The sequence below is a fragment of the Loxodonta africana genome, chromosome 3 (genome assembly GCF_030014295.1).
Source record: "Loxodonta africana isolate mLoxAfr1 chromosome 3, mLoxAfr1.hap2, whole genome shotgun sequence".
NCBI lineage: Eukaryota > Metazoa > Chordata > Mammalia > Proboscidea > Elephantidae > Loxodonta > Loxodonta africana.
The window spans coordinates 114,806,008-114,950,186 of NC_087344.1; positions in this window are offsets into that span (position 1 = coordinate 114,806,008).

Genomic DNA, 144,179 nt, shown 5'->3' on the forward strand with positions numbered 1-144,179 from the left:
AAACTTTGCTTTTGTGTGAATTATGCTTTGGATATGAAATTATGCTTCTGATCTGAAAAATCTTAACATTTTCAATGCTTTAATCTGTTTCTTAAATATAAAGATGAATTATTTTGCAGAAGGCCTGTATTGGATCCTAGAATCATATGTAATGTAGTTATAGATACATTCTATTGCTAACAAAAGAATCAACTGGACGGCAACATTGTTTTCTTAATTGGTAAGAAAAATAATCCCTCATTCATATTTGTTTAATAAAGGGAGTTAATTATAAATAATCATGCTGAGTGATAAGAAAATTCCATGAAATTCAAAGAACAGGAGCTGTAGCTATGCTAGAATTCTTAGTCTCTAGATTCCATGGTTAGCCCCCAAGTGTCTTGTCAGTTTGTCATAGCATGGGGGCTTGCATCTTGCTGTGATGCTGGAAGCTATGCCACCGGTATTCAGACATCAGCAGGGTTTCAAGTCAGGAAAGGTGTGCTTCAGGGTTGTGGACTGTATGAAGAAGAACAGGGTATCAGGATTGGAGGAAGATTCATTAACAACCTGTGTTATGAAGATGACACAACCTTGCTTGCTGAAAGTGAATAGGACTTGAAGCACTTACTATCGAAGATCAAAGACCACAGCCTTCAGTATGGATTACACTTCAGCATAAAGAAAACAAAAATCCTCACAAGCAGACCAATAAGCAACAACATGATAAGTGAAGAGAAGATTGAAGCTGCCAAGGATTTCATTTTACTTGGATCCACAATCAGCACCCATGGAAGCAGCAGTCAAGAAATCAAAAAATACATTGCATTGAACAAATCTGCTGCAAAAGACCTCTTTAAAGTGTTGAAAAGCAAAGATGTCACTTTGAAGGTTAAGGTGTGCCAGACTCAAGCCACGGTATTTTCAATTGCATCATGTGCATGTGAAAGCTGGACAATGAATAAGAAAGACAGGAAAAGAATTGACTCTTATGAACTGTGGTGTTGGCAAAGAATATTGAATATACCATGGACTGCCAAAAGAAGGAACAAATCTGTCTTGGAACAAGTACAACCAGAATGCTCCTTAGAAGTAAGGATGGTGAGACTGCATCTTACATACTTTGGACATGTTGTCAGGAGGGAGCAGTCCCTGGAGAAGGACATCATGCATGGTAAAGTACAGGGTCAGCGGAAAGAGGAAGACCGTCAAAGATGTGGATTGACACAGTGGCTGCAACAATGGGCTCAACCATAACCAGGATAGTAATGATGGCGCAGGACCGGGCAGTGTTTCGTTCTGTTGTGCATGGGATGGCTGTGAGTCAGAACTGACTTGACACCACCTAACAGCAAGAATGACAGATTCCATGGAGATAAGAGGTGGTTCTTGATTTAAGATGATTGTAGGCACCTTAGCAGTGTTGCCCAGCTAGAAAAGCTACCTTACTGAGTGGCAAGAGATGGAAATCATCCGTCTGGCTTCAGGTGGCCTATAGCTATCAACACTGAGATTTTTCCAAAAACTGATGCAGGAGGGAAGTCTGGCCTTGACTAATCTTTAATACCATTCCATACATTTCAAGACAAGGAAGCTGAAAACCCCAGAGGAGCAATGACTGAAGAGTATAACTAAAAAAAATAAAAGATAACAGATTACACACTACCTATACAATCCAGGGCAGAATCATTGAAACAATAAAACTCAAAATTTAAAATAAACATGAGGAATATGTAATAGATATAGGGTATTTCTCACTTGAAAAAAGAACAAGAAAATATTAGGTGGATATATTAATATACAAAATCTAACTAACGTACTAGATAAAATATATAGAATGCTTAAAGCTGTTATTCTACTCTTTCATGGGAGAATGATTTGGAAGATCAGAGTGAGGTTTCACTTCAAAGGCAAACAAGAAAGGAATGAGACTGTTTTTTAATAAGAGAAAACTTTTGTTTTAGTACATGGTAGATAAAAGCCAAAATTCAAAATTCTGGATAAAAAGAGTCCCAGAAAAAGGAAAAAATAAAAATAAAAATGTAGATATATTTGAAGGAAATAAACATAAATCTCCCAGAAGTATAGAAAGATCAACAATCTTTCCCCAAAAACATTATTAAGTGAAATTTAAGATTACAAAAGACAGTAAGATTTAAAATTTTTGAACAAATGAAAATTTGGATGTGAAATCCCACAGCAAATATTGAAAGCAAGAAGGCCGTTGAATAGCATTATTAATGTATTGAATTAGAGGGTGTTGAACTTATAATTCTGTATCTGGAAAATCACTTAATTTAATGCAGACCAAACCAAATCCACTTTCCATAGAGCTGATTCTGGTTCATAGTGATCCTATAGGATAGAGTGGAACTGCCCCATAAGATTTTCAGGGAACGACTAGTGGTTTCGAACTGCTGACCTTTTGGTTAGCAGCCATGCTCTTAAATACTGCACCACCAGGGCCCCCAAGAATGAAAATTTCAGAATATTTATCAACAAGACCCATAGTAAAATTACTTTTGGAAGAAGTACTCGGATAACTAGAAAAATAAATTCATAGAATGTTGTAAGATATAGAGAGTAAGAATGATCAATTATCTCGTTAAATTCTAGAATGAGAAGAGAAAAGTGTTTCCACTATAAACTTGGGCCAGAATTAGAGACTATATCAACACAATTTAGTGAGGAGAGGGCACGTGTTCATAAAAAGAGTTTTTAAGAGATAGCATTTTAGGTAAATACAATTAAAGACGTATCTTAGGTTGAAAAATATGAATATAAGAAACAAAAATACCTTCTAATCAAGCAAAATAAATCTAGATCTATTCACTTGAAGTCAAGTAAAGAGAAAAAAGTAAATATAAAGAGAAAATAGTAAAAGGAAAATATATAATAATATAAATAGATCTGAATCCTAATGTAATAACTACTACAAAAATGCGTATGAGTTAACGTCCTTAATTGAGACACAGGTTAATGTTTGTAACCAGAACAATGCATGTTAAAACAAAGAGGTATCACTTTAGATTTATTAGGCAAAATTATAAAGGGAGAACATCAGACATATGCAAGGAAATTGGGATATAAAAATCTTCACACTCTCTAAGCAGGAATGTAGATTGAGGTATCCCTTGTAGAAAGCATTCTGATATTATTTATTCAAATTAAGTAAAACACGCTCTATAACCCAACAACTCCAATCCTAGTTATATATCACAGTCATATATCTGTGCAAAGAGAAGGTGGAAAAGCTCAATATCATCAATCAGAACAAGGCCAGGGGCCGACTGTGGATCAGACCATCAATTACAGACACGAGAGGATCTTAAAACCCATGTTTAGTTTAAAAAAAAAAAAAAAGTAAGAGAGGGAATGCAATACAGAAAATGATGCTGTTTATGTAAACTTCAAAAAATACAGGCAGACACAAAACACTGTTATACATTTTCAAAAAATGCATTCAAATATAGAGAAACACATGGTAGACATTAGAATTGTTACCTAGAGAAGGTTATTGGAATGAGGTGGGGACAAAACTAAATAAATAAATAACCCCAGAAGAGCGGACTTGGAAGATGTGATAATGAATTCAAGGAGTAATCCTCTGTGCCTGAATTAAAAATAGTAATAAAGAAAAGAAATTAGGCAGATGGAGATCAAATTTCCTTTATTCAGAGTTAAAGATGATATTGGAAAACATGGCTTTAAGACAGTAAAGTGGACTGGCTAATGCTCCACATTCACTTTAGACAGGCTTAATCCATTTACAGGTATTGGCAGTATTGAGAAAATATATATGCGAACTCTTTGGGGATCTGTCATACCTTTATGGAATGCAAGAGCACTATGGAATACGTATCCTGTACTCACAAGGTTGGAAATCCTGGTGGCGTAGTAGTTAAGAGCTACAGCTGCCAACCAAAATGTTGGCATTTCAAACCCACCCGGTGCTCCTTGGAAACAGTATGGGGCAGTTCTACTCTGTCCTATAGGGTCACTGTGAATTGGAATCAGCCCGAAGGCAAAGGTTTCTTTCTTTCTTTTTTTTTTTTTTTTACCCAAAGATGTCAAAAGAAAGAAGAAAATATTCACAACAACATTGGAGCATAAAAATCCTGCAATATAAAGAAAAGGGGACTTTATCTTGAAGACACAGAGGAATATCATAAATTCAAAATTAATTTAGATGACAAATAAGCAATTTAGAGAACTGCTTGGAGTCATTAAAATGATTCTATTTTAATGAATGAATAGGCTGAGATTAAAATGAGATGGAAATAGAGAGAGAAAAATAGGAAAAGACCGTGAAAACAAAATGAAATCTCCATTGAAGGCAGAAAATCACAGAAAACAATACTGAAGGAAACAAAGTCACTATAATGTAAAAGAACCTTGAAAAACTTTACAAGAATGTAGTAGAGGAGAAATTAAAGGTCAGAGGGGAACTACAAAAATCGGTGGTGGGGGAAGGTAAAACAAAAACCAAGAATTAATATCTTTAAATGTATAAAGAGTGTCAATATATCATTAAGAATATCAGCTGGAATACTAAACAAGAGAAAAATACGTAAAGAGGCAAGTCTCAAAATTGAAACGTGTATGTAGTAAATAAACACAAAATTAAGTTGACCAGTAAACAACATAAATGAAAATCAATATGAAGTACAACACTACTCATAAAATAGGTAAAGGCTTTGAAAATGATAATCATCAAGGAAGGTGAAAATTTGATGCCACTGGTGTCAGTTTATATTAATGCAGTCTTTCTGAAACAGAACATGATGCATGTTTGAAGACTTTTCAGATTTACGCAGTTTGGTCAATTATTTGTCGGTAGGGAGTTTGTGATAATATTACAGTCAGATGGTGAAAACTATATATTTAAAATATACCACCACCACACCAGTAAAATGTATAAAAGTAAAAAATAGAAACACCTACATCTAGCACTAGCTTGTCCACATAGTAAATTATGCATTTATTAAATGATTATTTTTAAAGTTTTATGAAAAATGTTCAGATATAATTAAAATGAGGTAAAAATGAGTTTATTTTAATCTCAATTTCTTCTATATGTATGTTGTATGACATATATTAACATATAAGATATCAATAAATATATGCACATAGAAAAAAAGGATGGAGGGGAAAGTGATTCCTGGCGGTGCAGAAATCAAAGGTGATTTATACTGTTTATATTAATGAGAAAAAGTATATTCAAAGTTAAGTCAAAGATTAGAGACTACAGATTTAGAGAAGAGAGAACTATCTTTAACACGTTGATTTTGAGTTGCCTGAAACATCCAGAAAAGGATACATTTAATAAGAACTTAGAAATATTAGTCTGAATCACGGAGCTATACAGACATGCATTTGTTAGTAACCCACATCAGGGATAATTAAAACAATTAGAAAGATTGTGGTAATATTGGGAGAGTAAATAGACGGGGCAGAAGTTGAACATATATGCACACTGAGTAATCCCAACCTATAATTCAAAGTAAAAAAAAAAAAGAAAAAATTTTCTTTATAAGTTAACAAATACTAGATTTCACTACCAGTATTTTTTTTTCTTTTTTATCTGCCTACTTTTGTTTTTTCACATCATTTTGTTATTTTTTTTTCCCAAATAGCGCAATAAAAGATAACTCTAAATGCTTTTAGTGAGAAAGTAAGAAAAGAAGGAGAGTCTCTGGATCAGAAACAGTAATCCTCTGAAAAGTTGTGAAGAATTTGGCAAGTATGCGCAGGTTTTCAGCAGCTTTGAAAACTCCCCATACTCAAAACTGCAGCTTGCATTCATTATTTCCATTCAGATCATTAACCAAGAGCATTTGAAAACTCAGATTTTCAATATTGCCTGCCTTTCAAGAATGAGCTAAAATTAGTTTTTTATAAATCTTGGGACAAGGTATTATCAATAAACATTCACTTCATTCAAGGAATGAAGATCAATACAAATAATGTATGTTATTTAATTTGATTCAATGATAATTATATCAGTTAGAAAAATGCGCTATCCATATAGTGCTTATACTTAAGCCAGCTGATTTTTGAAGTTTCAATCATCGAGTCTTTATTAGGAGTTATGTAACAAGTTGTGAGTAGAAACTGACTCAGTAAAATTTAAGAACTTAGATTTATACCAAAATTTATATTTATATTAAGTTCTAAACAGTTAAAATTCCATTATTATCAATGCACGGAAAGCTTAGCTGTTAATTTTTTGGGAAGGAAAAATTGCAATGAAAAAAACTGGTATTGTAGAACGCCTACTAAGATCCAGAAAATGAGAGGTTACTCACTGCCGTTATCTCCTTCATTCAGATAAAAGTCATTTGTGAATTTAATACTATTATTTCTGTTTTACAAATATACAAAACTAATAGATTTGATAAATTACCTAACATACCAATGGTAGCAGAACCAATAAGTACCATAGCTTATTTTAAGAGACTGAAAATTTTCTAGATATTAAAAAGAAAAAGTAAAAAAAAACCTGACAAGCTGATTTTAAAATACACATGAAAATGTGAAATACCTAGCCCTTTGAAATCTTCTGTTCAGTTCTTTTACTTCATCATTTTTTCCTTTCGCTTTAGCTATTCTACTTTCAAGAGCAACATTCAGAGTCTCTTCTGACAATCACTTTGGCCTTTTCTTTCTTTCCTGTCCTTTTATGACTTTTTGCTTTCTTCACGTATGATGTCCTTCCACAACTGGCCTGGTGTTCGGTCATTAGGGCTCAACAAGTCAAATCTGTCCTTCAGATGGTCTCTAAATTCAGGTGGGATATACTCAAGGTCATACTTTGGCTCTCATGGACTTATTCTAATTTTCTCCAGCTTCAACTTGAACTTGCATGTGAGCAATTGATGATCTGCCCTGTTGCAGTCGGCCCCTGGCCTTGTTGTGACTGTTGATATTGAGCTTTTCCATCATCTCTGTCCACGGATGTAGTTGATTTGATTCCTGTGTATTCCATTTAGTGAGGTCCACATATATAGTCACTGTTTATGTTGGTGAAAAAAGGTATTTGCAATGAAGAAATCATTGGTCTTGCAAAATTCTGTAGTGCGATCTTCGATGTCATTTCTATCACCAAGGCCATATTTTCCAACTACACATCCTTCTTTGTTTCCAACTACCACATTCCAATCGCCAGTAATTATAATGTATCCTGATTGCACATTCCAGCAATTTCAGACCACAGAAGTTGGTAAAAAAGCTTCAAATTCTTCATCTTTGGCCTCAGTGGGTGGTGTGTAAATTTGAATAATAGTCGTATTAACTGGTCTTTTTTGTAGGTTAATGGGTATTATCCTATCATTAACACCTGTCTACTTCAGGAAAAATTTTGAAATGTTCTTTCTGACAGTGAATGCATTTCCATTCACCATTCGACTGTGTGGATCATAACAAATTTTGGATAACATTGCGAAGAATGAGAATTCCAAAACAGTTAACTTTGCTCATGAAGAAACTGTACATAGACCAAGAGGCAGCCATTGGAACAGAACAAGAGGATATTGCATGGCTTAAAGTCAGGAAAGGAGTGCATCAGGGTATCCTTTCAGCATAGTTATTCAATCTGTATGCTGAGCAAATAATCTAGAAGCTGGACTCTATGAAGAAGAATGGGGCATCAGGAGTGGAGGAAGACTCATTAACAACTTGCAATATAAGATGCCACAACCTTGCTTGCCTCCAGTGTGGATTATACCTCAACATAAAGAAAACAAAAATCCTCACAACTGGACCAATAAGCAATATCATGTTACACGGAGAAAAGATTGAGGTTGTTAGGGATTTCATTTTACTTGGATCCACAATCAGTACCCCTGGAAGCAGAAGTCAAGAAATCAAACGACGCATTGCATTGATAATCTGGTTCAAAAAGACCTCTTTAAAGTGTTAAAAAGCAAAGACTTTAAGGGTTAAGGTGCACCTGACCCAAGCCATGGTGTTTTCAGTCACCTCATATGCATGCAAAAGCTGGGCAATGAAAAAGGAAGAAGTATAAATGCCTTTGAATTATGGTGTTGGCAAAGAATATTAAATATACCAAGGGCAGCCAAAGAAATGAAGAAATCTGTGTTGGAAGAAGTATAGCCAGAACGATCCTCAGAAGAGAGGATGACAAGGCTTTGTCTCACATAATTTGGATGTGTTATCAGGAGGGTTCAATCCCTGAAGAAGGACATTGTGCTTGGCAAAGTGGACAGTCAGTGAAAAAGAGGAAGACCCTCAATGAGATGGATTGACACAGTGGCTGCAACAATGGGCTTGAGCATAACAACAATCATGACCATGTCACAAGACCGGGCAGTGTTTTGTCCTGTTGAACATAGGGTCGCTATGAGTTGGAACCAACTTGGAGATACCTAATAACAACATCCTCTGTTTAAATACATATACAATGGCTATTTGGCTTTGCTAGAAAAGGAACTAATATTCATTGAATTCCTATTGTGCACCAGTTTTTCTTTTTTTTTGTATTTTAGTCATTCATTTATACGTTAATCTCATAGTGACCCTTTAAGACAGAGTAGAACTGCCCCATAGAGTCTTGAAGCAGTGCCAGGTGAATTTGAACTGCCAACCTTTTGGTTAGCAGTCATAGCTCTTAACCACTATGCCACCAGGGTTCCCACACATTAATCTCACTAACATATTTTGAGCCCTTACTAGTTCCCGTAGGCTATGATGAATACCAGGACTTCAGAAATCACCAAGATAGATATGATGGCTTCTAGTCCAAGAGGGTGGGCTAAGCATCTGTTTAACTATTTATTGAAGGACCGCATCAGTGGAGAAAACCATCTGACCTGAAAACCCTGGAAGTACAAAGTCCTAGTATGACAAAAACTGCTAAATATCACCTAATATTTCACCATCCTTCTAATTTTTAGTGGGGCAAATTGTTTCACAGAATCAGGACTACATTTCTGTTTTTCTTTGTAGCTTGTTGTGACCTTTTGACAAAATTTTACAATCAGGGGCTCTGAGCCAACTTCCTGGAAGTGTCCTTGGAGGAAAAGACATGCCCTTCTCTTCCTTTTTTTTTTTTTTTTTTACCTTCACGATGATTAGTTTGGTGGTGATAGCCTAATGTCGGCTCTTTCGTGGAGCACAGATGTGACAGTTCTTTAGAAGCTCAAGCTAGACACTGCACTGTTTTCTCCAGTGAGCGTCATGCTCTCCATAGCTCCTTTGGCTCCTATCCTTGGTTGTATACCCCATAGCCTATTAATTTCTGAGGTCCCCTACCTTTGCAGAAAACCCTTTTGCTTGAATTCTATCCAGGCAAATGGAATCTTCTCTGGCTCCACTTGGAGCTGAGGAAACATAACTGATATGGATGAAAGAATTGTAGGCTGCTTAATTACTGTTCAGTCTTTTTGCTACAAATTGATGAGCAGAGAGTTTCAAGCAGGTGACACCAGCAGGCACCACGCTGTGTATTAACAGACACCTCTATTCAAGGAGGTACATGTCAGGCTCTTCTAAGAATGCTCTGAGGTGTCTTTTACTCCCTCCCGGTGATAAATGAGAACATTCAACTAGAAAGGAAGAGGCAAGTATCTATTCTTTGTAGGATCCTCAAATCTTTATAAGGTTTTGTGGATTTCTTTTTGTTGTTGTTTTTTGTTTTAATCTACTCAATAGTGCTTAGAGACAGCTTATATTACCAAAAAGAGCAGATTTAGTACATCTCTCACCAAGTCTAAATTCTGTGATGTTAATCTGGTAGCTTAAAAAAACAGCCGTGGTGGAGGTATTTATATCACAGAAATTTGCCAGAGCTCAACAAACCAGACTTTTTTTTTTTTTTTTAAATCAAAGTCAGTGTATCGGTATACCACTGACTTCACTCAGTCAGCTTGGGAGTGGAAAGACCCTAGAACTGCACAAAAGGATGAAAAGAAATCTATAAATTTTATTTTCAGTGAACGCTACTAATCATACAAGGCGATGAGCTAAGGGCAGGAGGGCAAATGTGGTCGCCTCTTAGTTTCTCCTATATGTGGTTATCTGTCAGCTCTTTTAGTAGAAAAGGAAATCTTCCATTTTATACACTGCTACAGATGATGTGCTTAATTGTGGATATGGGATAGGAGGTATAGGTAATCAATTTCTAAAATACAAAAGACTAGTATCAGAAGTTTGGAGGTAGAATTGAGGAGAATAATCAATATAGATTCTAATAGCTTCATGTAACAAATTGGAGACTAAAAAAAAAGTTGATGTAGTATTCCTTGAACAAAGAAATAAAGAAGAAATTAAAAACCCAAATACAGTATTAAAAGTTAAAAAAATAGTATAAATCTATATTTTTACATATAAGTATAAATTAATGGAAGGGGGAAATGGTTAGAGTGAGTTATATTTTGGAGTATTATTGTAAGAAGGCAACTGCTAATGCCTAAAAAAAAAAAAAAAAACCCTCAAGACCAATGATGTAAGTATATTAAACGCAGTTATGAGATCACCTTTAAGAAATATAAACAGTTTAAATAGAGATGAACGCAATTTTCTTTGGGGAATATGTGTGTATTTGTATTGGGAAGTATTTGTAGGTAGAGTTAATTTTTATATTATAAGCACCTGTGTATTATTAGATATTTTAGCCATATTCATATATTACTCATATTTTTAATTTTAAAGACAATATTATGGATTGAATTACTCTCCCCCCCCCCGCCCCCCACCAATATAGTCAAATTCCTGATTCTTGTATCTATGGATGTGATCCTGTTTGGAAATAGAATTTTTTTTTTTAATGTTAATAAGGTCATAATAGTATAAAGTGTATCCTAAACCTAATCACTTATGAGTTATTAAAAAACATACAAATAAACACACAGGAGGGGAAAGACAGATGCTCAGGAATTCCAAGAAATACCAAGGATGGCCAGCAGACATCAGAAACTAAGAAAGAGGCTTACAAAAGATATCAACATGGCTGAGACCCTGATTTGAACTTTTAGCATCCAGCGCTACGAGAAAATAAATGTATATTCTCTAAAGCCACTCGCTTGTGGCATTTCTGTTATGGCAGCACTAGGTAACTAATACAGAAGGAATGCTTATTCCTTCTATGTTACTAGCAGTGTATTGAGAATGAAACCAGAAATTGAGAAACTGTAGGGAATGAGCTATAGTGAGCAAAGGACAACACTGCAGGGATATTAAGCTAAATTAGAGTCAGGAATGGCTGCCCCCCCCCCAAAAAAAGGTTTCTAAGCTCTGACTTCAAAAATAAACTTAGTAAAGTAAATAAAGCAAGATAAAAGTAAAATATTCAAGAGGTCATTTTGAAGATCATCAGGAGTATATATGATTTGATTAGAATAGAATCACAGAAGCTGTAGAGTCAAAGTTTTGCCACGCTGGAGAATAGAAGGAGATAACTATGGAAAAATAAATGATTGGCAAACTTGAGATAAAAATCATATGCTATAGTAATACAAATCTGAAAATTTTGGAATTTTTCTAGTGGTGCTAAGCTGGCACAGAGTTATGACAAGAGTCCTTAGAATATTTTTAATAGAGTGCTTCCTGTAATGGACCATGGTGAGCCGGAGTGGGAAGAGAGTAAAGTTATATGGAAAGAAGTGAAGAAGTAAAAGGGAGAAGGGCCTGGAAACTTCCGGATGATCAAGGAACGGATGTAATGAGAGAAAATAATAAGGCAACACGTTGGTGAATAAGAAAGTGTGATTAAAGAATGGGAGTTTCAAGTTATTATGTCAAAGGACAAGTTATTTCAAATGATGATAAGAACCAAGAAGCAGATAGATCAACAGAGAAGACGAAAAATTCAGAAGATGAAAAGGCTAAAAAATTGAAATGACAAGATGTTGAATTCATATTGGAGACATCTGGGATGGTGAGATTAGGAGTGGATAAGAAAACTCAGAGAAAGAAACCAAAAATGGACTGAGGGGACAGCAGATATCAGCAATGAGAAGAGATTAAAAACGACAGTGCCGGATGACAAGAGAACCAATGGAGCACAGACTCTACAAAGAGTTGAGGAACAATGGAAAGGAAACACCAGTGTAAGCAAGAAAGATACTCTGTATCTTCTATTGATTTATTATTCTTTTTTTGTTGTTTATTTTTGTATTCTTTTTGTCATTCAGAAACCTTCATTAATCAGTTACTATGTACCAGGTTCAAAGAGTATACTGAAAAAGGAAGAAATATTCTCTGGTCTTGAGCTTTCCTCCTCTAATTGAGTAGAACATATATAGAAGGATAATGACAGCACGGGTTCAGTGACATAATATAGGTCTTTTCAGTATGCTTTAGGGAAATAGAAAGGTAAATGATATATGTGTCACAAGGACAAACTTAGTCATAAGAAAGCCAAAAGGATTTCACAGAGGAGTTGCATTTTAATTGAACATTTATTTCTGAGTAGAATTTCAATGTATAAAGCTGTTGTGTGTTGTCAAGTCACTTCCAACTCATAGCAACCTCATGTGACAGAATAGAACAGATTCCATCGGGTTTTCTTGACAGTCATCTTTACTGAAGCAGATCTCAAGATCTTTTTTCCAACAGAGCTGCTGAGTAGAGCCTCTGGATAGGTTCTAACCACCAACCTTTCAGCTAACAGCAGATTGTTTAACCTTTGAGCCACCAGGGCTCCTTATGTGAAGTAGAGAAGGAAACAAATTTAAAGACGTAAAAGAATTCATTCAGATAAAAGTTTTCAGTAAGTTTAGGAAATAGCAATAGCTATAAAACAGTTTGCACTACATTGAAAAACTAACAAATATACCTAGCATCATCTTTTTCAATAAGTAGACCGAGATTTTAGTAGGGTACAATTGCTAGCAAATACTGAAGTGTAATAAAGGAGTGCCTCTTACTACTAGCATTGAATTGAGCATTCATATTCATGCCCCTGCAGAAATCAGGTAATCTGCAGATTATTTACTTACAAGATTTTTTTTTTAACTTTCTGTGGCCTGCTAATTCATCTTGAATGAAGATAGATATGAACATATTCTGATATAATTGTCATTTTCATTGAGTTTTTTTTATGTCTTTCATCTTTAATGTCTAATCTATCACTCTTCTGTCAGTTTGTCATACTGTGATGGCTTGCATGTTGCTGTGATGCTGGAAACTATACCACCAGTATTTCAAATATCAGCACGGACACCCATGGTGGACAGGATTTAGCAGAGCTTCCAAACTAAGACAGGCTGGCAAAAAGGACATTGTGATTTCCTGAAAAAAATGGCCACTAGAAGTCTCATGGATAGGCAGTGGAGCATTGTTGGATATAGTGCTGGAAGATGAACCCCTCAGGTTGGAAGGCTTTCAAAATAAGACTGAGGAAGAGCTGCCTACTCAAAATAGAGCTGACCTTGATGACATGGATGGAGTCAAGTTTTTGGGCCCTTCATTTGCTGATGTGGCACTATTTAAAATGAGAAGAAGCAACTGCAAATATCCATTAATAACAGGAATGTGGAACGTATGAAGTATGAATCAAGAAAAAGAGGAAGTTGCCAAAAATGAAATGGAACACATAAAAGTCAATATTCTAGGCATTAATGAGCTGAAATAGACTGTTATTGGCCATTTTGGATCAGACATCATATGGTATGCCATGACCAAACCAAAAAAACCAAACCTGTTGCTGTCAAGTTGATTTCAACTCATAGCGACCCTTATAGGAATGACAAATTGAAGAGGAATGGCATTGCCTTCATCTTAAAAAAAAAAAAAGAAAATTCAAGATCTATTCTGAAGTCCAACACTGTCAGTGATAGGATAATATCTATACACTTACAGGGAAAACCAGTTTCATTGAGACCCTATAGAACAAAGTAAAACTGCCCCACAGGGTTTCCAAGGAAAGACTGGTGATTTCAAATTGCCGACCTTTTGGTTAGCAGCCTTAGCTCTTACAACAATTATTCAAATTTACAAACCAACCGCTAATGCCAAAGCTGAAGAAATTGAAGACTTTTACCATTTTCTGCAGTCTGAAATTGATCAAACATGCAATCAAGGTGCATTGATAATTACTGATGATTGGAATACAAAAGTTAGAAACAAAGAAGGATCTGTAATTGGAAAATAAGGACTTGGTGATAGAAACAACACCAGAGATCACATGATAGAATTTTTTAAGACCCAAAACTTCTTCATTGCAAACACCTATATTCAACAACGTACACGGTCATTATACATGTGGACCTCACTGGATGTAATAGATAGGAATCAAATTGACTACATATATGGAAAGAGACAATGGAGAAACTCCATATCATCAGTCAGAATAAGGCCAGGGGCCGACAGCAGAACAGACCATCAATTGCTCATGTGCAAGTTCAAGTTGAAGCAGAAAAAAATTAAAACAAGTTCATAAGAGCTAAAGTACGACCTTGATTATACCCCACCTGAATTTAGAGACCATCTCAAGAATAGATTTGATCCATGGAACACTAATGACTGAAGTCCCCATGAGTGGTGGGATGGCATTAAGCACATCACACGTGAAAAAAAAGAAGTTATTAAAAATGCAGAAAAGACCAAAACTGATGTCAGAAGAGACTCTGAAAGTTGCTCTTGACCAATAAAAAACATTGTGATAAATGAAGAAAATATTGAAGCTGTCAAGGATTTCATTTTTCTTGGATCTACAATCAACGCCTGTGGAAGTAGCACTCAAGAAATCAAAGGACACATTGCCTTGGGCAAATCTGCTGTAAAAGACCCCTTTAAAGGGTTAAAAAGCAAAGATGTCATATTGAGGACTCAAGTACACCTGACCCAAGCCATGGTATTTCCAATCACCTCCTATACATGGGAAAGCTGAACATTGAATAAGAAAAACCGAATAAGAATGGATGCATTCGAATTATGGTATTGGTGAAGAATATTGACTATACCATGGTCTGTCAGAAGAAGGAACAAACTTGTCATGGAAGAAACACAGCCAGAATGCTCCTTAGAAGCAAAGATAGTGAAGCTTCATCTTACTTATCAGAAAAGGCCACTCCCTGGAGAAGGAACATCATGCTTGTTAAAGTTGAGGGTCAGAGAAAAAGAGGAAGACCCTCAAGAAGACGGATTGACACAGTGGCTGCAACAATGGGCTCAAACATAAAGATTGTGTGGGTGGTTCGGAATCCAGCAGTGTTTTGTTGTGTTGTGCCTGGGGTTGCTATGAGTCTGAACTGACTGGATGACACCTAACAACTACAACAAGGTCTAATAAATTCCATCCTTCTTCTTCAATTGTTAAAGTTTTCTAAAGAAAATTGCTTCAACAAGATACTTGTATACTGATGCTGTATTTAGTCCTTTCTTTTTTTGTTATGCTAGATTTTAAACATTCTGCAAAACTTTCTTACCAATGCACAAGAGAAAATTTACTGGATGCTTTTTGACTTGAAAGAATTTGTTCTTAGTTCAATGTGCCAATTAAAATGTGAGTGCAATATTTCCCAGGTTTTTTTTTTTTCAATTTTAGGATTAGCAATTTTAATTTGAACTCTCATATTCACAGACCTTCAAGAGGAGGAAGACAAGCTGTAGAATAGATGACAGAAGTTCCTTTATCTTTTAAGATATATTTTAAAGACATTTAACAACTGAATAATTTTTTATGAACAAGGAGACTATATTTCTTGTAGCTACTTTTTCTGAATTAAAGGTCGGTTATCTTTTTGTAAAGTCCTAAAATAAAAATAAAAGTAAAGAAACTTCACCTCATTTTTTCCTTAGTCTCTCCATTGTTAGAACTATGATACAACCCTGACAAAACTATAGTTCTTTCCACTGCATATATTAACATCGATCATTCAATTACTCATTTAACAAATATGTCCTAGGTGGAAGAGGTTCTATGGTCAGGGATAGTCAAGGCTGAATACAAAAGAAATAAGTTTTGTTTTGTTTTATTTGATTTTCAGATAAATAGAGAGAACTTTATGCCACCCAAATTTTAAATGTGTAAGAAAAAAAAAATTAGTCATTATATCAGTTCATTTTTCATTTCCATTGATAATATTGATATTTTCACCTAAAATTATCCATAAAATTTAATCATGAACTTGGAAATTCCCTTTTCAGTATCAGAACCACAGTAACCATCATCTGCTTTATCGTTTTATTGAAATCCCTCTTTCCAGATTTCCATCTGAAACACATGTGACTACTCACTCTGCTTCATTCTCATTTTGCTCCTCGTATTTTCCATGAAATGTGTTTTTACCTCAGTGCTTAAGTGTTTCTTTTTTCCTAACATACCCTTTTTTTCTGCTCCCCCCCAAATACACATTTTTATCCATCTGGAAAATACCTAATTTTAATATTCCTTCTTCAAGGTGACCTACTTTGTGAAAGCTTTTTTGATCCATACCTACCACCCTCACCATTAGGAAGAATGGATAATTCCTTAGCATTTGTTCACATGACTAATCTCTATTAGTAGATTTACCACATTTATTTTTACTACATTCATTATGAAGGAGCCTAGGTGGTACAATGGTTAAGCCCTCAGCTGCCAACCAAAATTCAGTTGTTCAAACCTACCAGCAGCTCTAGAGGAGAAAAGATCTGACATGTGTTATCGTAAAGATTGCACCCTAGGAAACCATATACTCTGTCTTTATAGGCTTGCTATGAGTTGGAATGGACTCGATGGTGCACAATAACAAATTCATTATACCCTGATGGATCATTAATTGGGAGAACTTGAACACTTTAGCTAATGACACTGAGCCTGCTCCTCCTCTTCTGTTAAGGAGGGAATTAAGGTTAATAGTAATTTTTAACTCAAAAAGTTGTGGCATTGATCAAAATACTCAAGGTAGACATAGTAATTAAGACATAAGAAACATTCCATAAATATTGTTTTCGTTATTGCTGCTGTGGTAGTGCTGTTGTGGTTGTTGCAGCTGCCTTTGTTGTTATTAGTACTAGTCAAAGTAATAGGGTCCAATTCAGTTTTTTTCCCCCAATAGCACCTAATATAATTCCTAGAACACGGCAAATAAACAATTAAAAATTAAATTGTTTTTAATGAACAGATAAATACATGATTAACCCTGAAAATTACACTGAGCAACTTCTTAGGTCATTTTTTACCCTCAAGATTTTACAGTTATTCCTAGAAAGTGACACAAGTAGAAAAATGATTAACACAAATAAATAAATAAATAAAACTACCTCACAGTTAGTACTAACTTCAACATAAGCATCGGCAAAGAAGTGCCATATTTTGCATGGCAAGTCAGGGAAAGCTTCAGAGAAGTGATATTTACACCTCAGTCCTGCTGAACCAGCATCTCCAGAAATGAGGTGTAGGGGCTCCTATTTTTAAACAACCTACCTAGTGAATTGTATGCAGTTAATATTTGGGAACCATGACTGCAGAGACAATGAGAAGCTATTATCAGTTATGTTATACTTTAGCATGGATCACACAGGAAGAAACTTTACTGAGGTAAACTTTAAATGGTGACATGTCATAAGACAAAAAGGCCAGAAGGCTCAATGGTATCGCTACGTGAAAAAAAAAAATGAGTACATAAGAACTTTGGAGCCCTTGTGGCACAGCGGCTAAGCACTCAGCTGCTAACTAAAAGATCGGCAGCTCAAATGCACCAACAGCTCCTTGGAAACCCAATGAGGGCAGTTCTGCTCTGTCCTATAGGGTCATTATGAATCAAAATCAACTAAACAGCAATGCGGAGTAAGGAGAACTTCATTATCTTTATAATTTTGTATGAAGAGAACATTCTTAATAAGAAATTCTGTAATACTTATTGTTTCAAACATTTTAGAGAATATTTTCAGTTCTTTTTATTTATAATATCTCAATAACAAAAATTAATAAAAGTGGTCCGATTTACTGAAAAATAGCCTCCAAAACACAACAAAACTGCAAAATCCTTAGTGAATATACAGTGTACGAGAAAGGTGATCAATTAGCATTTTCTCCATTTTTACAAAATTAACATGGCAGAGTTAAGTAGAGGATGAGAATTTTCCATAAGTTTCAGGAGCTTTCCTGATAAGAGATTTAGAACAGGATTAGTTTCAGAGCTATCATATCATAGAGAGGGCTGTAATTAACTGAAAATAACCTTAAGATAAAGCTATGTATAATTTTATAGAAAACTTCTTCCTCTGGGATGATAATCTTTTCTCTTTCTTAGAAAATAGTAAAACATGGTTCTTAATAGTGGTGTTAGCTAAGGTCATGCAGAAAATATTAAAACTAAAAGAGGTCTTAAGTTTGAGTAAGCTTGATAATTAAAGTCTTCAAGACTAAAGGGTAAATAGTTACTGACCTTTCATTCCTCTTTATTACAGGGATACCCAGAAGGCAGGGAGATGTAAAACTGAGCAACCCAAAATAAAGGGCCTTCTGAGAGTCAAAATTGTCTGTGAAATTCTAATACCAAAGCAGGCAGTTATACAAAAACCAAGACTTTTTTTTTGATAGTAAATTCTCTTGGAGTGAGTCTAACTTACCCTTAGGGAAACAAACTATAAGCAAATTTATATTAAGAGTTCGCAAAATTTTAAGTTGCCAGAAGACATCTATTTTTGTGTACCAATCAAAAACCAAACCAAACCAGTTGCCTTTGAATTGATTCCAACTCATAGTGACCCTATAGAACAGAATAGAACTGCCCCTTAGTGTTTCCAAGGACGGCCCACGGATTTGAACTGCCTACCTTTCATTTAGCAGCCGAGCTCTTAATTTTTATATAGATACATCTATATGTTCCACTGCTATTAGAACATGTAGATATACCTATATAAAAATTAAGAGTTCAGCCTCTAAACAAAAGGTGGGCAGTTTGAGAAGCAGCATATAATCAGGAACTGATAGTACTGAAGAAGTCGAAGCTATACTGAAAAACTGAAGACACTGGCAAAAAACAAGGCTCCAGGAATTGACGGAGTATCAACTGAGATGTTTCAACAAATGGATGCAGTACTGGAGATGTTCACTCATCTATGTCAAGAAATATGGAAGACAGCTTCCTGGCCAACTGACTGGAAGAGATTTATATTTATGCCTATTCCCAAGAAAGGTGATCCAACCGAATGCGGAAATTATAGAACAATGTCATTAATATCACACGCAACCAAAACTTTGCCGAAGACCATTCAAAAACGGCTACAGCAGTGTATCGACAGGGAACTGCCAGAAATTCAGGCCGGTTTCAGAAGAGGATGTGGAACCAGGGATATCATTGCTGATGTCAGATGTATCCTGGCTGAAAGTGGAAAATACCAGAAGGATATTTACCTGTGTTTTATTGTCTATGCAAAGGCATTCGACTGTGTGGATCACAACAAATTATGGGTAACGTTGCAGATAATGGGAATTCCAGAACACTTAAATTGTGCTCATGAGGAATCTGTACATAGATCAAGAGGCAGTTGTTCGGACAGAACAAGGGGATACTGAGTGCTTTAGAGTCAGGAAAGGTGTGCGTCAGGGTTGTATCCTTTCACCATACCTATGCAACCTGTATGCTGAGCAAATAATCAGAGAAGCTGGACTGTATGAGGAAGAATGGGGCATCAGGATTGGGGGAAGACTCATTAACAACCTGTGTTATGCAGATGACACAACCTTGATTGCTGAAAGTAAAGAAGACTTGAGGCACTTACTAATGAAGATCAAAGACCACAGCCTTCAGTATGGATTACACCTCGACATGAAGAAAACAAAAATCCTCACAACTGGACCAATAAGCCACATCATAATAAATGGAGAAAAGATTGAAGTTGTCAAGGATTTCATTTTACTTGGATCCACAAACGACATCCATGGAAGCAGCAGTCAAGAAATCAAAAGATGCATTGCATTGGGCAAATCTGCTGCAAAGGACCTCTTTAAAGTGTTGAAAAGCAAAGATGTCACCTTGAAGACCAAGGTGCCCCTGACCCAATCCATGATATTTTCAATTGCTTCATATGCATGTGAAAGCTGGACAATCAACAGAAGGACTGACACCTTTGAATTGTGGTGTTTGCAAAAAATATTGAATATACCATGGACTACCAATAGAACAAACAAATCTGTCTTAGAAGTACAATCGGAATGCTTCTTAGAAGCAAGGATGGAGAGACTTCACCTTACACACTTTGGACATGTTGTCAGGTGGGACCAGTCCTTGGAGAAGGACATCATGCTTGGTAAAGTAGACGGTCAGCAAAAAAGAGAAAGACCCTCAATGAGATGGATTGACACAGTGGCTGCAACAATGGGCTCAAGCATAACAAGGATTGTAAGGATGGCACAGAACCAGGCAGTGTTTCTTTCTGTGGTATGTAGGGTTGCTATGAGTCATAACTGACTTGACTGCACCTAACGACAACAACATCTATATATCTTTAAAAATTTTATTGAAATACAACATATTCACAGAAAAATGATATTACACAACTAAATGAATTTGCACAAGATGAAGTCTATCTCAACTGAAACGAGATAAAGAAACAAAATATTACCAGAATTTTGAAAGTTTGTGCCCATTTCCAACAAATGAAGCTAACCTGTTTTATTTATTTATTTATTTATTTTAATTCTTACAATATATTTGGGAATATACAGAATATATTTTTCGGTTCTAGCTTCTTTCACTCAATAATATGATTATAAAAATCAAATATTTTATTGCATATAAAAGACATTACCATTGTTGTCAAGTCAATTTCTACTCATAGTAACCCTATAGGACAAAGTGGAACTGTCCCATAGGGTTTCCAAGGCTGGTAATCTTTACCAGAGCCGATTGTCACATCTTTATCTCACAGAGCAGCTGGTGGGTTCAAACCGCCAATCATTCAGTTAGCAGCCACAGCTTAACCTCATGTCTTTGTAGAATTCCATCATGACATGAACACCACAATTTATTTATCCAAGCAACTGTTGACAGTTATTTGGGCAGTTCCCAGTTTTAGAGTATTATATATACTGCTGCTATGAATATTCTGACACATGTCTGTCGAGAAACTATATATATATATATGGTGAGTACATGCATAGAATAGATGATGAACATACACCTAAGAACTGTACGGCTATATGGTATGGATTGGCAATGTTAAATTTAATGAATCCCTGTGCTCCTAGAACAGAGTAAATTTTAAGAAATCTCCCACCATTTTGTATTTCAGGAAAGGGATGGCTGAAAAAAAACACTCTTCCCTGTATGGTTTAGATAAGACTCACAGATGCCACCCCAATTTACCTATGACAAGGCCAGACACAAACTACAACTCCTTGCCCTTGAGCCAATTCCAACTCATGGAGACCCTATAGGATAAAGTAGAGCTGTCCCAGAGGCCGGACACAGACCCTCCTAATTCCCATTGCTTGCCTCATAAATGATTAGTTAAAATGTGTGTATTCATTGATCACTTAGAACAAAATGTTTGTTAGTCAAAGTTTGGTTAAGTTTCTCTCCTTCCTCCATGTTCCTGACCCAACTTTAGCACATATAAACACTCCAAGGAATACGCTAGCCTCAGAATAAACCATTCCCTGATCTACTATGCTATTAAGCTACCCTTTTATTCCATTTTCTGTACTTGGTTCTTCCTAGGCTTCTTTACTCCTCCCTGTTAAAGAAAATCCCTTTTTTCCTAACCCTTGAGAGGCTCGGAAATCTTATCATCACAGTTTGCAGGTCTTGTGTTCTCCCTAGCAATAGTCCCCCTCTTCCTATTGCAATAGTTCTTTTTACCCCTTTACAATGATCCTTTGGAATAAAGTTCCCTTACTAAATCCAGATTTTTTTTTTTTGATAGTGTATATTCAACTTCGGTAGATAATACCAGTTTCTAAAGTGGCTGCACCAATTTATAATTCCTGAAAGAGTGCAGAGGAGTTCCAGTAGCTCTACATCCATGCCTAGGGTTGATATTTACAATGCTTTTATTTCATCTATTTAGTGGCTCTTTTTAATATGGTTTTGATTTGCATTTCCTTAGAGACTAATGGAAGTAAGAACCTTTTCAAATGCTTATTGTTCATTTCCATATTCTATATCTTGGAGTATTTGTTTGAGGAAGCAATATGTACATATTTTAACAATGTGTAAGTGTAAAACATAATTATACAACTTAAGTACTAAAAATAATTTCAATATCTGAAAATGTTGCAATTTGTCTCCTTTTACCTAGAGTGGTAAACTAAGAATTGGTTGATTACCTGATTCATTCTATTTCAGATATGTACCACTAACTTCAAAAGTCAGTGAAATGTCTGTAGTTATTCTGTAAGAACTTTTAAGTAAATGTGATCTAACTTCTTGCTTCATTCCTAATTTTTTGTGTCATGCCAAATGTGTGCTTTACATCTGATTGTCAGAAAATTTCACAAATATGTATACCTCCATGCCATTGCTCAGTCTTCTCTTACTTCCTGCTAAGTTTCCTCTTGCTCCCAAAATATTTCTGGTATTCCAGTGGTATCTTGATTAGTTCATCTGTAATACATTTGTGTCATTAATGCTGCTTGCAAGTTAAAAAATTCTTAGTATTTCAAAATGAACTTGTAGTAGGGTACAGTTAGACATTGGACTGAAAACTATTTTTTTTTTATATAATCAGAATAGTTATTAGGGTTATTAATTGGTATTACTTAGCTTACAAATGTGGCCCAAAAAATGTACAGTACCCTTGATTAGATTAATTTTGATGCTATATAGATATAATGTTTAGAAGACATAAAAAGTATATTTATTCTAACACGGGGGCTCAAAAATATAACAGATTATGAGGATGGCACAAGACCAGGCAGTGTTTTTTTCTGTTGTACATAGGGTCACTATGAGTCAGAACTCAATGGCACCTAACAACGATAACATAGTATAGTGGTAGGCTTTGATTTATTTAAATATTTATGTTGCAGAAAAAATAAGTCATCTTTGATTTAGAAAATACATAAGTATTTATTCAACACAATGTGACTATTTTCAATGTTTGCTAAATGATCATGTATTAGTTACCTTAAATGTTACATAAAATTTTGTTGTTCATATATATGTTTTAATCCTGTGTCCTCAACCAGACAAACTTGAGAGGTAGTATAACACCTTGGTGACAAGAGTCTTGGTGTCAGATAGGCATGGATTCAAAATCTACATCTACTACTTAATTGCTGTGTGTCCTTGGGCAAGTTAATTTATTTTCTTAAGCTTCTATTTCTTCATCTCTCTTATTGTACTTTGATCATTTGTTCACTTGTCAGCCTCTTACCCAAAACTGTAAGTTGCTTAAAGATAGTCAAAAATGTTAATTATTTTTGTTTGACCACGGATTAGCTAAGGTATACAGCACAAAGTTGGCCAAGATGATTATTGACTGTAAATGAAATATAGTGAACAGGTAATGAAAAGGAAATGAATAAAAGAAATAAGGTCATTGTCTTTTTGTATAAAAAATAATATTACCAGTTATATAATTCCAGCAAAGTATTTCTTCCTGAAACAGTAGATATTCTTTAAAAAATAAGCTCTATTTTTATCTTTCTCTCATAAGTGAAGTTTAAGTATTTAAATTTTCATATGTTGTTTAAGAAACTATGTATTTCTTTGTAATTTATCATTCTTACCAAATTATTAGTAATTTGGCTGCTAATTACTTTCACTTTCAATTTTTGATTTATTGTAAAAATGTTAAAAAGCAATTTCCGAAGGGAGACATCTTTCTCACTTCACTATATTTCCTCCATTGACATTCGATGAAAACATATAAATGTAATTGTTATAATATGTTTAAATAACACAAGAAGTGATGTGCCTTCAATAATTGTCAGATGTACATTTGTGTTCATATTTATTGTGATGTTTTGATACGTTTTAATGGGTACGTCTATTTATTTTACATTTGGGGAAATCAGCTTACTAAATTTTTCCTTATACAGATTTTGATTAAAGTTTATTAGAAAAAACAGTGATTTAGATTTTAATATACATTTTATTTTAATCATCTATTGCCTGAGAAAAATGCTTTGAGAAGTAGTTAGACTATTAACTGAGTCATACATCAGAAGTAATCATCCTGGCTTTTTAAATTATTTTTTAAGAGGTCATGTAAGATACGTTACATTAATCTATTTATTGGAACACTTATTTCTCTTAACTTTCGTTCATCATGAATTTCAGTGACTACAAAGAGAGTTCTAGACCTGCCCCAGCACCACATCTAAGTGTTGATGCACTTATCACTTAGAATTTTCTGAGATGATCTAACACTTTGTCACCACAGCAGAATTCCTTACTACTCAGGACTTCTCCAGAAAATGCCTCACACAGGGAAATAGTTCAGATAATACCAAAAAAATAAGAAATAAGCTCACTGCTGTCGAGTCAATTCTGACTCATAGCGACCCTATAGGACAGAGTAGAACTGCGCCATAGAGTTTCCAAGGAGCACCTGGTGGATTTGGACTGCCGACCTCTTGGTTAGCAACTATAGTGCTTAACCACTACACCACCAGGGTTTCCATCCAGATAATACGTCCTATTTATTTGATATTTTTATTAATATAATTAAAGATTATATCACTGGAGAAGAAGGAGTGGTGATTAATAGGATACAAGTACCTGACTGAGATTCTGGGCAACCTACCCTTACTCTCTTAAATCCCTAAAGATGATGGAGAAGCTCATATGCACACACATGCACACTCACAACTTTCCCTGTTGTGCAAGAATTTCAACTGAAATATCAGAGTTAATAACAGCCAGTGGATGATAAAATGCTCTATGTAATGCTCTAAATCAACACCATTCACAGTAGCCCCCAAGAAGATAAAATACTTAGGAATAAATCTTACCAAAGATGTAAAAGACCTGTACAAAGACAACTACAAAGTACTAGTGCAAGAAGGTAAAAGAGATCTACATAAGTGGAAAAACATACCTTGCTCATGGATAGGAAGACTTAACATAGTAAAAATGTCTATTCTACTAAAAGCCATCTATACATACAATGCACTTCCAATCCAAATTCCAATGACATTTTTTAATGTGGTGGAGAAACAAATCACCAACTTCATATGGAAGGGAAAGAAGCCCCAGATAAGTAAAGCATTACTGAAAAAGAAGAAGAAAGTGGGAGGCCTCACTCTACCTGATTTTAGAACCTATTATACAGCCACAGTAGTCAAAACAGCCTGGTACTGGTACAACAACAGGCATATAGACCAATGGAACAGAATCGAGAACCCAGACATAAATCCATCCTCATATGAGCAGCTGATATTTGACAAAGGCCCAGTGTCAGTTAATTGGGGAAAAGATAGTCTTTTTAACAAATGGTGCTGGCATAACTGGATATCCATCTGCAAAAAAATGAAACAGGACCCATACCTCACACCAAGCACAAAAACTAACTCCAAGTGGATCAAAAACCTAAACATAAAGACTAAAACGATAAAGATCATGGAAAAATAAATAGGGACAACGTTAGGAGCTCTAATGCAAGGCATAAACAGAATACAAAACATTACCAAAAATGATGAAGAGAAACCAGATAACTGGGAGCTCCTAAAAATCAAACACCTATGCTCTTTTAAAGACTTCACCAAAAGAGTAAAAAGACCACCTACAGATTGGGAAAGAATTTTCAGCTATGACATCTCCGACCAGCGCCTGATCTCTAAAATCTATATGATTCTGTCAAAATTCAACCACAAAAAGACAAACAACCCAATCAAGAAGTGGGCAAAGGATATGAACACGCACTTCACTAAAGAAGATATTCAGGCAGCTAACGGATACATGAGAAAATGCTCTCGATCATTAGCCATTAGAGAAATGCAGATTAAAACTACGATGAGATTCCATCTCACTCCAACAAGGCTGGCATTAATCCAAAAAATACAAAATAATAAATGTTGGAGAAGCTGCGGAGAGATTGGAACTCTTATACACTGCTGGTAGGAACGTCAAATGGTACAACCACTTTGGAAATCTATGTGGCATTTTCTGAAAAAGTTAGAAATAGAACTACCATACAACCCAGAAATCCCACTCCTCAGAATATACCCTAAAGAAATAAGAGCCTTCACACAAACAGATATATGCACACCCATGTTTATTGCAGCTCTGTTTACAATAGCAAAAAGCTGGAAGCAACCAACGTGTCCATCAACGGATGAATGGTTAAATAAATTGTGGTATATTCACACAATGGAATACTACGCATCGATAAAGAACAGTGACGAATCTGTGAAACATTTCATAACATGGAGGAACCTGGAAGGCATTATGCTGAGCGAAATTAGTCAGAATGCAAAAGGACAAATATTGTGTAAGACCACTATTATAAGATCTTGAGAAATAGTATAAACTGAGAAGAACACATTCTTTTGTGGTTACGAGAGGGGGGAGGAGGGAGAGTGGGAGACGGTTATTTACTGATTAGTTAGTAGATAAGAACTACTTTAGGTGAAGGGAAGGACAATGCTCAATACATGGAAGGTCAGCTCAACTGGACTGGAACAAAAGCAAAGAGGTTTCCGGGATGAACTGAATGCTTTGGAGGAGCAAGGGCGGGGGTTTGGAGACTATGGCTTCAGGGGACTTCTAAGTCAATTGGCAAAATAAATTCTATTATGAAAACATTCTGAATCCCACTTTGAAGTGTGGCATCTGGGGTCTTAAGTGCTAACAAGCGGCCATCTAAGAGGCTTCAATTGGTCTCAACCCACCTGGATTAAAGGAGAATGAAGAACACCAAGGTCACACGACAAGTATGAGCCCAAGAGACAGAAACGGGCACATGAGCTAGAGACTTACATCATCCTGAGACCAGAAGAACTAGATGGTGCCCGGCCACAATCGATGACTGCCCTGACAGGGAGCACAACAGAGAACCCCTGGGGAAGCAGGAGATCAGTGGGATGCAGACCCCAAATTCTCATAAAAAGACCAGACTTAATGGTCTGACTGAGACTAGAGGAATCCTGGCGGTCATGGTCCCCAAACCTTCTGTTGGCCCAGGACAGGAACCATTCCTGAGGACAACTCATCAGACATGGGAAGGGACTGGACAATGCGTTGGATAGAGATGCTGATGAAGAGTGAGCTACTTGTATCAGGTGGACCCTTGAGACTGTGTTGGCATCTCCTGTCTGGAGGGGAGATGGGAGGGTAGAGAGGGTTAGAAACTGGCAAAAAGGTCACGAAAGGAGAGACTGGAAGGAGGGAGCGGGCTGACTCATTAGGGGGAGAGTAAATGAGAGTATGTAGTAAGGTGTATATAAGCTTATATGTGACAGACTGACTTGATTTTTAAACTTTCACTTGATTTTTAAACTTTCACTTAAAGCACAATAAAAATTATTTAAAAAAAATTCTTTAATGTTCTAAAGATGGAAACCCTGGTGGCTTTGCGGCTAAGTGCTACGGCTGCTAACCAAGAGGTCGGCAGTTTGAATCCGTAGGCTCTTCTTGGAAACTCTATGGGGCAGTTTTACCTTATCCTGTAGGGTCGCTATGAGTCAGAATTGATTTGATGGCAGTGGGTTTGGATTTTTAGTTTTGGTTCTAAAGATGGGTGTCTAATTGGGTCATTTGACAATTCTTTTGGATCTCCCACCAGCAGTCAGTATACAACAGGGGAGCCTGCACTTTGAAGCTAAAATGGAGTGTGGTGATAGAGTTCTTGGCAGGGCCTATACATTTGTCTCTAGGAATTTGAAGAAATACAAAAGCTAGAGGTTGAGAGGAGCAACATACAAAAATTGACAATGAGAGTATCCTACTTTATGCAGAGTTTAGTGCAGTAAAGATAAGTAAGTCTTCCTTTGGGTCATGTGAACACTACGGAGTGGTGGGGGGAAGATTGTAGGAGCTGTCTTGATAGATTGTCTACCCAAGGAAATTGCTTGAAGGAGCAAGAGGACTTCATCTCCAAAGCAGAAATTGAGGCGATATTACAAGCTGTCAAAATTGTAGTCTACTTTCTCTGATATAAGCTATTCCCTTCTTTTGCTTACTGTGTTACATATAAAAGAAAAAACAACCCACTGCCGTAGAGTCAGCCATAGCTATGTGTGTGTGTGTGTGTGTGTGTGTATATATATATATATATATACACCCATTGCCGTCAAGTCATTTCAGACTCATAGCGACCTATAGGACAGGGTAGAACTGCCCCATAGAATTTCCAAGGAGAGCCTGGTGGATTCTTATATATACACATATATACATATATTTATGTCTCCATCTCTTGGTGGCACAAATGGTTTGCCCTTGAGCACTAATTTAAATGTTGGTGGTTCAAACTCACTGGTTCAAACTCACACATTGGCATTGCAAAACTAAGGCCTCGCCATCTACTTCTGCAAAGATTATGGCCAAGAAAACCCTATAGAGTAGTTCTACTCTGTAACACATGGGGTTGCCATGATTCAGAACCAACTTGATGGCAACTAACAATTGTATGTATATATAAACCTTTGCTGTCAAGTTGATTCTGACTCACAGAGACCCTGTAGGACAAAGTAGAACTGTCCCATAGGGCGTCCAAATTGCAGCTGATGGATTTGAACTGCCGTTTTGGTTGACAGCCCATCTCTTAACCACTGTGCCATCATTGCTCTCTTCCTCTCTCTCTAGGTATATATCATGCATTTATTTTTATTTTCAAAATGTTTCTTTTTATTTAAATTCTTTCTCTTTTTTGGTAGATAGCTTTTTTTTATCTACTCTGCCAATCTTTGCCTATTTATAAAATACATAGAATAATATTTAATGCAATTATGGATTTATTTCTATTGTTCTATAAAATTGTTTTCTCTTTGTCCCTTCTATTTTTGTTCCTCTTTTATTCCCTCCTGCTTTCATTTTGATTATTTGTATGCTTTTAATATTTCATGTTAATATAGCTAATATATTTTTGCTCTATTACTTGTCATAGATTGAATTATGTCCCCCCAAAAAAGTATTTATCAGTTGGACTGGGCCATGATTCCAGGTATTGTGTGATTTTGCTATATGTTGTAAATCCTGCCTCTATGATGTTAATGAAGGAGGATGGGTGTAGTAGTGAGTGAGACAGGACTCAACCTACAGGATTAGATTGTGTCTTGAGGCAATCTCTTGAGATATAAAAAAAAAAGATAGAAGCAAGCAGAGAGACAAGAGGACCTCATACCACCAAAAAGCAGCACCAGGAGCAGAGTGCATCCTTTGGACCAGGGGTCCCTGCACCTGAGAAGCCCCTCAACCATGGGAAGATTGAGGACAAAGACCTTCCTCCAGAGCCGACAGAGAGAGAAAGGCTTCCCCTGGAGCCGGCGCCTTGAATTTGGGCTTTCAGCCTACTTTACTGTGAGGAAATAAATTTCTCTCTGTTAAAGCCATCTACTTGTGGCACTTCTATTATGGCAGAACTAGTTGACTAAAACATTGCTTTTTATTATTATTTATTGATTTATTATAAGGATTATAATATACATTTCTGTTATTTTACTATACACCTAAAGACTTAATATTTTACTTCTTCATAAAAACCTTGCAAACACATTGTTCCATTTATATAAAACCCTATCATCCTTCATGTTACTGTTGTAATACCACCCCACACACATTTACACACACAACACACCCATTGCTGTTGAGTCGACTAAATAATGTTTTAATTCTTGTTTTAGACAGTCATATGCATTTTAAAAACTTAAGAGAGAAAAAATCCAGTCTTTATCAAATTATTTAAAGTTCTAGTGCTTTTCTTTATTGCCAAATATCCTAGTTTCTTTGTGGTATCATTTCCCTTCAGCCAGAATAATATTTTCAATCATATTTTATAAAGCAGTATTTTAGTAAAAAAAAACCTTCATTTTTCTTTGTTATAAAATTATTTTGCTTTTATTCTTAGAGAATACATTTGTTGGATTCTTAGTTGGCACTAGATCACAGTTTTCTTGTTCTTTGAATGTTGAGTGATTTCTAATGGTATCCTGGACATTGTGAATGTTGTTTTATGTAGATTCTGGGTTCTATTATAATCTCTGGAGAAATGGATGTTTTTCTATCAGCACACAATCGGCTCTGTTTGGAATAGAGCCTAAGTTATGGCTTGTCTTCACCAGGTAATGCTTTGATTTGGGTCTCAGATCAATTCTGTATGCCTTTTTTTATGCTGGTTTGGATTTTGTCCTGCACACATATGGTTTAGGTTTAGGTTGAAACTTGAGCAGATGATTCAAATCTCAGTTCCGTTCTCAATGCCTTGGCTATGCTGGTTTGGGACAGTCATGCTCATGGGTCATTTAGATTTAGCCTGAGACATGTGCAGGCAATTCTCAGTGGCTTGTTATGCTGGTTTTGTTTTATCTTGTCCATTTGTGGTTTGTAGGTCAGGCTTACACTTGTATGGGCCTATACACAGAATTATGGAATCACCTTCTACACCTCCTGCCTTTGGGATTTTGTCCTTCACGTCAGCATGACTGGGCACCTTTCATTGCTTCTTTTGTCCAGAAAGATGGTGGGATTTCTATTGAGGTTTTAACGGCCCTTGTCTTGCCACTCTGTGACTGGCAAGACAAGGGTAAAGAAAAACAAACAAAACAAATACCAAAAACAAAAGAAAGCAAACAAATGAGGGAATCACTAGTATACGGGTAAATTCTTCAAATTTGACTCCCCTACAAAATCTACCTGGTTCTACGTATTTTTCATTTTTCAGAATCCTCAAACACTTATTCTTTTCCTTTTTTTTTTTTTTAGTATTTTCAGGTAGGGTTTTTAATTGTTATCAGCAGGAGAAATGAGTTATAGGAACCTTATCACACAGAAATAGAACAAGACCACAGATTAAAACGTTAATTTATTATGGATTGACCTTCATGGTACCTGAAGATGAGACTCTTCTGAATCAATGTGACTGAGAAAGGTGAGGAGGAAAAAGAAACCTGGAGCAAAATGGTCCAAGTTATTCCCTAATTGTATATTAATTTTAAAAAATTCCCCTCATTACATTTTGAATAGAAAAAATTCTTTGAAAAATGCATGTAAAATATGTGTGATATGAAGTATAATGATTCAAAGAATGTCCAACTACCCAGTATCTTGTAAAAAATAAACACATGGCCTTTTAATTCTTATTTATGTTTGTCTTTACTTCTCCTTATCACTTTTTTTTCCTCTGATATAACCATTGTCCTGGATTTTGTGTTTGTACCTCCTTGTTTTTCTTCAGAATTTTTACCACATATGCTCTATTCTATAAAAAATACAACTGTTTAATTTGAATTATTCTCAACTTTCCTTAAATGATTTCATAGTATATACATTCTTGTTTTACTAGACCAACATTTTCCCTCAAGAAAATGTTCCTAAAATTTATCCATGGTAATGTCTGGATCTGTAGTCTGGTTATTCAAACTTCTGTATATTATTTCAAAATATAATTATGAACTTTTAGACCACTAGACATTGGGCTGTTCAAGAGAACTCTTAAGGCTTGAGTTAAAGGTGAGTCCATCCAGAGACATTTGACTTTGCTTCTGTTTGGTTCTTGGAAATACTTTAAATAAGGGATTACCTTTAAACTAAGTTCTCATTCTGAAGTTTTTCATACCATCCTTTTAAGGGCCTTACAAGTAATTACTGATAATCCACCTTCTTCACATATACAGGAAAGGAAAAGGTTTTCTTCCTTATTATTGTTTTTTTCTTTTTAGTCTCAAAGTTATTTAAAGGATTGACATGGTTATTATCTCACTCTAGGTTCACAAAAAAGAGTTTAAATTGGTGAAAATAGATTTTTATCTTAACTGTGCGTACATTCAGCAGTGGAAATCTTTGCTTTTTAGGAGCTTAAAATGCAGCTAGTATAAACATTGAGAATTCATTTTTTGCATTTATGGCCTTTCAAACTGAAACACATTAAAACATACATGTATATTCCCCAGCATATATTTGATTCACGCACATACACACATATCAGTATCATAAGTGTTTAGGGAACCCCTCATACAATGCTAATGGAAATGTAAGTTAATACAGTGTTTCTAGAGGGTGATTTGTCTTATATATTAAAAGTTTTGGAAAGATGCATACCTTTTGATCATGATTTTGCACTTGAGAATTTATACTAAGGAAATAAAAAGGTTTTTCAGGGTAGTTAGAAGAATTTTTACTGTATAATTATGTATAATTGTAAAAGAAATAATAATTTAAAAATAAGCAAAAGAAAAGCTTGAATAAACTTAAATAAGCTTAAATATAAGCTTAAGGGAGTCATGGACATATATTATTATGTATTAATGTAATATGATACTACGTATTTCATTTAAAATAATATTTACAAAGTGCCAGATATTCTTCTAAACACAATGGAAATATGGACTAACTTAATCCCGAAAACACCACAATTAGGTAGTTACTGTATTATCCACATTCTACAGATAAGGAGAATGTTACGGAAGTACAGAATGTATGAATTTACCCACTGCCCCACGGTTCTTAAGTGGTGAAGCCAAGATTGAAACTCAGACAACCTGTCTCCAGAGTCCTTTATTTAACCCAGATTCTATGCATTTTTCATTATAACATACTTTTACCTCTTATAAATTGGAAATCTCAGCTGTTCAAGAACAATGACATTAGAAATTTTTCAGTTTGTTTTATTAAATAAAAAAAAGTACGGTTTAAAAAATAGATGTATTCTCAACATACTAACAGTAATTATTTTTGGTTGATAGAATTATGGGAGATTTTTTTTTAGTGCGTTATCCCAGCCCCCCAAAACATGGCAATATTTCTTTTAAAGAAAAATTCTACGTTAATAAAAGCAGGCAGTAAATTATAAAATGCATTTGAATAAAAAATATTCAATAAAAGAAATCACAGAAAAACTTCAACTAATTTACTGAAACTGTTCTGATGTTTTGGCTGGTTTGGCTCAATATTTCTGCAAAGAAGCATTTGGCAAGATAGAAACCTAAAGGAATTTCCCGGACTGGACTGCATACTAATGTGGCTACTAAGTTCAAAGCAGTGCACTCATAATATTGTACCTTTATCCACGAATGCCATGTTTTCAGCCTAGACAATGGTCATTAATAATACTTGAGTAAAAGAATAAGAGCATGAAACAGACTGTGGGTAAAACTTCAAAGAAATTAAGAGAACTGTATTTCCCATTTATAATGTGGCTAACAAATGTTCTATCTAGCTCATGGCACTCTGATTGCTTTGTTTAGGTTCAGTAAGTTACTCCTCTGTCTTGGAAGCTGTCAATTTATTGCTTTGCATGCCTCCCTTAGGGCAGATTGTCTCGCTTTGGTGACTTGTTGCTGTGACCTTCACAATAGTTGTCACACTGTTTGTATGCCTTGATGTTGGGGAAAGTGTCTTTATTTGTGCACTGCTTGCATCATATACTAGCATTACAGTTCTGCCACTACTATATTGGTTTCTTAGACACCGGATATAAAGCAGTGGACCCCAGCTAAGTCTCCATTTTGGGAATGACTCTGACAATGCAATGGGCAGCTCCTAAACTCCTCTCTCCTTCATTACGTAGGGTCACAATTTATATGTAAATAGTGCTTCTATTGGTTGCCTGTAGAGTTGGCTCTGACTCATGACGACCTCATGTACTATAGAACAGAGTTGCCTTGTTCTGTCCCGTAGTCATGACTGTTGATACGCTTGAGTCCATTATGGTGGCCACTGTGTATTTTTAGCCCTTTCCAATCTAAAACCAAAAAAGGAAAAACACTGCTGTCAAGTTGATTCTGATTCATAGTGACCCTGTAGGACAGAATAGAACTGACCCATAGGGTTTCCAAGGCTATAAATCTTTACAAAGGCAGACTGCCAAATCAGAGCAGCTGGTGGGTTTGAACTGCTGACCTTTGGGTTAGCAGCTGAGAACTTTAACTACTGCATCACCAAGGCTCCTTCCTTCCAATCTGGGAGAAAGGCTCATTTTCCAGCACTATATCAAACACTATGGTCTGTTGTGATCCAAAGGGTTTTCATTGGCTAATTTTTGGAAGAAGACCACCAGGCCTTTGTTCCTAGTCTGCCTTAACCTAGAAATTCCACTGCAACCTGTCCGCTATAGGTGACCCATCTGGTAGTTGGCGTGGCTTCTAGAACCATAGCAACATGCAAGCTACGACAGTTAGACAAACTGACAATTGCAAGTGGATATAAATAGCAATCTTGTGGAAAGGCAACATCCACTCTTATTAAAGGAACAAGTACGTGATCCTTAATAAAATAGAAAAGTAGATTGGTATTGAAAACAATGCAGCATAGTGAACGAGTAGGTACAAGAGAAGGACATCTCCACTTCCTTAATTAACTAAAAATTTGACCTTGGACAAGTAGGACAAACATCTTAAGATCTCTGTACCTCAAATTCCTTATCTATAAAATAAAGATAAACTGTCTCACCTAGGGAAAGACAGGTGACTAAACTATTTTATTTCTTTTATTTCCTAGCACGGTCTAATGGCCATTTAAAAAAAACATTTAGAATGTTTTTATGTACTGGCGTGAGGTGTAAAGAGATCCCAAAAAGACATTTGGAAATTTAGTGCTGCTATTAAAGTCCCAAAGAGGTGATCTTCAAACCCAAGGTTGAGGAAAACACATGCAGAGAAGTAAGGTAGTAGGAAATTCATCCCTGATATGCTCTTTATTTTAGCTCTGTTAACAGGGATTGTATAATGCCAAAAAGTATAAGAAATTGTAGAATTTGCTTACCCAGCCCAGTGCTAGAAATCACGCAAAGTGATTAGGGTTTATCCCTGCACAGTGGCCCTTCCACTTGCTATTAAACTAATAGTAATGTCAGTACGCAAAGATCACAAACTTGAGATTTAACACACCAGGGTTTGAATCTGAACTACCCTTGTGGCCTAAGCTTCCAAATCCTTCTATCAAATTGCAGAAGGTCCCAACCATGCAGTGGTGCCGGAGAATTCTGAGGCTACACATTTTCACAGAGCTGGAAGCTCATTATGTGGGCCTTGTTTAGCACTCTGGTCAAAGTATAAACAAACAAACAAACAAAAAATCAAACTCACTGCCATAGGGTCAATTCTGACTCATAGGTTAGAGGATAACTTTTAGGTAATACATCATAATAAATAATCATGTTACTTCAGAGAGTTATAAAGTTGGTAGTAATTTCATCTCCCAAACAAAAATTCATAATTTACAACTCGGTGATTTGGGACTTTGGGATTTATCAAATATATTCACCAAAACAGAAATTAACCATATGGATCTGCCTTCTGTCCAAATTACTGAATCAATTATATTCTTAGCTATTGTCTTCCAATTATTGAGGCTGAATCTTATGCTCTTGCTTGTAAGTTTCAGGCTAGTTTCCACTCTCAGAAATTAGTTGGCAGAAGGTGTTTCTATGATGTAACAGAATATTTCATTCCAGGCTGGTAATCACCTTACCCCTCACCTTACAAGCAGTGATGCTCTGGCAAAACAGGCCCATTTTTGTAATGACAAACTCAGCTGTGGATAAGCCTTACCTGGCACCCAGTTATTGAAGTAAAATGGGGAAATCTATAAATATGAACTCAAAAGATGGATTTTTCTGAGGACAAGGGGAATAATGACCTTTCGTCACTTCAGCACATCACAATAGATTCTTTTAGGAAGAATCCGATGATCACTTTAGAAACTTTTTCAGATATTTCTTTCTTTTTTTCCATTTAAAAGACTGATATTAAAGCTTTATTTTAAAATGTCAATATTTACAAGATTCTGGAAAAATTTGCTTCCTTTGCAACAACCTAACCTTATGATGAAACATACAAGGTGTTAACATTAATATGCAAAGGGGTATATACATATATATTTTTTTCAAAATCTTTTAGAAAGCATAAAGCAAAATCATTTGATGACCACTAACTTAAATTATCTCAGCACCTGGAGTTAAACCGGAAAGAATATGCATACATAAAAAAATAACTACACCTCCAAGGGGACTTTGAACCTTGGAACAGTCTTCCGAGTAAATAACTGCTGGAGGAGACAGAGGACAGCCTGAACCAGGAATATAATGAGCCCCACAAAAATTGAAGTACAGTATAAAATATCAACTGGATTATGTCTCTTCTTAAAATCTTTTGATATCTTCCTGCTTGGTGTTTTTCTTAATATAACCAGTCTCAAGAAGTTTAGGGACTATAACCCTGGTACACAGCAAAGCCTTTGTCTGGACTCCAGCATATGTCCAGGTAACACCTTATATTATATTATGATATTATGATGCTATCATGATTTTGCCTCCATTCCAAAGCCAGGATCTGAGATTTGCAATCATTTCCTGGAGGACATGACACCAGAATCCCCTAATATTTTATAGTAGAAGAACGTATCAATTCTCCTAGGTTCTAAAGTAAAATGTGATCTTAAAAATGTTTTAGAATTACAGTCAAGTAAAACATTCTCGGGCATTACGATGATATTTGCTGATCATCCTCCACCCCTGTTTATTAATTAATTAAGTTATTGACAGGTTTTTTCATACATGTGTATACACATACATGTGTATACATATACTTCAGTAATTTTCTTTAAAAAATGGTCTAAAATCTTATTAACTGATTTGTATATATAAATATATATGTTTGAAAAGATTAATAGTGAATAACAGAAATAATTTCTTGCCCCTCATCAGGTTAAAAATAATAAATCAGGACCAAAATTTGTTAAGTTAAATATAAAGATAAATCCTAGATCTAAAACACATGTTCCTATATATCTCATCATTGAATAATTCCACAAATATATCTATTTACTCCATAGTCACTCAACTATCAGTGCTACTTTCTCATACCCTCAAATTAATTAGGTAGAGATTATCCTCTGTAAAAGCTACTTCTTACATGTTACAAATGCCATGAAAATATGTAAAGATGCCATGTTTAATAAACTTTATAAAGCATAAAGAAATCTTCTATTTTCTGTAAAAAATACAGTTTTAGAATGTTATAAAACTATAGAGAAATATTGCTAGAGTTCTATCTAGGTTATGGTCATGCTGCTGTTTTTGTTAGGTGCTGTCGAGTTGGTTCTGACTCATAGCAACCCTGCGTACAATGGAATGAAACAGTGCCTGGTCTGCCCCAGCCACCCTCACAATCGTTATGCTTGAGCCCATTGTTGCAGCCTCCATGTCAATCCATCTCGTTGAAGGTCTTCCTCCCTTTCGCTGACCCTCTCCTTTATCAAGCACCATGTCTTCCTTCAGGGGCTGATCCCTCCTGATAATGTGTCCAAATTATGTGAGACATAATCTCTCCATCTTTGCTTCTAAGAAGAGTTCCAGTTGTACTTCTTTCAAGAAAGATTTCTTCGTTCTTTTGGCAGTCCATGGTATGTTTAATATTATTCACCAACACAATTCAAAGGCATCAATTTTTTTTGGATCTTCCTTACTCATTGTCCAGCTTCCATATGCATATGAGGCAATGAGAACACAATGGCTCGGATCAGGTACATCTTAGTCTTCAAGGTGACAGCTTTGCTTTTTAACACTTTAAAGATGTCTTTTGTAGCAGATTTTCCCAATGCAATGTGTCTTTTGATTTCTCGACTGCTGCTTCCATGGGTGTTGATTGTGGATGCAAGTAAAATGAAATCCTTGACAACTTCAATCTTTTCTCCGTTTATCATGATGTTGTTTATTGGTTCAGTTGTGAGGATTTTTGTTTTATGTTGAGTTGTAATCCACACTGAAGGCTGTGGTCTTTGATCTTCATCAGAAGTGCTTTAAGTCCTCTTCAATTTCAGCAAGCAAGATTGTGTCATCTGGTAATTACCATAGGGGTAATATTTCTCTTTTTACTTTTTTTGTTTATTTCCTCATATTTTCGTTATAATAATGTTCAATATTTATTTAGCACTTTTTACGTACACATATCTTCTGGTGTGCATATTTTATCTGGACACAGAACCCTACGGTATTTATAATAGCCAAAAATCAAAACAACTCACATATCCATCAACTGATGAATAGAGAAACAAAATGTGGTACAGCCATAAAATTGAATATTATTTGGCCATAAATAGGAATGCAGTATTGATATGTGTTATAACACAGAGGAACCTTGAAAACATTATGCTACACAAAGGAAGTCAGACACAAAAGGTCAAAAAACTTATGATTTCATTTGCATAAATTTTCCAAAATAGACACCTACAGAGAGATAGAAGGTATACTGGTGGTTGCCAGGAGTCGGAGGGAGAGGGAAATGGGAAATGACTTCAAATTAGTTTCTGTTTGGGGTGATGAAAATATCCTAGAATTACATGCACAGCTATGTGTCTACACTAAAAGCACTGAAATACACTTTAAAAGGGTATTTTATGTTACGTGAATTATGTCTTAGTAGAGTTGTGATTAGGAAAAAAAATGAAAAGACTCTGCAAAGAAATTAATAACCAATTTCCCCTGTCAAAAATTTATGACAAACATGAATCAATATTAAGTTTAAGATTTATGTAATCTATAATTTTGTTTTTGTTTAGACCAGTCAGGTGTGTCAGACATTATAAGGCTAAGAAAGTTGTTGTACATCAGGTATATTACATAGAAAGAGAGGGACAATAGCTTAAGGAGGGGTTTGTAATTATTATATGTTAAAAGGTTAAACAAAGTTTATTATTTCAGATAAAGAGAGCAAATGGTTTTGTCTCTTGGCCTACTCTGATTAATTGGAGCTCTCTGGCTACAGTGCTATGGTTAGACAGATTATGAGGCAACATCTGAGAGTAGAAAAAAGGCTTTTCGATAGATTAGAGATGCCTGACATCATCCAGAAAATGAGAATTTATATAGTGAATTCCTTATATTTATTTTCCTGATCTAGAAATTTAGCTCAAAATTAAATTGATAGTGTCAAGAGCTGAGAGAGAGATAAGCTGCCAGGTGGTCCATTAGGACAAGAAGCCAAACAAAGTAACAGTCAAGCCTGTAGTCACTTTGTGTGATAGTATAAGCTGCAGGCCGGTGAAAAGGTCCCAGTTCCCCTGGTTTTCCATCTTTCTTCACAGAACAGCAAGGGTCAGGAGGGTCAGCACAGAAAGAGAGCTTATCTCACCACCAAGGGAGCCCCTGAGCAATAGGCTCCTGTTGTTTTATAGACCTGATGGAAGGGGCAACCCTAGGAGTGTTGAAGTACCAAACAGTAAATCAGAGTGGTAAAAAGTATCTTCGAGCTCCCCCATGAGGTCTGAGAAGAGACACCTGGGAAAAGCTTAAGCTGAAGGCCCATTTTCCCCAATAAGGGGGCCTCCAAAAGGAGATGCCTAGGTTAGGACTGCAGACTCAATAAGAGCATTGCTGGTTGAGAGTGGGGGGCTGAGCCTTTTGACTGCTGCTGCTTCCACAGACTGCAATGCACTGGCTGTGCACCAAGTCTAGTGTGGGGAGGTACAACAAACTGACGGATGAGTGGAGGATCAAGAGTCCCCATTCCCCATTACTGGTGGGTCTACTCCTTCTCATAGGAACTACTCAGAGTAGGTCTGTCCTATAGGAGTTTCAAGGCTGTAATGTTTACAGAAGCAGATTGACACATCTTTCTTCCACAGAGCAGCCGGTGGGTTCAAATGCTCCACCTTTTGGTTAACAGCTGAGCTCTTAACTATAGTGCCACCAGGGCTCCTTAAGAAAGAGACTAAACCCAGAAAACCCAGTGCAGGAAAGAGACTAAAATAAAATTAGTTTTTAGTAATTCATGAACCTGTAGAAATCTTCCCTAAAACTGAGCTAATACTTGCCTATACAAAAGTTCATTTTTTTGTTGTTGTTGTTCATTATTTGTGGATTGACATAGAGCTGGTATGAATATTTTGTTCTATTTCAAATTATTAGACAAATAAAACTTGGAGTGGGAAGGTGAAATATGGAGGGAAACATACAAGGCAAATCTAAAAGGTGAAGAAGTTAAAAAGCTGCAATTGGCAACCCTGTGATAGTCCTTTAATAGTTATGGGTAGATAAACCTACCACTCAGATATTCTGTCCCTGGAGGTATATTGGCAGGCATTTGAGCCACTTTGGTAATGTTCTGGCATCATGGTGGATTCTGGTGCAACTCCCTAAAAAGCAAGGATGTTGGTCTGGGCTATATTTGAGTGTTGAGAGTATGAAGGCACATTTCTCACAAGAGTGATTATGTGAAGCTTTTGTGTCTTTTGGCTTGTGTATGGTGAAAAAAGGCTTGCAGGTATTTTAATACTATTTCCTTTGAGTTATTGAGAATGTGTGGTTACTGGCACTGAGAAATATTCAAGTAAGAGATGAGTTATTTTGGGGGTAAAAATAGTTCGTGATGCAATTTCTGGGCCATGGGACCAACATACACCACATGTATAATATGCTACAATGAACATGGCACCAATATGGCCTACCATAAATCAGACTGATTACAGTTATGTGCAGCAAGTGCAATGTTTATTTAATACGTCATTGGCACCCCATTTATTCAAAAAAAAAAAAAAAACTACCAACAAATAATGATTCAGCACCCATTTCATTAGTGAAAAAACATGGGATCACCAAAAAATTTCAAAAAAAAAAAAAAAATGACTCATTAAAGAATCTCTGATAAGAGCTCAGCTGCTAACCAAAAGGTCATCAGTTTGAAACCACCAGCTGCTCCTTGGAAACCCTACGGGGAAGTTCTATTCTGTCCTATTGGGTCTCTATGAGTCGGAATCAACTTGACGGCAACAGATTTTTTTTTTTTTTTTTTTTTTGTAATTTATAATCTGCCTTTAAGCATATAAACACTTGACCTCTCTTTTCACACCAGCATGTACACCCACCAGCTTAGCCTCTCAAATACCTCTTTAGAGTTTGATTGTCACCCACCCCAGCAATGATAGACTTGAAAAGACTTGGAAGCCATAATGATATGGCTTAGGTTATAATGATGGTATTCCTCAGCTCCAATTCCCCCGCCCAATTTTGATATTAGGAATATAATTTCACCAACTCTCCTTGATTTAGTTAATAATAAAATTATTGTGAAATTGTATAATTAAGAGTGAGAGTGCTGTTGTTGTTTTTAGTTGCCATCCTGTCGGTTCCAACTCAGAACAAACCCATGTGTGCAAAGTAGAACCGCTCTATAGAGTTTTCAAGGCTGTGACCTTTCAGAAGTAGATCGCCAAGCCTGTCTTCTGAGGCACCTCTGGGTGGGTTCATACTGCTAGTAGTTGAGCACTTAACTGTTTGCGCCACCCAGGACTCTAAGAACAAGAGGCCCGTTGCAGTTGAGTCAATTTGAATCATGGTGACCCTATATGACAGAGTAGAACTGCCCTATGAGGTTTTCTAGGCTGTAAACTTTACAGGAGCAGATCTTCTGGTCTTCTGTCCTGAGGAGGGTTTGAACAGCCAAACTTTTGGTTAGCAGCCGAAGGTTTAACCACAGCACCACCGGGGCTCCTTAAGAACAGGAGTACTTCTCCCCAAATTTTTCCCCTTTTTTTAGCCCATAACTGGACACTTTACAATTCCATTTGACTACCTCAGTTTTTTGAAATTGGGCTTGAAGTTATTTTTTTTTAACACGATCATTTGCAACACACCTCCCAATTTTAACTTACCCTCTACCGTTGTCCTGAGGTGGAGTTCTTTTCTCTACATAATGTGAGTCAACGATGATGTAACTTCTTTTTTTCAAGAGACATAATTCTGGTGATGTGATGTCCTGCCATTCAGTTCCAAAGACCCTCCACCATTTCCCTCATGAGACAAGAATGCTTAATACAAACAAGACACATGTCACTTTGCCTTGACTTGCTAGACTTCCTGTGTTGGTGAAAATTAGGTCTCACCCAGATACAGATTATGTTTTGCTAACTCCATGAATCTTTTATGATAATTAAAATATCCAAGGTTTCTGAAAAATTCTTCCAAAATTTTATGTTCTCTGACATGCAAACAGTTGTATTAGCCAGAGATAATGATCCGTAAATCTAAATATGAACATGTGTTTGATACCATTTTTATCTGTAATTTCAGCCTAGTTAATTTTTACCCATATTTTTATGTCAGTATGTATGGCAGGAAAACCCTGGTGGTGTAGTGGTTAAGTGCTATGACTGCTAAACAAGAGGTTGGCAGTTCAAATCCACCAGGCGCCCCTTAGAAACTCTATGGGGCAGTTTTACTCTGTCCCATAGGGTCGCTATGAGTCGGAATCAACTCGACAGCAGTGGGGTTTGGACGTATGGTAGAGAACCATTCTTAAAAAAAATAGGGGACTGTGCATATCAGGTTGGTATAGGTAATTTAATCATTGGTTTTTAAACTTGTAAATAATAGAATTATATCCATGTGCTTTTCTGAGGTTAGCAATTTGTGTAAAGAGATCATTACTGTGTTACAGTTAACAACTCTTATCCTTTAAAAAAATGTTATAAACTATCTCATTTAATGAGTCACTAAATATATTCAAGAGTTCATTAGAATAATGTAAATGTTCTGAAAAACGTAAATGTGAATTATACATAGCTAAAGATGGTTCAGCACAGTTTATAAAGTGTAAAATGAGCTTCTCAACTGCATGCTTTACTGAGTAAAATAATCCAGACTAAGATTCTGCTTTTCCCGTTGAGGTCTAAAGAGTGTAACGAGTTCCTCCAAAACTCCTTAAGAGGAACAAACTCAGTCCTCGCTCTATGCTGTGGGCTCATGTAAAGGCCTTCTATGCAGTTATTGGTCCTAGATTTCTTTTATTTGAATCAAAAGAACCAGAGTAATAATTTTGTGTGTGAATCAAATTTTTATGGTTTCCCTTTAAAACAAAACAAAACAAAACGAAACTCAGATGTATCATCATTGCCTGAATTTCCCTAGAAAAGCAACATTAGTTTGTATGTGAAATCTTTGCCTTCTTGGCTGTGATCAGTCAGGGACAGGCATTTTCTCAGTTGGAGCCTGGAGGTATTTCCAACAAAGAGATACATGTTTGTCTGCTGTTCTCTTAGAAAAAGGGAGAATGGATCTGTTTCAAGAGAAGAATATTACTGTCGTCAATTTAGAAAGCTCAAAATGTATGTGCCAAGAAAAACCATAAAATGCCATATGCTTTCACCCCTAAAATTATGATAATAAAAATGCTAATAATGTGTCTACTCCACATAATTCAGATGCCTCAATTTCCCTATATGCGAGAAATGAGCGGGCAAATTTATCTTATCCCTTGGCCAGGGGCACTGTGAGGAATTAATTTCAGAACTATTGTTCCTCCTTAGATGAAATTTGCTAGATTGATAGTAATAAGAATTATGTTATAAGACAGTCTTTATATTCCAGACAGGCTGCTTTTTTAGAAATTTGTACTCTTTGAGTTTTAAAATGATTATTTATGTCAAAACTTTGTTCCAGTTGCCTTTGTTAAGCATCATAAATACAATGAAATGCTGGTGCTTTTTTTTTTAAATCTGACTTGGAATCTTTTAAGGCAAGTTTCTTAGTCACAATAGACTTGTTTCTACTTGCAGTGCATATGGTAATCTCGACTGCAGCTTCCTGCAGGGTCTAGGATGTCTTGCTGAGCTTCACATGACCAAGGTTATAACAGTACTGCTAGCAACCCACTGCTTGTTTACTTCACATTCTCAACTCAAGATTGTTTACCTCTGTTCCCTCAGATTCTAGTTGTTATTTAGCTATCGTAACTTTTTAAAAAATCTTTTAAAGAAGGTCATTTTGGATTTTCAGGTTAAGATGATAGCTACTGCTGGATTAAAAACATAGAAAGCAATGGAAAGTTGAAAGAGAAATGACAACTCAGAAAATTGGTAGAAATTTATCAGACCTTAGAGGATTTCTAAAAACAAAAAGATGGTGGTGCAGAATATCAGGACAAAGCAGGAAATCAGTAGATTAAAGAATACACTTAACATGTTTCTCCTCATCACAAGCTTGGAGGATTTGGTGACCTGAGAGACGGTAGCCACACCTCATGCTACATTGGATATGCTTTATGAGGCAGGCAGGCAATAAGAACAACTTTGTTTTCCTATTTCTCCCACTGGTATTTCTTATTGTCTGCATCACTTATCAAATACATTTCTCAGCAGTGTTACCAGAAGGAAGAGTGCAAAAGCAGTAGAGCTCTCCATCCTAGAATGTGGAATCATTGATAGAAAGTGGATAGAACAGAGCCCTCTGGGGGTGCATTTTATTGAATCATTTCAGGCAAGAGTAGAATTGCAGACTGCTTCAAATTGTCTGGAAAAAATGCCTTTCTCACAAACTGAAGATCAGGCATGGTGATCAAGCAATGGCTTCTCCATCCTGCAGAGCCATGCTGGATGAATGAATGATAAAAAAAAGAATGATAGGTACTGCAAATTTGAATTTAGTCTAAAGCAACAAACGAAGTATCAGTGATATGAGGGATCCTTTATAACAGTCACTAGGCTCCTGTTTATCAGTGTGTGCTCCACATACCCCCTGCATCAGCATTGCTTTGGAAGCTTGTTAAATAGATAAATTTCCCAGCCTCTTTCTTTCCACATTTGTCAGCTTTGTTGTGATAACAACCCCACGATTTCAATGACTTCCATAGCAAACATCTGTTTAGTGCTCAAGATGGCTGGGGCTCTGCTCTTCATGTGTTCTTGCTCTGGGACATCTGAAGAAACAGCAACTCTCTAGGACATTGTTGTTCTCCTGACAGAGGGCAACAACAAGAGGTGGGTTCAGAACTCATAATTTATTGGACACTCATGTTTGGATATGAAGGGCATGTGTGATATGGACTTACATTTCACTGGCCTAACAAGACACCAAAAGCAATACACTACAAACAATATAGTGATGAATAAGATGTATAACCCATTTAAAAGGAAGGGAGAAAATAGTTCTGAAAAATACCACAGTCTCCTACAACCCTGGACAAAATTTTTTTTTTCAGTAGGTCAAGTGCGATCCTTCAATTGCATTTTTGCAGCCCTCACAGATAAATTCCTACAGGTAATTTGATAATTGGTTAAACACGTGAGTAATAAGAAACTTTGTGTTCTTTCTTCTGTGATAAAGTGGGTGTTGTACTCAATATGTAGTGAGAAAACATATTTTGGGGAGGCTGAGCCAAGATGGCTGAGTAGTCAAAGACCTGAAAAATCAAGTGAAACGATTATATATATGATAAGGTAGCAGCCCTGAGCATCAAAGAAAACAGACTGACTGGCAAAGGGAGGGAGAAACAGTTCAGAAGCAGCAAGGAGTTGCCAGACTTCATTTGGTGGGAACCCTCAGGCACGATATCCTGAAGCAACCGTGGTGGGGCTGGCGGTAGTGTTCTGAACGTGGTTTCCTTAGGCAGAGACATACAGCCTACTCACACCTCCGGAACAAGAGAAGAACAGCGCTCTAGGCAAAAGCTAAGCATTTGCATTTATTTTACTGTGCCCCCAGCCCCCAAGCCAGCTGCAGTGGCTGTCAATTTTCCTGGCCCTGGGATAGGTCCTGCTGTGTGCCTTTGAAAAGGTATAAACTAACAGTTGGGGGAAAAGAATCTGCCAGCTCCACTTAGCCGGGGAGCTCAGGACAGAAGCAGCTCCTGTCCAGGCACAAACAGTCCATGAATTTTGAGTACCTTTCACCCCTGCATGAACCTGTGGGAGCCTATTTTAGGAGACTAGGCCCTTGATGGCAGACTGCAACTGTTTCAGCTGTGCGGTGGAGAGGTGGGTTTTTGATGTTTGACACCACTTTGCCTATTAAACAAGGCCCTCAACTACCCAAATCAGAGGCCTAAGGACTGGTTGCTCCACCCTTGTCACCTTGCCACCCACAAAAAAAGCCCAAGAATAAGTTGTACCTCCCAGTCCTTACAACCGAAATCACTGGGTGCCCATAGTCCAGCTGCAGAACTCACCCACCTGTGTACTCTAGGGAACAGGGAAGCATTTTCTTGACCTACACTCAGGGGATGTTTGTCAGCCCCTGCCTTGTTCAGAGCATAATCCCTGCTGCAATCAAGTGGCTGTGCCTACATCAATCACCCCTGCCTCTGTAAGTCTGTAAGACAGAGCCTGTACCACACACTTGATGACCAACTACCTGGACACCTGAGCTGAATCCATACAAAAAAGGGAGTGGACTCCTAGGCTTATACACCTGGTAACAGCTCTAGCCATCTGGTGAAAGGACATTAGAGCTTCAAAGGCAAAAATAATCAAGATAGATCACTCAAGCAGCCTACTGGGGATATCAAAACAAAACAAAGCAAGAAACAAGGATACAGTAAACAAACATAAAATAAATTAATATGATAACTTATAGATGGCTCAGAGACAACAGTCAATATCAAATCACATAAAGAAGCAGACCATGATTGCTCCAACAAGCTCTAAAAACAAAGAATCAAGAAACCTTCCAGATGAAGGTGTATTCCTGGAATTACCAGATGTAGAATACAAAAGATTAATATACAGAGGTCTTCAAGAGATCAGAAAGGAGATCAGGCAAAACACTGAACAAGCCCAGAAACACACAGATAAAGTCGTTGAAGAAATTGAAAAAGAACATAGTGAAAAATTTAATAGGCTGCAAGAATCCATAGAGAGACAGCAATCAGAAATTCAGAAGATTAACAATAAAATTACAGGAGTAGATAACTCAACAGGAAGTCAGGGGAGCAGAATCGAGCAAGTTCAAGGCAGAATTTCTGAACTTGATGATAAAGCACTTGACACCAATATATTTGAAGAAAAATCAGATAAAAGAATTAAAAAAATTAAGAAACCTTAAGAATCAAATGGGACTCTATCAAGAGAAATAACCTATGAGTGATTGGAGTACCAGACCAGGGAGGGATAACAGAAAATACGGAGAGAATTATTGAAGATTTGTTGGCAGAAAACTTCATAGATATCATGAAAGATAAGAAGATATCTAGCCAAGATGCTCATCAAACTCCACATAGGGTAGATTTTAAAAGAAAGTCATCAAGACATATTATAATCTAACTTATCAAAACCAAAGATAAAGACAGAATTTAAGAGCAGGTATAAACGAAAAGTCACCTACAAAGGAGAGTCAGTAAGAATAAACTCAGACTACCCACCCCACCCCACTGCCGTCAAGTCGATTCCAACTCATAGCGACACTATAGGACAGAGTAGAACTGCCCCATAGAGTTTCCAAGGAGCACCTGGCAGATTCAAACCTTGGTTAACAGTCGTAGCATTTAAGCACTATACCACCAGGCTCCTCGGCAGAAATCATGCAGGGATGACTTATATAAAAAATTGAAGGAAAAAAAATTGCCAGCCAAGAATCTTATATCCAGCAAAACTACCTCTCAAATATGAAGGTGAAATTAGGACATTTCCAGATAAACAGAAGTTTAGGGAATTCATAAAAACCAAACCAAAACTACAAGAAATACTAAAGGCGTTCTCTGGTTAGAAAATCAATGATATCAGGTATCAACCCAAGACTAGAACACAAGACAGAGCAACCACATGTCAGCACAGATAGGGAAATCACAAAAATAAATCAAGATAAAAAAGATTCAAAACAGGGAAACAGTAATGTCATTACATAAAAGATGTCAACATTAAAACAATAAAGAAGGACTAAGAAATGTAGTCATAGATCTTTCACAAGGAGAGGAAGTCCAGAAAATATAAAGAAATTAAAGTTTGGTTTAAACTTAGAAACAGAGAAGTAAATATTAAGGTAACCACAAAGGAGACTAACAATCAATCCTACTTATCAAAATAAAATGCAAGAAAAAAATAAAGACTCAGTGAAAACAAAATCACCAACAACAAATAAGAGGAAAAGGCAATACTTAAAGATAAACTTCTCAGCACAAAAAATTAAGTGGGAAAAAGAAACTGCCAACAACACACAAAAGAAGACATCGAAATGACAGCACTGAACATACCTATCCATAATTACGTTGAATGTAAATGGAGTAAAAGCACCAAAAAAAGAGACAGAGTGACAGAAGGGATTAAAAAAACGTGATCCATCTACACGCTGCCTACAAGAGACATACCTTAGACTTAAAGACAAAAACAAACTAAAACTCAAAGGATTGAAAAAAATATGTCAAGCAAACAACGATCAAAAAAGAGCAGGAGTGGCAATATTAATTTCTCACAAAATAGACTTTAAAGTTAAATCCACCACAAAGGATAAGGAAGGACACTATATATTGATTAAGGGACAATATACCAGGAGTATATAACTGTATTAAATATTTCTGCATCCAATAACAGGACTTTGAGATACATAAAACAAACCCTAACAGCATTGAAAAGAGAAACAGACAACTCCAAAATAATAGTAGGAGGCTTCAACACGCCACTTTCGGTGATGGACAAGACATCCAGAAAGAAGCTCAATGAAGACACGGAAGATCTAAATGGCACAATAAAACAATTTGGGCTCATAGATGTATTCACAACACCCCACCCAACAACAGCCAATTAGACTTTCTTTTCTAGGACACATGGAATATTATCTAGAATAGACTACATATTAGGTCATAAGGAAAGCCTTAAAAGAACCCAGAACATATTCCAAAGCATCTTCTCTAACCATGAGGCCATAAAAGTAGAAATCAATAACAGAAAAAGCAGGGAAAAGAAATCAAACACCTGGAAACTGAACAATACTGTGCTAAAAAATGACTGGGTTATAGAAGACATTACGGATGGAATAAAGAAATCCATAGATTCCAAGGAGAATGAAAACACTTCCTATCAGAACCTTTGGGACACAGCAAAAGCAGTACTCAGAGGTCAATTTACATCAATAAATGCACACATACAAAAAGAAGAAAGGGCCAAAATCAAAGAATTATTCCTACAACTAGAACAAATAGAAAGAGAGCAACAAAAGAAATCCTCAGGCACCAGAAGAAAGCAAATAATAAAAATTAGAGCAGAATTAAATGAAATAGAGAACAGAAAAACAATTGAAAGAGTTGACAAGACCAAAAGCTGGTTCTTCGAAAAAATTAAGAAAATTGATAAATCTTTGGGCAAACTGACAAAAGAAGAACAGGAGAGGAACCAAATAACCCAAATAAGAAGTGAGATGGGCAATATTACAACAGACCCAACTGAAATTAAAAGAATCATATCAGGTTAGTATGAAAAATTGTACTCTAACAAATTTGAAAACCTAGAAGGAATGGGTGAATTTCTAGAAACAAACTACCTACCTAAACTAACACAAACAGAGGTAGAACAACTAAATAAACTGATAACGAGGAAGAAATTGAAAAGGTAATTAAAAAACTTCCAAGAAAAAAAAGCTCTGGCCTGGACGGCTTCACTGGAGAGTTCTACCAAACTTTCAGAGAGGAGTTAACGCCACTACTACTAAAGGTGTTTCACAGCACGGAAAAGGATGGAATACTCCCAGACTCATTCTATGAAGCCAGCATATCTCTGATACCAAAACCAGGTAAAGACACTACAAAATAATAATAATAATAATAAAATTACAGACCTATATCCCTCATGAATTTAGATGCAAATATCCTCAAAAAAATTCTAGCCAATAGAATTCAAAAACATATCCCAAAATAATTCACCATGTTCGAGTGGGATTCATAGCAGGTATGCAGGGGCGGTTCAACATTAGAAAAACTATCAAAGTAATCAATCATACAAATTAAACGAAAGACAAGAATCACATAATCTTATCAATTGATGCAGAAAAGGCATTTGACAAAGTCCAACACCCAATCATGATAAAAACTCTGAGCAAAACAGGAATAGAAGGAAAATTCCTCAACATAATATAGGGCATTTATACAAACCCAACAGCCAACACCATCCTAAATGGAGAGAGTCTGAAAGCATTCCCCTTCAAATAGGGAACCACACAAGGATATCCTTTATCACCACTCTTATTCAACATTGTGTTGGAGGTCCCAGCCAGAGCAATTAGGCTAGATAAAGAAATAAAGAGGAACCAGGTTTGGTAAGGAGGAAGTAAAAGTATCTCTATTTGCAGATGACATGATCTTATAAATAGAAAACCCTAAAGAATCCTCAAGAAAACAACTGGAACTAATAGAAGAGTTCAGCAGAGAATCAGGATAGAAGATAAACATACAAAAATCAGCCAGATTCCTCTACACCAACAAAGAGAACATTGAAGAGGAAATTACGAAATCAATACCATTTACAATAGCCCCCAAGAAGATAAAATACTTAGAAATAAATCTAACCAGAGATGTAAAAGACCCATACTACAAGACACTACTGCAAGAAACCAAAAAAGACCCACATAAATGAAAAAATATATGTTGCTCATGGGTAGGAAGACTCAGCATTGTAAAAGTGTCTATTCTACCAAAAGCGATCTATGGACACAATGGAATTCCAATCGAATTTCCAACAACATTTTTTAATGAGATGGAGAAACAAATCACCAACTTCATATGGAAGGGAAAGACGCTCTGGATAAGTAAAACATTACAGAAAAAGAAAAACTAAGTTCGAGGCCTCACACTCCCTGACTTTAGAACATGTTATATTGCCACAGTAGTCGAAACAGCCTGATACAGGTACAGCAACAGATGCATAGACCAATGGAAGAGAATTGAGAACCCAGACAGAAATCCATTCACATATGAGTAGCTGATATTTGACAAAGACCCGAAGTCACTTAAATGGCAGAAAAGTCCATATCTTTAACAAATGGTGCTGGCATAACTGGATATTCATCTACAAAAAAATGAAACAAGACCCATACATCACATCATGCACAAAAACTAACTCAAAATGGGTCAAAGACCTAAATATAAAATCTAAAACGATGAAGATCATGGAAGAAAAAATAGGGACAACGGTAGGAGCCGTAATACATGGCATAAACAGTATACCAAACATTACTGACGATGCAGGAGAAAAACTAGATAACTGGGAGCTCCCAAAAATCAAACACTTATGCTCATCCAAAGACTTCACCAAAAGAGTAAAAAGATTACAGAATGGGGAAAAGTTTTTAGCTATGACATTTCTGATCAGCACCTGATCTCTAAAATCTACATGATACTGTAAACACTCAACAACAAAAAGACAAATAACCCAATTAAAAAATGGGCAAAGGATATGAACAGGCACTTCGCTAAGGAGACATGCAGGTAGCTAATGGATACATGAGGAAATGCTCACGATCAGTAGCATTAGAGAAATGCAAATCAAAAGTACAGTGAGATTCCATCTCACTCCAACGAGGCTGGTATTAATCCAAAAAACACAGAATAATAAATATTAGAGAGGTTGTGGAGAGACTGGAACACTTATACACTGCTGGTGGGAATGGAAAATGGTACAACCACTTTGGAAATCGATTTGGCTCTTCTTTAAAAAGCTAGAATTAGAACTACCATAAGATCCAGCAATCCCACTCCTTGGAATATATCCTAGAGAAATAAGAGCCTTCACAGGAACAGATATATGCACACCCATGTTCATTGCAGCACTGTTTACAGGAGCAAAAAGATGGAAGCAACCAAGGTCCCCATCAACGAATGAATGGACAAATTGTTATATTCACACAATGGAATACAATGCACTGATAAAGAACAGTGATGAATCTGTGAAACATTTCATAACATGGAGGAATCTGAAAGGCATTATGCTGAGTGAAATTAGTCAGTTGCAAAAGGGCAAATATTGTATGAGACCTCTGTTATAAGAACTCAAGAAATAGTTTAAGCAGGGAAGAAAATATTCTTTGATGGTTAAAAGATTGGGGAGGCAGGGAGGGAGGGAGGCAGAGGTTTTTTCACTAATTAGATAGTAGACAAGGACTATTTTAGGTGAAGGGAAATTCTCATTAGAAGGAGAGCAACTAGGATTACATAGCCAGGTGTATATAAATTTTTGTAGGAGAGACTGACTTGGTTTTTAAACTTTCACTTAAAGCACAATAAAAATAGAAAAAAAAATTTAAAAGAAATATATATATGGAATCAAATTGACAACAGCAACTCGGAAGATTAGATACGAGCCTTATGGGGCCGTGAGTTCAGTATTAACGGAGGAGGCACAACTCAGAGAAGGGTGAGAATGGTTCCAAGAATCAAAGTACGTAATCAATTTCACTGAATTGTACACGTAGAAATTGTTGAATTGGTGTATGTTTTACCCTGTGTATTCTCAATGACAACAAAATAAATAAAAATTTAAAAAAAAAAAACATGGAGAAATTGGAAAAAAACGTATTTTGGCAAAAATATCTACTAGAAATACATGTTATAAGTTATCCCCTTTGTGTTATGACACTATAACATTAAATGGAGACTATTTAAAATTGGACAAATGATAAAAAGACAACGGACTGACATTAATAGAGAGTAGATTATGAAATAATCAGGGGTGAAATGAGGTTTGAAGAAATAAGTGTTTTACATCAAATATTTACTCTGAATTGGGAGCACTAAAGAGCATAATTAACAATACAAAGTATCAATGCAAAGTATGCAATATGGAGGATAATCTTGAGGAATCATCCTTCAATATAGAGGAATATATAAAGAGGATGAAATGTTTAAAGCATAAGTAATTGATATGCAAAACAGAAAATGGAAATTCATCATTCAAAGGATTGATGTCACAAATGAGAAGAAACTATAGTGGAAGTGAAAGTGAAAAAACAAAAAATTTTCTGGAGAGAAGACAAGTGAGCTTGAGTTTGCACATTGAATGACTATGGTGAATACCAAAAGGATTGCTAAAATGATCCAATATTGGAATTTTAAGGAAGTATTTTGGAAATATCCAGAGAAAAAAGTTTACATTCAAAGTTTAATTAGTCTTGCCTCAAATTTCTGCCACACAACATTGATAGCTTTAGTCTAACAAAGCATTGCCTATAGATATTTAATACTTTATGAACCAGGCACTCCTTGGAAACTCTATGGGGCAGATCTGCTCTGTCCTATAGGGTTGCTATGAGTCGGAATCGACTCGATGGCACTGCTTTTCGTTTTATTTATGATCTCAGATTGCTATTTCTAGCCAACTCAGCCTCCTTATTTAAAGGCAATAAAATAGCATTCCCATATTTTAAAACTCAGAAAAATAGGCTATATATTTCTTCAAGCATTTACACGTATAAAAGTTTTCTCAATATGCCAGAAATAATACTTTTTAAAAAGTTATATAATGAGAAATACTTAATAATTAACTGGATCTAAAATCACAAAGTATAATAACAAAAATGTGAAGTTTTAAGGACAAATGGACAGAAATAAATGCAGGCTGTCTTAGTCACCTAGGGCTGCTATAACAGAAATAACATAAGTGAATGGATTTAACAAAGAGAAATTTATTTGTTCACAGTCTAGTAGGCTAGAAGTCCAAATTCAGGACATCATCTCCAGGGGAAGGCTTTCTCTGTCAACTCTGGAGGAATATTCTTGCCATCAATCTCCCCTTGGACTAGGAGCTTCTCGTTTCAAGAACCTCAGGTCCAAAGGATGCATTCTGCTCCTGGCACTGCTTTCTAGGTGGGATGAAGTCCTCCCCTCTCTGCTTGCTTCCCTTTCCTTTTACCTCTTGTAAGATAAAAGGGGAAACCCTGGTGGTGTAGCAGTTAAGTGCTACAGATGCTAACCAAAAGTCCGGCAGTTCAAATCCTCCAGGCGCTCGTTGCAAACTCTATGGAGCAGTTCTACTCTGCCCTATAGGGTCACTATGAGTAGGAATCGACTCGACAGCACTGGGTTTGGTTTGGTTTTTGAAGGTAAAAGGTGGTGCAGGCCACTCCACAAGGAAACTCCTTTTACATTGGATCAAGAACGTAACCTTACTAAGGTTGTTACAATCCCACCCTAATCCTCTTTAACATAAAATTACAATCACAAAATGGAGGACAAACACACAATACTGGGAATCATGGCCTAACCAAGTTGACACATATTTTGGGGGGACTTGATTCAATCCATGACAGAGGCTAAACTCCTCATCTTTTGAAAATACGATTTTGAATGCAAACTAATGGACCACTAATGATAAATGGACAAATAAAATTAGGGAACTTTTAAATGATATGAACTTTGAAAGCATAGTTTAGAAAAATATTTTTAAGTGATTATTTCTATTTGTTCACTTAAGCAAAATATATTACATAAAAATATTAAATGTTAAAACTGTGCATGACATATGATATGATTTTGCTAGATATTCATGACATTAAAAAACAAACAGAAAAACTAACAAACAAAAAATTATACCTCTGTAACAATGAGTATACTTAATGTATACATTTTAGCTTCTAATATCATTCTACCAAAAAAGAAAAAAAACTTAGGCTCCCAGGAGAAATGGCTGATTTTAGGACTGAGGCAGGAAATACACAAGATGAGCCTGGAGCATCTTGTGGTGCCAGAGAATAAAGAATTACTAAAACACACACACTCACATACACACACAGAATGTTGAGGGTATGTCAAAGAGACACAGGAAACAACCGAAATAAACCCCGGTGATCAAAACAGGAACAATTTGAGCAACAAAATAAAGTAATAATAGGTTATAAAACAAAGCACAAAATAAAAATATGTGTGTTTATAAACCCACTCCTCACTTATCAATATGGTTTGGTTGCAAAGGCCAGATGGTTATACTAAAATCTGCATCATGCAAAAATGGAGTACGACCGCATATAATCACAAAATGGAGGATGACTAGATCATTACATAACTCTCAAATCACTGAGCATTATGGGCCAGCCAAGTTGACACATAACCTTAACCATCACAGCCAGCGTAACTCTCACCTTGCACCTCAGTATTCATTACTGCCAGACATATGCCGTTAATGACCAAAATAGTCAGATAGTAGTTTTTTTTATCCTTGTCATAAATGTGAAATGTCAGATAACGAGATAGTTGATGAGCGAGGAATAGGTATACTGACATAAACAAAAAATATGTAAATAAATAAATGATGGAGAATATACAAATCACTTTTGCAGAAGAATTCCAAATATTACATAGAGACTACATTATCAAAGAAGTGGGACAAAACTCCCCACTCCTTAAGTGTGAATGTGTATGGTGACTTTCTTCCAAAGAGTACAGGGTGGAAAGAGAGAGAAGTACTTTACAGTGGAGAAACCTGAAAAACACTACCTCAGTTAGGTGATCAAGACCAACATCAACAGTGATGTTGTATTAATAGTATGCACCCTTAATATGATGTGATGAGAATGACATTTTACTTCTGCTGTCTTCGTCCAAAAACCCATAAACACTAATTATGAGAATGTTGTTGTTGTTCACTACGTCCAACTCATAGTGAACCTAAATACGATGGAAGGAAACACTGCCCAGTCTTGTGCCATCCTCACAATCCTTGCTATGTTTGAGCCCATTGTTGCAGCCACTGTGTCAACCCATCTCTTTGATGGTCTTCCTCTTTCCCACCGACCCTCTACTTTACCAAACATGATGTCCTTCTCCAGGGACTGTTCCCTCCTGATAACATGTCCAAAGTACCTGAGACGAAACCTTGACATTGCTTCTAAGGAGCATTCTGGCTATACTTCATCCGAGATGTGGAATATTCAGTATTCTTTGCCATAACCATAATTCAAAGGCATCAATTCTTCAGTCTTCCTTATTCATTGCCCAGCTTTCGCATGCATATGAGGTGACTGAAAACACTATGGCTTGGGTCAGGCACACCTTAGTCTTCAAAGTGCCATCTTTGCTTTTCAATAGTTTAAAGAGGTCTTAGTGCAGCAGATTTCCCTGTTGCAGTACATCCTTTGATTCTTGCTGCTGCTTCCATTGGTGTTGATTGTGGATCCAGGTAAAATGAAATTCTTTACAACTGCAATCTTTTCTCCACTTATCATGATATTGCTAATTGATCAGTTGTGAAAATTTTTTGTTTTCTTTATGCTGAGGCATAACCCATAATGAAGGCTGTAGTCTTTGATCATCATCAGTAAGTGCTTCAAGTCCCCTCACTTTCAGCAAGCAAGACTGTGTCATCTGCATGTCGCAGATTGTTAATGAGTCTTCACCAAACCTGACGCCATGTTCTTCTTCATATAGTGCAGCTTCTTGGATTATTTGCTCAGCACTGAGGTTGAATAAGTATGGTGAAAAGATACAACCCTGACACGCACTTTCCTGCTTTTAAACCATGCAGTTTCCGCTTGTTCTGTTCCAATGACTGCAACAACACAACTAACATCATACAAATCCTAAGTGAGTGGCATTCTTCAAAACACCTGGCCCAAAGTTCTCAAAGCTTTAAAGGTCGTCAAAAACAAGTACAATCTGTGAAACTGTCACAGACCGCAGGAGGCAAAGGAGACATGAAAACTAAATATATTGTGGTATCCTGTATGGGATCACGGAACAGGAAAAAGAACGTTATGCACATACTTAGGAAACTTCATTAAAGTATGGACTTCAGTTAATAATCACACATGAATATTGGTTCATTAATTGTAGCAAATTGTTATGGATTAAATTGTGTCTCTGAATAATATGTGTTTCAAACTCCAACCCCTATATACATGGAGAGGAACCCTGGTGGTGCAGTGCTTAAAGCGTTGGGCTGCTAACCAAAGGGTCAGCAGTTCGAACCCACCAGTCACTTTATGGAAAAAAGATATGTCAGTCTGCTTCTTGAAAGATTTATAGCCTTGGAAAGCTTATGGGGCAGTTCTATATGGTCCTATAGGGTCACTATGAGTCAGAATCCACTCAATGGCAATGGGTATGATTTTGGTTTTATACATATTGGGATATAATCCCATATGGGAATAGTGTTTTCTTTTTTATGTTAATGAGGCTGTAGCCATGTTGGGTGTGTTTTAAATCAATCACTTTTGAGATATAAAGGGAGTAGTTTAGTCACAGAAGCAAGTGAGGACAAACTGGAAAAGATTGAGGTCACCTGGAAATCGCCAAAGAGCTGAGCAACAGTAGCTGAAAAGAGTCAAGCATCTCCCCCCAGAGCAGACATAGAAAGAAAGCCTTCCCCTAGAGAGGCTGCCCTGAATTTGGACTTCTAGCCTTCTAACTGTGAGAAAATAAATTTCTGTTCATTAAAATCACCACGTGTGTATTTCTGTTACTGTAACTCTGAGAAACTAAGACACAAAAGTACTATACTAATGTAAAATGTTTAATAATAGGGGAAAGTGAAGGTGAGGTATATGGGAATTTTCTGCACTATTTTCACAATTCTCCTATAACTCTAAACAATTCTGAAAATTAAGCTTATTAAAAACTATAGGAATGTTCAGTGTCTTAACAATTATGTGCTTCTTAGCATTGAATTTGTATTAGATTTCCAATTTAGAAAAAAGTCATTAAACTTTATTTAAAAAGGAAAATTATTATTGAGATATAGAGTGGAGTGAAGAAAGAAAAGGAAGTTAGTAATACATGATTACCGATTTTACTTCAGGGTACATAGAATTGCAAAGGCAATATATATATATTCGCATATATGTATATTTGTGTGTGTGTTTGTGTGTAAAATGAACAGTATGTTATTTATTTGGCTTAAGGTATTAAAAAATAACCTACTGCAAGTTTGAAATGTCTCTACTGATATTGTGTAACACATTATTGTTTACTTACTTTATAATTATTTCAATTTTGTACTAACATCTGGTTCTTTTTTTTCTTTTCTTTTCTTTTTTTGTTAAACACTGCAGGTACACTACCCATACTACCATTTTGGAATAGATGTATTTTGATCCTGAGTAATGTCCTTTTGTAAAATAAGTCATATTTTTCATCAGTTGAAGGAGGTATTATTGAAAAAGGAAATTAAACAAATGGGTTTTCGAGTAAATAATCTATTTTTAAATGAAACATTCCTTCCTGAAGTCCTAAAATATCTAAACAATAAACTTACAACAGCTGGTAAAAAATACATATGTATTTTTAATGGAAATACAATCATTCTTCATATGTGTTTCTTTTCTGACTGTGTGTGCTTTTTTTTCCATTTTATTTATTTGAACTCATTTCCTCTATTTCCAACATTTCCCCTTTTAATAAAATGATTAAAGAAAACGTTTTCCATATCCTAGGGAGCATCAGATGTGTTTTATTCTTAAATGTTCAAGATGACCTTAATCCAACTCTGTTTTCTGGTTTATTGTCTCCCTGGACTCCTACGTAAAGATTTTGATCTCAGGTTGAACAACTGCTGTTGGTCCCAACATATCGTACTAAGGCAGTGGGTCCTAAATCTCATTCCATGCCTCTACCATCTAACTGAATTGTAGTTTTTCTCCTAGGTTGGGACCATTTAACCCTGTATTTTAATACTATTTATAAACAAATTTCAAGGAAAAACAAAAATACTGATGCAGATTGGTTCATTAATTGGTTAAAAAATGCCATATGAAAAAAGTTCTACGTTCTGAGAGGGAGAATTTACAACAAGAAACAGTTCGATAACTGACTTTGGTAAAGGAGCAAAGGCAATTTAATGGAAAAAGGATAGCCTTTTCAACAAATGGTGCTGGAACTACTGGATAGTCACATAAAAAAAAAAAAAAAAACTACAGCAATATTTTCATAGTTCAAAGAAATTAACTCAAGATGAATTATGACCTAAATGTAAGCTGTAGAACTATATAACTTCTAGAAGATAACGTAGGAGAAAACCTGGGTGATCTTGGATTTAGCAATGCCTTCTTAGATACAACAAAAACCTGATCCGTGAAAGAAAAAAAAAATGATAAATTGGATTTCATTAAAATTAAAAACATCTGCTCTGTGCAAGATACTGTTAGAAGAATGAAAAAACAAGCCCTAGACTTGGAGAAAATGTTTGCAAAACACTTATCTAATAAAGGACCTATATTTAAACTACACAAACAACTCTTAAAACTCAGCAATAAAAAACCAAACAACCCAGTTACAAAAATGAGCAATGGATCTGACCAGACACCTCACCAAAAAAGTTATATAGATGGCAAATAAACATATGAAAAGATACTCAACATCATACGTCATTAGGGAATCTTAAATGAAAACATCAAGATTCTACTACATACCTATTACAATAACTAAAATTCAAAACACTGATAACACCAAATGCTGACAAGGATGTGGAACAATTAACTCTTATTCATTGCTAGTAGGAAAGCAAAATGGTACAGCCACATTCAAAGACAGTTTGGCATTTCCTTTCAAAGCTAAACATAGGCTTACCATGAAATTCAGAAGTTATGCTCCTATTATTTACTCAAATGATTTGAAATGTATATCCACATAAAAAACTTGACATGAATGCTTATGGCAGCTTTATTCATAATTGTCAAAAATTGGAATCATCAAGATGTCTTTCAATAGGTCAGTGGGTAAGCAATGGTACAACCAGGCAATGGAATAAAGAGAAATGAGCTATCAAGCTACAAAAAGACGTGGAGGAGCCTTAAATGCATGCTGCTAAGAGAAAGAAGCAAGTCTGAAAAAGCTACATACTGTATGAGTGCAATTATATTACATTCTGGAAAAGGCAAAACTATATAGATACAGTGAAAAGGTAAGTGGTTGCCAGGGGCTTAAGCTGGGTGGGGTAGAGATGAACAGATAAAGCACAGAGGATAATTTGAAGTGGTGAATTTTTCTTTATGATACTATAATGGTGGACATACTATTATGCATTACTCAAAATCCATAGCACTGTACAACGCAAAGAGCAAACTCTAATGTAAACTATGGACTTTAATTAACAATAATGTAGTAATATTGATTCATCAATTGTAACAAATGTACCACACGATGCTGCTAATAAGAGGAGAATATGTGTGCAGGAGGAGAGAGGATATATAAACGCTCTCTTTCTATACAATTTTATGGTACATTAAATCTGCTCTAAAAAATAAAGTCTATTAAAAATATAAAAGAAAATAAGCACAGCTTAACTTGTCAAAGACATTAAATATAATGATTTACATTTAATATTTAGTTAGGTATAATATGGTGAAAACAAATAAGGCAAAATGTTCTCAAAATTAATAAATCCTCATTACTATCAACAGTAAATCAATCCTCTAATCAGTCAAAATAAAGGACACTTTGGAAGATATTAATTAACCAATTAGGTAAATTAATTAATCAGGTTAACTAATAAAGCATATGTGACTAGCAACTTCTTCTGGAAAAAGCCTTTGGAATTAAAAAGGAAAACTGGTTATAAAGAAGTTTACCAAACATGTTCTTTATTCAGTCCTTGGCTACCAAAATCATAAATTACGGAAGAAAAAAGTTGAGTACTACCCTCAGGCTATCCGACTTCATCTGTTAGCTCACATTCCCTCAGGAGATTCCTCATAACTTTTCAGGTTTATCTTGGTCAGCAATGGAAGCCCAAACATTCAGTCATTCCTCAATACCCAGATCTCCAGCTCCACACAATTTTGTTCATCCACTAATCCAACCCAAACTGTAACCCTTTCTTGCCCTCAGTCTTTTCTACTTTCTCCTCAACTGCCCATCTATTAAATATTGCAACATTTAGCCTAGACTTGCTTTTACTTTCTGTAAATATAACATATTTAGGTGACCTGATTCTGTTTTAATCTTTAATTCTCTTCTATATCAGAAACATGTATTTCTAGCCTTGACTCCTTATTGAAGTTGTATAGAATTATATCTTATTGTCTGCTCAATTTTATCTATCTGTCATCTATATATCTATCAGTGTGTCAATCTATTATCTACTGGCTATTTAATACCGTTTTCTCGCCATCCACAAAGTTGCTTCTTTATAGGCTTCCATTTGTTAGATAATTACTCACTTGTTCAAGCAAAAACTCTTACAGTCATTACTCATTTCCCTTTAATTCATTCGCTATATCCAATCTGTTGGTAAATTCTGTCATATCTAGCCCTAAAACATATCCGAATATATCAGTTTCTTTCAATCTCCAGGTCTACCACATATATCCAAGTAACTATTCTCTCTCCAAGACCTCTGCAATAATCTCTTACATAATCGACCTGTGTCTAGTTTTCTCAACCCTATGTCAACTCTCCATTAGTATTCAGCATGATTTTTATAAAATAAATAATTCCCTCCTTATTTTTGTTTATAAGCTATATCCCCTGCCTCTTTCTTTTATGTCATAATCTTGTACCATTGCCCAGATAACTACACTCTATATTCTTTGGCTTTATTTTGGATACTTCATCATTAAAATTCATGAATGCTCTGAACGCACTGTTCCTCATTACCTTCACATCGTTCACCGTCTTATGTCACTCAGTTATCTCTCCACAATAATCACCCTGATATAACTTCCTCTTGAAAATAGAGTAGCTAAAGTGAAGAGAAGAAATGATGAGGCGGAAGAGCTGAACAGAAGATTTCAAAGGGCAGCTTGGGAAAACAAAGTGAAGTAGTATAATGAACATGTGCAAAGGCCTGGACTTAGAAAATCAAAAGGGAAGACGTTCTTAGCATTTCTCAAGCTGGAAGACCTGAAGAAAAAAATTCAAACTTCAAGTTGCAATATTGAAATATTCCATGGGCAAAATAACGAACAACACAGGAAGCATCAAAAGAAAATGGGAGGAAAACACAGAATCACTGTACCAAAAAGAATTGGTTGATATTCAGCCATTTAAGAAGGTAACATATGATCAAGGACCATTGTATCGAAGGAAGAAGTCCAAGCTTCACTGAAGGCATTGACAAAAAACAAGCCTCCAGGAACTGACAGAATGCCAATTGAGATGTTTCAACAAACAGGTACAACGCAAGAAGTCCTTACCTGTGTGTGCCAAGATTGACTTCTTTCACTCAGTGTAATGTCCTCCTGATTATGCGTGTTAAAAAATGTTTTGTGGACTCTTTATTATTTTTTATTCATTGTTGTTGTTAGTTGCCCTTGTGTTGGTTCTGACACATAAAGATCCTATGTACAACAGAAGAAAACACTGCATGGTCCTGCACCATTCACAATCATTGCTTCATTTGACCCCATTGTTTCAGCTACTGTGTCAATCCATTTTGTTGAGGGTCTTCCTCTTTTTCACTGACTAAGCATGATGTCCTTCTCTAGGGACTTATCCCTCCTGATAACATGTCCAAAGTATATGAGGTGAAGTCTCTCCATTCTCACTTCTAAGGAGTATTCTGGTTGTACTACTTCCAAAACAGATTTGTTAGTTCTTCTGGCAGCCCATGTATAGTCATTATTCTTCACCAACACTATAATTCAAAGTGATCAATTCTTCTTTGGTCTTTCTTATTCATTGTCCACCTTTCACATGCATATGAGGCAATTGAAAATACCATGGCTTAGATGAGGCACACCTTGTCCTCAAAGTAACATTTTTGTTTTTTAACATTTTAAAGAGGATTTTGCTGCAAATTTTTCCAAAGCAATATGTCATTTGATTTCTTGACTTCTACTTCCTTGGGCAATGATTGTGGATCCAAGTAAAATGAAACCTTTGACACCTTCAATCTTTTCTCCATTTATTATGATGTTGCTTATTGGTTCAGTTGTGAGGATTTTTGTTTTCTTTATGTTAAGGTGTGATCCATACTGAAGGCTCTTCTTGTGTAGAGTTCCATTGTATGCATATATCACAGTTGGTTTATGCATTCATCTGTTGATGGGCACCCAGGTTGTTTCCATCTTTTTGCTATTAAAAATGCAGCAATGAACATAGGTGTGGATATGTTTATTTGTGTCACAGTTTCTTATATTTTTAGGATATATACCAAGGATTGGGATTGCTGGATCATATAATATTTTTATTTCCAGCTTTTTGAAGAAGCTCCACACTGTTTTCCATAGTGGTTTTACCATTTTATAACCCTATCAGCAATGTGTAAGAGTTCCAATGCCCTCACAAACTTGTTGGCATTTGTTATTTTCTGGGTTTTTTTTTTTTAGATCATTTCCATTTTTACAGGGGTGAGATGGTATCCCATTGTACTTTTGATTTTCATCTCTCTAATGGCTACTGATCATGAGCTTCTCTTCTCAAGTGTTTGTTGACCACCTGAATGTTCTCTTTGGTGAAGTGTCTGTTCATATCCTTTGCTCATTTTTTGATTGGATTGTTTGCCTTTTTGTCATTTAGTTTTTAAAGTTTTCTATATATTTTATAAATTAGACCTTTATTAGCTATGTGGTTGCCAATGATTTTTTTCCCCAATCTGTAGATTCTTTTTTTTCTGTCTTGGTTAAGTCTTTTGATGTATTTAATTATTAGGAGGTCCCAGTTATCTAATTTATCTTCTTTTGTTTGTGCATTTTTAGTTTTGTTTGATAAGTTTTTTATGCCAAACATTAGGTTCCCCAGTTTTGACTCTATGCTGCCTTCTAGGAACTTTATAGTTTTAGCTTCAACATTTAGGTCTTTTATCCATTTTGAGTTAGTTTTTGTGTGTAGTGTGAAGTGTGGAAGCTGTTTCATTTTTCTGCATATGGATATCTAGCATTGCCAGCACCATTTGTTAAAGAGATTGTTTCTTCCCCCATTGAATTAATTTCAACACTTTGTTGAAGATCAGCTGTCCATGGGTGGATGGATTTATTTCCGGGTTCTCAATTCTATTCCATTGGTCTATGTTTCTGTCATTGAACCAGCACCAGGCTGTTTTGATTACCATGGCCGTATAATAAGTTTTGAAATCAGGAGTGTGAGGCCTCCTACTTTCTTCTTCTTTTTTCAATATTGCATTAGCTAGTTGGGTCCTCCCCCCTTTCCATATAAAGTTGGAGATTTATTTTTTCCATTTCATTAAAGAATTTTGTTGGGGTTTAGATAAGGATTGCATTATATCTATAGATAGCATTTGGCAGTATTGATATTTTCACAATGTTATGTTTTCCAATCCATGAGCCTAGAATGTTTTCCCATTTATGTAGATCTCTTTTAGTTTCTTGCAGTAGTGTTTTACAGTTCTCCTTCTATGAATCTTTTACATCCCTGGCTAGATTTATTCCTAGGTATTTTATCCTTTTGGGGGCCATTTTAAATGATAATATTTGTTGACTTCCTTTACAGAATCCTCCTTATTAGTGTAGAGGAATCCAACTGATTTTTTTTTTGTTCTTGTTGTTGTTGATCTTGTACCCTAGCACTTTAATGAATATTTCCATTATCATATTCCCTTTTAAAATATAATTTCCATGAAAGCAAGAATTTTTTTTATTATTATTATAGAATCTTCAATGTCTAGGCAAATGACACAAAGTCAACACTCAATAGTTATGGGTGGAATGAATAGATTAATGAATGAATGAGTAGGAGGTTTTTAGATACCTCTCTAGTTTTATGGCTTACTTCTCTTGGAAATAAGTCTTTTCTACCCCCAGTTCCACATCATATCCCCTTAAAAAAAATAATAGAAATAATCAAGTATTAGATAATTCAAAGACCGTTGTAATCATTTCAGAACATGAACAATATTCCTTGAAAATTTGGAAACACTATAAAAAACCTGTTGCCATCTAGCCAATTCCTACTTACAGGGACCCTATAGGACAGAGCAGAACAGCTCCATAGGGTTTCCAAAAAGCAGCTAATGTATTCAAACTGCCAACCGTCATGGATTGAATCATGTCCCCCAAAAGTATGTGTACCAATTTGGGTAGGCCTTTTTTTATGAGTCCTAGTATTGAGTGATTGTCAAGCATTTTGTCATCTGATGTGATTTTCCTATGTGTTGTAAATCCTGCCTCTATGATGTTGATGACATGGGATTAGTGGAAGTTATGTTAATGGGTAAGTTAATGAGGCAGAACTCAATCTACAAGATTGGATTTTGTTTTGAGCCAATCTCTTTTGAGATATAAGAGAGACAAGCAAGCAGAGAGACATGGGAAATTTGTACTACCAAGAAAGCAGCACCAGGAGTTGAGTGCATCATTTGGACCTAAGGTTCCTGTGTGGAGAAGTTCCTAGACCAAGGAAAGACTGATGGCAAGGACCTTCCTCCAGAACTGACAGTGAGAAAGCCTTCCCCTGGAGCTGGCACCCTGAATTTGGACTTCTAGCCACTTAGACTGTGAGAAAATAAATTTCTCTTTGTTAAATCCATCCCCTTGTGATATTTCTGTTATAGCAGTACTAGATAACCAAGACACAGCCTTTGAGTTAGCAGCCAAACTCTTAACCACTGTGCCACCAGGGCTCCTGGAAACAATATGCACATCTATACAATATTTTTTTTTATTTACTTATTATTATATTGTGAATTCATAACATCAAGCACAGCTCAAATATGAAGAGATTAATTTCAGATCTCCTTAATCATCTTTATTTATATGACATATGGCATTAATTTCATTAGTTACTTAATAAATATTTTATAATGATATTAAGTTTTTAACATCTGAGAAAGTAAAATATTTTCCTTTCTCAAATTATTAAAGAAATGTTAAAATGCATTCATTAATATTAACTTCCTTAAAGAATAAGTTTGAAGATCTTGGCTGTTTTAGCAAAACAAAATTGATATTTGATTTGAGGTGTTCATGGAATTTGAGAGTTGATATCACCATCCTTTTCTTTTTTTAGATTTGAGGCAAGGACAAAGGATTGAGATGAGGTATAAAATGTAGTATAGATTTAATTGCTTTACTTATCTGCATACCATATCCTTCGCTTGGAAAATGAAAAAAATTGGCAAACATCGTAATATATGAAGGTTATGAAAGATGCAACTTAGCTGATGTAGGATATTCACCAGGGAAAGTATCATGTAATAGTTGAGTGTGTGTGTTTCGTAAACAGATAGACTGGGTTTGATTTTTGGCTTAACCATTTTCTTTCTCTGATCTTGGGCAAGATAACTTCTCTAGGGCTGAGTTTTCCTACTGGTAAAATGGTAATAGTATTATTAATTACCTTCTGGGATTTCTGTGAAAATTGAATGAGTTAATTCATATATATATATATACACACACACACACATATGTATGTATAACACAGAAGTGTACATAGTAACAAATTTACCAATTTTTTTTTTTAATATCCTAGATACTGGGAAGATAAATAAGATCAAAGCCTGATCCCTGCACTCAGTTTAATGGTATAAATGGGCATTTATTTTTATAAAAGGACTTGAGATGGCCATTAAAAGTTGACCAGGTATAGAAGTCACACTGAAGAGGCAGCAATTAATTCTATCTAAGCTTCTTAGACACTAAGAAAGATATTTGTCCAAATTCTAATACAGTAAACCTAAGAACTACCCTTTCTGATATTTACAGCAAATAAATTACAGATAAAAATATACTTTGTGTATTTGAAAAATAAGATTTTCAAAGTAGTTACCCTATTATTTGATACATTAAATATAAATATTGAAATAAATACATAACTGAATTACCATGACTGAATAATTTGAATATATAAGATTTCTTTCTGTATCTTTGATTAAGAAAGTTGTCTAAAAATACTCTCTTGTTTTTGACCACCTCGTCCCTTCTACCCAGTTCAAAAACATAGCACTGTGCTGTGACATTGAGTATAATCTAATATAGCACAAATTTATTCATATGACCTATCTATATTTGTCTGTTTCCTTCTCATTTCAGATTTTTTATTTCCTGTTGATCTTTTTTTTTTTTTAATTTCCTGTTGTTCTTTCACTCTTTGCTCTATTCTCATTGGCTATCTTTTTCTGTCATGTACAGCATTGTTGAGGATGAACAGAGGCAAAACTAGAAGTTTTCTAGATTAGTATCAGACATTTAAAATTGAGACAGGTTAAATTTTTGCTTCAGAAAGACAGCACAAGGAGCAGGTGTTCACATGGAGACCCCAAGACTCTTTCCAGGGAGTCACCACATGAGTAATTCAAAAATAAAGCCAGCTTTAGGGTAATAAAAGCAATCAAACAACCAAAAAAATATATAATGTAGAATGAATTTAAACAGGTCCTTTGAGAATACCCACATTGTGGGCAGAAATTCCCTATCCCAGATATATTTCAAAATTCCCTATAGAACTTTGTGATAAATACACATTCAAAGTCTCACTGTGAATATTGTAATTATGTATGTCTAGGTGGAACAAGGGCTTGTATACTTTTATTAGATCCATTCAGGTTAGAAAATTTTTTACTTAAGAAGCAAAAATATGAAAATTCAGCTAGAAAAAGATCTGACAAAATAAAAATAATTCTGAATAACAACTCTCAAGAACACAAGAGAAAAAAAAAGAATGTGGATATTTGAAAAATGCCTTTTGCTTTAGTTATTAAAAGCTTCCTCTAACTATTAAGAGATCCTTATCAGTAGATTGGGTGAGTAGAAGTCAGTTCACGAGGGATTTATATGTGAGGAGCTGATGAGAAAAAAAGAGGATGTGAAGAACGACTGAAGGAGTTTCCAGATTAAGGAAACATGGTTGTGAAGGGCTAAAAATCACAAGGGATTTTTATTCATTATAGTGAGAGGAAAGAGAAATAAAGAGGGGAAACTGAAGCTACAAGGAATTATGCAGGAATATTAATAAAGTACTCTATGAAAGATCTTAATAAACAAGCAAAATAATAGTAATATAATGACTTTGAATACGGGGTTTATAATTGTGAACATTAACACAAGTTTTAACATTTCTAATAATGTTTTCAAAAGAATAAATAGCATATGGATGAAATTTGCAGATGAAATAACCGGAGATCTGTATCTAATACCTGTGAATGAAAAGCAGTGATACAAATAATCAAGCATGCTTTGAAATGAAAATTACTCTAAGACCAAAAACAAACACGTAATTCAATTCTTTAGGAAAACTTATTCAAAATGTCATAGTACTATACAGGAGAGACTAAGGAGCAGGAGTACGTTATTACTTCTATTTCACATTTGTAAATTATAAATAATGGGAAGCTACTGAAAAGTTGGTGAGATAACAGATTCCACAAAATTCTATACTCTCTCTTGAGAACTTTATAATGATAGAAAGGAAGGCAAATAATAAAAGACTGATGGGACTTTCTGTGGATATAAAATAATTATTTAAATATTAGTATCATGACTTTGTTTTGTGACCACCCTGCAGAGACAGGTGGATGCCTCCACTCACAATGTGATTTGAGCTTCAAGACTGATGAGGTTGCACTTGACCAAGAAGGTAGGGAAAGGTTTATTACTCATGTAATGGTCTTTCTGAGGCTAGCGGGACCGTCTCCCAAACTGGTCCAAAGTTGCTTGGAAGAGTGGGAAAGGAGACTGGCTAGAGCTTTTACTATAATTAGGGAGTGGCACTGGAGTGAGGACTGGATCTTGCGTGGTTGGAACATTTTGCCGATGCCACAATAAGGAGGTCTAGGATTCTGTGTGTGGCGAGTAGAGCAGGCAGGCACTCGATTTGAGCAGAGAAAAGCTATATGGATAGATAGATGTGTGTATACTGGTAAATGGCTGTAATAGAAAGTTGAATGCAAGAAAGGGAGAAGCATTACTGAGCACAGAGGAAGTGATGACTTTCCCCTAGCAAGGTCATAGTGGATATTTAATGATTGCTTTCTAATAGACGTAGTGTTTATGCTGGACATTAAGATTGTCAGATAATGTACTTGGGAATCACCAAAGATTCAAGGTAGAAATAGTCTGAGATGTTTTTAAATGCATATTAGTTTCATTTCCTGGGGCTACTGTAACAAAATACCACCAAGTAGGTGGCATACAAGAGCAGAAATTTGTTGTCTCACAGGTCTGGAGGCTGGAAGTCCAAATCAGTATATCAGTTATGTTGATTCCTTCTGAGGGCTCTGAGAGAGAAACCATTCCCTGCCTCAATCCTAGCTTTTGGGAACTAAGGTGTTCCTTGGCTTGTAGCTACAGCATCACATGAAGTCCTTCCTTTGTCTCCTTGTCTCTGTGTATCTTTTCCTCTTTTATGAGGGCACTAGTCATATACTATTAAGACCTACACTACTCCAGTATGACCTTGTGTTATTGTAACTGGTCATATCCCGAAATACTCTATCTCCAAACAGGGTCACTTTCACAGGTATAGGGATAAGGACTTTACCACATATTTCTGGGAGATACAGTTGAATCCATAACAGCCTGTTATCTACCCCCAACCCCCAAGATTTATGTTCTTCCCACATACAAAATACATGTCTCACATTCCACTATTCCTCAGAGTCTTAATTTCAGCATCAACTCTAAGGCCAAAATGTCATCTTCATCTAATCAAGTAGTTAACTCTGAGTATGGTCTACTGTGAGGCAAAATTTATCCCCATCAGTGGACCTAGAACAAGTTATCTATTTCCAAAATACAGTCATGGAACAGGCATAGGATAGACATTTCCTTTCCAAAAGGGAAAAATTGGAAAGAAAATGAGCCCCAAGCACCCCAAAAATTCAGGAGGGAAAATTTTATCAGATTTGAAGGCTTGAAAAGTTTCTCACTCCTCCAGGCTCACCTAGGTAATGGCTCTGCCCTCTGGACCCACCTATGCTTTGGCCCTGGTCTCGTTCTCCTGACCCTGCCAGGTGTTGACCCCATCCCCGCTCTGCTGGGCCGTGGCATCTCTCCCTCTGTTTAAAGAGGTCTTTTGCAGCAGATTTGCTCAGTGGAATGCATCATTTAATTTCTTGACTGGAGCTTCCATGGGTGTTGATTGTGGACCCAAGTAAATTGAACTCTTTGACAACTTAAATATTTTCTCCTTTAACTGTGATGTTCCTTAGTGATCCAGTTGTGAGGATTTTTGTTTTCTTTATGTTGAGGTATAATCCATACTGAAGGCTGTAGTCTATGATCTTCATCACTAAGTGCTTCAAGTCCTCTTCACGTTCAGCAAGTAAGGTTGTGCAATCTGCATATCTCAGATAGTTAATGAGTCTTCCTCTAGCCCTGATGCCAAATTCTTCTTCATAATCCAGCTGCTTGGATTATTTGCTCAGCATACAGATTGAATAAGTATAGTGAAAGAATACAACCCTGACACTCACCTTTCCTGATTTGAAACCACACAGTATCCCCTTGTTCTGTACAAACAACTGCCACTTGGTCTACGTACAGGTTCCTCATTAGCACAACTAAGTTTTCTAGAATTCCCATTCTTAGCAACGTTATCAATAATTTGTTATGATCCACACAGTCGAATGCCTTTGCACAGTCAAAAAAACACAGGTAAACATCTTTCAGGTATTTTCTGCTTTCAGCCAAGACCCATCTGTCATCAGCAATGATATCCCTTGTTCCATGTCCTGTTCTGAATCTGGCTTGAATTTCCTGCAGTTCTGTGTCATATATTGCTGCAACCACTTTTGAACAATCTTCAGCAAAATTTTACTTGTGAGTGGTAATAATGATATTGTTCAATAATTTTCACATTCTGTTGGATCATCTTTCTTTGGAATGGGCAAAAATATGGATCTTTTCCAGTCGGTTGGCCAGATATCGGCCTTCCAAATTTCTTGGCATAGACCAGTGAGCAACTCCATAGCTGCATCTGTTTGATGAAACATCTCAATTGGTATTCATTCAACTCCTGGAGCCTTCTTTTCACCAATGGCTTCAGTGGAGCTTGGACTTCTTCCTTCAGTGGAGCTTGGACTTCTTCCTTCAGTACCGTTAGTTCTTGATCATACCTCTTGAATTGGTTGAATTCTTCAAATTCTTTTTGGTGCAGTGACTCTGTGTATTCCTTCCATCTTCTTTTGATGCTTCCTGTGTTTTTAAATATTTTCTCTGTAAAATCCTTCAATATTGCAACTCAAGGCCTGAATTTTTTCTTCAGTTCTTTCAGCTTGAAAAATGCTTAGTCTTTTCTTCCCTTCTGGCTTTCTAACCCCGGGTCTTTGTACATATCATTATGCTATACTTTGTTTTCTTGAGCTGCCCTTTGAAGCCTTCTGCTCAGCTGTTTTACTTCATCATTTTTTCCATTTACTTTAGCTGCTCTACATTCAAAGGCAAGTTTCAAAGTCTTTTCTGACATTAATTTTGGTCTTTTATTTCTTCCCTGCCTTTTAAATGACTTCTTGCTTTCTTCATGTATGATGCCCTTAATGTCATTTAACAACTCATTTGTTATTCAATCATTAGTGTTCAGTGGGTCAGTCTATTCTTGAGATGGTCTCTAAATTCAGGTGGGATATACTCAAGGTCATGGACTTATTCTAATTTTCTTCAGCTTCACCTTGAACTTGCATATGAGCAATTGATGCTCTATTCCACAATCAGTTACTTGCCTTTTTCTGACTTATGATATTGAGCTACTCCATTGTCCCTTTCCACATATGCAGTCAATATAATTCCTGTGTATTCCATCTGGTGAGATCTACATATACCGTTGCCATTTATGTTGTTGAAAAAAAGGTGTTTGCAATGAATAAGTCATTGGTCTTGCAAAATTCTATCATGCAATCTCTGGTGTCGTTTCTTTCATCAAGACCATATTTTTGAACTACTGATCATTCATTGTTTCTAACTTTCCCATTCAAATTACCATTAATTATCAATGCATCTTGAGTGGATGTTTGATCAATTTCAGACTGCAGAAGTTGGTGAAAATCTTCAATTTCTTCATCTTTGGCCTTAGCAGTTGGTGCATAAATTTGAATAATAGTCATAGTAATTGGTCTTTCTTATTGGCTAATGGATATTATCCTATCACTGACAGCATTGTACTTCAGGCTAGATTTTTAACTGTTCTTTTTGACAATGAATGTGACATCATTCCTCTTGAATTCGTTATTCCTGACATAGGAGATCATATGATTGTTTGATTCAAAATCACCGATAGCAGTCCATTTCAGTTCACTAATACCTAGGATATCGGTCTTTATGTATTCAATTTTATTTTTGATGACTTCCAATTTTCCTAGATTCATACCTCAGGCATTCCACATTCTGATTATTAATAGATGTTAGCAGTTGTTTCTTCTCATTTTTTGTTGTGCCACATCAGCAAATGACAATCTTGAAAATTATACTCCATCCACATCACTAAGATAGACTCTACATTGAGGAGGCAGCTCTTCCCTGGTCATAGTTTTGTGCCTTTCAGCCTCAGGTTCTCATCCTCTGGCAGTATATCAGACAATATTCTGCTGCTATTCTTAAGCAAGTCAACATTTTGTGCAATATTTTTAGAAGTAGACCACTAAGTCCTTCTTCCTGGTTTGTCTTAATATGGAAGTGCCACTGAAATCTGTCCACCATGGGTGATCCTGCTGTTATTTGAAATACCAGTGGCATAGCTTCCAACATCACAGCAACATACAAACCACCACAGTAAGACAAACTGATGGACAAGTGATGGTATAAAGCAATGGTAAAATCAAATCCTAATGACAGATCCTAAGACATGTATTTTAGGATAAAGCCTCAGACACTGCTGATAATGTCTGTTCCATACCTATATTCATTGTTGTCATTGAATTCCGTGCAGTATTTGTAATATTAAGACCAGGGGATCTGCTACTTGAATCTGTCAGGACATAGAAAATACCAGAGAGTCTATTTGAAAAATCAGGCTTGTTAATTTTCTTTACTGTATAAGATATTGGTCTAGCAAAACACATTTAAAAAAATATTTTAAATTCTTGTACTTAAGATATTGGCCTATTATTACTCCTAGGCAGCACCCACGCATTGTGTCCCATTAAAATAAATAACATTGAGGAAAGTGTTGATTATGTTATGACTAGTCTTTGGAAACTCAAGTGTAACAGAACAGTAGCCATTGCTACCTGCAGAGTTTGAGAATTAAAATATAATGTACTGACTGTGCCTGATGATTTAGAAAACAATAGGTCAGCATTTGCCAGTCATTAACAAATAAGACTTATAAAGCACAGCATCATGCCAGAACCACCATGTAAAAGATTATTATCCTCAAATTAAGACAAGTTAGACACGATGGTTAATTATAGTAGCAATAACTGCAATAACAATAAAACATCTTTTGTTTATGCATTATTATAATATATCTTACCATATTTGATTCTCACAATAACTGTATTACATAAGTAAAATGAGGTTTTTTTTTTTTTCCTTAAATTCCCTCTTTTCCCCACCTTTGAATCTACATTACTCATATCTACATCCTCAAAAACAATTCTATCCTTAATAAGCAGGCTTAATGACTCAATGCCACAACTGACGCTGCTCAGTCTCAGGTGAACCCTATAGTTCAACCCTTCTCTCTCTAAATCTCTAGTTCTAATAACGAGATATTTATTTTGCTTCTGTTTCAAAGTCTCCCCCTTTAACTGATTTAATGGTTTGTTCCTTTATGCCTAAGAACTTTGTGTGGAAACTTGACTACAAAAGTACAGCACTCTCTTACCTTAACCCTTAAGGAACTAAACTCCAGTCTTCCATACAGAGCCCTGCTATCTACAGCTAGGTCTTCTTGATGCCCACAGTACAGGGATGTGAAGCATGGAATTTGGAGTCAGAATGAAGTAGATTTGGTCTTAAGCAAGTCAACATTTTTTTGTATTGTTTTTTCATTTGTAAATTACGAATAACTTGCATTGCCTCCTAGTTTTGTTAAACTAGATGATACGCATATAGTGCTAGTACAATAGTTTGTATTATAGTTTATAACAAGAACACACAGAATAGTAGCAATTTCCCATTTCTACCCTTTATCTATGTACTGGCACTACAGTTTCTTGTTCAGTTTTACTTATGAAAACCATCTCATTGGCCTATTATTTATAACCTGGTACCATGATTACTGAGTTATGTATGATTGTTCATATTCTATCTTAATACATTGTTTTGAATTAATACCAGCTAGCTTTATTTTTTTTTAGCTTTACACTATTCCAACCAAGTGGGTATGACATATTTCAGACTCCAGCTACTCTGGGCATCCCATAGCCTGTTTCAAATTGAGAGTTTATACTTAGGGTAAATAAGGACTTAGAAAAGTGTGTGTTATATATACATACACACTCACACACATATGTATACCTATATTAACTCCTGCACCAATATACTTAAGTTGAACACAAATAGATGCCCATTTTATCAGAACCTTAACAGCAGAGAATTATTTTCTCTGTATTATTCAATGAACAGGAATCTACATGCTTCTTAAAATGCAAATCACAAGAAGTTAAAAATTAGCCTTAATGAAAGTTGATATTATGCCAGAGACTAGTAAGATAAAACATGTAACTTGTTGAATATGAAAGCCTCCTTAGAAATAATTTAATCTCTTTAAAAGACAATACAATTATTACATGTTCACTTCCAACCATTAAATTCAAATCATTATTAGTTTAATTCCTTTATGCGGAGTACTTAGTTGAATGAATAGAACATAAATAGAATGCAGGTTTTGTAGATATTTGCTCTGGTCAATTAAAATCTGGTAAAGGAAAATCTTTCATAACAAACTTTTAAAAATACTTTGGGCTTCCCTGTAATGTCCTAAATTCATTCCATAGGATGCATTTATACTGCATTGTCAGGGAATGAATTAATCCCTACAAATGTCTTATGAAAATATTTTCAGATAATTAAGCCAAGTTTCTATGTGTTATACCAATTTTTGTGAAAATTTTTCTATTGTATATGTTAAAGTTCTGTGCTCTCAAAAATAAAACATAGCAAAGTATCTTAACCTTTCATCAACTTTTGTAGTGCTGTTTATCTTGAAATGTTTGTAGAAATAAGTTTCTAAATCATGTTGGCCTTATATGTTTGTAGAAAATGGGTCTAGTAAAGGTTACATCTCTCATAGTAGAGTAGATAATGATGCGCCATTAGTCAGGCTGTAGTGTTGCTACATAATCAGGTTCAGAGATATATTAGATGCCCAAATGTGTACAAAAAGTTGAAGTTGCAGTTGGATAAATTCAGAGCTGAAGAACCCTGCTTTTTAGTGACCTTGTTACTTCTGACATAGGCAAGACAATATAATGATCCCCCCTCCCACCTTCTTGGTTGCCATTGTCGTATTTCTTTTACTGGTCTTTGGCCCTTCAGAATATACCCTGTGATTTCTGCCAGGAAGTCCGCCATTCTATCATTGACTATCCAGCTTCCATATTTGGTGGCATCAAAAGTAAGGGCATCATTAAGTGAAGCAACAGAGGTAGTAGAATATCTACTAGTAGTGGTAAGTAAATCCTGCTGTGGCAACTTAGTTGGGCTGTAAGCATTGTCATTATTATGTATAACAGGACAAATTTTCCTCAAGTGTTCAGTTGATACCTATCTTTTACTCATCCTTATGTAAAAGAACAGGTAGATTTATAACTGGGAGTCTTAAGAAACACCCTGAAAAATGTGAAAACAAGCTAAGAGTCATGATTAGAAATCAGGGAGCTTGGAAGAAATGTATCTTATTGACAATGTAGATGGTGGAACCCCATCTGCTTGAACAGAAGTCTATAAATGGTAGAAAGTAAATGATCTTTGTAAGGACATAATCACCACTGGGATATTTTTGTGTCCATTTAAGGCATGTTTTATAAGTGAAATAAAGATTCATGTAGTTCCAGATGTGTTCAGACACCACATAGTCTTAGGGTAGGGGCTAGCCATGTCAAAAAGATTAAGCATGTGATTTAAGGTGGGGGATTTGGGTCATGTGGCTTTGGTCAACCTAGAGACTGAGCTCAAGCCTGTGAGTAATCGATAATTAATTGTGCCTACATAATGAACCCCAGTAAAAACTCTGAACCCCAAATCTTGTGTGAGCTTCCTTGATTGTCAATACTTCAGTATATTGTCACACACTGATACCAAGAGTGTAACAACTCTTGTCTCCATGGGAGAGGATAATGGAAGCTTTGTGTATAGAACTCTGGCAGACTCTGCTCTATGTGTCTCTTCCCTTAGCTGACTTTAGTCTGTATGATTTCCCTGTAATAAACTGTAATCATGAGATAATGGCTTTCAGTGAGTTCTGCGAGTCCCACTCCAGTGAATTATCAAAGCTGATGGTGATTTTGGGAACCCCCCCCAAAACTTTTTGTTGATGTCAGAAATACAGATAATCTTGTGATGGTCTGTATCTTCAAACTTTGCAATTTGGCTAATTTCAAGCAATTAAAAACATACTACAAAATTTACTATAAGTTTCCATTATTTTGTATTTGATAATTATTCTGAGAGTTATTCAGTTCTGAGTTATCATTACAGAGCTGTGTTTAGGCATGACATTGGATTTCATTTAGCTCTCAGTTTATGTCATCTGAAATTTCTCATTGAGCCAAGTACTTTATGACTTTCTACATTTCTTTACTATTTTAACTTATATTTGACCTAATGTAATTGCACTTCCCAGGAGGGATATTTCAGTAGCCAAACACTGGGTTGCAACTAACTTACTGACATTGTCTACTTAGCATACCAAAGAAATCTACATATTATTTTCAAAAAAGCCATTAAATAACGTAGCTCCATATCTTGTTGTCATTGTTAGGTAACATCAGGATGGTTCTAACTCATAGCAACCCTATGTACAAAAGAAAAAAGCTGTCCAGCTTCCACCATCCCCACAACCATTACTGTTTGAGTCCTTTGTTGCAGCCACTATGTCAATCCATCGCATTGACGAATTCCTCTTTTTTTCGCTGACCCTCTACTTTACCAAGCATTATGTCCTTTTCCAGGGATAGGATCCTCCTGAAAACATGTCCAAAATACATGATAAGAAGTCTCTCCATCCTAACTTCCAAGAAGCACTCCGTCTGTACTTTTCCCAAGACAGATTTGCTCATTATTTTGGCAATCCATGGTATATTCAATATTCTTTGCCAGTGTCATAATTCAAAGGCATCAACACTTTTTTTTTTTAATTTTTATTGTGCTTTAAGTGAAAGCTTACAAAACGAGTCAGTCATTCATAGAAAAATTTATATAAACCTTGCTATATACTCCTAATTGCTTCCTCCTAATGAGACAGCACACTCTTCCCTCCACTCTCTCTTTTCGTGTTCATTCGGCCAGCTTCTGACCTCCTCTGCCCTCTTATCTCTGCTCTAGACAGGAGATGTCAACATAGTCTCATGTGTCCACTTGATCCAAGAAGCTGACTCATCCCATTGCTCTCCTGCTCCCTCTGGGGATCTCTGTTGTGTTCCCTGTCAGGACAGTCATCGGTTTTAGCCAGGCACCATCTAGTTCTTCTGGTCTCAGGCTGCTGTAGTCTCTGCTTTATGTGGTCCTTTCTGTCTCTTGGGCTCATGATTAACTTGGGTCTTTTGTGTTCTTCATTCTCCTTTGCTCCTGGGGGGGTTGAGACCCATTGATGCATCTTTAGATGGCTGCTTGCTAGCCTTTAAGACCAAGAACCCACTCTTCAAAGTAGGATGTAGAATATTTTCTTAATAGATTTTATTATGCCAATTGACTTAGATGTCCCCTGAAACCATGGTCCTCAAACCCCTGCCCCTGCTACGCTGACGTTTGAAGAGTTCAGCTTATTCAGGAAACTTCTTTACTTTTAGTTTAGTCCAATTGTGCTGACCTCGCCTGTATTGTGTTGTCTTTCCCTTCACCTAAAATAACTCTTATCTACTATCTAATTAGTGAAAGCCCTTTCCCTCCTTCCCTCCCTCCCCCCATCTTAACCATCAAAGAATAATTTCTTCTCTGTTTAAACTATTTCTTCAGTTATTGTAATAGTGGTCTTACACAATATTTGTCCTTTTGCAACTGACTAATTTCACTCAGGGTAATGCCTTCCAGATTCCTCCGTTAGGAAACATTTCACAGATTCATCACTGTTCTTTACCGATGCATGGTATTCCATTGTGTGACTCTACCATAATTTATTTATCCATTCATCCATTGATGGGCGCCTTTGTTGCTTCCATATTTTTGCTATTGTAAACAGTGTTGCAATGAACATGAGTGTGCATATATCTGTTCATGTAAAGGCTCTTATTTCTCTAGGATATATCCCAAGGAGTGGGATTACAGGATCATATGGTAGTTCGGTATAGTCTCAATGGCGCTGGGATGGTAATTCTATTTTTAGATTTTTAAGGAAGCACCAAATTGGTTTCCAAAGTGATTGTACCTTTTTCCTTTCCCACTAGCAGTGTATGTGTTCCTGTCTCGCCACAACTTCTCCAACATTTATTACTTTGTGTTTTTTGGACTAATCCCAGCCTTGTTGGGGTGAGATGGAATCTCATTGTAGTTTTGATTTGCATTTCTCTACTGGCTAATGATCCTGAGAATTTTCTTATGTATCTCTTAGCTACCTGAATGTCTTCTTTATTGAAGTGCCTGTTCATATCTTTTGCCCATTTTTTAAAGGGGTTGTCTTTTTGTAGTTGAGTTTTTGCTGTAACAAGTAGATTTTAGAGATCAGACACTGATAGGAAACGTCATAGCTGTGAACTTTTCCCCAGTCTGTAGGTAATCTTTTTACTGTTTTGGTGAAGTCTTTGAATGAGCATAGGTGTTTCATTTTCAGGAGCTTCCGTTTATCTAGTATCTTTTCTACATTGTTAGAAATGTTCTGTGTACTGCTTATGCCATGCATTACGGCTCCTAGAGTTGCCTCTTTTATGTACGATGATCTTTCCCACTTTAGATTTTATATTTAGGTGCTTGATCCATTTTGAGTTAGTTTTTGTGCATGGTGTGATGTATGGGTCTTGTTTCATTTTTTTGCAGATGGATATCCAGTTATGCCTGCACCATTTGCTAAGCAGACTATCTTTTCCTCATTTAACTGACTTCGGGCCTTTGTTAAATAACAGCTGCTCGTATGTGGATGGATTTATGTCTGGATTCTCAATTCTGTTCCATTGGTCTATGTATCTGTTGTTGTACCAGTACCAGTCTGTTTTGACTACTGTGGCTATATAATAGGTTCTAAAATCAGGTAGAGTGAGGCCTCCTACTTTGTTCTTCTTTCTCAGTAACGCTTTACTTATCCGGGGCCTCTTTCCCTTCCATATGAAGTCGGTGATTTGTTTCTCCACCTCATTAAAAAATGTCATTGGAATTTGAATGAGAATTGTATTGTAACTGTAGATCACTTTTGGTAGAACAGATATTTTTACAATGCTAAGTCTTCTTATCCATGAGCAAGATATTTTTTTTTCCACTTAAGTAGGTCTCCTTTTGTTTCTTGCAGTAGTGTCTTGTAGTTTTCTTTGTATACATCTTTTACATCTCTAATAAGATTTATTCCTAAGTATTTTATCTTCTTGGGGGCTACTGTAAATGGTACTGATTTGGTGATTTCCTCTTCAAAGATGTCTTTGTTGGTGTAGAGGAATCCAACTGACTTTTGTATGTTCATCTTCTATCCTGATTCTCTGCTGAACTCCTCCATTAGTTTCAGGAGTTTTCTTGAGGATTCTTTAGGGTTTTCTGTGTATCGGTCATGTTATCTGCAAATAGAGATATTTTTACTTCTTCCTTACCAATCTGGATGCCCTTTATTTCTTTATCTAGCCTAATTGCTCTGGCTAGAACCACCAGCACAATGTTGAATAAGAGTGGTGATAAAGGGCATCCTTGTCTGGTTCCTGATCTCAAGGAGAATGCTTTCAGACTCTCTCCATTTAGGATGATGTTGACTGTTGTCTTTGTATAAATGCCCCTTATTATGTTGAGGAATTTTCCTTCTATTCCTATTTTGCTGAGAGTTTTTATCATGAATGAGTGTTGAACTTTGTCAAGTGCCTTTTCTGCACCAATTGGTAAGATCATGTGGTTCTTGTCTTTTTTTTTTATTTATATGATGGACTACATTGATTGTTTCTCTAATGTTGAACCCTCCCTGCATACCTGGTATGTATCCCTTTTGGTCATGGTGAATTATTTTTATGATATGTTGTTGAATTCTATTGGCTAGAATTTTTTTTTAATTTTTATTGAGCTTCAACTGAATGTTTACAAATCAAGTCAGTCTGTCACATATAAGTTTATACACACCTTACTCCATACTCCCACTTTCTCTCTCCCTAATGAGTCAGCCCTTCCAGTCTCTCCTTTCGTGACAATTTTGCCAGCTTCCAACCCTCTCTACCCTCCCATCCCCCTTCCAGACAGGAGATGCCAACACAGTCTCAAGGGTCCACCTAATACAAATAGCTCACTCTTCATCAGCATCTCTCTGCGACCCACTGTCCAGTCCCTTCCATGTCTGATGAGTTGTCTTCAGGAATGGTTCCTGTCCTGGGCCAACAGAAGGTTTGGGGACCATAACCGCTGGGATTCCTCTAGTCTCAGTCAGACCATTAAGTATGGTCTTTTTGTGAGAATTTGGGATCTACATCCCACCGATCTACTGCTCCCTCAGGAGTTCTCTGTTGTGCTCCCTATCAGGGCAGTCATAGATTGTGGCTGGGCACCAACTAGTTCTTGAGGTCTCAGGATGATGTAAGTCTCTGGTTCATGTGGCCCTTTCTGTCTCTTGGGCTCATAGTTATCGTGTGACTTTGGTGTTCTTCATTCTCCTTTGATCCAGGTGGGTTGAGACCAATTGATGCATCTTAGATGGCCGTTTGTTAGCATTTAAGACCCTAGATGCCACATTTCAAGGTGGGATGCAGAATGTTTTCATAATAGAATTATTTTGCAAATTGACTTAGAAGTCCCCTTAAACCATGGTTCCCAAACCCCTGCCCTTGCTCCGCTGACCTTTGAAGCATTCAGTTTATCCTGGAAACTTCTTTGCTTTTGGTGCAGTCCAGTTGAGCTGACCTTCCATGTATTGAGTATTGTCCTTCCCTTCACCTAAAGTAGTTCTTATCTACTAACTAATCAGTAAATAACCCTCTCCCACCCTCCCTCCCTCCCCCCCTCATAACCACAAAAGTATGTGTTCTTCTCAGTTTATACTATTTCTCAAGATCTTATAATAGTGGTCTTATACAATATTTGTCCTTTTGCATCTGACTAATTTCGCTCAGCATAATGCCTTCCAGGTTCCTCCATGTTATGAAATGTTTCAGAGATTCGTCACTGTTCTTTATCGATGCGTAGTATTCCATTGTGTGAATGCACCATAATTTATTTAACCTTTCATCTGTTGATGGACACCTTGGTTGCTTCCAGCTTTTTGCTATTGTAAACAGAGCTGCAGTAAACATGGGTGTGCATATATCTGTTTGTGTGAAGGCTCTTATTTCTCTAGGGTGTATTCCGAGGAGTGGGATTTCTGGGTTGTATGATAGTTCTATTTCTAACTTTTTAAGAATATGCCAGATAGATTTCCAAAGTGGTTGTACCATTTGACATTCTCACCAGCAGTGCATAAGAGTTCCAATCTCTCCGCAGCCTCTCCAACATTTATTATTTTGTGTTTTTTAGATTAATGCCAGCCTTGTTGGAGTGAGATGGAATCTCATCGTAGTTTTAATTTGCATTTCTCTAATGGCTAATGATCGAGAGCATTTTCTCATGTATCTTCTAGCTACCTGAATATCTTCTTTAGTGAAGTGTGTGTTCATATCCTTTGCCCACTTCTTGATTGGGTTGTTTGTCTTTTTGTGGTTGAGTTTTGACAGAATCATATAGATTTTAGAGATCAGGTGCTGGTCGGAGATGTCATAGCTGAAAATTCTTTCCCAGTCTGTAGGTGGTCTTTTTACTCTTTTGGTGAAGTCTTTAGATGAGCATAGGTGTTTGATTTTTAGGAGCTCCCAGTTATCGGGTTTCTCTTCACCATTTTTGGTAATGCCTTGTATTAGGGTTCCTAAGATTGTCCCTATTTTTTCTTCCATGATCTGTATCGTTTTAGTCTTTATGTTTAGGTCTTTGATCCACTTGGAGTTAGTTTTTGTGCATGGTGTGAGGTATGGGTCCTGTTTCATTTTTTTGCAGATGGATATCCAGTTATGCCAGCACCATTTGTTAAAAAGACTATCTTTTCCCCAATTAACTGACACTGGGCCTTTGTCAAATATCGGCTGCTCATATGTGGATGGATTTATATCTAGGTTCTCAATTCTGTTCCAGTGGTCTATGTGCCTGTTGTTGTACCAATACCAGGCTGTTTTGACTACTGTGGCTGTGTAATAGGTTCTGAAATCAGGTAGAGTGAGGCCTCCCACTTTCTTTTTCTTTTTCAGTACTGCTTTACTTATCCGAGGCTTCTTTCCCTTCCATATGAAGTTGGTGATTTGTTTCTCCATCACATTAAAAAATGACATTGGAATTTGGATCGGAAGTGCATTGTATGTATAGATGGCTTTTGGTAGAATAGACATTTTTGCTATGTTAAGTCTTCCTATCCATGAGCAAGGTATGTTTTTCCACTTAAGTAGGTCCTTTTTAGTTTCTTGTAGTAGTACTTTGTAGTTTTCTTCGTATAGGTCTTTTACATCTTTGGTAAGATTTATTCCTAAGTATTTTATCGTCTTGGGGGCTACTGTGAATGGTATTGATTTGGTTATTTCCTCTTCGATGTTCTTTTTGTTGATGTAGAGGAATCCAAGTGATTTTTGTATGTTTATCTTATAACCTGAGACTCTGTCAAACTCTTCTATTAGTTTCAGTAGTTTTCTGGAGGATTCCTTAGGGTCTTCTGTGTATAAGATCATGTCATCTGCAAATAGAGATAATTTTACTTCCTCCTTGCCAATCCGGATGCCTTTTATTTCTTTGTCCAGCCTAATTGCTCTGGCTAGGACCTCTAGCACAATGTTGAATAAGAGCGGTGATAAAGGGCATTCTTGTCTGGTTCCCATTCTTAGGGGAAATGCTTTCAGGCTCTCTCCATTTAGAGTGATGTTGGCTCTTGGCTTTGTATAAAAAATGCCCTTTATTATGTTGAGGAATTTTCCTTCAATTTCTATTTTGGTGAGAGTTTTTATCATAAATGGGGGTTGGACTTTGTCAAATGCCTTTTCTGCATCAATTGATAAGATCATGTGGTTTTTGTCTTTTGTTTTATTAATATGGTGGATTACATTAATGGTTTTTCTAATATTAAACCAGCCTTGCATACCTGGTATAAATCCCGCTTGGTCATGGTGGATCATTTTCTTGATATGTTGTTGAATTCTATTGGCTAGAATTTTGTTGAGAATTTTTGCATCTAAGTTTATGAGGGATATGGGTCTGTAATTTTCTTTTTTTGTAATGTCTGTACCTGGTTTTGGTATCAGAGATATGGTGGCTTCATAGAATGAGTTTGGGAGTATTCCATTCTTTCCTATGCTCTAAAATGCCTTTAGTAGTAGTGGTGTTAACTCTTCTCTGAATGTTTGGTAGAACTCTGCAGTGAAGCCATCCAGGCCAGGGCTTTTTTTGTTGTTGTTGTCCATAGTTTCTTGACTACCTTTTCAATCTCTTCTTTTATTATGGGTTTATTTAGTAGTTCTAATTCTGTTTGTGTTAGTTTAGGCAGGTAGTGTGTTTCTAGAAATTCATTCATTTCTTCTAAGTTTTTAAATTTTAAATTGGTGAGTTTCTTTTTCACAGTAATCTGATAAGATTCTTTTAATTTCACTTGGGTCTATTCTAATATCAGCCACCTCATTCCTTATTCAGGTTGTTTACTTCCTCACTTGTTTTTCTTTTGTCATGTTGGCCACTGGCTTATCAATTTTGTTAATTTATTCAAAGACCAATTTTTGATCTTGTTAACTCTTTCAAATGTTTTTCTGTTTTCTATTTCATTTAATTCTGCTCTAATTTTTATTGTTTGCTTTCCTCTGATGTCTGAGGCTTTCTTTTGTTGCTCTCTTTCTATTAGTTCAAGTTGTAGGGATAATTCTTTGACTTTGACCCTTTCTTCTTTTTGTATGTGTGCATTTATTAATATAAATTGACCTCTGAGTACTGCTTTTGCTGTGTCCCAAAGGCTCTGATAGGAAATGTTTTCATTCTCATTGGATTCTATAATTTTCTGTATTCCATCCTTAATGTCTCATATGACCCAGTCATTTTTGAACAGGGAATTGTACAATTTCCACGTGTTTGATTTCTTTTCCCTGCTTTTTCTGTTATTGATTTCTACTTTTATGGCCTTATAGTCAGAGAAGTTGCTTTGTAATATTTCGATGTTTTAGATTCTGCTAAAGCTTCCTTTTTGACCTAATGTGTGGTCTGCCCTGGAAACTTTGGTGGCGTAGTGGTTAAGTGCTACAGCTGCTAACCAGAGGTCAGCAGTTTAATTCTGCCAGGTGCTCCTTGAAAACACTATGGGGCAGTTCTACTCTGTCCTATAGGGTCACTATGAATCGGAATTGACTCGACAGAAACAGGTTTTTTTGATGTGGTCTACTCTAGAGAATGTTCCATGTGCACTAGGAAAGGAAGTATACTTCACTGCTGTTGTGTGGAGTGTTCCGTGTATGTCTATGAGGTCAGGTTGGTTGATTGTGGCATTTAGGTCTTCAGTGTGTTTATTGAGCTTCTTTCTAGATGCCCTGTCCTTCACTGAAAGTGGGGTTTTGAAGTCTCCTGCTGTGATCGTGGAGCTGTCTTTGTCACTTTTCAATGCTGATTAGAGTTTGTTTTATGTATCTTGCAGCCCTGTCATTGGGTGCATAAATATTTAATATAGTTATATCTTCTTGTTATATTGTCCCTTTAATCATTGTATAGTGTCCTTCCTTGTCCTTTGTGGTGGATTTAACTTTAAAGTCTATTTTGTTGGGAATTAATACCACCACTCCTGCTCTTTTTTGCTGTTGTTTGTTTGATATGTTTTCTTTTTCCATCCTATGAGTTTTAGTTTGTTTGTGTCTCTAAGTCTAAGGTGTGTCTCTTATAGGCAGCATATAGAAAGATCATGTTTTTTATCCATTCTGTCACTCTCTGTCTACTGTTGCATTTAGTCCATTTACATTCAGCATAATTACAGATATGTATAAGTTTATTGCTGTCATTTTGATGCCTTTTTTGTGTTGTTGACAGTTTCTTTTTCCCCACTAAATTTTTTGTGCTGAGTAGTTTATCTTTATGTATTGTCTTTTCCTCTTATTCGTTGTTGTTGATTTTGTTTCTGCTGAGTCTCTATTGTTTTCTTGTATTTTATTTTGATGAGTAGGACAGTTAGCCTCCTTTGTGGTTACCTTAATATGTACCACTATTTTTCTAAGTTTAAACCTAACTTTTATTTCTTCGTATCACCTTGTCTTCCTCTCCATATGAAAGACCTATGACTGCATTGCTTAGTCTCTCTTTCTTGTTTTAACATTGTCTTCTTTTACATAATAACATCACCGTTTCCCTGTTATGAATGTTTTTTTATCTTGATTTTTTTTTGTGATTTCACTGTCTTGGTTGATATCTGATTTCTCTGTCCAGTGTTCTAGTCTTGGGTTGATACCTGATATTATTGATCTTCTTCTAACCAAAGAACTCCCTTTAGTATTTCTTGTACTTTTGCTTTGATTTTCACCAATATTCTAAACTTCTGCTTATCTGGAAATATCCTAATTTCACCCTCATATCTGAGACATCGTTTTGCTGGATATATGATTCTTCGCTGGCAATTTTTTTGCTTTAATTTTTATATGTCACCCCATTGCCCTCTTGCCTGCATGGTTTCTGCCCAGTAGTCTGAGCTTATTCTTATGGACTCTCCTTTGTAGGTCACTTTTCGTTTATCCCTAGCTGCTCTTAAAATCCTCTCTTTATCTTTGGTTTTGACAAGTTTGATTACAATACGTCTTGGTGAGTTTCTTTTAGAATCTACCTTATGTGGAGTTTGATGATCATCTTGGATAGATATCTTCTAATCTTTCACTATATCGGGGAAGTTTTCTGTCAACAGATCTTCAGCAATTCTCTCTGTATTTTATGTTGTCCCTCCCTGTTCTGGTACTCCAATCACTCGTAGAGTAGTTCTCTTGATAGAGTCCCACATGATTCTTAAGGTTTCTTCATTTTTTTTTAATTATTTTATCTGATTTTTCTTCAGATATATTGGTGCCAAGTACTTTATATTCAAGCTCACTAATTCTGCCTTGCATTTGCTTAGTTCTGCTCCTCTGACTTTCTACTGAGTTGTCTAATTCTGTAATTTTATTGTTAATCTTCTGAATTTCTGATTGTTCTCTATCTACAGATTCTTCCAGCTTAGTAAATTTTTCATTACGTTCTTGAATAGCCTCTTCATTTTTTTCAACTGCTTTATCTGTGTGTTCCTTGGCTTGTTCTGCATATTGCCTGATCTCCTTCCTGATTGATGTCTTGAAGAGTTCTGTATATTAATCTTTTGTATTCTGCATCTGGCAATTCCAGAAAGGCACCTTCGTCCAGAAGATCCATTGATTCTTTGTTTTGCGAGTTGGTTGAGGTGATCATGGTCTGTTTCTTTATGTGACTTGATATTGATTCTTGTCTCCAAGCCATCTATAAGTTATTGTATTAGTTTATTTTATGTTTCTTAGTGTATCCTAGCTTCTTGCTTTGTTTTGTCCTGATATGCCCAAATGGGTTGCTCGAGTGAGCTAACTTGATTATTTTCACCATTGGAGCTCTGACATCCTTTCCTCAGATGGCTAGAGCTGTTAGCAAGTATATCAGTCTAGGAGTCCATTCAGTTTCTCGTATGAATTCAGCTCAGGTATCCAGGTAGCTGATCATCAAGTGTATGGTGTAGAATCTGTCCTACAGTCTTAGAGGGCAGGGGTAATTGGTGTAAGTACCAGTATCCAGCCACAGCAGTGGGTCATGCTCTGAACAAGGTGGGGAGCTGAGAACCGTTCCCTGAATGTCTGTGTGGAAAGTGTGTCCTTGTTCCCTAGAACGTACAGGTAGTCTGGTTCTGCACCCAATGTTTTTGTTTGTAAGGACTGGGAGGTACCAGTTATCCTTGGACCCCTGTCGCAGGTGGCTGGGTGACCTGAGCGGAGCCACCAGTCCTTAGGCCACTGATGTGGGTAAGTGAGGACTCTATTTAATAGGCAAAGCGGTGTCAAATATCAAACACCCACCTCTTCACCACACAGCTGAAATGGTTGCAGTCTGTCAATAAGGGCCTATTCTCTTGAAATAGGTCCACAGAGGTCCATGCAGGGGGGAAAATATTCAAAGTCCGTGGACCATTTATGCCTGGAGAGAAACCTCTTCTGTCCTGAGCTCCCCTAGTTAGTGGAGCTGGCAAATTATCTTTTCCCCCAGTTATGAATTTATTCCTACTCCAAAGCCAGGAGCATGGCTCAGGCTGGCAAATTATCTTTTCCCCCAGTTATGAATTTATTCCCACTCCAGGGCCAGGAGGATGGCTCAGGTGTTCAATATGGCCTATCTCAGGCCCAGGGAAATCAACAGCCTCCAAAGCAGGCTTGGGGGTTGGGGCATGGTAAAATATATGCAAGTACTTAGCTTTTGCCAAGAGCACCATTCTTCTCTGGTTCCGGAGGTGTGAGTAGGCTGTGTTGCTGGCTGCTTCTCCCTGAGGAAACTGTGGCTGAGCGCTACCACCAGCCCACTGCAGCTGCTCCTGAGAATGGTGCTTGGGGGCTCCCAGTGATTCAGGTCCGGTAAATCCTCTCCACTTCAGAACAGTCTCTCCCTCCCCCTGCCGCTCAGTCCATTTTCTAGCTTTGCCTTTGATGTTCAGGGCTCTTCACTTGTCATAAATATAATTGTTTCACTTGTTTTGTTTTGGGTCTTTATTGTAAGAGGGATCGCAGGAAGCATCTGGCTGTTCCGCCATCTTGGCCCTGCCTTTCATCAGTTCTTTTGTCTTCATTATTCATTGTCCAGCTTTCACATGCATGTGAGTTGAGTTGATTGAAAATATTGTCAGGTGCACCTTAGGCCTCAAAGTGACATCTTTGCTTTTTAAGACCTTAAAGAAATCATTTGCAGCATATTTGCTCAATGCAATACGTCCTTTGATTTCTTGACAACTGCTTCCATGGGTGTTGATTGTAGATTCAAGTAAAATGAAATCCTTGACAACTTCAATATTTTCTACTCTAATTGTGATGTTGCTTATTGTTCCAGTTATGAGAATATTTGTTTTCTTTATGTTGAGGTGTAATTCATATTGAAGGTTGGAGTCTTCGATCTTCATCAGTAAGTGCTTTGTCTTTATTTTCAGCAAGCAAGATTCTTCCATCAGCATATCAAAGGTTATTAATGAGTCTTCCACCAATCCCAATGCGAAGTTCTTCTTCTTCACTTAGTCCAGTTTCTCAGGTTATTTGCTCAGGATACAGATTAAATAAGTGTAGTGAAAAGATACAAGCTGACATACACCTTCCCTGTTTTTAAATAGCTCTGTTTCCCCTTGTTCTGTTCAAACTACTGCCTTTTAGTCTATGTACAGATTCTACATGAGCACTACTAACTGTTCTGGAATTCTCATTCTTTACAATGTTAACTATAATTCCTTATGATTCACACAGTCAAATGCCTTTGCATAATCAATAAAACACAGTTTTTATACATCTTTCTGGTATCCTCTGTTTTCAGACAAGATCCATCTGACATCAACAATGGTATTCCTTGTTCCATGTCCTCTTCTCAGTCCAGGTTGAATTTCTGGTAGTTCTCTGTCATGTACTGCTGCAACTGGTTTTGAATTATCTTAGCAAAATTTAACTCGTGTGTTATATTAATGGTATTGTTTGATAAATTCAGCATTCTTTTGGATCTTCTTTCTTTGGAATGGGCACAAATATGGATCACTTGCAGTAAGTAGGCCAGGTAGCTGACTTCCAAATTTCTTGGCATAGATGAGTGAACACCTCCTGCCCTGCATCCATGTGTTGAAACATCTCAACTGGAATTCCATCGGTTCCTGGAGACTTGTTTTTCACAAATGCCTTTACTGCAGCTTGGACTTCTTCCTTCAGTAGCATCAGTTCTTGATCATATGCTACCTACTGAAATGGTTGAACATCCAGCAATTGTTTTGGGTATGGTGTCTCTGTGTATTTCATTCTTTTTTTTTTTTTTTTTGATGTTTCCTGTGTGGCTCAATATTTTACCCATAGAACCTTTCAAAATTGTAACTCGAGGCTTGAATTTTTTTTTCAGTTCTTTCAGCTTTCGAAATGCCAAACATGTTCTTCCATTTTGGTTTTTTTACTCCAGTTCTTTGCACATTTCATTATAATACTTTATTCTGTCTTCTTGAGCTGCACTTTGAAATCTTCTGCTTAGCTTTTTCACTTTTCTGACATCCATTTTGGTCTTTTCTTTCTTTTCCGCCTTTTACATAACCTCTTGCTTTCTTCATGTATGATGTTTTTGATGTCATCCTCCAATTCTTCTGATCTTCAGTCCTTAGTGCTTAATGTTTAAAATTATTCTTGAGATGGTCTCTAAATTCACGTAGGATATACTTAAGGTTGTACTTTGGCTCTACTGGACTTCCTCTAATTTTCTTCAGCTTCATCTAGACTTGCATGTGAGCAATTGGTGGTCTGTTCCTCAGTCAGTTCCTGACCTTTTTCTGATTGATTATATTGAACTTTTCCATTGTCTCTTTTTGATTATATTGAACTTTTCCATTGTCTCTTTCCACAAAAAAATGTAGTCAATTTGATTCTTGTGTTTTACATCTGGTGAGATCCACCTGTGCAGTTGGCATTTATGTTGTTGAGAAAGGTATTCACAAAATTCTATTATGCAATCTCTGGTGTCATTTCTATCACCAAAACCATATTTTCCCACTACCAATAATTTTTTTTCCCAACTTTTGCATTCCAGTCACCAATAATTATCAATACATTTTGATTGCATGTTTGATCAATTTCAGACTGCAGAAATTTGTAAAAATCTTCAGTTTCTTCATCTTTGGCCTTAGTGATTGGCATGTAAATTTGAGTAATAGTCATATTAACTGGTCTTCCTTGTAGGTGTATGGATATTATTCTGTCACTGACAGTTCGTATATAAATATTACAAATAAATGAATTTGATTTTACAATTGACTTTCAAATGGACTACAGTATTGTACATTGTATCTTTTAATTCCCCCTTTTTGCTATCTATTTTCCCCTTTCTGTTTGACTACTCTGAAATTTGATTTCATTTTATGATAGCTTGGTTTTTTCTTGGACATGGTAATTTTTTTTTTTTTTTTACCAAGATAGAAATTATGCTTTTTTATAAAGTATATAATTCTTGTTAAAGATATAAATTTATAATGGAAATATACATGACACCAATGTGAGCCTCCAATTTGGATTTCTATCAGCTTAAGGGTAGAAAATTATATTAGGACAAATCTCAAGAAAATCCAATCCCAAGCAGTCTGTATTTCCAGATATTATAAAGAGCACATAAATGAAACTTGAGACTCTACCTCCAAAAGCATTTATTTTCTGCACTTTATTAAAGATTAAAAATGTGGATAACATTTTTCTAATGATAGGCCTTAGTTTGAGCTTAATCTATTATTGTCGTTACGATTACTATTATGCATGAAAAAGGGAACGGTACTTTTTGTTTTGTTTTTAACCTGAGTTTTGGTCTCTAAGTTATTTGAGCATGGAGAAAAAAATAGCCTCTGTGTTTTAGCTTGACAGCTAAAATTGAGCAATTGCTCAAATATAATTTTGTGTTTAGGTAAGTCAAGAGTGGATTAGTTAGAAAACTTCTGATTTTTGGCATTTGCTGTCCAAAGTCCTGAATAGGAAAAAAAAAAATGCCTTGCTTCACAGTACCCATTTAAAAGCCACTGTGGAAACGACAGCAATCTGCATCTCATCACCCTATTGGGATTCTAAGCAACTCTGCAGTCCTCCCCTGTTGAAAACTGTGCAGAATACAGGGCTCCAGATGTTTGCAGGGAAGGACATTTGCTTTCACCAGCGTTTTCCTGACCGCGGGGGATTCCCAGTTGGCTTCGGACAAAGGCGAGGAAGGCTTTGTGTCAGTCCAGGTGTCATGCAGCCAACCTCTAGAGATGCTGGGCTTTTTATGTAGCCTGCCTATTGCTTAACCGCCTTTCCCATGAGCAAATTTCTTTAGTGCTCTTGGACAGTTTGCAGAGCATGGCAATAAAATGCTTAAGTTAACATTATTAAGAAAATGTAAACACTGTTTTGATAGATGTCGTGAGTTTGCTCAAAGCATAGAATTGGTTGCAGTGGAACAGCTGGCTTCTTACTGATTTAAAAAGAGCAGAGAGACTGAATCCACTCGCTTTTATCTACTTCTTTCTCCAATAGAACCTAGAAATGCCCCAAGAGTATTGGTGCAGACACTTGCTAGGATAAAAGGCAGGCTCTATTCTGTGATTAATAGATATTTAGAACTGAAATATAAGTTCTGCAGCAAGAAACTCTGTGTTTTTGAGCCGACTTTGATTCCTTGACCTTTAACCAATTTTTTGATGGAATTTGCTACTTACAAATAAAATCATTTTTCATGTTATTTTGTCATAATGTTAATCTCTAATTCCACATTTGGCTCATGAAGGTTTTCAATTTTTATTTATTTTCTGAAGACTGCTCTTATTAGACATTTTTATTATTCTTGTGGTTGAACTGGCCTATTTTTCCTGCGAATCTGTTTTCAGCAACTTATACATATCCTCCTGGAAGTTCTTATCCTAGAGATGATTTCTTCTAGAAATTTTTAGAAAAATCCATTCATTAATTCTTAAAAATCAGATGCTACGATTAGTGATGGGTGAACAAAATGCTTAATTTCTTGAATAACCTGAACAGTGGCACTATCTTGTTTTCTGATTAGGGCTGATTCTCTAGGGCCAATATTCATGCTAGTGGGTATTTGGCTTTTCTTCCTTCAAAACAGATGACAGAAGGTAGCTTATCAGTACTCTGAGCTCTGTTTTCTGAGACTTAAACTTGAACATAAGTTTTTCTTTTCCTCAGTCAGAAACAGAAAAAAAAAAAGGCAATCCAGGACCCCTAAGACCTTGATTACATCCTTCTTTCCCCCCATTGGACTCTTTTTAAGTCTTTATTCCTCCCCTTGGATAGTCAGCTTCCATAATCTTCAGACAGTGTTCTCTTTATGGCTAACTTTTACTGTCTGGTTCTATGACTCCTACCTACTGGGCCTTTTGGGAATTGGATGATATACTGACCAATGAACTCTTTTACAGGTCTCAATCTATTTTAATTTCATTTGCCCAACTGTGATCATCAAAAAAGTAGAAATGGCCATCTTGACAGCCTCTCACTGATATTCCTCTTTGGAGAATAAAGAAGTCTGAAAAGAGGGTAACACTCCAAAGTCACACCTTATTCCTAATCAGATGTCACTTGTTGCACCTGAGGTAGGTAAAATCACTCAACCTTAAAAACATAAAATATGCTTCAGCCATGGCCAGACCCTATTTGTTGTAGGCAAACTTAATGAACTCTGGCTTGATATGTGTCGTGGTGCTCAAAGTTATGTTATATTGTTCTGATGTTGCACCATTGGATTAAGATTATTTTCCTAAGTATTTCTTTCTAAAATTAAATTTTTTGTTCATTACTTGTCTTGGAAATCACAGCTATTTAACTTTTTTTCTGCATAAGAAGCTTGCTAAATTACTAAAGGTTTAAAAGAGTTGACATCATATTAGTTTATAAGTACTTGTAATGATAGAGAATTAGACACAGACAAAAAATATTGACATTGGAGCCGGAATAATAGGTTGCAGAGAGTACAAGAGAAGAAAAGTAGAGTACAAGAGAAGAAAAGATTATAAACCACGTAAAAACCCAGAAACCCAATGCTATCGAGTCGATTCCGACTCATAGCGACCCTATAGGACAGAATAGAACTGCCCCACAGAGTTTCCAAGGAGCGCCTGAAGGTTTGAACTGCAAAAAATATATATAAACCATATACTACGCCTTATTTTGAGTAAAGAGAGATCCTGAAGGTTCATATATTTGCCTGGCATTACATAACTTGTTAGTTGCAAAGGTGATACTTTAACGTAGAATTCCTAGCTCATTGTTCATTTTGTAAATCAGTATGCTAACGTGCAGCGCCATCTAAGTGTCAGGATGCCCAGAATAATAATAATGTAATGATTTTCATAATATTAATAACAACAACAGCAACAACAATAACAATGACAATAATAATGTCTGACAAAAACAGCTGTGTTCTGGAAGTATTTTTCAGGTCAATTAGTAGTTGTAAGAAAGAGACTGTATTTATTGTACCAGCTACATCACAACAATGTGTTGTGTAGTTGAGACTCAAGCTTTACTTGAGTAAAGTAAGTTTTTGTGCGACCTTCCACAAGTCATAGCTTCTCTAAAGTTGGTACGATGGTTAATATGTGTATCTACTTGGTTAGGTCATGATTCTCAGTAATTTGGTAGACATGACATAATCATTCTCCATTTTTTGATCTGTTGTGAGCAGCCAATCACCCTTGGGGGTATGGCCTGCATCCAACATGTATGGATGGTCCAGCAGCTCTCTCCCTCTCTCTCTCTCGATCCTACATCTGTCTCGTCATCTCTGCCTTCCAGAGTCAGCAGCCTGCTGCCTGAACTGCAGATTTTGGGTTCATCAGCCCCTGCAGCCACATGAATCAGGTAAAGCCTCCTGCTTGTTGGCTGACCCACAGATTTGGGACTTGCCAGTCTTCACAACTGTGTGAGGCATTTCCTTGAAAAATAATCTCTCTGTGTATGTATATATTTATATGTATGCTTCACTGATTTTGCCCCTCTAGAGAACCCAGGCTAAGGCAGTTGGCTACTTATTTGTAAAGGCCAGGAGTTTGATCATATATTTGGTCTTTCCACTTTTGGGCATCTCTGATTCAATAAATTGAAGATATTACTGATAATAATCTCCTATGAAATGATCGTAGCTCTTATTTAACTATTTTTTTTTTATCTTACACAGATATATTTAAGTCAAATAGAAAATCTATAAGGTAAATGATAAAATTGAGAAGCAAATGATAACATCTTGATATAATGTAGAAAGAGAGAACATATTTAGGCATCTTGGTAAAAGCTCTGTAGATAATTTATGCTAAACACATGTGGAGTCTAGAATCCTAAATGAAAATTTAAATTCCAGTCAAATCATCTCTTTGGAAAAGTATAGCATAGCCACAAACATATTACATTTGTGGTAGAGAGACATCGTAAACAATGGACAGGCTGGAATTATCCAAAAACAACTTTTGTTGTCACATATTACAAATTACCTTTAATCATATATAGCTGATGTACATTTATACAAACATTCGCATTTTCCAAAAGGGGAAAAAAAAGATGTCATATTACAAATTACCTTTAATAATATATAGCTGATGCACATTTATACAAACAGTTGCATTTTCCAAAGGGGGGAAGAAAGGATATAATCCAAGTTTTTTTTTTTTTTTTAATCTCATTTCTTTATTGGGAAAAGTCAAACAAGTTTTCTTAAACAAACATTAAAAATAAAGAACATGATGTCTCTCTTTGAACTTCCAGAGATCCAGGTTTGACTCCCAACTAATGCTTCGTAGCCACCATCTATCAGTAGAGGCTTGTGTGTTGCTATGACGCTGAACAGGTTTCAGCAGAGCTGCTAGACAAAGATAGGTTAGGAGAAACGGCCTGGTGATTTACCTCCTAAAAATCAGCTAATGTAAACTTTATGAATCACAGTGGTCTGATCTACAATCAATCATGGGGATGGCACAGGACAAGGTAGTATTTTATTCTATTATACATGAGTTCACCATGAGTCAGGGGTTGACTTGATGGCAGCTAATGGTAACAATAATATAAAATGTAAACAATAATATATATATTTTATATATGTGTGTGTTTTTTTTATATATATACATATGTATGTATAGTTGTGTCCTCACATGTAATTCTACCTCATAGGGACCCTATTTGGCAGAGTAGAACTGCCCCATAGGGTTTCCTAGGTTGTAATCTCTGTGGAAGCAGATCACCTGCTCTTTTCTCACACAAAACAATTTGTGGGCTTGAACGGATGACCTTTTGATTAGCTGCCAAGCATTTAACCATTTAGCCACCAGGTCTCTCTCTTTATATATATATATATATATTTGGTATTGCTATGACAAATTACTCCAAAGTTCTTATTGTTAGTTGCCATCAATTTGGATTTCGCTCTTGGTTATCTTATGTATAACAGAACAAAAAGTTGCCTGTTCCTGCATTGTCTTCATAATCTTTTAGTATGTTTGAATCCATTGTTGCTACTGTTGTGTTGCTATTGTGTTGTTAGGTATCCGCGAGTTGTTTCTGACTCATAGTGACCCTATGCACAGCAGAACAAAATACTACCTGGTCCTGCACCATCCTCACAGTTGTTGCTATCCTTGAGCCCATTGTTGCAGCTACTGAGTCAATCCATCTCATTGAGGGTCTTCCTCCTTTTTTGCCGATCTTCTGCTTTACCAAACATGATGTCCTTCTCCAGAGACTGATCCTTCTTGTAACATGTCCAAAGTATATGAGAGGTAGTCTTGTCATTCTTGCTTCTGAGAAGCATTCTGGCTGTTCTTCTTCCAGGACGGATTTGTTTGTTCTTTTGGCAGTCCATGGTACATTCAATGTTCTTCACCAATGCCACAATTCAAAGGTGTCACATCTTCTTCAGTTTTCCTTATTCATTGCCCAGCTATTGCATGCATATGAGATGATAGAAAATACCATGGCTTGGGACAGGTGCACCTTAGTCCTCAAGGTGACATCTTTGCTTTTCAACATTTTAAAGAGGTCTTTTGCTGCCAATTACCCCATGCAATGCGTCTTTTGATTTCTTGACTGTTGCTTCCATGGGTGTTGATTCAAGTAAAATTAAATCCTTGACAACCTCAATCTTTTCTCTGTCTATTATGATGCTGCTTATTGATCCAGTTGTGAGGATTTTTTTTTTTTTTTATGTTGAGGTATAATCCATCCTGATGTCTGTGGTCTTTGATCTTCCATCAGTAAGTGCTTCAAGTCCTCTTCAATTTCAGCAAGAAAGTTTATGGCACCTGCATAACACAGGTTGTTAATGAGTCTTCCTCCAATCCCAATGCCCTGTTCTCTTTGTATAGTCCAGCTTCTTGTATTATTTGCTCAGGATACAGATTGAATGGGTATGGTGAAAGGATACAACACTGACGCACACCTTTCTTGACTTTAAATCATGCAGTATCCCCTTTTTCAAACTACTGCCTCTTGATCCATGTACAGATTCCTTGTAAGCACAATTAAGTGTTCCAGAATTCCCATTCTTTGCAATGTTAGCCATAATTTGTTACAATCCACACATTTGAATGCCTTAGCATAGTTGATTGATTGTGTAATACCTTCGAAAGTAGGGCTCATCTTCCAGCATTATACTGGACAATAATTTTTGTGACCTATAAAGTTTCACTGACTATTTTTTGTAAGTAGATTGCCAAGGCTTTCTTCCTAGTCTGCCTTAGTGAGGCTGCTCCACTGAAACCTGTCCACTAGGGATGGCCCTGCTGGTATTTGAAATACCTATGGTATAGTTATCAGAAACAAAGTAACACGTAAGCCACCACCATACAAAAAACTGACGTACAGGTGGTGGGCTACAAATTTAGTGACTTAAAAAGATATGAACTTATTATTTTACAGTTCTGGAGATTAGAAATATAAAATGGGTCTGCAAGGTTGTATTTACCTGGAGATTCTAGGGGAAAATGCACTTCCTTGCCTTTTCCAGCTTCTTGAGTATTCTTTGGCTCAGGAATCCTTTCTCACATCACTTAAGCCTCTGCTTCCATCATCACATCTCCTTCTCTGACTCTGACTCTCTTTTCTTCTTTTCATAAAATAGATGATAAACTCAAAATAACATGTTTGAAAAATAAACTAAAGATTAAATGGATAAATAAACAGGACTCACTGGATAATCCAAGATAATCTTCCCATGTCAAAACCTTTAATCACATCTGTAAAGTCTATTTTACCATGTAGGGTAATGTATTTACAAGTTTCAGGGATTAAGACATGGACATCTCTGGGTGGCCAGTATTCAGGCTACTGTACTATATAACCATGAAACTTTGTGTATATAACTACTGTGTGTCAGAGTTCACTCGAATACAATGAGTTATATAACTTCCATTTTCTCTGTGTGTGTGTGTGTATATATTATATATCTATATATATAATGTATACACACACAGACATATATACATATTTTAAGGACTCTGCTTAGGAACAATATGTGGGATGCAGAAAGAACATACCCAGGTCCTAATCCTGAGCTAATTATTTTCAAGATATTTAACCATTCAGCGTAAATTCAGGTTGTGTCTTGAACAAGTGTTAACATTAGTATGTAGCTTGCTCCATGTATGAATTCAATATTGTCACAGCATAGTATAAACATCAGCACAATAGAAAATAATCCAAATGGATATGTTCATGTTAACCTTGAAAGAAGAGCATCCCCCCATTTCAGAGGCAGGAACAGATCGCACAGATATCACAAAAACTCGATATGAAAAAAAAATCAGGTCTTTTGAACCTTATTATACAACTATAAAATAGGTGATAAACTCAAAATAACGAGTTTGAAAAATAAATTAGAGATTAAATGGATAAACAAACAGTCATCTATTGTATCCTATTGCAGGCTTGACTGCATCTTTTAGAGATGGCTATTGCTGCTGACCTTGTTGATGACCTTGTGAAACACTCTCCTGCAGATGAAGGTGACAACACTGTGGTTGATATACACAAACAGAACCAAGCACTGGAATATAAGTAGTGAAAAGACACCGTAAGTTGCTCAGCAGTGCTCTATAACACCTTTTAGAAATGAAATTTCTATCAAATAAATACACACAGAAGAAGAAGGAAAAAAAAAAAAAAAAAACAAACCATTGCCGTCAAGTATAATCCAACTCATAGCAACCTTACAGGACAGAGTAGAGCTGCCCCATACAGTTTCCAAGGAGTGCCTGGTGGATTTAAACTGTTGACCTTTTGGTTAGCAGCCATAGCTCTTAACTACTGCACCAGCAGGATTTCCACATATAGAAGAAAAAAATAAATAAATAAAAGCTTAATTTAGAGTTATGAAACTTCATAATACCCCTCTGTCATCTTATTTACTTTGAAGTTATAACTGTCTCCCTAAAAGGAAAATATTTCTATAGTGTCAAATTATTTCTAGATGTTGATTCACAGAGATCAATGGTTAAATTATTTTTTAACAGAAAAGCTGCCAGTATAAATTAAAAGGTGTGCCTATAAAAACGACAATATTAACTGATACATGCATTGCTTTTTTTTTTTTTTACATTCATAATAACCTTTAGACTCACTATGTATACGTTGATATGTGAGATAAGAAAGCTCAGAAAGTTTAAGACACTCACTTCAGGCCACATAGCTGATAAGATTTGAGACTGTAAACCTTATGTTTTTTATACACTTCTGGATTTTTTTCTTACATTTTGCTGTATTTTTTACCGATTTATTAACTAAATCATAGAAGGGCCTAAGTTAAGCGTGAGAGTTCCCCTTGGAGAGAGGTGCACATGAAGTCTATGTAGAACTTGTACCTGTTCACCTTCTGTAGTTTAAATAGGGATCATAGTTATCATTCAGATATTCTCGAAAAGTGGGAGAATTCCTCACTCTTTGTCTTTTCTGTTTCAGTTGCTCAAAGTTAGAGGTGCAGAAGACATCTGTCAAACATGAGATCTTCAGCTGTTCCCATACTAAGTGGTTACTGTAGACATAGAATCTAATTCCTGAGATTGAATTGATCAATATGTGAAATGTGAGTAGAATTATGAGGAAGGGGGAAATCACCTTTTATTGCATCAGAGTACATGACTTAGATTGTTTCTATTTATGGGACCATGGACTAAAGTGCTTTGATCAAAAAAAGAAAAAATGGGTTGATTCCATATATATATACCAGCAATATTGTGTTTTTATTCACAGCAAGCGGTATTTGAGAAGGTTAAAGTATAAGATAAAGTATATTGACCTCATGAGGCTAAAGCTTGTAGTAAAATTAAGGGCAAATCACTTTAGATATAAGGATGAAGAATGGAAGATAGATTATCCACCTACTTTGCCCTCTCCCTTGTTCATGAATACGTGGTCATTGTTTGCACAAGAATCAGTCATTGGAAAATACAGAGGTGGGGCCAAGATGGCAGAGTAGTCAGATACTTCCAGAGGTTCCGTTTACAACAAAGACTTGAGAAAACAAGTGAAATGATTATATATATGACAAGTTACAATCCCTAAACATAAAAGGCAAAGTTAGGAAATCGGACTGAGTGATGCTACAGGGAGAGACAATGAGCTACACAGTCTACTCACACAATGGGTACCAGAGAAGAAGAGTGCTTTCAGCAAAAGCTAAGTGCTTGCATTTATTTTACCTTGCCCCCAGCCCCCGAGCTGGCTTCAGCGGCAATCGATTCCCCTGGGCATGAGATAGGTTCTGCTGAGTACCCTGCACCATTCTCCTGGCCTTAGAGAAGGAATAAATGAACAATTGGGGGAAAAGATAATCTGCCAGCTCCACTAAGTGGTGGGTAGGTCAGGACAGAAGTGGTTCCTGTCCAGGCACATATGGTCCACACACTTCAACTACCTTTCACCCCTGCATGGACCTGTGTGGGCCCATTTCAGGAGATTAAGCCCTTGTTGGCAGACTGAAATGGTATATGTGCTTATTTTTTCTGACTTTGACTGTTTCAGCTTTGTGGTGGAGAGGTGCGATTTTGATGTTTGACACCACTTTGCATGTTAAGTGGGTCCTCACCTACCAACATCAGGGGCCTGAGGACTGGTGGCTTCACCCACATCACCTAGACGTCTGTGACTGGGGTCCAAGGATAAGTGGTGTGTCCCAGTCCTTACAACCAAAAGTCCTGGATGCCCCTGGTTCAGCTCCAGAACCCACCCACCTGTGTACTCTAGGGAACAGGGACATGCTTTTCTCACAGACACTTGGGTGTTGGTTGTCAGCCCCCTGCCTTGTTGAGAATGTGACCCCCTGCTGCAACTAGACACTTGTGCCTATACCAATCACTCCTGCCCCTCTAAGACTGTAGGACAGAGCCTATATCACACACTTGATAACCAGCTACCTGGACACCTGACCTGAATCCATATAAGAAAAGTGAATGGACTCCTAGGCTCATATAACTGGTAACAGCTCTAGCCATCTGGTGACAGGACTTTAGAGATTCAAAGGTGTAAATAATCAAGCTAGGTCACTCAGGCGGCTTATTTGGCCATATCAAAACAAAACAAAGCAAGAAGCTAGGATACAGTAAGCAAACATAAAATAAATTAATGCAATAAGTTAAAGATGACCCAGAGAAAACAGCCAATATCAAATCACATAAAGAAGCAGACCAACAATCTCTCAAAATAAAGGTTCAAGGAATCTTCTGGATAAAGCTGTATTCCTGGAATTACCAGATGTAGAATACAAAAGATTAACATACAGAATTCTTCAAGAGATCAGGAAAGGGATCAGGTAAAACGCAGAACAAACCAAGGAAAACAAAGATAAAGCAACTGAAGAAATTAAAAAGGTTATTCAAGACCATAATGAAAAAATTTAATAAGTTGCAAGAATCCATAGAGACAGCAATCAGAAATTCAGAAGATCAACAATAAAATTACAGAATAAGACAACTCAATAGAAAGTCAGAGGAGCAGAACTGAGGAAATGGAAGGCAAAATTAGTGAAATTGAAGATAAAACAATGGGGACCAGTATACTTGAAGAAAAATCAGATAAAAGAATTTAAAAAGATAAAGAAACCCAAAGACTCATGTGGGTCTCTATGAAGAGAAATAATCTACAAGTGATTGGAGTACCAGGACATGGAGGGATAACAGAAAATACAGACAGAATTATTGAAGATTTGTTGGCAGAAAACTTCCCTAGTATCATGAAAGATGAGAAGATATCTATCCAAGATGCTCATTGAACCCCACATAAGGTAGATCTCAAAAGAAAGTCACCAAGACATATTATAATCAAACTTGCCAAAACCAAAGATAAAGAATTTTAAGAGTGGCTCGAGATAAATAAAAAGTCACCTACAAAGGAGAGGCAATAAGAATAAGCTTGGACTACTTGACAGAAACCATGCAGGCAAGAAGGCAATGGGATGACTTATATAAAGCATTGAAGGAAAACAATATTGCCAGCCGAGAATCATATAGGGCATTTCCAGATAAACAGAAGTTTAGGGAATTTGCAAATGTCAAACCAAAACTACAAGAAATACTAAAGGAAATTCTCTGGCTGCAAAATCTGATAGATATCAACTCAAGACTAGAACATAGGACAGAGCAACCAGATATCAACTCAGACTGTGATATCACAAAAGTAAATCAAGATTAAAAAAAAAAAAAACACTCAAAACAGGGAAACAGGGATGACATTATGAAAAAGACGACAACATTAAAACAATAAACAATAAAAGGGGACTAAAAAATGTAGTCATGGATCTTTCATATGAAGAGGAAGTCAAGATGATATAAAGAAATGAAAGTTTGGTTTAAACTTAGAAAAATAGTGGTAAATATTAAGGTAACCACAAAGGATACTAACAAACCTACACATCAAAATAAAATACAAGAAAAAAATACTCAGCAAAAATAAAATCAACAACAATGAATGAGAGGAAAAGACAATTTGTAAAGATAAACTACTCAGCACAAAAGTTTCAGTGGAAAAAAGAAATTGTCAACATCATACACACAAAAAAAGACAACAAAATGACAGCATTAAACTCATACCTATCCATAATTATGCTGAATGTAAATGGAATAAAGGCACCAATAAAGAGGCAAAGAGTGACAGAATGGATAAAAAAACATGATCCATCTATATGCTGCCTACAAGAGACACACTTTAGACTTAAAGTCACAAACAAACTAAAATTCAAAGGATAGAAAAAAAAATACAGCAAGCAATATGAGTTGAAAAAGAGCAGGAGGAGCAATATTAATTTCTGACAAAATAGACTTTAAAGTTAAATCTACCACAAAGGCTACGGAAGGACACTGTATGATGATTAAAAGGACAATATACCAGGAGGATATAATCATATTAAACATTTATGCACCAAATGACAGGGCTTCAAGATACATAAAACAGACTCTATCGGCATTGAAAAGTGAGATAGACAGCTCCACAATAAGAGCAGGAGACTTGAACACACCACTTTCGGGAAAGACAAGACATCCAGAAAAAAGGTATAAAGACACGGAAGATCTAAATTCCACAACCGACCAACTTGACCTCATAGACATATTCACAACACTCCACCCAAAAGCAGCTGAATATACATTTTTTTCCAATGCACGTGGAATATTCTCCAGCATAATCCATGTATTAGGTCATAAAGGAATACTTAACAGAATTCAAAACATCAAAATATTACAAAGCACCTTCTCTGACCATAAAGCCATAAAAGTGGAAATCAATAACAGAAAAAGCAGGGAAAAGAAATCAAACAGTTGGAAACTGGACAACACCCTGCTCAAAAACAACTGTGTTATAGAAGAAATTAATGATGGAGTGAGGAAATTCATAGAATCCAATGAGAATGAAAACACTTCCTATCAGAACCTTTGGGACATTGCTAAAGCAGTGCTCAGGAGTCAATTTATAGCAAAAAATGCACACATCCAAAAAAGGAGAAAGGGCCAAAATCAAAGAATTATCTCTATAACTTGAACAAATAGAAAGAAAGCAACAAAACAAACCCTCAAGCGCAAGAAGAAAGCAAATAATAAAAATAGAGCAGAATTAAATGAAACAGAGAACAGAAAAAACAATCAAAAGAGTTAACAAGACCAAAAGCTGGTTCTCTGAAAAAATTAATCAAATTGATAAACTATTGGCCAAACTGACAAAAGAGCTGGCATAATTAGAATTTCATATGCAAAAAAATGAAACAAGGCCCATACCTCACACCATGCACAAAAACTAACTCAAAATGGATCAAAGACCTATATATAGAATGTAAAATGATAAAGATCATGAAATAAAAAATAGGAATAATGCTAGGACATCACTAATACATAACATAAATAGTATACAAAATATTACTAACAATGCACAAACACCAGAAGAGAAACTAGATAACTGGGAGCTCCTAAAAATCAAACACCTATGCTCATCCAAAGACTTCACCAAAAGAGTAAAAAAGTTACCTACAGCATCTGATCTCTAAAATCTATGTGATACTGCAAAAACTCAACAACAAAAAGACAAATAACCCAATTAAACAGTGGGCAGAGGATATGAGCAGCACTTCACCAAAGAGGACATTCAGACAGCTAACAGATACAGAAGGAGATACTCATGGTCATTAGCCGTTACAGAAATGCCAATCAAAACTACAATGAGGTACCATCTCACTCCAGCAAGGATGGCATTAATCCAAAATACACAAAATCATAAATGTTGGAGAGGTTGTAGAGAGTATGGGACACTTATACACTGCTGATAGGAAGGTAAAATGGTACAACCTCTTTGGAAATTGGTTTGGTGCTTCCTTAAAAAGCTAGAAATACAACTACTATAAGATCCAGCAATCCCACTCCTTGGAATACATCCTAGAGAAATAAGAGTCTTTACATGAACAGATATATGCATGCCCATGTTCACTGCAGGACTGTTTACAATAGTAAAAAGGTGGAAGCATCCAAAGTGCCCATCAACGGAGGAATGGATAAATAAATTATGGTATATTCACACAATGGAATACTACACATCGATAAAAAACAATGATAAATCCATGAAATACTTCATAACGTAGAAGAATCTGGAAGGTATTATGCTAAGTGAAATTATTCAGTTGCAAAAGGACAAATGTTGTATTGAGATCACTATTTTAAGAACTCAAGAAATAGTTTAAACACAGAAGAAAATATTGTTTGTTGGTTATAAGGGCAGGGAGGTAGAGAGAGGAATATTCACTAATTAGATAGTAGACAAAATTTTTTTTTAGGTGAAGGAAAGGGCAACACATAACACAGGGATAGTCAATATGACTGGACTAAACCAAAAGCAAAGAAGTTTCCTGAATACAACCAAATGCTTTGAAGGCCAAAGTCATAGGGGTGGGGGTTTGAGAACCATGGTTCCAGGGGACATCTAGGTCAGTTGGCATAACAAAATGTATTAAGAAAACATTCTGCATTCTACTTTGGTGAGAGGAGTCTGGAGTTTTAAAAGCTAGAAAGCAGCCATCTAAGATGCACAAATTGGTGTCAACCTACCTGGAGCAAAGGAGAATGAAGAAGACCAAAGACACGAGGTAAATATGAGCCCAAAAGACAGAAAGGGCCCCATAAAACAGAGACTCCATCAGCCTGAGACTGGAAGAACTAAATGATCCCTGGCTACCACCCATCACTGCCCTGACAGGTAACACAACAGAGAATCCTGGATGGAAGAGAACAGTGGGATGCAGATCTTAAATTCTTGTAAAAAGACCAGACTTAGTGGGCTGACTGAGCCTGGAGTGACCCTTGACTGTCTTGGTCCCTGGACCCTTTGATAGCCCAAGATTGGAACCATTCCCGAAACCAACTCTACAGACAGGGGATCGCCTTGACTATAAGATAGACAATGATGCAAGGAGTGAAGTTTGTGGCTCAAGTAGACAAATGAGACTATGTGGGCAAATCCTGGGTGGTGGCAAGATGAGAAGGAAGAGGGGGACAGGAGCTGGTTGAATGGACATGGGGAATACAGGGAGGAGAGGAGGAGTGTGCTGTCTCATGAAGGGGAGAGCAGCTGGGAGTGCATGGTGGGGTGTGTATGGCTTTTTGTATGAGAGGCTGACTTGGTTTGTAAACTTTCACTTACAGCACAATAAATAAATTTTAAAAAATAATAAAGTTAAGATATGAGAAAAATAATACGAAAAAAAAGAAAATGATACTGGTGAGGAGTGAGCTTCTTGGCTCAAGTAGACACATGAGACTATGTGGGCAGCTCCTGTCTGGAGGAGAGATGAGAAGGCAGAGGATGTCAGAAGCTTGCTGAATGGACATGGGGAATACAGGGTGGAGAGAAGGAGTGTGCTGTCTCATTAGGGGGAGAGCAACTATGAGTACATAGCAAGGTGTATATAATTTTTTTTTTTTTTTTTATGAGAGACTGACTTGATTTGTAATCTTTCACTTAAAGCACACACACACACACAAAGAATCAGTCACTGGCAAGTGGAATTTCCTTTTTAGCTTCCACTAGTATAATATTTATCTATTTAGGCAACATATTATATATGGTTTAATTTTCAGAGATTATAAAATGGGATAAAAAGTAGGAAGTAAGAAATGATGTTTATAGAATCTGTCTTATATACTAGGCAAAGTGCTCAATGCTTTAAATACATCACCTCATATAATGCTCTATTGGAGATTTTACTTTCAGTTCTGATGAAAAAGCAACTAGAGAAAAGAAAGAAAGAAAGATAGAAATGGTGGTGAGTGACAATATTATCTGACCCTGCTCTGCTGCACCAAATCCGAGGTGCAACATGGTGAATTTGTGAGGTACTCTCTGGTTGTACCGTTTTCTAGGTATCCAGAAGGCCATTAGAAAAAGGACCAAATAGCTAACATGGATTACTTCATTTCTATCGCATTCTTAAAATTTGAGCCTGAACACATGTTAGCACCTGTAAAGTAGGTTTTATTATTTAAAATAAGAAGCAGACCGTATATAATAGATGAGAAGCCACATAGCTCAAAAACTGTCTGGGTGGGAATGACAACTTCTCCAAACATTCCCTACTTTGTGTCATGGATAAGAGCTTAAATAGGATAGTTATATGACACACTAATCCCCCCGGCTTTTGGAAAATATCCTGGAGGATGTAGATTCTTCCATGTTTGCCCTTCATCCAGCATTGTGGCTGAGGGACCCAATAAGAGCCTACCTCCTGTGGTCTCCCCTAGCTAGGTGGGTCCACTCTGATTGACTGTAAGCTTCATGCTACACATGCCCCACCGGTACCATAGCTGAAGAGACAAAACTTCTTCTCCCAGCTCTTTTATACCCCTAGACTATGTGGCTGACTGTATATTTTTAACCCTGTATCCTACTGCATCATGCCCTCCTGAGGTTTGGGGTGGTTAGCCCAGAATTGTATCTCTTTCACTCTGTTGACGTTTAAACAAACTATTAGGCTTGGTGGGAGTAGGGTGTGATAGTTTGTTCCTGAAGCCCAAAGATGCAAGCAAGGAGAGGAATGGAGAAGACAGAGCCACCAAGCTTGCCTGAAACACTGCCTCCTCACAAGTGGTTTGCAGATAATGAATTCTGTCAATATGCTCTGTGGACGAGGCAGACTCAGAGTTTGAGATCAAAGTAGCTGAATGCTGGAAAGAAAGGATAAGGAGAAGGAGAGAACACTGGTGTTCCAGGCAGGAAAAAAAAAATCAGAACTCAGACAGGACTGGGAATACTTTGTGTTCCCACCAGATAGATAAGAATGACCTTCTACTGAATAGAGTATCAGGTATGGGTAGAGTCCTCAGAAAGATATTGCCACAAAAGATTTGCTAAAAAAGATACGGAGAAATCACCCTTAGAGTAAAGGTTGCTCAGGATCCCTACTAAGAAAGTATAAAAGGAATAGTTAAGAGAATCAAACCAATTGTAAGAAATCAAAGTACACACACACACACACAAAGTCTTACACTAGTTTAAGGAATTAAAAAAAAAATCAGTCAACTAACAACAAAATATTCAGATTCAACATTTGGAATAAAATGCAAAATTATCAGGTCTGCATTCAAGAAAATGAATAGACAGGACTGAAAATAGATTAATAGAAACAGACCCAGAATAACAGAGATACTGAGATTAGCAGATGAGAATATTAAAACTACTATTATAAATAGTTTCTATATATTTAAGGTAGTAGAGAAATGCATGAATATGAGAAGAGATATGGAAGTTACAAAAAGATCCATAATAAACTTCCACAGATGAAAACATAGTATCTGAAATGGAAAATAGACAAGGAAAAAATGAACAGCAGATGAGAAACCACGCAAAAAAAATTAGTGAACTAGAAGTTAAAGTAATGAAATGTATACAAAATTTTAAAAAAGAAAGGAGAGAGAGAGAAATTGAGAAACACTGGGAAAATAGTGAACAGTTATGTGGGTTGTGAGACACTATCGGTTAATGTAATATATATATATAACTAGAGTCCCATAGAAGAGAAAAGACAGAATACAGAAAATTAATATATGAGGATGAAAATATTCCATACATGGTAAGAACTATAAACTCACAGATTGAAGATTTTCAAATAATTTCAAGAGGAAGAAATATATAGAAAATCTCACACAAGTGTATCATAATCTAATGTCTGTAAGTGCAAAGCGACAAAAATATGTTAAAAGAAATCAGAGGAATAAAATACATTATGCACAGAGAAAAAAAATGATAGCAGATTTCTTCATAGAAACTAAATAGAAGTTAATGTAATGAGATTTAAAAATATTGAATAAAATCATAGCAAATGTGCCTTACAAAATAGTAGAAAATTTTTTTTCAGACAAGCAAAAGCTTAGATAATTTATTACATGCAGAAGAGCAACAAAACAAATTCTAAAGAAGTCATTTAAGCAAAAAAAGAAAATTACAGCAGATGGAAATTTGAATCTACAAAAAGAAATGAACAGGACAAGAAAAACCAAATATATGAGTACATATAAAAGACATTTTTTATCTCACTTTAAAAATTTCTTTAAAAAGATAATTGACTTTTTAAAGGAAAAATAACTTGACTTTTTAAAGGAATATTTTTTAAAGTTATACAGAGATAAAATGTAAGACAATAGCATATATGCTAGGAGGGGGTAGTGGAAGTAAAACATTATAAAAATTTTATATATATATTGATTATTATAATATTATTTGACTGTAATAAATTAAAAATGTATATTGTAAATCTTAAAACAACTATTTAAAAGAGAATTAATGAGTGATAGCTAATAAGCCAATCAAGGAAATGAAGAATTTAAAAACTTACTCAATCTAAAAAAAGTCAGGAAAAGAGGGAAAAAGGAATAAAGATAAAGAATAATATGGGAGATTTAAATCCAACCATATAGATAATAGCATTAAACATCTTACCCAGGTCAACAAGATGAGAAAGATAAATAAGATTTTCACATATTGGAAAGAAATTAATAAAACCATATTTATTCACAGATAATATGGTCATTCATGTAGCTAAACCTAAGGAATGAACAAACAACAACAACAACAACAAAATAGAACTAATAGGTATGATTAGCAATGTTTCAGGATACAAAGTCAACAAATAAAAGAATCAGTTTTAGTTTTATGTAATATGACCAACTAAAAATTGAAATTTCAAAAAAATTGCCTTTACAATAGCACTGAGAGTATAAATACTTCTAAAAATCTTAACAAAATATATGAAAGACTGCATGGTAAAAACTATGAAATGCTGCTGAGAAAAATTAGAGACATTAATGAATGGTGAAATAAGGGATACATAATGATCAAAAGACTCAATATTGTTAAGCAGTTAATTCTCCTTAAATTGTTCTTTAGATTCAATATTATCCCAATCAAATTTCCAGTGCATTTTTTTTTTTTTATTGTAGAAATTGACAAACTGATTCTAATTACTTGGAAATATAAGTTACCTAGAATAGCCAAAAATTTTTGAAAATGAGCGACATACATGGACTTACCCTACCTGATTTTGAGAATTACTATGAAGCTACACTAATTGAGAGAGTAAAGCATTGCCATAAAGATAGGCATATAGATAAAAGGAACAAAATAAAATATCCAAAAATAGACCAACACATATATGGCCAATTTGTTTTCAAGATAAGTGTCAAGGAAATTCTGATGAGGAAATTAGTCCTTTGAAGGGTTCATAATCATCCCCAAGATCATAGAGCTAGTAAGTTGCAGTTTTGAAAGTTTGGAAATTGGTGTGGATTTATCATTTTTCCTTTTAACAGGAGTTGGCAGAGGGTTCACCTTACCCTTTGGATGAGAATTTCCTTAGTCACAATATTTTTTGCTTAGCAGCACTTTAAGAGACTGTAGATTAGATAAATAAAAGTAGAAATAGAAGATATAGTAGAAGTAGAAGAATTTATTGATTGGCCTTATATTTATTAATTACCTACTGTGTTCTAGATTTTTTTAAGTAACGTGACAGTTAACAGTGAGCAAAATTTACAGTGTATTTTTCTTATGGAACACCCATTTTAGTGAGGAAGACAGATAAATATGTATACTTTTATTGTTTGTTGCCATTGAGTCAGTCCGACACATGGAGACTCCATGTATAACAGAATGAAACATTGTCTGGTCTTGTGCCACCTTTGTGATTACTGGAATGCTCAAGGTCATTGTTGCAGCCATCATGTCAGTCCATATCATTTGAGAGTTTTTCTCACCTTCTCTGGCTCTCCACTTTACCAGACATGATGTCTTTCTCCAGTGATCAGTTTCTTCTGATGATGTATCCAAAGTAATTGAGTCAAAGACTTTGACAATGTTCTGTGATCAATAAAATTTTCATGGGCTAATTTTTGGAAGTAGGTCATTGGGCCATTCTTCATAGTCTGCTTTAGTGTGGAAGCTCCCCTGAAACCTGTCTATCACGGGTGACTGCTGATATTTGAAATATGGTGGCATAGTTTCCACTAGCATAACAACACACAAGCCATCACAGTAAGAAAAACTGAGAGACAAATGGTAGAACAAATATATACTGATTCTTTGGACTGTCTAACAAACTACCTGGCATTATAATATCAAGGGTTGAGTGATGTTTCTCACTGATATAATTAACTATTTAATTAATTGAACAAATTTAGTAGTGAACAATGTAAACAAAAATCCCTACCTTTGTTTGGTTTACAAAATAGCAAGTCTAATAGAAAACAAACAAAATAAATAAATAAAAATATATGTACAATTAGTGAAAATGCAAGAAGATGGAATACAAAATAGGGGCAACACTAGACACAATAGCCAAGGGCATCCTTACTGAGGAGATGACTGTCTAGTAAGGCCCTGAAAATGTGTGGGAGTTGGTCACGGGTGTCACTATCTAATATATGTATATTTTGTTCACTACACAATCTTTAGTCCCTAGTAATTTTTTAAGCAGACAGTAGGTGCTTAATAAATATTTGTTCAATTAATTAAATAGTTAATTCTATTAATGAGAAACAGTGCTCATCCCTTGATATTATAAAGACAGGTCATTTGTTAGATAATCAAAAAGTTCAATTAAAGTAGGGCTTTATTTAAAAAGATGGATTAAAATTTTAAAATATACATTTATTTTTCAGACTTTCAATGTGTGGATAGGGGCCCTGATGGTGCAGTGGTTAAGCCTTTGGCTGCAGACAAAAAGGTCAGCATTTTGAATTCGTCAGTCACTCCTTGGAAACCCTACGGGACAGTTCTACTCTGTCCTATATGGCCGCTATGAGCTGGAATCGACTTGATGGAGGTGAGTTTGATTTTTTGTTTTGGAATGTATTGATAAGGTCTTTACTTTGATAATTAAGTGCGATTTCACATGGTGTTTATAACATTAAATCGATATTAGCCATGATTTCAAGTTTGGGTTGTTAAGATGGACTAAGAACTTAAAGACACTTATGAAGAAAACATAAGGGGAGATATTCTAGATCTTTACAATTTTCCCATTCTTTGACAATTTTTTTGTGCATACAATTTGACAACAAAATTAGTATTCATTTGCCTTTATCTAAATTAAAATGTTTAGTTTTCATACAGATTTTTTTTCTTTTCATACTTTGTGTATGATGTAAGTAAAAGCTGAAGTTAGATTAATAAATGTGTCCAAAACAAATATGCTTAGAAAAAAGGCAACTGTGCACTGGTAAAGATACAATTCAACTTGTGAAGAGAGAAGCATGCCCAACATTACCCAGTTATCTAGAGCTCCTATAGAGTTTTTACCTGTCAGTGTAGGTGTAACTCTTACTGGATTTGCCTTCTGCTATACAGGTAGAAAAATGCCAAACTATTTTTTTTTATTTTCAGAAATCAAGCAACAGGTAGTACAAGGCTAGGATTCTCAAGGGAAAGAAAATGAAAGAGAGGAGTCCTGTGATCTCCTTGACTTTCTGCCTGTAGTCAGGGACGGAATCACAACCAGGGCACCAATATCCCACTGAGTTGAGGAGACAGAGATTGGAGCCTGCTAAAACTGAATTGGCTCACATTTTTGGTGCACAGTGTGCGAATTAAAAGACCTATGTGGAAAAAGAGTTCTAGAAATTTATATAAGGGTCTGCTTAAGTGTTTGATCTAAATACTAAGCTGCACACTTGCAGGGTAAGATATCTCCAGGCCTGGGGTGGGGTAGGGGGAGAGCTGGTTATAAGGTGAAAAATTCCCAGAGTCCACACTTTTGAGCTCTGACCCGTTAGAGAGTTCTCATTGTACTGGTGAAGCTTTCAGAAGATACTGACTAGTACAAAGGTAATCACCTGGGGGCAATTTTGTCCCTTAGGGAACGTTTGGCAATGCCCAGAGACAATTTTTGTTGTCATACTTGAGAGGGTAGATAGGGGAGTTGCCACTGTCCTCTAGTGGATAGATACCAGAGGTCCCATAAAAGACGCTACACTTCATGAGACAGGCCCCTATGACAAAGAATTATTCAGCCCAAATATGAATAATGCTTAGGTTGGGAAATCCTATTTTGGTAATACAGCTAAATTAGTCCAGGATAAAAAGCTACTTTTAGGCCTACCCAAAGATTAGAATTAACATATGAAAGGGAGAGGCATATTCTGAAGTAATTTAACTTCTTTTCAATCAAAATTCAGCACTCTTTAAAGGAAGGCAATAGAATCCAAACACTAAGCAATGTAATAATCACAATGCCCATCATTTAATAAACAAATTAATTGTTATGGGAAAAAAGCAAAAAATATTGCCCACAACTAGTAGAAAAACACTAATAGGAACAGACCCAGAAATCAGAGATATGATGAAATATATTATAAATATGTTAAAAAATCTAAAGGAAAACATAATTGGAGATGAACAATATAAAAAGGAAACAGAACATCTAAGAATGAAAAATGCAACATCACAAATTAAAAAAAAAAATTAGATGAGACAGAACACTGATATATGGAAAAATGTCCAATCTCAATAAAATTCTTAGTAGAAATAAAAAGAGTAGAGCACATTGAGTATGATTTGTACAGCGTTCATATGGAATTCTAGAATAGGCAAAACTAATCTTCATTGGTTGAAAGAAAGTTACTGGTTGCCTAGAGCCAAGAGTTGGTGATCACGAGCTTGATTTGAAACGGCTATGAGGCAATTTTCTAGCGTGAATATTCTACATCTTTATTATGGTGGTGTTTAGACCATATACTTCACGGTATACATCAGTCAAACTCAAATGGGTGCATTTTACCATATGTAAATTATTCCTCAATAAAGTCACTGAAAAAGAAATATGGGGGGGGGAGGGAGAGAGAGAAAAAAGAGAGAGGGAGAGATGGAAGTGGGGAAGGGATGGGAGACAGAGACAGACAAAATGACAGAGATACATAGAAAGAGAGAGAGAGGAAGAGAGGAAGGAAGGGAGAAGGGAAGAGAGGAAGGAAGGAAAGAGGGAAGTGAGGAAGGGAGGAAGAGAGAAAGGGAGGAAGGGAGGAAGGAAGACAGGGGGCAGAGGCCCTGAGATAGGAGGGTGCCTGTTTGAGAAATAGCAAAGAAATTGGTATGGTTAGAGGAGAAGCAAGTAAAAGAGAAATGGACTATACTATCAGGGAGGTAATAGGGGGTTGAATGTGGAAGCTAGAGACTTAGTAAGACAGGGAACAGAGGAGCCCCCAAATCTGCAAACAAAGTAACAAGAAATGGGCCAGTAAGCAGAAACAAAGCCATTCCCCAGAACAATGGGACCAACCCAGTCTAAAAATAGCCCACAAACTTCTTTAAAGTTGCCTTTCAGAAGCAGCTGGAGAAAAACAGGCCCAGGGACATGCGCGGAACTTCTACCAGTGATTGCTGTGTGGCCTTCCACCAGGGGCAGTGAGGGGCTATAGCCCCAGCTGGGGAATCGAACCTGGGGAGTGTGAGACTGTGCAGGTGCAAAACCCCGTAATAAGTCCTGCTAGGAATCCCAGAGGCCTTTCGGACCGGAGCCATCTTGGAAAGCTGCTGAGCTGCACCTTAGTTAACACATCCCCACCTGTGCCTGTGAATAAACATTAATCTTTCCCCACCCAAGAACTTTTGAAAACTCAGGCCTGTCTTTTGTTTTATGAGATGGGGGTATGCGTTGCTCTAGGCCCTCCTCGTCTCCGCTTGCGAGCCTCTTTGATAAAGCTTAGCTCATGTGGAAAACTATGTGCTTTACCTGCCCATTCTTGACCAGTGAGAGGCAAGAACCTTATTCCCATAACAGAAGGAAGAGAGAGACAGAGAGAGAAAGAAAAAAGGAAATGAAGGAAGGAACGAAGGAAGAAAAGCTCCTGCAAACCCTCCTAATAAAATACGTCCTGATATGAAATGTCAATGCTTGATAATCAGCTTAAACAACAGCCTATGATGTAATAAGCATTGACATATACGCAATATTTCTCTGAAAATAGATAGATGAACCCAAATTTCCATTAAAGCAATTTCAAAATCTTTGTCATAGAAAATGAAACATAATAAACAAACTGACCACCTTGTATATAACCAAATTTTAAAAATAAATGTTTTACTTAAGCAGTCATGGATACTGGATTTTTCTAGTGTTTATTGTATTATGCTTTTATTGAAAAGTTTTTGATATCTTAGCTTTTTTTTTTAACCATAATGTTTGTTGTAGCCACGTAAATACAACCTTAAATTTTATCATCAGTGCTATATAACATTATCTGCTCTCACTTCAGGTGCTTTAAACTTATCAGCCATAGTGATGTGTTTAAAGCAAAGAATGTTTGTCAGAGATAGATAGTATAGGAGGCCAATGTATCAATGTCAATACTACTGAGTGTCTACACAAACCACAAAATTAAATGTCTTGGAATAACGTTACAAAGTGCTATGCTTGCATAGGCATCAACTGAACTTAGAAAGAGGAGTCCCGCAGGGGTTCATTTGCATAGTATTTACATTGCCCCTCTTGTCAATTAGCTTAAACCTAAGCAGACTCAGAAGACTCATATGAGGCCAACCAAAATATGTCAGTTCTTTTTGGCTTCCACAATGGGAGGCACACATACTGTTTTGGGGAAAAATGAAAAAGTAGAAAGGTCAAGCAGAAGTTCAATATTTTGAATACTAAATATATACATTCGTGTGTGTGTATTTATATATATTTAGAATATATATAGTATAAACACACACCAATATACTATTACTTATTAATATATTTAGAATATACATATGTTATATTCTAAATGCATATGAATACACACACATATACATACATACATACATACATATGTGTGTGTGTGTGTATATATATATATATATATATATGGATACACACATATACCCACTGCAGTTGAGTCCATTCCAATTTGTAGCGACCCTATAGGGCAGAGTAGAACTGCCCCATAGAGTTTCCAAGGAGCTCCTGATAAATTCGAACTGCTGACCTTTTGGTTAGCAGCCATACCTCTTAACCACTACACCACCAGGGTTTCCATATGTATATATCATCCATATCTATATCTATATCTATATCTATACCTATACCTATACCTATACCTATACCTATACCTATACCTATACCTATACCTATACCTATACCTATACCTATACCTATACCTATACCTATACCTATACCTATAACCTATATCTGTATCTGTATCTAGATCTATATTTATACCTCTATCTCTATATCTGTATCACCTATATCTATATATATGCATACATACATATGTACATTCATATATACATACATACTGGAGCCCTGGTGGCTCAGTGGTTAACAGTTTGGCTGCTAACCTAAAAATCGGCAGTTTGAATCCGCCAACCTCTTCCTGGAAACACTACTGGGCAGTTCTACTCCAACCTATAGGTCACTAGGAGTCGAATCAACTCAATGGCAGCAGGTGTATGTACAGATATACAGATATTCTTTCTTTCAAACCTAAACTAAGCCTGTCAGGAAAGCATAGATGGTTTCAAAACTGCTTATCCAAATTTCTAAATATTGTCTACGGAAATGCGTGGGTATTGTATAAATTTAAATTTGAAGGCCAGTATTCCCCAAGCTTCAGAAATGGATCGCTAAAATCGGTTGCCCAAAAGTTGGTATGAACATTTTCATACAAATGCTGAGCGACTTCCACAACTATTCATTTTTCAATTAGATTGATAATTGCATTTGGCAGGGAGATTTCTTCAAAATACATCAAAAACTTGTGTAGAATTTGGGAGTTCAGTTTTAGGAAATACTTATTCAATATTTAAGATGGGAAAGCAAGATTTATTGGGAATGAATTCTAAAGTTTTTCTTAAAGCACTCAAGGCAATTTACCTTCTAATGAGAACAATATAGAGCTTGCAAAGCCCAAATGTGTTAAGAATATTGGGCGTGGATTTTGTTTCCCTACATCATAAACTACCAACTCAACCTTGGCATCAACATTTTATACGTTCTTGGTGTGTTTGTTTTTTCCCATTAAAGCTTTGAAAATGTGTATATACATTAAAATTGAATATTATGCTCATCAACTCAGAACATCTTTACGTTATTGTCACCCAAGGTACGGATGCAATGACTTTATCTTCCATATGCATTATTATATTTTATGCCAACAGTGTCAAACCAGGACTTTTTCTTCATCCTTCTCCCTCTGTCTGTGTGTCAATTCCTTCTATTTATCCATCTTACTGTCCTATGAATGTCTGCAGGGATGTACAAAGTTTGCATTGCATGCCAAACTCTTCCCTTTGTCTTAACTAGGGGGATGAATTGACCTGACCTGACTGCTAGCTGAAAATAGAATTAGAACTGGGAGGCATCATCAGTTACCATGCTAGGTATGAGCTGTTCAAAAGCAAAGGTTATAATTTATATATCTAGATGGCTATGAGGTAGCATATTGTTTAAAATTTATAAGATGCTTAATAAAGACATAACAAATTAATGATTAAATCTAATGTTCTCTATTTTTAAAATAAAAAACTAAATCCAAGATATTTAAATAACTTGCCTAAACCTGTAATTATTTACTGATAAAAGTTTCATAATAAAGCCAGATTTTTTAAGAAACACTTTCTTTTTTATTTTTTGTTATTTTTAAAATGAATAATAGAGCAAATATACAAATAGTACATGTATTAGTATTTAACAGATCAAATATTTCTGAACCTACCTCCTAGCTTATTAAACAAAAAACAATAAATGTTTTAAAATCCCTCTGAGTATACTTCACCGGTTGCATTTCCCTCCTTGCCCCCAAATTTAGATACTTCCCTGAGTTTGTGTTCATAAACTCTTGTTCTGGGTTTTTTTTTTTTTTTTTTCCTGTTTTCACACACACACAAATATATATATATATATATATATACTATTGAATACTAATTTTTAATTTATTCTGATTTTGAAATGTATGCAAATAGAATCAGGCTTAATATTACATTTTTGACATGTTATTATACTGACTTTTGGCATTTATTTTCACTGCTGCGTACTATTCCATTGCTTAATATAATATACCACATTTTATTTACCAATTCCATTGATAGATGTTTTGGTTGTTCCCACTTTTGGACTAATACAAACAGTATTGTTATGAACATTCTTCTACAGATTCCTGGACATAAAAGTACAAGAATTTCCGACACTATATTGTTAGAAATGGGATTGCTAAATCATAAAGCACACATACATTTAACTTTTATGATAAACCCAAAATGTTTTCTAAGCAGTGTATAAATTTATATGCCTATAGACTGTATATGAGAATCTGTTGTTTTACTCACATTTAATATTGTCAGCTTTTTTTCCCCCATGTGGAGGATATGAACTAGTGTCTCACACTTTTAAAGTGAATTTCACTACTACTGAGATAAAGCATAATTTTATTTGTTTACTCGCCATCAATATTTTCTCTTTTGTGATACGCCAGTTAGGTATTTTGCCAACCGAAATTAATGGTATAGTTGCAAACTTTGGATTCTAGAACTATACTCCTGTGTTCAAATCTGGCATTGACAATATTTCTGAGACTCTAGGCACGTTTTTAAAATCTCCCTGATTAAAGCATCACCTTGAAACAAAGATAACAATAATGCTTATGTTACAGGGTTGTTGCAAGGATTAAATAAAGTAATATATGTAATCCACTTAAAAAGTATATAATGCACATACTGACACTGTGCATGGAGTATAGCTATGTGTCAGCTATTATTTCTTCGTATAATACAGTCATTTTTTTCTTAATGTATTTTCAGGCTGTGTTATTTGGAGTATACAAATAAAATTGCTTTTTTGCAGGCATTTTATTAATTTCTAGGATTTTTCACTTGTTCTTTTTCATATCTGACTAGTCAAGTTTGGTTATCTCTTGTTTATAATTGTTTCAATACCATCTTACATTTCTTGAAAACTATGGTTTTTTAGTCTGTATCTGATAATTTTATTATTTGAATTTGTTTTGAGCCTAATATATGTATGTATATTTTGTTTCACCCGACCTCTGCCTGAGGTAGTTAGCTGTTCTCATGTTTACAGTGATTTTCAATAGCAAGCCCACTTTCCTTGGAACTTTCGCGGAAACTATTTGAGGTCTGGGTTTCCTCTAGAGATGATTTGCACTTGCTTTTTCCAGGTGATTAATTAATACCAGGGATAAAAATAACTTGGGTCCACTTTAAATTATATTTTCAGGTTTAGAGTTTGGAGATTTGGGGGAAAAGGCACATAAAAAAGTAAGTTGACTGCAGATTTGTATTTGGAGTTCAGAGGTAAGGGTAAGGTTAGTTTGAATTCTCAAAGTTTTACTCTACGGGGGATTTTCTTATTTTATCCTATCCCATACTGAGGTTACCCCTCTTTGGGAATATCACATGTAAGGATGGGGGTGATGGAATGGAGGATTGACCTCTCACCTGTTTCCCTCCTTGGCTTGTTTCCGGTTCTAGCATACCTAACTCACTGTGATCCAGCCTCTAACCTACCAATTATTGGCTCCAGGGGTAGATTTCCTTATAGATTTTTGCCTTCTTGGTATTTCTGGATGCCCAGCAACTCTCCAAATTTTCTGCTGTGCTAGCCATGCCTTAAATATATATCTTTATATTTAACTCAGTATTAATAAGTATACTGTATCTGGAGTGGCTTATCAGAATATTTAATTATTCCAGAATTCTCTCCTTTTTTTCTCAATAGAAAAAAAAAAAATAGATAGACTTAATTTTCTAAAATTACGTGGCTGGTGAGTGTCAATACATGCCTAGTACATTTTTTTATACAGTTCTATTAGAATAGTTCAAGCACATGATTTACATCTGACTTGAATAGCTAACCTATAGAACCCATAGAAAGAAAACTTTATTTTAAGCTATTGAACAGGTCAGGAAGTAGAAAAGGAAATAGAAGCTATTTAGAGGAAATAACAGTACATACATGAACATAATTTTCCACATATGTATTTTTATAGAAAATAAAATTTCTGGATTGAGGAGAATAAATGAAGGAAGAGCATTTACAGTGAAGCTTACCAAGCACAAATGAGTACATAAGTTTGTTTCTCTTAAGAAATAATCATTAGAACATTTAAGACAACAAAGATGAAAATAGTATGCCTGGTATGTCTGAGCTTTCTGAATTTATAAGAGCATAGTCCTTTGTGTTCAAAATGAGAAACAAAGACCTATTATAAGCCCTTAAGGGTATTTTAGCTACATGTGTGATCACATCACTAGAAATTTAATAGTTCAATTCAGCAATGTGAGTATGGACATTTCCTATGTTCAATTTCCCTTTATATGTCCAATTAACCTTTATTTACTAAGAAACCATGACATTCTAATTTGATTGGCAGGACCAGAGCTGGAGCCAGAAAGGGGAGTTCAGAAACTCTGCTGGAAAATCATGGTTTATTAATACATCATTAAGCCTTTTAAATGGATTCCAATGATGTATATTTAAGGAAGGGAATAATTCAGCATTTGTTAGTTATTGACAAAGTACAGAACAGAAATTTACATTATGAGACTTATAATGTGCCAGCAATTGAATTACACATCAAGAAATGATAGTGTATGTCATCTGTCTCTTTAGCAGAGAGAACTATAAATGTTAGTGATTAAATACTTTATCCAGGCACAAGAATGCTATCGTACAGTAATACAATCAAGATAACTATGAATGCAAATAAATTGAAAACTAGATTCATCTACAATCTACTTGTGATAAGCAATTAGTTCATTTATTATTTAAAGTTAAATTGTATCATATACAGTTGAAGTATGTGATCTGAATTTTACTTTGTTTTTAAAGAGCACAGTCATTAAGAGTATCAGTGATTTTAAAGTACCACACTATTTTTCTCTATATGTTAGCATTCTAAACCATTTCTCAGGCTAAAAAAGAAAAAGAAAAAAAGTAGTTTTCATTTTAGAAAACAATTCACATCTTTATTTTGATTTCTAGTATTAGCTAAATAGTGACCACATTAGTTAATTTATTTCTCACTTTTAGGTTAAAATCTATGGATAATCTAAGAAAAATTTGTGTACAGGTTTCTAAACAATTCATGCTTACTAGTGGAAGAGAAAACTGTTTCTTGGAATACTTGTAGGTTTCTAAAGTATTTTCCCAAAACCTGGCTACTTGAATATAAATGAATGTATTTTACAGGTAACATTTTTACACTCCTGAGAGATCAATAAGTAATCCAAGTTGTGCAATGCTACTCCGAATCCTCTCCATTCCATTTGCTGTAGTTCCAACTGTCAGTTTTTGTCTTTGTACACAGATATTTTGTATGTGATTGACTGATGTACCAGGACAAGCAAACACAAGGATTAAGGTAACTTGATTATGTTGACTAAGACGCTTGATTGAAATTAGTGTTTCTCCATACGTATATCTTGGTATTTAAGGAGATTGATCTCTAAGAAATACTAAGGAACAAACTGGTAGTAAGAAATTTGGAATTCTATATGATGACGTAATATAAGTTGCTCCCTGAATTCATACCAACAAAACCATGTTTCTTTATTTCTAACTACAGCAGAAACTGATATTTGTTAACACATCACACACTGTCACTAAGGGCATACACTCTTCTCTCTAGTTCAGGTAAGAACCTACTCACTAAGAAGACAATAATTTTCTCTGGAGTGGAGAGGTTGGGATGGGGGGTATAGAAGATGACTGGAATTTTTGCAGAAGATAATAATACAGTGCCTTAGCAATTGACACAGGTGAGGGTGGAGGCAGGGAACATAATTTGAGATCATTTCCAAAGTTTTGAAATATAGTTCCTAGCAGAGACACAGCATGAAAAGTCATGCTTCAAGTGGAATCTTCTGTTTCTTCTTTTTATTTCCCTTTTATGTAATGAGACACCAGCTTTGACTGATAAAATCAGTCACTGCTGTAAAATTTAGTAGACTTCACATTATACCCACTGTCAAGTTTTTAGGTATAAATTTGGAGTTATTTGAGTTTATAGCCATGGTCTGGTGAGTAATTTCTTTAAAACATGATTTAATTTTCTTTCCAGAAAATAAGTAATCACATGGGTATGCAGCATGATTAATACATTGATAAAAACACACAAAATCTTCTTTATGTCTTTATAACTTAAGATTAATGTGCAAATTAGGCAGATTTCCTGTTTCTCCATTAAGAACGGATTTGTTAATAAAGGTGGCCAAATGGGCACACAAGCGTTCATTTGGACAATCTATATTTTATCTCACTTAATAATCCCTCCTCTGAAACATCTGTATTTAAATCAATAACAACATGCTCCAAAGCTCTTATCACGTACCTTTAAATTAATTATCTAAACAATAATTAGAAAGTGCAAATAAATGTGAAAGACTCAATGAACAAAAATGTGAGAAACAAGAGAAGATAAATTAGAAATATTTAGATTATTGGTTCCTTAAATATCTTTGGAGCCACATTGCCTATACATATAACAATGTGTAATTTCTTGTCGCCACAAAATACATACCAGTAACAGTAAATAAATAAATGGCCAGATTTTAGTGGACTTTGGTGATATATATACAGAAAAGTGGCTATTTCTGAAACTCTGGAAAATCATGTAGCCAGGCAAACTTTTTGCCACGATTGCAGTTATAAAATCAAAACAAAACAATAACAAAAACAACAACAAAATGTATATATATATACATGTTTATATATACATTTTTCTAGGTTGGAATATATAGAAGAAAAATGACTATCATTGAATTCGTAGCTTAGGTGGTAGTAAGATAGTGAAATTGGAAAGAAAAATGATCGAGGAGAGGGCATTCAAGAGCAAGAAATAAACTGTGTTTTTGAAATGAAAGTAAGGAAAGTGAAACCAAAGGTAGATAGAGATGATACTGAAAATTGGGTGTGATAAGGAAAACTAGAATCATAAATTCACAGTCAATTTTACACACCGCACTTCTGTTAGAAGTTATAGGCAGGGGATAAGAAAACCAGAATAAAGGCTGATGGAAATAGAAATAACTGACATAATGCTAAGGAGCAACTCTTGATACATTTCAATTTTATATGAGCGATGGCAACTTGGGGGTGTATTTTATATATTCTTTTTTGGAATTTTTTTTTCAACATCAATAATCAGCAATAAACCCAAACTCTCTTCCTCTCCTTCTTTCAATTTGAAATAGTGTATTTTGACTTGGCAGGAGGCAGAATTGAACCTGCTACCTCATAAATTTTTAATCTCCAAATATTAACCCATCATCCTGGCAGTTATTTTGTTTCTTTTAAGTGTGTTTGGGAAGGTACTAGGAAAAATAAGAAACAACAACAACAAAAAAAAAACAGCAGTAGTAAAATTAGAGGAGACGGCATTGTTGGTTGAGCGGAGGAATTCTCTCCAGTTTAGGAGGCCAGGGTTTAATCCCAGCCAATGCATCTAATGTATAGCCACCCTCCATCTGTCAGTGGAGGGTAGTGTGTTTCTGTGATGTTGAACAAGTTTGAGCAGAGCTTCCAAAAGGAAGGAAGACCTGTCAAACTATTTCTGTCAATGGGTCAATGAAAACTTTACAGATCACAACAGTCTGATCCGCAACAGATCATGGTTATGGCATAGGACTGGCCCGTGTTCGTTGCATTGCCCATGGGGTCATCATGAGTCAGGGACCAACTCTATGGTAGTTAACAATAACAATCATAAAATTAGAGGAACCAAGATGCATTGCATTTATACAGTTTCTCGGAGACTCCATAATGGTGTCTAATTAATGTATCTAAGTGTAGATGTTTAGTCATGGCTTCTTGTATTAAAGATCAATCTATTTTTGGAAATAACCTAGATCCCTATCAGCAGATGAATGGATCAACAACTATGGTACATACACACAATGGAATACTATACAAGAGATAAAGAACAATGATGAATCTGCTAAGCACCTCAGAACATGGATGAATCTGGAAGGTATTATGCTGAGGAAAATAAGTTAATCACAAAAGGGCAAATATTGTATGAGACCACTACTATAAAATCTCGTGAAGAAACTTACACACACACAGGTAAAATCTTTGATGTTATGGGGGGGGGTGGGAATGGAAAAACACTAAAGAGTCAATAGAGAAGTGGTAACTTTGGTGAAAGGTAAGATAGTACAAAATACCAGGGAAGCCAGCACAACTTGTTCAGGGTAAGGTCATAGAAGCTCCAGGGACAAATCCAAACTCCCGCAGAGGCCAAATTACTGGGCTCAGGGCTGTGAGGACCATGGTCTTAGGGTATAGCTAGCTCAGCTGGCATAACATAAATTATATAGAATATGTTCTACATTCTACTTTACTGAGTAGCACCTGAGGTTTTAAAAGCCTGTGAGCCACCAACTAAGATATTCCAATGGGATCATCCCTTTAGGAGCAATAGAAAATGAAGAAAACTAAAGACACAAGGGAAAGATTAGTCCAAAGGACTAATAGACCACAACTACCGCAGCCTCCATCAGGCTGAGTCCAGAACAACTAGATGATGCCTGGGTCCCAACACTGACTGCTCTCACAGGGATCACAATAGAGGGTCCTGGACAGAGCTGAAGAAAAATGTGGAACAAAATTCTAACTCAAAAAGAACACCAGACTTACTGGCCTGACAGAGACTGGAGAAACCCCAGGAGTGTGGCCCCAGACACCCTTTTAGCTCAATAACAAAGTCACTCCAGAGGTTCACATTTTAGCCTAAGATTAGACAGACCCATAGGACAAAACGACACTAAAGGGGCACACCTGCCAAGGGACAAGTACTAGAAGGTAGGAGGGAACAGGAAAGCTGGTAATAGGGAATCCAACTTAGAGAAAGGAGAGTAATGACATGTCATGGGGTTGTTAACCAATGTCATAAAACAATATGTGTCCTAAATGTTTAATGAGAAGCTGGTTTGTTCTGTAAACCTTCACCCAAAGTACAATTAAAAAAAAAAAATCAATCTTATCTTGCTTCCTGGTAAAGTTAATAGTTGACCACCATATTAAAACAGAAAAAGAAAGTATACACCATGAGAGTGGTGTCTGGGGTCTTAAAGGCAAGTAAGAAGCCATCTCAGATGCATCAGCTGGTCTCATCCCACCTGGAGCAAAGGAGAATGAAGAACACCAAAGACACAAGGTAATTAAGAGCCCAAGAGACAGAAAGCCCACATAAACCAGAGACTACATCAGCCTGAGACCAGAAAAACTAGATGGTGCCTGGATACAACAAATGACTGCCCTGACAGGGAACAGAACAGAGAATTCCTGATGAAGCAGGAGAATAGTGGGATGCAGACCTCAATTTCTTGTAAAAAGACCAGACTTAATGGTCTGACTGAGACTAGAAGAACCCCGGAGGTCATGGTCTCTGGACCTTCTGTTAGCCCAAGACTGGAACCATTCCCAAAGCCAACTCTTGAGACAGGGATTGGACTGGAATATAAAACAGAAAATGATACTGGTGAGGAGTGAGTTTCTTGGCTGAAGTAGACACATGAGACTATGTGGCAGCTCCTGTCTGAGGCAAGATGAGAAGGCAGAGGGGGACAGGATCTGGCTGAATGGCCATGGGGAATACAGGGTCGAGTGAAGGAGTGTGCTGACTTATTAGGGGGAGAGCAACTAGGAGTACACAGCAAGGTATATAAAAGTTTTTGCATGAGAGACTGATTGATTTGTAAACTTTTACTTAAAGCACAAAAAATAAAAAAGAATGTATACACCATGAAACAATATGTCTTCAAGCTCATACTGTGTTTACATAACTTTGTGGATGACATGGCACGAATGCATGACAGGTAAACCCAAAATGTAAAGCACTATTTCAGAAATTACAATAAATCATGGACAGAAAGATGGAAATAAAAAACTGAGGACTAAAATTTCCTCATCAACAGACATTAGCAGTAGTGTCAACAATAAACTTAAGAAATGAGAGATAATATATCTAATGTTTATCTACTTATCTCACTGCAGAATGAAACAAAGAGAGAGAAAGAAAGGAAAAATAAAACAATGTTTTAAAGACCAAGAAGTAGAAATTGTTGGTAGGTGCCGCTGAGTTGGTTCCAACTCATAGCAACCCTGTGTGACATTTTTACAATCACTGCTGTTTGAGCCCATTTTTGCAGCCATTGTGTCAATTCGTCTCACTGAGGGTCTCACTCTTTTTTGCTGACCCTCTACCTTATCAAGCATGATGTCCTTTTCCAGGGATTGGTCCCTTCTGATAACCTTTCCAAGTAAGTGAGATGAAGTCTTGAAACTCTCTATTCCAGGGAGCATTCCGGCTGTACTTCCAAAAAAGACTTGTTCATTCTTTTGGCAGTACATGGTATACTTAATATTCTTCATCAACACCATAATTCAAAGGCAGTAATTCTTTTTTGGTCTTCCTTATTCATTGTCCATATTTTATGTGCACATGAGGCGACTGAAAATGTCATGACTTGGGTCAGGGGCACCATATTCCTCAAAGTGGCATCTTTGCTTTTTAACACTCTAAACAGGTCTTTTGAAACGGATTTACCCAATGCAATAAGTCATTCAATTTCTTGACTGCTACTTCCATAGGCATTGATTGTGAATTCAAGTAAGATGAAATCTTTGACAACTTTAATCTTTTCTCTGTTTATAATGATGTTGCTCATTGGTCCAATAGTGAGGCTTTTGTTTTCTTTATGCTGAGGTGTTATCCATACCAAAGGCTGTGGTCTTTGACCTTCATCAGTAAGTGTTTCAAGTCCTCTTCATTTTCATCAAGCAAGGTTGTGTCATCTGCTTATGGAAGGTTGTTTATTAATCTTCCTGCAATCCTGATGCCACATTCTTCTTTGCTTTATTTGCTTAGCATGCAAATTGAATAAGTATGGTCAAAGGATACAACCCTGACAAACACCTTTCCTGATGTTAAACTAAGCCTATTGGTCTATGTACAGGTTCCTCATGAGCAAAATTAAGTGTTCTGGAATTCCTATTCTTTGCAATGTTATCCATGATTTTTTTTTAAGATCCATGCAGTTGAATGCCTTTGCATAATCGATTAAACACAGGTAAACATCTTTCTGATATTCTCTGCTTTCAGCCAAGATCCATTTGACATCAGCAATGACATCTTAGTTGCATCTTTTTCTAGATCCAGCTTAGCTTTCTAGCAGTTCCCTCTTGATGTACTGCTGGAAACATTCTTTAATTATCTTCAGCAAAAATTTACTTACCTGTGGTATTAATGATACTGTTCGATAATTTTTGTATTCTGTTGAATTGCCTTTCTTTGGAATGGGCACAAATATGGATCTCCTTCAATCAGTTGGCCAGGTAGCTGTCTTCCAAACTTCTTGTTATAGACTAGTGACCACTTCCAGCATTGTATCTCTTTGTTTAAACATTCGATTGGTATTCCATAATTTCCTGGAGCCTTGCTTCTTGCCAATGCCTTCAATGCAGCTTTTATTTCTTCCTTCAATACCATTGGTTTTTGATCTTATGCTACCTCCTGAAATGGTTGAATGCCGACCAATTCTTTTTGGTACAGTGACTCTGTGTATTCTGTCCATCTTCTTTTGATGCTTCCTGGGTTGTTAAATATTTTCCCTGTAGGATATTTCAATATTGCAACTCAAGGCTTGAACTTTTTCTTCAGTTTTCTACTCCTGGTCTTTTCACATTTTATTATAATACTTTGTCTTCTTGAGCTACTCTTTGAAATCCTCTGTTGAATTATTTTACTTCATCCTTTCTTTTATTTTAGCTACTCTACATTCAAGAGCAAATTTCAGAGTCTCTTTTGACATCCATTTGATCTTTTCTTTCTTTTTAATGACCTCTTGCTTTCTTCATGTATGATGTCCTTGATATCATTCCACAACTTGTCTGGTCTTCAGTCACTAGTGTTCAATGGGTCAAATCTGTTCTTGAGATGGTCTCCAAAATCAGGTGGGATATACTCAAGGTCATATTTTGGTTCATGTGGACTTGTTCTAAATTTTTTCAGCTTCAACTTGAGCTTGCATATGAGTAATTGATGGTGTGTCCTCGAGCTGGTGTCTGGCCTTTTCTGACTGATGATATTTGAGCTTCTCCATTGCCTCTGTCCACAGATCTAGTCAGTTTGATTCCTATTTATTCCATTTGATGAGGTGTATGTGTATAGTCGTCTTTTATGCTGTTGAAAAAAGATACTTGAAATGAATTAGTCATTGGTCTTAAAAATTCTATCACGTGACATGTGGTGTCATTTCTACCACTAAGGCCATATTTTCAAACTATTAGTCCTTCTTCTTCATTTCCAATTTTCACATTCCAATCACTAGTAAGTACCAATGCATCTTGATTGCATGTTTGACCAATTTCAGACTGCAGAAGTTGGTAAAAATCTTTATTTTCTTCATCATTGGCATTAGTGATTGGTAAGCAAATTTGAATAATAGTCACTTTAACTAGTCTTCCTGTTGGTAAAAATCTTTATTTTCTTCATCATTGGCATTAGTGATTGGTAAGCAAATTTGAATAATAGTCACTTTAACTAGTCTTCCTGTTAGACATATGAATTTCCTATCACTGACAGCATTGTACATGAAGACAGATCTTTTAATGTTTTTTTTTTTTCAATGATGAATGCAATGCCATTCCTCTTTAACTTGTCATTCCTGGCATGATACACCATATAATTGTCCCATTCAAAATGGCCAATACCAGTTCATTTCAGCTCACCAATGCCTGTGATATCAATCTTTATGAGTTTCATTTCATTTTTGATGACTTCCAGTTTTCCTTGATTCATACTTTGAACATTCTACATTCCAATTACTAATGGATGTCTGTAGCTGTTTCTTCTCATTACATGTCACGCCACATCAGCAAATGAAGGTCCCAAAAACTTTATTCCATCCATATTTTTAAGATTGACTCTACTTTATGGAGGCAGCCCTTTCCAAGTCATATTTTGAGTGCCTGACAATCCGAGGGGCTTATCTTCCAGCTTTATATCAGACAATGTTCTGATGCTGTTCATAAGGTTTTCACTGGCCAATTTTTTCAGAAATAGACTGCCAGTCCCTTCTTCCCAGTCTATCTGAGTCTGGAAGCTCTGCTGAAACCTTCCCAGTACGGGTGACCCTGCTGGTATTTGAAATACTGGTGGCATAGCTTCCAGCATCATAGCAACATGCAAGCCAAAACTGACAGATGCGTGGTGGAAGGTAGAAATTAGTATAACTGAGGTAACACATTTAAGATGAGCAAGGAAAGAGTCATATTAAAAACCTGGAGATGTCTTTACAGTAAGACTAGACTTTGCAAGACAGTGAGAAACAAGGTACATTATCATCTAAAAAGAGATATAACACATGCTCCAAAGACCTAAGAGATCATTTGTATTACTGTAAAAAAAAAAGAAAAGGAAAGGAAATAAATGAAAAGAACTTACTAAGTCTCAGACAGGATGAAAAAGCAGATTTAGAAATACATATGAAGATAAGAAAAGCTTGTAAAAAAGCTCAGGCATTAATCATGGAAAACTTTAATTATATCAGTTCCGACTAGGCTGACAATAGGAGGATGCCTATGACAGTAGTACTCTTGAAGAAATGTTTGTTCAATATATAGATAACATTTATAAAAAATACAGATCTGCATGTATGCTGGAGTTAGAACTTGGAAACAGCCTGGTAGAAATGATAAATGTCATTGGTATAAATAGAATCAATAGGAAAATGAAAGAAAGAAAAAAAAAGTGGTAATGCACAGTGATTAAATACCAAGACAGTTTTATGTGGTTCAACATAAGAGATTTCCCCATTCAATAGATTTAGTGAGCACCTACTGTCGCTAAAGCACAGAATTTTAGAAGCTAATGTACAGATGGATAACACATAGTCCCCAACCTCAAAATCTACCATCAGTGTGAATTTATAGAGTATTTACTGGGTGCTTAGTGAGTATGCCAAGTCTTTTATTTATGGTACCCTAGCTGGGTTGAAAATACTACACTTTTTTTTTTTTAGTTAAGAGTCTTTTGAATAACAGAACTTCACAAATCTAGTTTATATAAATAAAAAATAAAAACTGCATAAGTTTGTTGTTGGAAACATGTAGGCAGAAAGCAATGAGACCATACAAGAAACTGGATTCTTAAGCTGGAAAGCCAAAACAAAAACTAAACAAAACTAAGCAGGCCTTCTTCTACCTTGGCTCTTTCTGAGTCATATAGTTTTTCCATACAATTGCACAAGAAGCATTTGAACACTGTACATGGCTTCTGGCTTGTAGCTAGTGGGATTTGAATCCCTGCCCCAGAACTTACTGTCTGGGGGCCTGGAGGCAATTACTTAAACTTTCTGTGTCTCAGGATCTTCTATATTAAAACAGGGTAAGAGTACCTATCTCACAAATCTTTTCCACCACAGGAATGAAAAGATAAAATGTGTGTAAATAATTTTGAATAGTATCTAGCACATTGTAAGGGTTAAATAACTGTTAGCTCTCTTCTCCTTCTCCATGCCCAAAGGTGGCTGCCTTTTAGCTCTAGAGTTTTTATTAATATAACCTTCCATTTTCACAACATGCCAAAACTAAATTTCAGTCTTTAAATCTCAGGTTTAAATTTTCAAAAAGAACAGATAAATAATCATAAAATAAATAAGAATGGTTTTTAAAGACCTATTACTTAATAGGGTTACAACTCCAGGTGGTTTTACAGCTGAATTTAGTTTGTCCTTTAGATAAGAAATCACAATTGCATACCTTTTTCCAAATAGTCAAGATCATGGAAAAACAATTCAAACCACGCTAGTACAGTTTACAAATCTCAAAACTTGATTTAAAATATTGTGAACACATGTGTGTGAATGCACACACAAACACCTGCGCATACATAATATAACAATTGATTTGACTTATGTATATATGTATAAAAATTTGAAAAAGAATGTTACAGAAGTTTATTTAATATTTTATTAAAGGCAAAACAATTCATCATAATAAAAATGATAGTTTTGTCATATATCAGTTTGGCTAAACTAAACACTCCCCAAATTTCCATTTCTTATATCTTTGTGGTTAGCGTGAGCCACAATGGAGATTCCTGGGAGATATGCAATGTGTAAGGGAAGCTGCAGCCATTTTTAAATGCATACATGTCATTACTGATATGACGACTTGCCTCCTTGGCAGGAAGGAGAAGCTGGGCCTGCAATTACTGTACTTTCCTTTGAATACTTCTTTATCTTCTCTGACTCCTGGCCGAGGTATACATGTTCATCTATGTGATAAAAGGCTGTAGCTTCTGTAGTATAACTTTGTCACCAAGGACAGAGGCAATAAAAACAGATGCGAGTTATAGTCCACTCTTGTGGGATTCCATATCATGTTTGTGGGCTCCAACCTGCTTGTGATCTTCGCTTCCTAATTGCCTTCTCTGTTAAATTCAAGCTCCAACATCAGAAGTGGAGGCAACAGCTTTACACAGCCTGTTTAGCCAGCTTCCACAATTTCATAAACCAATTGCTTGTTAAAACATTCCTAACTATATATATGTAACATATAATTTGTAGTAATATATTATATATAGATGTAGATATGTGTGTGTATATATGTATATATATTCTACTGCTTCTGCTTTTCTTGTTGAACCCTGAATGACAGAGAATTTGGTGCCAAATATAACTCCAGAAGAGCTGAATCATAAGGATGAGCTCTCTTAATTGGTTCTGGAAATTCTTGAATTGGTTCTCTAACCCGATTTAATTTATATATATTAATGGCTTTGTTATCAGTGGTGAAGAAGATACTGATAGTTCACAGTATGAAAAGACAAAAGAGTTACTCTAATTATCACATTTAAATATCTGTGATAATGTACCCATAGGGGTCAAGGCCTTAGATATCCAAGTATTTGCTACCTTAAAACATTTTAGTCAAATTAAATCACATAATGGGATTGGCTGGGTGTTTCTAACTGGTCAGAGAACTTGGGGTAATAAAAAGATATGTTCAGGACTTCAATTTCAAAACTGAAGATCCTCATAAAGGACATAAAATCTTTTATGACTGCTCAGGATGAAACCCCTGTCTCCTGTAACCACATGGGTAAGAGTTCTGAAAACCAAACCCAAAGTCTAATGTGGCTAGTGTCTGAATTACAATGAAAATTGTATTTACAACCTCACAGGGTCTCTTTTTTCAAATATAGGGCATTCATCAAAGAGGAATGGAATGGTGGATATTGGAACGGAGACCTGCAACTGCTGTACGTTCCTTTGGATAATTTTTTACCCCCAATGAAGTTAAGGGCCTCTGCAAATTCTAATAAAGCTGAAAAACTTTATAGACCCCATAAATCTTCTAAATCTCCTTTGCCAGTAGAACTAGACCTTCCACCTCTACCTAAAAATGTTAGTCCTCCTTGGACTGAGGAACATGTATTGGCCTCCTCTGATTTGCAAGACACTGCATATTCTCCTCAGGACCTATATTTACCACCTTTCTTTGCTTCTGGACCTGTAACTAGGCTCAAGTCTGAGCAGTCCCCAAGGGTGAAGTATAAAGTTGTGTGACTCATTAGAAAGATCCTGATAAGTGGAATGGGAGGATATGGGAAGATATCAGCGAAACTTGTGACATCACACCCCCAAATTCCTCTGAGTTTTCTTTGCCAGTAGAAGCAACCCTTCTATCCCTCTCTGAAGACTTTAACTCTGCTTTGCCTGAGAAACTGTAATGGCCTCCCCTGATATAGTTGCCTTGCAATATACTGATAATTCTCCTGAGGACCTACCTCATCATTGGTCTTTCCTTCTAAACCTATAAATAGACTCAAGCCCTAGCAAGTTCCAAAGGGTGAAGTACAAAGTGTGACTCACAAAGAGATGTGGTGAATATCAAAAAATGCATGATTTTTTTTTTAATTTTTATAAACAAAAATGTGAGATATGTGTGGGCATGAATCTTAAGCATGTGCGATCAAGATAGAAGGAAAATAAAGTTGGGTCAAATTTAATTTATTCATATAGGCTCACTATCAGAACCAACTCGACAGCACCTAACAACAACAACATGTAGAACTTCTGGGATCAGTGTTTTAGCTTAAGGATCAGAAAAAGCTCTAAAACTTGCATAGTTGGTTGATGGAAATATTGACTCAAAAGTGCCCTAAACCAAAAACCAAATCTGTTGCCGTTGAGTTGACTCCAACTCATAGCAACTGTATAAAATTAAAATGCCAAAACTTCCTTGGAAGATCAATGTACCCAAAGAATAAGGAAACTGAAATCTTACAGTGATTTATCATGAAATATAAGCTCACAGTTCCTAGGAAGTTCAAGAGCATACACAATTCACTATGTTTGTGAGAAACAAATTTGTTATGGGAGCCTTATTATACTTGAAGAGCTCTATAGTGATCCTTTGTTAAGATCAGAAATTATGATGAGATCTGTTACCATTGAAATGGGATCCCTAAATGCAATAGGGATAATGGAATCCTAGGGTAGACATGGCCAAGAAACACCACTTAGTCACTGAAGACAAGGTGAGCATGATTGTTGTTGTTGTTAGATGCCGTCGAGTCATTTATGGCTCATAGCGACCCTATGTACAACAGAATGAAACAAGGCCAGGTCCTGTAAAAATCCTCATAATTGTTTCTGTGCTTGAGTACTTTGTAGTGATGCTGTGTCAATCCATCTAGTCGAGGGTCTTCCTCTTTTTGTCAACCCTGTATTTTACCAAGCATGATATCCCTGGTAAGGCAGAGAGACTGGTCCCTCCTGATAATAATGTCCAAAGTAAGTGAGGTGAGGACTCCCCATTCTCAATTCTAAGGAGCATTCTGGCTGTACTTCTTCCGAGATAGATTTGTCCATTCTTCTGGCAGTCCATGTTATATCGAATATTCTTGGCCAACACCATAATTCAAAGGCATCAATTCTTCTTCAGCCTTCCTTATTCCTTGTCCAGATTTCACGTGCATATGAGGAAATTGAAAATACCATGGCTTGGGTCAGGTGCACCTTAGCTCTCAAAGTGAGATCTTTGCTTTTTAACACTTTAAGAGGTCTTTTGCAACACATTTGCCCTACGCAATACTTCATTTGATTTCTTGACTGCTGCTTCCGTGGGCTTTGATTGCTGATCCAAGTAAAATAAAATCCTTGACAACCTCAATATTTTCTCCATTAATCATGATGTTATCAAGATTTTATCATGATAAATGGAGCATGATTAGTGTAATATATATCCATTGCCCTCAAGTCGATTGCAACTCACGGTGACTTATAGGACAGAGTAGAACTGTCCTGTAGAGTTTCCAAGGAGCACTTAGTGGGTTTGAACAGCTGACTTTTTGATTAGCAGCCATAGCACTTAACCACTACACCACCAGGTAGCCCTGGTGCCTAACAATAGAAAACTTTTATTGCAATGTTGTAATCACTTTTTATGTTTATAAAATTTGCAGTGTTTATGCAACTATACTTATAGGTATTATGATCCTCATTTGGTAGCTGAGCTAACTGAAATACAGCATGGTTAAGCAGATTCCACAAAGTCGCACAAGCTATGAGCTTACAGAACTGGAATTTGAACACAGGTGTTTGACCCCAGAGCAAAGAGATTTATTCTTTACCACATTTTCCTCATCAGAAAATGTAAGAGAAAAGGAAGGGAACATTACAGATTGAACGATGAGAGAGACTATGGAGTGATCTAGAAACAAAATGGAATTCAATGCATTAAGGGTAAGAAATGAGGAATAAGGCTCTCGAGATAAGAAGCAGCATAATGAAGTTCATTGCAAGGGGCGATGAAACCTAAACTAGACAAAACAGTAAATTTCATTAAATCAAAGATTGTATGAAGAATCTGTGGGATCATATGCCGAGTAACAGGCTTTTTTGACCTGACTAGAAATTGTAAGGAAATCATTGGACTTTAATTATTCTTCAGAGGTAACAGAAAAAGCAAGAAAGGATTGCTAATTGTCATGTTACTCTTGGTGTTCATTGTATTTAATTCTTGTACTTGGTGGATACACAGCAGTATTAGTGCCAGTTTCAAGTCTGAGGGACAATTCTCCACTAAATACGTAATTGTGAGTAGGTATTCTTGCACACATGTATATATGTGTGTGTTTGTGTATCTTAATCCCAAGCAGACATTCAACATCTAAATAATTTGCTGAAGTAATGAAGAAGGATCAAACCTAGGTCTCTGTCTTAGGCAAGTGGGTGCATGGAGTGCCAGGTACTGTGCTCAGTTTTGGCCAAATGAGTTTGAGGGGCTTTTACAATGTTGATTAATAATATTTAGGAATATAGGTCTGAAACAGAGAGTATTATAGCAATAATTTAGAGATAAAGGTCTGAAATTGAGATCATGTCTGGATCAATGTACAAATGACACTTAAGTCATTATTACAATTGATTTTCATCTATTTATATATGACCACAAATGCAAATATTTATACTTAACATATTCTAAAACCTTCAGATGTTGGTTCAAAATAAAGACTGATTTTTTTTTTTTTTCCATTAAGGTAAATGTGTAAACTCCCCCTTCCAAAAAAAAAAAAAAACAGTTGCTGTTCAGTGGATTCCGATTTGTGGTGACCTCACGTATGTCAGAGTAGAACCATGCTCAGTAGGTTTTTCGATGGCTGATGTTTCAGAAGTAGATTTTATCCTTTATCTTGAGGTGTCTTTGGTTGGATTTAAACCACCAACCTCTTGGGTGTTAGTCAAGTGCTTAGCCATTTGTGCCACCCCCTAAATGTGTATGCTATAACTAAATTATATGGTATTTCATTTTTAGATAAGTACTGTAATTACATATTCAGGATTCAGTAAGGAAAGTATCCCTTCTAGGTATTTCAAACAGGGGAATTTGTTCAGAAAATTAGGTGCTTACAAAATCATTAAATAAGGTGATGGGATAAAAGTCAGAGATCAGGGAAACCAAAACCAAACCAAACCCACTGCCGTCGAGTCGATTCCAACTCATAGCGACACTAAAGGACAGAGTAGAGCTGCCCGATAGAGTTTCCAAGGAGTGCCTGGTGGATTCGAACTGCCGACCTCTTGGTTTCAGGACCCTAGTAAGTTACTTTCACTATTTATTTACTGTTGCTGCCCAGACCAGGAACCACAACAACTTATTATCACCTTTGTCTGCATCACCAAGGCAAATAATTTGCAAAGGGACTCCCAGCTGTCTGGAAATCTTTGGAAACCCAAGTGTCTGTTTGTCATTCCCTGAGGAATAATAATGGTTTCTGCTTAGTTTGTGCTTTCCAAATCTTGTGAAAAGGATTCTCATGGGAAGAATGGCAATCTCATCCTGGCACCTGGAGGTGAATCATTCTGGCAAACATAGCGGGGTTTGAACTCCATAATAATGGAGAGACGTAGACAATAGTGGAAACAAATGCTATTTGGAGCTCAGATGACCCCTTTGGCTACATTAAAAGAATCTATAGAGTCTCTATGAGTTGGAATCAACTCCATGGCACTGGATTTGTTTTTTGGTACCCTCAATATTTTATTTTATACTGAGGTTAAGAGCAAATGTTTTTATTTGTTTCTTAAGTGATTGCTTTCTATTTATAGTGGTGTCTACACTGCACTAGAGAAAGAAGGGGTAAAAAATAAGATGAGGTTGCCATAACTTACAATTTGAGAAGTTTTGATATAAAGTTGGAACTTTAGCAAAATGTAATGTAGACCACAAAGATTGATAACAGAGCTTGGGAGTTTAATTCTACTCTAGAGAGGTCAAGGGGGCATTGGTGGTTCAGTGGTATAATTATTGACCTTCATGTGGGAGGCTTGGGTTAAATTCTTGGTCAATGTACCTCAGGTGCAGCCATCGCCCACCAGTGGAGGCTGGTGTGTTGCTATGATGCTGAACAACTTTCAGCCGAGCTTCCAGAATAAAACAGAAAAGGAAGAAAGGCCTGATGATATACTTCCAAAAAAACCCAGCTAATAAAAACCTTGGGGATTACTACAATCCAATCTGTAACTGATCATAGGAATGGTACAGGATTGGGCATCATTTTGTTCTATTGCACATGGGATTTCCATGAGTTGGGGTCTGACTCAATAGCAGCTAACAGCATATAGAGACCAACCACTCTAAGGTAGGCCAGTGTACAGGGTAGTGACTTATTCTGTCAATCGAACAGTGGTCTATACTCACATAGTCCTTTCTGTTGAGCAGCATATAGCATGTTAAGGAAGCACAAGTGGCCATGTCTCTATTTTTTGCCTGACAAACCCCTGTTCAACTTTTATCTCAAGCGTTACTCTCCTCTAAGATACTACTCTGAACTTCCAGAGTTAGTTATTCTGTCCATTATGCTATCAAAGTACTCTATCCACATTTTTTGAATAGCACTTACTAAACTTCTATTATACTTTCGTTGATGCAAATGTAGATTTTTTTCTTTCTCTTTAGACCAGAACTATTTGACAATAGGCATCATTTCTTGTTTAACACTTTGTTTAGCCAGACTTTACAATAGCAGGAATCTAGAGTGTGAAGCAAACAATCCAAGGCAGAAAACTACCTTCACGAACTGGACTAGCTGTCTTAAGGGAGTAGCAGAGAGAGAAAAACAGAGAGGATGAGAAGGATTAAGGTTGTGTGTGTGTGTGTGTGTGTGTGTGTGTGTGTGTGCAGAATCAGAATGTTGCAGTTTCAAATCTGTGCAAACTATCAGTGCTCGTTACTGGCAGTTTTATGGGAAATGAGATTGAATTCAGAATGAAAGAAGTGCATCTTTCTTCAGGAATGGGTAGTACTGCCTCTGTTGGCCACAGTGGGCCCTCCTTTCCCTGTGTTCTTTCATGACACACACCACTTAATTGTCCATATTTGTTTTTATCCTTCGTTGTTTTATTAGACTTTAAACCCCATACTTTTATGGTCCATATAAATGGGCTGTTTTTTAATTGATCCTGGTCTCCTCAGCACTTAATACAATGCCTGCAGCATAGTAGGTATGTCCAAGACTGGGCTTTAGAATGAAAAGATGAATGTATTAGGTATAATTTTAATCAATTTTGAATTATTCATGTTTAAAACATCCCTCAATTGACTAGAAGCATATACTTTGGTGGGGGCGGGGGTAGAATTTAGCAATCTGCCGGGTGGTGAACTTATTACCATGTTAAAATGTCAATTTCTACTACCATCTGTGCTGGAAACAGGGCTTTAGACCATGGCCACATGCATCTGACAAACTGAACTGAAGTATAAATAGATAATTCAGCCATCCTAATCACGTTTCCCAGAATTGCACATTAGACTTCCCAACTGAGAGTAAGCATGAGACTTTGGCTTTTAAAGCACTGAATTGCACAGGCCATAGATGAGACACCATAGGTTGAGGACTTTAGAAACGATATTTCATGAAGCAAAAATGTCATTTCCTTCCCTGAGATTCACAGAAAAAGAAGTAACAGTCGGAAAAGAATTAAACACACACTCACATGCATGCACATATCTTATTAAAAAAAAAAAAAAACTGTCTTTGATAGGCTTAAAGGGGAATATGTAAAGGGTGGAGCCCTCGTGGAGCAGTGGTTAAGAACTGGGCTACTAACCACAAGGTCCATAGTTTAAGTCCCCTATCCACTTCTTGGAAACCCTATACCACAGGTCTATTCTGTCCTATGGGGTAGCTATTAGTTGAAATAGACTTAATGGCAATTTTTTTTTTTTTCCAATATAAAGGGCTTTTTTTTTCCCTAGATGCAACCTGGATAAGAAAGTAGTATTTAAGATAATTAGGTCAGGTTCAAATAAATTCAAATTTTCCAGCAAACCTCTACTCTTGTACTTCAGGTGACCTTTGCAATGGGCAAAACAGAGAATGAGTCTGTAAGCCATTTTGCTTCAGTGGTGTGAGACTTCTGATTTCCTAAGAAAGTATAATAAATACGCTTCTGATATCATTAATGTAGCATTTACATATTATACTAATATTTGTTCATCATAATCACATGAAAGATGTACAGAACTGACAGTGTTTTTTTCTAAGCTAAGAATGCCATTCCCAACTCTGTTCATTTTCTATGTATAATGTACTTAGCCCCCACCCACATTCCTTTTTTTTCCCCTTCACTTGGAAAAGTCTTAGTAATGTGACTTCCTAGATAGGGAACCCAGACTGTTGTACTCCACAGTGTCTAACTTTGACACAGATTGGAATATGACATCACTATCCAACCTGTTCTATCCGTTCTTCTTTTCTCTATTATCTCTTGCCCTTTCTCTCTTGCAACTGCTCTGCTTCAGGCTGGGAAGACTCCTGAGCACGGATATGAAGGCAGCTTGCCAATCTAGCCTACCACTCTGACCTGCATCAAGCAATACACCTTTGCAAAAACAAAATAACAACAAAAACATTAAGAAAAAATTAATAATTAGGGCTACTTTTCCCTGTTACTATAATCTTATAGGGAAAAGTAGCCCTAATTATTAATTTTTTACTTGTTATTTTTTTTGTTTGTTTTTGCAAAGATGTATTGCTTGATGCAAGTCAGAATAGTAGGCTAGATTGGCAAGCTGCCTATTACCATATTTGAGATTGGAAACCCTGGTGGTGTAGTGGTTAAGAGCTACGACTGCTAACCAAAAGGTCAGCAGTTTGAATGCACCAGACGCTGCTTGGAAACTCTATGGGAGCAGTTCTACCCATCCTATAGGGTGACTATGAGTCAGAATCAACTCAACGGCAACAGGTTTTGGGTATGTATGAGATTATGTAATATACTTCAGAGATGGAAGACTAGAAAAGGCTTGTTATGGATTAAATTGTGTCCCCAAAAAACATTGGAATGCTAACCCCTAGACATGTGGATATAACCCCATTTGGGAATAGAGTTTTTCTTTTTCTGGTTAATGAGGCCTTACCAGTGCAGGGTGTGTCTTAAGCCAATCACTCTCAAGATATAAAAGAGCAGATTAGGCATAGAAGCAAGCAAGCACAGATGGGTGAAGGGAGATGCCACACTACATGAAGATCACCAAGGGACCCAGGGGCAGAAGCTAAAAAGGGATAAGGACCTTCCCCAGAGCCGACAGAGAAAGAAAGTCTTCCATAGAGCTGATGCCCTGAATTCAAACTTCTAGCCTCCTAACTGTGAGAAAATAAATTTGTTAAAGCCACAAACTTGTGGTATTTCTGTTACAGCAGCACTAGATAACTAATGCAAAACTTATTCATGAACAATTTTAGGTGATCAGTAAGATGCAATTATAAGGAACAAGAAAACCCCACTTGTCATAATAGCCAGATGAAATCTTGCCTTTACTTCCCTTTTTAAAAAAGTTAAAAAGGGAGTATAGTTCAATCCAGCTATTAGTTCTACCTAGTATTGAATGAATTTGTTCCAGTAATATTTATTATTTCTAAAAATTTTTAATTAAGGAAAATATAGTTCCCATTTTGAGACATAGGTAATTATGTAAAAGTAAACATTTAATTTTCTGGACTCATGTTTTAGTTTTAAAAAATAAATTTAAAATGTCCCAGGAAATTCCATTTAGTGGGTTTTAACTGACAACAGATGTATATGTGGGGTGATTTGATGACATAGGTAATGTCCATGCAGATTGATGAGTTGAGAGAACAGACCTTGTCAGACCTGATTGAAAGAACACGTAGGCGGAGTCATGGTGAGTGCAAAGTCCTCCAACAGGAACGTTTTTCAGGTTTTTGGAGAAGAGCAAGGCAATCAATGTGCTGGCACTGGGAATAAGGTGAATGGGCCAGAAAAGATGTCAGAGAGATCAATTAGGCCTGGTAAGTCATTGTAAATATTTAGAATTTTATTTTAACTGTAATGAGAAGTCTTGGGTTGGCTGACAGCAAAGGAATCACATGACCAGATTAATTAAAGATTAATTTCAGACAAATGCCTTCAAAAACACTACTTCAGAATATACATACTTTTTTTGTTTCAACAAAGAGAGATTAGTTTTCAGTATTGAATAAAGAAATGTGAAGCTTGAAAAATGCTTATTGGCTTTTAGTAAAGTACATTTTTTGGCGGTCTTCATCTCTTTGTTCATTTATTCCCCAATTATTCCCACATTTCAACTTCAATCATACTTAAAATCTACCTACCTCAGTCCACACGCACACACGTCCATCCTTCACTTGCTTCCATATGGTAAAGACCATGGTTTTTAAACCTTTAACATGGCCTGTGGAGTTGTTTGTAAACTGATTTCTGTCTCTCCCTAACCACACTCTGCATCACTCCCCCTCCCACACTACTCTTCAGCCACAGGTGGCTTTTTTTTTCCAGCTCCTTGAACACAGTATGCTTTTTCCTGTTGCACAGCCTTGGCACATGCTCATAGGACTCTTCTCTAGGGAAGCTTTATGGAGTATCTCAGACTATAACAACTCCTAACCTCTGTTATAACCTCTGCCCAACTAGGAGGAATGTTCCACAAGGCAGAGGTCACTTAACTTTTCCTGTGAATCCTCAGCATCCAGGAAAGCCCTTTGTCAAGGAGCTTGCAACCACCAATTTTGGGTATGTGCAAGTAGTAAATAGCACTTACTTATAAAGTCAAGTGTTTTAAAAATACATGTCAGTTATTCCTACAAATCGAGATGAAAACTGATCTAATTTCACCATTAGTAATTGATTTTCATTTTAATTTATCACACTGTCCTGTAAAGAGCTAAGTCAGATAATAGGCACATCTCATATGTAAGATTATATAAAATCTTGCTCTGTGCCTTATCTTTGTTTTGAACCCTCTCTCTTCCAGTGTAGGTAAAATAGATTGAAAATATGAGTTATGTGTGTGTGTGTGTGTCTGTTTAGATTCTAAAAGAATCTTAGAATATTTTTTTATTGTTCTTATGTTATCCAAGTTTTAATTTCATTTTTTTAAATTTCTTCTTTGCTTCACAAAATTCAGTTGTCCTTGACAATAAAACTGAGATGTGAGTTATAACACCAAATGGTAAATGGGACTGATAAAAAAATTAGATGCAAACTGACTGGTATATTAAAAATACATTCTTCAGTATTTTCAATTTATTTCATTTTGGAACATTATGTAAAATATGGAGAAAATAGATTGACATGTGAGCTTCAAAGGAAAAAGACAACTAAGTGAACCTCCTTTAAAATGTGTGACTGCTGACCTAACAGCCGCATCATGCTATTGATATTTCATCCCAGGATATAATTTTAAGTCTTCTTGCTAAAACATGGTTATATGTATTTAGGTTGGAGCCCTGGTGGCTTAGTGGTTAAGAGTTTGGCTGCTTACCAACAGGTCGGCTGTTCGAATCCACCAGCCACTCCTTGGAAACCCTATGAGGCAGTCCTACTCTGTCTTACAGGGTTGCTATGAGTTGGAATTGACTCAAAGGCAACAGGTTTTTGTTGTTATTGTTGTTTGGTATATTTAGGTTAAGAGAATTAAAATTAGCTGTTTTTGATAGGTCAGTGCCCATACAAATATCTTCAACTTTTATAGAAATAATAATTTACTGTCCAATGTTCTCTAGGAAATGGAGAATCATGGGGCTTAAGGGAAATTATCTAGGTTTCACAGCTAGTTTATGGAAAAACCAGATGTGATCTCTCATTTTCTGACTCCAGTTGCCAGGAATCTTGGTATTAAAACAGTGATGTCTCCTTGAAATACTCTTATCATTGTGGATTACAGACTTTAGTTAAAGAATCAATCCTGTACCATTGTAACTATGATAAATATGGGCTTTAGAGGACCCAATCAGGGCCTGTGTGCCTAGTGAACAGATATCAGTAGGGCATTTCTGGATTCAGGTAATTTCCATACAATTGCTATTGTTTGCATTCTTAAATGAAAATTTGTTTGTTTGATTTGTGTTTGTTTTTAAGTTGTGTGTAAAATTAATCTTGTGTACTGATTATCCAACATTTGTAAATCAGTTTGTTGTACTGTGGTGGCTTGCAGGCTGCTGTGATGCTAGAAGCTATATCACTGGTATTTCGAATAACAACAGGGTTGCCCATCGTGGACAGGTTTCAGTGGAGCTTCCAGGCTAAGACAGACTGGGAAGAAGAACTTGGCAACCTACTTCTGAAAAAATTGGCCAGTGAAAACCTTATAGATAGCAGCACAACATTGTCTGATATAGTGCTGGTAGATGAGTCCCTCGGGTGGGAAGGCATTCGGAATACGACTGAGAAAGAGCTGCCTCCTCAATGTAGAGTCAACCTTAATGACATGGATGAAGTGAAGATTTTCGGACCTTCATTTGCTGATTTGGCACAAATCAAAATGAGGAAACCCTGGTGGCATAGTGGTTAAGTACTATGGCTGCTAACCAAACGGTCAGAAGTTTGAATCCGCCAGGCGCTCCTTGGAAACTCTGAGGGGTAGTTCTACTCTGTCCTATAGGGTCACTATGAGTCAGAATCAACTCGACGGCACTGGGTTTGGTTTTGGTTTTTTAAACTGAGGAAAAAAAAAGGCTACAAACATCCATTAGTAGTAATTGGAATGTGGAACATATGAAGGATGAATCAAGGAAAGCTGGTAACCCCAGTAACCCAGTGCCGTCGAGTCGATTCCGATTCATAGCGACCCAGTCATCAAAAATGAAAAGGAATGCATAAAGTTCAATATCCTAGGCATTAGTGAGCTGAAATGGACTGGTATTGGCTGACTGAATTGAACAGCCATATGGTGTACTATGACAGGAATAACACATTGAAGAGGGATGATGTCACATTCATTGTCAAAAAGAATATTTCCAGATTTATCCTGAATACAACGCCGCAGTGATAGGATAATATCTATATGCCTACAAGGGAGACCAGTTAATGACAATTATTCAAATTTATGCACCAACTACTAATGCCAAAGATGAAGAAATTACACATTCTGTTCTTCACATTGCGCTGCTGTGTGTTTTGCTATGGCGCTTCATCTCCATTATGCTGATTTCACTGTCCACTCTTTGTCTTTTCCCTTTGTACTTTCCTCTGTATACTGTCCTTCATATCACCCCCTAACTGAATGTCTGGTAGGTCTTACAAACTATTTTGGGATATGGCTTCCCACCCCACCCCCACTGCCATTTTGGGATATGGCTTAATCTTCTGTATTTCTTAACATTGATTTTATACATAACATTTTGTTAGTTTATTTTTACTCTGCTTCTGAAGTAGGATAAGTTATTTTCTTCCTTAGGAAGACGCCCTCCACCATTGCCTAATCTTCTGAAACATGAAGTCTATCTTTGAAATACTTTTTCTTTATTTCTTTCAAATCTTGACTTTTCCAATGAACCAGAAGATTAACCCTGGAGCTAGAGGAGCAGAGAAATAGACTCTGTGGGTTATATAGTCAAGCTTATGTTGCTTTCAATATTAAAAGAAAGAACAGAGGAATGCAAATAATTTTCAAACTGCATTTTTTTCTTCAGAATATTTCTGGCCTTTGGAATTTATTTTAAGTAAATTTCACTTTAGGTAAGGCAGATATAATTGTATGTCAAAACTAGTATTTTTTTTTTTTCCTCAGGTTGAAAAGATGTGTCTCTGAAACACATTGTATTCAAGTAGGAAGAATGAGCCTGATGGTTAGATGGTCTAATTCTTTTCATGTGTGATTGAGTTGTGTGCGTCAGTTATTTCCATTGATATCTCATACAAAGTTTTTAAATTCAATGCAGAGTAAAAGTCAATTGCCAGGTAACTGATGATGAAGGGTAATAATAACAATAAATGCTACGGAGAAATTTCTGCAGCAAATCTTAGTGTCTTCCACAATACCTCCAGGGCTGGACATATAAATTGTTGATCCTCAAATTAGGGAAGAGACATTCTTTTACACGAGGGTCAAAAAGGTGTACCTGAGGCAGTTGGGGGGGTTTGTCACTTTTATGCAACGTGCAATTCCGTGGAACATCTGGGGAAGAGTGAAAAAAATCCATGTGTTTGGTTGAAAGAATGAAAGGTTTTTTATTTATTTTTATTTTTCAGATAGAATTTTTTTTCCTACTAATAATTTATGTCACAGTGAAAAATATAAAACAGTTAGCCACCTGGACCACAATGTCTCATCTGTAGTGTAAAGATAACAGTTCTTACCTCCTATGATTATTGGGTAGACAATTAAAAAGTTGATTGCATTGCTGAAGTGCTCATCATTTATTTTCTTCTGCTTTCCTCTCATTATTTTCTCTTTTACCTTCTCTGTTCATTATTCTTCATTTTTCATTACTCTTCATTTTAATTTTTTGGGCTGAAAAGATTGCTTAGTTAAATCAGCAGTATACTTATACACAAAGATCACTAAACCCCATGCCAAAACGAAAGGTTATTGAAGCATCCTAAATATTGTACCTGGCTTCTTCATGCCTTCAAGCAGTGAAATAAAGGTTTATATCAAATGACTTTTCTTCTACCCTCTTACTTCTTATGATATGTGTAAATTTCCTTCTTGGCACAAAATATGGCACTGCCATTCATTTCACACCTTCTCACTTACGCTCCGGTAGAAAGAGTTTTACAGAATACAACTCTCTGGCCCTGTAAGATTGATAAAATAATGCAGTCAGTAGAAGACAACATTAATAAAAGCAGACATAATATTCCTTAAAAAGGAAGTCCTCGACTTACCCTGCCCAC